The sequence below is a fragment of the Perissodus microlepis genome, chromosome 3 (assembly GCF_051167445.1).
Source record: "Perissodus microlepis isolate ML-2025 ecotype Zambia chromosome 3, ASM5116744v1, whole genome shotgun sequence".
Taxonomy (NCBI): domain Eukaryota; kingdom Metazoa; phylum Chordata; class Actinopteri; order Cichliformes; family Cichlidae; genus Perissodus; species Perissodus microlepis.
In genome coordinates, this window is record NC_140463.1 from 2,559,274 (window position 1) to 2,680,248 (window position 120,975).

General features: G+C 41.2%; 6 protein-coding genes and 2 pseudogenes across 8 annotated transcripts; 3 read left to right on the top strand and 5 right to left on the bottom strand.

Moving 5' to 3' along the window:
• Nucleotides 1-776: 776 nt before the first annotated feature.
• LOC146389418 (CST complex subunit CTC1-like) lies at nt 777-5,644 on the bottom strand (the record flags this gene model as incomplete). The annotated part of the gene is made up of 10 exons (XM_084914391.1): nt 777-942; nt 1,051-1,171; nt 2,444-2,600; nt 2,707-2,762; nt 2,968-3,130; nt 3,204-3,272; nt 3,549-3,684; nt 3,857-3,942; nt 4,056-4,102; nt 5,489-5,644. Coding segments are annotated over 10 exons (1,083 nt in total), but the record flags the coding sequence as incomplete, so codon positions are not given.
• Nucleotides 5,645-21,926: 16,282 nt separating this feature from the next.
• Nucleotides 21,927-26,859, bottom strand: LOC146389419 (uncharacterized). Its single transcript, XM_084911214.1, has 6 exons — nt 26,815-26,859; nt 25,250-25,594; nt 25,034-25,159; nt 23,808-24,134; nt 22,810-23,136; nt 21,927-22,740 (listed from the first exon to the last, which is right to left on the bottom strand). Exons 1-6 carry the CDS (start codon nt 26,849-26,851, stop codon nt 22,718-22,720), a joined length of 1,185 nt encoding a protein of 394 aa, XP_084767340.1. The 5' UTR covers nt 26,852-26,859; the 3' UTR covers nt 21,927-22,717.
• A 6,111-nt stretch (nt 26,860-32,970) lies between these two features.
• Nucleotides 32,971-41,574, top strand: LOC146389420 (zinc finger MYM-type protein 1-like; annotated as a pseudogene).
• LOC146389421 (uncharacterized) lies at nt 34,090-38,488 on the top strand (annotated as a pseudogene). The gene is made up of 8 exons (XR_014797527.1): nt 34,090-34,266; nt 34,927-35,063; nt 35,327-35,633; nt 36,277-36,359; nt 36,531-36,583; nt 36,806-36,848; nt 38,020-38,090; nt 38,292-38,488. The product of XR_014797527.1 is annotated as an uncharacterized LOC146389421 (transcript).
• A 2,447-nt stretch (nt 41,575-44,021) lies between the features above and the next one.
• Nucleotides 44,022-48,249, bottom strand: LOC146389422 (E3 ubiquitin-protein ligase TRIM21-like). Its single transcript, XM_084911002.1, has 2 exons — nt 48,167-48,249; nt 44,022-46,580 (listed from the first exon to the last, which is right to left on the bottom strand). Exon 2 carries the CDS (start codon nt 46,569-46,571, stop codon nt 44,913-44,915), a length of 1,659 nt encoding a protein of 552 aa, XP_084767128.1. The 5' UTR covers nt 46,572-46,580; nt 48,167-48,249; the 3' UTR covers nt 44,022-44,912.
• Nucleotides 48,250-51,467: 3,218 nt separating this feature from the next.
• Nucleotides 51,468-54,258, bottom strand: LOC146389423 (paraneoplastic antigen Ma2-like). The gene is made up of 5 exons (XM_084914416.1): nt 53,361-54,258; nt 52,742-53,302; nt 52,138-52,183; nt 51,805-51,880; nt 51,468-51,527 (listed from the first exon to the last, which is right to left on the bottom strand). The coding sequence occupies exons 1-5, from the start codon at nt 54,256-54,258 to the stop codon at nt 51,468-51,470; spliced, it is 1,641 nt and encodes a 546-aa protein (XP_084770542.1).
• A 26,520-nt stretch (nt 54,259-80,778) lies between these two features.
• Nucleotides 80,779-83,894, bottom strand: LOC146389424 (E3 ubiquitin-protein ligase TRIM21-like). The gene is made up of 2 exons (XM_084910975.1): nt 83,668-83,894; nt 80,779-82,707 (listed from the first exon to the last, which is right to left on the bottom strand). The coding sequence occupies exon 2, from the start codon at nt 82,696-82,698 to the stop codon at nt 81,040-81,042; it is 1,659 nt and encodes a 552-aa protein (XP_084767101.1). The 5' UTR covers nt 82,699-82,707; nt 83,668-83,894; the 3' UTR covers nt 80,779-81,039.
• A 3,761-nt stretch (nt 83,895-87,655) lies between these two features.
• Nucleotides 87,656-114,740, top strand: LOC146389425 (protein NLRC3-like). Of its 2 annotated transcripts, none has more exons than XM_084910220.1 (10): nt 87,656-87,746; nt 96,542-96,640; nt 96,725-96,826; nt 100,089-100,167; nt 101,183-101,411; nt 101,551-103,357; nt 106,664-106,837; nt 108,018-108,191; nt 111,963-112,012; nt 112,174-114,740. In XM_084910220.1, the coding sequence occupies exons 2-10, from the start codon at nt 96,552-96,554 to the stop codon at nt 112,695-112,697; spliced, it is 3,228 nt and encodes a 1,075-aa protein (XP_084766346.1). In that variant the 5' UTR covers nt 87,656-87,746; nt 96,542-96,551; the 3' UTR covers nt 112,698-114,740. The 2 variants fall into 2 exon arrangements, with proteins under 2 accessions (XP_084766346.1, XP_084766336.1); XM_084910210.1 differs by lacking the exon at nt 87,656-87,746 and adding an exon at nt 92,020-92,127.
• The last annotated feature ends 6,235 nt before the right edge of the window (nt 114,741-120,975 follow it).

Here is a 120,975-nt window from a genome sequence, read left to right on the forward strand (position 1 = left end):
ATATTTGATGTAGCCCATACAATTAAGGTCAGTGTCATGTTTTTAGTTGTTAGTCTGATGAAGAATCTTTTACTTTTCTCCAAAAGTTGGTTCTGTTTATCTGGACATAGTGTTTCTCAGTTCCAGCTGAATGCAGGTTTCCCCAGTCTTATACGTGTCAGGAGCATCAGCACAGCTGAAATGCAGTTTTTCTAAGCACCGCGTCTCTGTGGCTTTTAAACCCCAAAACACGCTAAAACAAAAATCGGTCCACCCAAGGATCGGGTCCCCCGGTGTAGTTTCCACTGTGACAGACTGTGGGCTTCCTCAGAGTGAGGCTGAGAGCGGCAGGCCCAGGTGGAGTCTGACCCGTGGCCCTTCAAATAAAGCTGAAAAAGGCCAATATATGATATTAAATATAAAATATAATTAAAAAAACAACATCAGAATGAACAACGAGCTGCTGTTAAGAACTCCCGACGTCCATCCAAGGCCCGATTGTCTTACAGATAAAGACAAAGTCAAAGTTTCACTTTAAACACTGTTTCCATGACAACAACCACCGTATGTGGAGAAGAACCCGACACCAAAAACTGAAGCGGTGAAAAAGTTTTGTTGCAGATAAACTATTAACTTTATGTTATTCATCTTCAGCTCATACCATCATTAAAGCATGTTAGAACACACATGTGATGATGACAGCTCCGCCCCTTTCGTGTGAGGTTAAACCCAGAGAGCTTCGTGTGTCCTCTGACCCTGATCACCTGCGTTAGGGTCAGTGAAGGTGAGATACCATGTGACAGGAGGAACAATAAAGTTTTATTTGTACGAACACGTAGAACAGATGAAGTCAGAACGAAGCAGGTGGAGCTCAGTCAGGGTGGAGGTGCAGACAGGTGAGCTGAAGGGGAGGAGCCAGTCTGGTCAGGAACTCTCTGTCTCCTCGAGTGAACCTCCTCACCTCTGAAACACACACACACACACACACACACACGACTCTGAAGGTTGCAGTCAGGTTGGTCAGGGTGGTGAGGGTGGTGAGGGTGGTGAGGGTGGTGAGGGTGGGGTTACCTTCTGGTCTCTGGTTGGTGTGTTTCCTGCAGGTGAGGCTGAGCGGCCGAATCATGACATCACTGCTGCACAGACACAACAGGAAGTGGAGGAGGAAGTCGTCAGCGTCCCCGTCACACACCTGAGACAGACACAGAGGTTATGTCTCTGCAGACTCACGGCTCGGCCCTGTGGAAACGTCCTGCAGGACGCCTGTTTCTCTCTGTGGTGGCCCCCCCACAGCGTCCCCACCGTGCTTCAAGTGTGGACGCTGTTCTTTGGGTTGTAGCTGCATCTTCTTCTCGTTTCACCTCCTCTGACCACAGGACGTTTCAGTCTGCAGGTCTTTGTCCCGGTCGTCCTCAGCAGTGTGGCTGAAGGTGTCTGCAGACGTGGAGCTCTGTGAGCTCACAGCGCGTCCCTGTGCAGCCTGTAGAGTCTTTGAAGTCTTTGCTCTGACAGGCTTGTTCTGTGCTGGGCGGCTCTTTGACTTTCTTCAGGTTTCCCTTCCTGACACTCTGATAACCTCAGATATCCACAACGTGAATCCTCACAAACATCTGTTTCTCTCTTTTCACTCAAACCTTCTGACGTTTTCACACCGACTGTAAATATGAAGAAAACCCTCAGTTTGAACTCGAGTCTACAAACTGATCTTTGCAAAGTAAATAACAAATAACAGAAATGAGTTCAAACCATAAATGGAAATAAGTGCTCATTAATCATAAAGAGTCTCGTGTCACAGTTTATGGAGTTAAAACGTGTTCTTGTTATTTGAAACAGGACGTCTCAGTTTAGACTCCACGTTTGTGTTTTTATAAACTGTTACTGTTTGATACTAATCTCACTTTCTTATCATTAGAATTATTTTCTGCATAAAGGACAAATATTAATATCCAGTTAACACAGCTCCACCTGTGGGTGGAGGGGCCCTGTGGGTTCTCCTGGTGTGACCCGAGTCCTAAATGCCTCTCGCTGCCCTGCCCCTCCCCTGTGGTCTCCACCCTCCGTGTGGGAGGTGTGGTGTTGCAGTGAACATGGAGCTGGTCAGCCCTGATTACCCTCAGAACTACACCACCTGCTGCTTCTTCAGGTCGAGTGGGTGGAGTCAGGGGCACGACCTGAGTCTCGCTGAAACACACGGCTGTAAGGCCCCTCCCTCCTGTTCACGTGAGCCCAGCGTGGGTCCGTCACACCTACAGACTTTTAAAGGTGGAAGTGGCCACGCCCCCAAACCAGTTCAGCAGTAGAGTGTGAGCAGACGGAGCTGTTACCAGGATGTAAACAGGATGTGCCCTTTCACAGTTAAAGCCTCATCTTAAATTTTTAAAGATAAAATAAAGTTTAAAGACGACGATGAGCACGTGACTCACCTGTGACAGGTAAACATATACACCTGACAGGTGCTACTGACCTGGCTCTGCCCACGAGGGAAGACTCTGATGTGACCTCTGACCCTGAGAGCTCTCTGAAGCCCCTCCCACTGAGCATCAGCCAATCCCAGCAGAGCACGAACCAGAGCAGCTGAGAACCAGACGTGAGCCTCACCTGTCCCGTCATCAATCACCAGCCTGATGGAAGAGCAGAGCGACACGGTTTGATCATGTGACTGTCACCTGACTGATCCAGGTGATTAACACGTATCAGCAGGTGAGCTCAACAGGAAGCTGCTCTTACTTTGCTTTGGACTGAAACACTGACGAGGTCGAGTGACACTGAGAGCTGCTGCAGCCCTGAGAGAGAGAGAGCAACAGGTAAACACACACACACCTGAAATCGTGAGCAGTTTCCTCCAAAACGACACTTTACTTACGTGCACCAACACTAACACACCACCAACACGCTAACAACACATGAAGCACTCTGAGTACTTTCACTGCACCCGAGAAACTGCAACTAAACACATCCTGTACACACTGTGTGTATTTTATGCAGTACCTGTGTGTACACGCTGCCACACAGCGAGCAGCTCCACTGCAGTTGCAGGAACAGGAAACACACCACGTGACCTTTGACCTGCCCCACAGCGCACCTCTGCTTGCTGCTCAGAGCCCACTCACCCAGGTGCATGATGGGAGCAGGAGGAGGAGGCTGGGCCGAGCTGATAGAAACCAAACAAACAAATAAACAACAGCACGACAAACACGTGAACCAGACTTTACCTGTAAACTTACCTGGTGTCTCCCAGGGAGACCACAGTTATGGAGCTGACAGGTAAGTACGTGCAGTACACACTTCCTGTCCTGAAACACACACACAGGTAAACCGCACAGGTACGTAACCATCGGCGTAACTTTGTATTGAACATTGGGGGGGTCAAGATCTCTGCCTAAATAAATAAATCTGGGTACATTCCAGATGATCAAACAACTATTTTGCTGGTAACACCTGAAACGAGTAAAGAAAATCAGCAGCCTATTAATGCAAGATAATCCATAACTTTATTGGGGGTGACATTGTTGGACATGAGTCCAAACAAAGAGTCCAAACATTTATAAGCCTGTCTATGTGTGTCTCACCTGGACAGCCTCCTCTGGAAACCAGACAACAGCAGAGTGTTACCCGGCAACAGGCCAGGTGGGTAGGGGGTGTGGCTTAAGTCCAAGTACACCTGCAGACTCCTCCCAGCTTGGTCACAAAGAGTGAGACGCGCACCTGCACACACACATTCAGCTAACAGTCAGACCTGAGACTCATACCTGAAGCACTGATGCCTGCAGGTCCTCTAGTGTCCAGCAGAGGCAGCAGTGAGTCGCCCCCATAGACCCCCATGTTAAAACTTCACAGCAGCAAAAGCCTGATACACAAACCACCTGTGTGTTTGTACCTGAGTGTGTGTGTCCAGAGTGGGCAGTCCTGTTGTTCACACTGATCCTTTCAGACACCACACCCTGAAAACACACCAGCTCTGAGCTGAAACACACACACACACACACACACACACCAGTAAGAGTTTAAAGCAGGCTGCAGCTGCAGTTCCTCAGATGGCCACAGGGGGGCGACTCAGTGAGGGACGAGCAGTTTACCTGCAGTCTAAGACCTCTGAGACGGACAAGACTGTGGGTGGGACGGCCTGAAAACACAGAGAGGAGAGATGGAAATGTGACGTCATTCTGGGGTAAAACCGCAAAGGATTGTGGGTACGAGTGGCAAGCGGTACTAGCGCACGCAGGCTTTCACACGAAAACAGTCACACAGTAATAAAAAGAAACACAAAGAATGGCAAGAAGCTGTTGTATTATTAAGTCTTCTGTTGTAGTTATTACGTAATTTATCATACCATAATTGTTGATGTAGGTTACAAATAAGTCTTATATTGATTTCAATTGAATTCGTTGCTATGCTGCTTTGTTCACTGTGGCTTTGCGGGCTAATGTTTGTTGTGTTTTGTAGGAAAACCAGCCGACAAAATGCAGGAATGTGATCCAGACTGGGCCCCTCTATCAGCCTGGGTCAGACCGAGTTTAAAGCTGCTACCACAGCAAGATTTGATTGGTGAGGAGAGACAGCGAGATCAAAACAGCCACGAAACGTCCGCATACATGTGCCCAAGGGTTGTATTGAAGCAAGCAAGTGATGAATAACTGTTTTCCACTATGTTGTTAGCAATGTTTTTTTTCTTTTTGCATTGTTGTTTTTCACCAAAGCAGCTAATAAAGCTGATGGATTTTTACAATTTTGCGTCTTTCCTGTAAGATTCTATAACAGAATGAAACAATGATGCCAGTTATAAATAAAGACAATAAAGTGAATGAATTATGAAACACTCATTTTATTTCTATTAGATCTGAAAATGTTACAAAGAAAAAATATTTAACAACAGCTAAATAATAGGCAAACATGGGGTTAATATAAGGGGTTAATATAAGGATATTTGGCATGCAGCCAGGAGGCAGCCTGGGATCGAACCACTGACCTTCTGATTAGTGGCTGACCTGCTCTGCCACCCCAGCCACAGCTGTGAAATGGAATCCTCCAAATCACCAAAGTAAACTGGACCTGGGCTTGTTGCAGGATCTGAAGTTACTAAACATGTTGTGAGTGTATGCACTCACACTTAGGACCATAAAATAATAAATATGTGCGTGATGAAAGTTGGGCAGCAGGCTAACGTGCTTACTCCACTCTGCATGCTCCTGTGGGTCTGACACTTTCACTCCTTTGATTTTATTGCTCATATTTTTTTCTTTGCCTTGTCGTCACTTCTGTCTTCGTACGGAGCTGCCGTGTTCTCCGTCGTTTTGTACAGAACTGTTTTTGGGCAAATAAAATGCAAGTAGGGATTAAAACAGCAGAATTGATGATTACTGGTGCTGGAAATGCTAACGCCTGATGCAGTGTTTTGATTTTGTTGCCACTTGTACCCACAATGCAATGCATGAAAGTCACATGGTCTGTCAATCTCTATAAAAAAGGTTTAAGGGTCCTGGAGGAAGACGGGGAGCAAACCGAGTGTTACCTGTCTGCAGGTGGGCAGCAGCAGTGGGCGTGTCAGGGTGTGGAATCTCCAACCACGTCTGACTTGTAGGGTTGACTCAGCGTGGAGATCCACCCCACTGCGCCCAGAAACTCCACAGCCAATCAAAACACTGGGATCCTGATTGACAGACACATGGACCAATCAGCTGCAAGGATTCAGGTCATATCAACTCCCCACAAACAGGAATGTTGGGTGTCATCTGCATAGCAGTAAAAATGTAAGCTGTGTTTTGATGATGCTGCCAAAAGCAAGCATGTATAATGTTGTGAAGAGAAAAGTTATTAGAAAGGCAAATGAAGTCACACTCAGATATCTAATTTTTACATGCGCATGGGCGGTCAGTCCGATCTGCTCTGCTGTCAAAGTGCGCACAACAGATGTGACAGAAAAACCGCGCAGGGCTCTCAGCGCATTCTTTATTTATACTCCAAGTGAGCTTTCAAGGAAGTGGGAGTGGTATGTTCAGTATACAAAAACGTTTCCATAATAGGAGAAACCTTTAGCTTGTCTGTTGAAATAGGAGATAGCTTGGTATGTATAGAAACTTAAACATTTCCTTAAAAGGAGAGTGAGAGAGGGGGGTGACCGTTAACTCAGGATGTAGTATGTATGTCACCGCATTCCTCTACACATCTGGTTCCACTTTCCTTTCCTGTGGTGGTTCCAACTCACAAGCTCTCCTATCTTAAATGAAGCTACAACTAAACAATAATCACAAAACTAAAAAATCTCTTATCATTCCCTCCTGTTTGTAGCGATTTTAAGCAAATACATCAATGTGTTTCAGACACAGACCCTACATTGTGAGTGCTTTCGGTCTGGTCGTCATAAAATGTGTATCATTCAAACATAATCATTCATCACATTAGTTTCATACTCATCGTCTTCTCCTTCTTCCTCGTCTGGCACAGTGACATATGCAACAAGAGATTGAGATATCATTCTTGATACCATTCCTCTTACACAGGGGGTAATGCATGTAGTAAAGATACAAAACATAATAAGTATTAGGCCAATAAACATTAAAACCTTAAACATCAGTGTTCTCCATGAGCCGCTCATAAACCAATTCCACCAATTACTTTGTGCATTTGCCCAATCAGTTACCTGTGCCTGTTGAACGTTTCTAAGTAATTGTAGAGCATTTGTCATATTGTCAGAATGCACATTGTCTGGAATATATGTACAACAAGTTATATTAAACAAAACACAGTCCGCGCTTTTCTGCCAAGATCATGTCCAGGGCAACTCTGTGTTGCATAACAGTTATTCCTATGGCATCAATTTCCTGATTTTGCTCTTTGTTGATGCTGGTCGATGCATTTAAAAACAGCCCAAAACTATAGTCCAATAGTCAGGAGGTCGCTGTGGTTTAGGACAATTCCTGAATATTGATAACCTAAACTGGCAAAGCTTGCTGCGCATGTCACTTGAATCATGTTCATAAGTCTGCCATATAATGTAGCATGCTGTGTTGTAGCAGGCATGCGTGAGCATATATAACAATCTTTGTCTTCTTTGCGATTATATATGTATCTATACCAGGCGTTGTTCATCCAGGGATGGATGTGGTCCTGTGTCACTTCAGCCAGGTGTGAGTTGTCATATGTCCATGCTCTTCTATGCAAGTTGGCTTCTTGATCCTTTAAGTGCATCAGGGTCCATGCTGTAAGCAGCAGGGCCAAGGTGGTAAACAGAATAATCTTCATGATGACCAGACACACCGATTTACTCTGGTGAGTAGACTACAGGCGAGAAGTAGAAGGCGGGATATACCCAATCAGCCCTCCCTTCACCTGTAGATCACCAAAGAGTCGGGGTGGTGGTGTCTTTAGGTTGTGCTGTCACTCACTTCCACTTTTTGCAATGGCTCTGGTGGATCCAAGAGGGCCTCTCAGCGATTTTGCAAGCTGTTGGTGTCGTTAGGAGTACTTGGTATGGACCTTCACCTGGTTTTAATCTGCAAGAGACTTGAGAAGCGTCGCACGGCAGTTCAAAACAATATCCCTATTTTCTACTAGTTTTGCCATTCTTTCTACTAAAGTTGTCTTTCTAACAGATTTATCTATTGGTTCACTTTCATCAATTCATGCATCTTTTCACTGAGGTCTGATTCAAACTATCTTACTTCTGATTCTTTCCAAAAATAATTTCACATGTAACAATTTATATATGTGTGTTTTCTATTTTTGTTTACCTCTTTGTTGTGATCTGGTGGACATCTCTAAACACCATCATGAGTTCAGGCTTCAATTTCAACCCAATTATACTCCTCTGGGCTTCACCTTCCCACTGGCCCCTGTACCCTTCTCAAAGTGTCCTTTGTTGTCTTAAATCTCCAGCAAACACAATCTGTTTCTTCTCTGTTTCTTCTCTGTTTCTTCCTTTTAGATTAAGTCCCAGCCAGGCAAAATATCACATTCAGTGCCTTTAAACAGTTATGTCACACTGTTCTTACCAGCCTGCTGTTAATTCTTCAAGTCCACGATATTCTGTTGGTCTTCATCAGGAGATTGACTGTCCTTTGAGCTTCTTCTCAGGATCGGGACAAGTGGGAGGTCAAGCTGTAAAATTTTAAGCCAAACTTTGGCTTGTTTTCTCCCAATTATGTTAATCTATGGTTTTGCTGCTATGCTCAAAATTCTAGGTTGAGAAAAGTCCACCTTTATTTATTTGTGACCTATATTGACACACTAAACCATACCATTAATATCATTTTCATTTCTTTTCTTAAAGCCTCCATTTGCTTCATCTGGCTAGAGTCTGTCTCTTCTGTTTTTCTCTCTGGGTGCTCACTCCTTATATGGGCATGCAAAGTTCCTGTCACACACACACTTCCTGTTACTCTCTTTTGTGTTTCTACAGGCTAATCAAACTCATTTTGTATTTACAATCTACAAACCCTCTGTAATTCTACTAACTTTTAATCTAAAATGTAACGTCATTCACACAATAATTTCATAATCCTCTCACACACACTGCCTTTTAAATAAACTAAACCCTTTGCATTTTTATCTATTTCAGACATTTTCTGAGTCTCTGTTTTATGGTGCCGTTAGTTCTCTCTACTAACCCTGCACTCCATAGATGATAAGCACAGTGATTTCTTATGCTGAATCCTAGTGCTTCAGAGACCTTACTGATCACATCATTGACAAAATGTGTCCCATTGTCTGATCTTATCAGAGAAGGGATACCATATGTTGGAATAAAATGATTACATAAACATTTTGCAATGAAGATTGCCTCTGCTTTCACTGGATATATCTCTGGTCAGTTTGAAAACACATCTATGATCACTAAGGCATATTTTAATCCTTGACATTCATTCAATTCAATAAAATCCATGTGGATGGTGTGGAGAACTGGCCTCTCTTAGGTCTTAAGTTTCCTTGTGAGTTGTGTTTTTGACAGAATAGGCATGTTCTTACAAATTTTTCGCTGAAGTTTCAAAATTTATAGTGTAAAAGTATTATTTATCTATACTATATTTCCCTCCTGTTGACACATGTATTACTTCGTGTGTCACTACAGCCACTGTCCTGTGTAACGACTCTGGTAATATTGGTTTTCCATCACAGACCATTAAGTCATCTTTCAGTTGTGCTCCACATTTCAGCCACTTGTTCTGTTCAGTGATTGTTGCAGCTTTTTGTTCGGTTTTTAGTACATCAAGTGGTATTTGTGTACAATGTTCGGATGTTAGAAGCGTTATCGTTTGTTGTGCAGCCTGCTTTGCTGTTTGATCTGCAAAATTATTTCCTTTTGTGACAATAAAATTGTCTTTTTGATGTGCTGCACATTTACAAAGTGCCAATTGTTTTGGCAAGCTGATCACTTCCAATAAGATTTTTAATAAGCTGCCGTGTTGCACGGGGTTATCCGTAGAGGTGACCATACCTCTGTTATGCCAAATTTTTGCAAAGTGGTGCACTGCTGAAAAAACAAACTGGCTGCCATTGTACATATTTATATTTTGGCCTGCGTGCAATTCATATGCACATATGACTGCATACGTGCAGCTGACTCTTTCACTGCCTCTGCTGCGGCTGCATAGCCTTGCATATGCAGGCAGGCCTGACGCTACAGAGTCTAATTTACACGAGTCTAAATTTCACCAGGAATGTTAACGAGCGTTGTTTTTCTCCAAATGCCTGTGTTATCACAGCTTTCATATAACCTGCTCCTCTATCTACACGTAAGTAGAAAGGCTTATCATAGGCAGGCAGTGCTAAAACTGTATCTGTCTGTAATGCCTATTTTTAAATAACTGAATGCTTCTTCTTTCTTCTCTATAGATGCAACATTACATTTTCACTTAATGCATTTTTAGATAATTTCTAGTTTTTCAAAGAATCCACCCATCTCACACATCTTACACATGTCAAACTTTGAAGTTAGGGTTTTTATATATATATATTTTAAACTTTGAATTGCTCACAGTTCTAAAACTAGGCATTTGTAAATCATATGCCTAATCACTATGTGTCACTGTGATCCACAAGTATGGTCACAAATTCGCTTCCAAATCAACAAAATAAAATAATCAAACAAAACAGGAAACATACATGAGTCAGGACACAAAAGAAAAATGCTGCTACTGAAACAGAGCAGAAGTGTGAGGGAAAAACTGAGCTCACAGACAGCTGCATGTGTTGGCTTTTATGCAGCTTCTGCTCTTAAAACAAATAAATAAAAATAAAAGAAAATGTGTAACATGCTCATCAACTTAGCGGTGTCCACATATTTAATTCAGCTTCTCAATCCTGTAGCTTTAGCTGTTGTCTACAGGGTTTGGCTTATTAGTTGTTATTATAGGTGTGCTCTATATCTCAGTAATGTTTTATCCAGGATAAATGACAGATGTTTAAGCAGGTCAAGTGCCTCTATGCACGTAATTAGTTTAGATAGTTTCTTTATTTTCTTCATCTCATGTGTCATTATACTGAGTTTGAGCAAACCTTAAGCTTGATGCAGATTACTTCATAACAATCGTCCACCTCACATCATAACTGACTAGGTTGCTTCTCATTATTAATATTATGTCATTATTAATATTATCATCTTTTTCTTTCTATATAATAACAATAGTATATTACAATATTTTATTAGTGTATACCACTATACTACTACTGAGCCAATTTAATAGTTAGGATCATCTTACTCAGCAAACAGATAATTTAGAATTCATCCAATCTGTACAAATTTGCTTTTCTCTGAACAGGTTTGTGCCTACTTCTTAGACTGGTCTTCTGTTTGTCTCATCTCAGATCCAACCTTCAGTCACATTCATTCTCTCTGTTGCGTGGCGAACCAAGCAATTTATTATTATATATTTTATATTTTATTTTGTATCCATCAAGGGCTTCGGGTGATCTGCAGTTTCACCCTTTCCCAAGCTGGAGACATTCACCTTTTCACACACTTTCCTTGGCTGAACAATGAATCAGCCTTAATGTACCTTATGCATCTCTCTATTTTATTTAAAAGGTTTTCGTGTGAATTATTTCCTTTTATTGATTTTATACATTCTGGGCATGATTGTCATGCCAACTATGTTTCATTGTTAATATCAGCTTACAGGTTGTTATCCTTCCTATTATTAGTTTCAATACATTAAAAATAAGTTCTAATGTAATTTTGTCTTTGTTTATTTTATTTTTGTACTTCTTATATTTATATCTATTCGGTGGGGTCTGTTTCCAACCTTTTTAAACTACTTTAAACTATTTTGATCTCTGGTTTTCACTTAATAAGGGTTTTATTAGTCACTGCACTGTAGTGTGACCTGATGCTGATTTTACTATTAGAGTATCTTCTGAGAATTGTACTTCCTGTGGTCTTCTGTTCAAAACGGTTTTACATACTCCTGTATCACATAACATCTGCACTGGTTTGCTATTAACATATACTGTCAGTGTAGGTTTGCCTTTTACTTCAGACACTAATTGATAGACAGTAAATACTTCTGCGTCACTTTTGTCATTTTCATTTGGCTTTTTCTCATTTAGTCATTCATTTGAATATTGCCGTTTGTCTGTTTTATGTCTGCAATCTCTGGCGAAATGCTCTTCCTTGCCACAATTCCAGCACGTATTATCTCTTTCTTCACTTCTTTCGCGTAAGTCTGTCTGTCCTACGTATCTCTGGCCCTTTCCTCTAAATCCTCCTCTGTCCCTGTCTGTTACCTCTCCACCTTCTCCACCTTCCCCTGCGGGATGGCCGTATCTGGGGTTTAGTACTGCTATCATGGGAAAAATGCCGGGAGGACCAGGTGGATCAACATCACCTCCCATATCTCGTCCGTAGCGATCTTTTCCTATTTTTTTTTTTTTTTTTTCTGTGGATTTTCACCTAGTGCTATTTTATCTAACATGTTTTGTGCCTCTGCATAAGGACCAGGTTGAGGTCTGAACGGATCACAGGATTGTTTAAGGGGGGTCGCAGCAGCGGAAGTGGGGGCTGGTTTCACAGCAGCAGAAGTGGGGGTCGGCCTCGCAGCAGCGAGTGGAGCATATGGTGGGGGGTCTAATACCTCTGCCTTTTCTTTCTTCTTTTCTTGTTTCTTTTGTTTATTCTCACATCGTCTATCTGCCTCTCTCTTCCATGCTTGGAAATATTCTAATTCTTACGTGCGTTTTCCTTCTTTCTTTATTTTGTCTCTCCTATTTCTTTCAGTAATGCTTCTTTAAGTTGTATTAATGCAGATGGGCTACATTCTCATTTAGTCTTTTTAGAATTTCTCCATCTTTGCACACTGATTTGTCCGGCGCCTGGACACTTTTTTCCTAACCACTGTTCGTCAACAGTAAACTTAGTGGGCTGATTACCCATTAAAACAGAACTGCAGAGCCTTCTCTGGTATTAGACTTAAAGAGTGGTTACTGACTACGCCCTTCTACTCCACTCTAATTAGTGGAGCGGTGTCAGTTTTGTGAGGCGGAACTCAACCGTTCTCTTTTGTCACCAGTACTTCAGCTACTGACAGGAAATAAAATGACAATAACAATGAGAGTGATTCAGCAGCGTATTTGTGCTGTTTAAATCAATTCACTCTCAACACACAGAAAACACAAACATTTAAACAGACATTTCACACAATCGCGCAGACCTTTTCGGCAGGTCAGTCCTAAAGCTTTTATTTTGAAAATCCTTTCGGCGGATTAGTACAACGCTTTTATTTTGAAAATCCGTTCGGTGGATTACCCCCAACGCTTTTATTTTGAAAATCCGTTCGGTGGATCACCCCAACGCTTTTACAAATCCGTGCAGTGGATTAGACTAATTACACCCTTTCGGCGGGTGAGACCAAAGTTCGTTTTACGCGAGTGTAAATGAGTGACTTCCTTTACCTTCCCAAGATTCTCTGGCTATGTTGAAAGTCAGCCACTGGATCCCAGCGTCGTGGACCACTTGATAAAACACTGGCCAGGAATCGAATTTTAGCGTCCCTGGACTTTTTCACTCCTACCTAGAGGACAGATTTCAGTGCAGCTTTCCACGACGGCAGGACACAGCGGCCGATGCTTCCTCTCCGGCTCGGAGGACCAAGAAAATGTGAAGAGAAAAGTTATTAGAAAGGCAAATGAAGTCACACTCAGATATCTAATTTTTTACATGCGCATGGGCGGTCAGTCCGATCTGCTCTGCTGTCAAAGTGCGCACAACAGATGTGACAGAAAAACCGCCCAGGGCTCTCAGCGCATTCTTTATTTATACTCCAAGTGAGCTTTCAAGGAAGTGGGAGTGGTATGTTCAGTATACAAAAACGTTTCCATAACAGGAGAAACCTTTAGCTTGTCTGTTGAAATAGGAGATAGCTTGGTATGTATAGAAACTTAAACATTTCCTTAAAAGGAGAGTGAGAGAGGGGGGTGACCGTTAACTCAGGATGTAGTATGTATGTCACCGCATTCCTCTACACATCTGGTTCCACTTTCCTTTCCTGTGGTGGTTCCAACTCACAAGCTCTCCTAACTTAAATGAAGCTACAACTAAACAATAATCACAAAACTAAAAAATCTCTTATCAAGCTCTCTGTGGACCAGGGTTGTTGCTCTGACTGCAACAGCTTTCCTTTGGTTTGCTGGTGGTGTGCGTGCTGATCCAACATGAATGTGCTGTGACTGGTGAACAAATGCACATGTGTGTAACCATGTTATTGTAGTTTTACTTTGTCTGCACTAAGTGAGTCATTTTGGCCTCATTTTCACAAAACAGAAACTTGTTACTGTAACTGAGTTTGATTTCATCTCCTCTGCACATGTTAATGTGACTCATCAGGTCCAGCTGCCCATCAGGAAGCTTCTGTGTAGAACAAAGGAGGTGAAACGGACTAACTCGGTGGGGGAGGGGCTTCCTGCTTCCTGCTTCCAGGAAAAGGTCCGGCTGTGTATCCTTGCTGATGGTCATCATCAGTGTGTGTGGAGTAAACAGCTATAACACAGTGGTCAGCACAGTCAGACTCTGACTCCATCACCTTCATCCTGAGCTGATGGAGTCCTGACACCTGCTCAGTGTGTTTAACATTTTTCTCTGCGTGTGGATTTAAATGTTTGTCCGTTTGTCCTGCAGCGTCAGATTTTGGTCCTGCACAGTGCTGCGACTCTCAGTTTGTGTTTTTATCCTGCACGTCTCTACATGATGCTCCTGAAACTGTTTCTTTTCCTGCTTCATCTTTTTCCTTAAAAGGAGTTTAGACAGCGAGCCGTTGCTGATAAAGGGAAGTGATGGACTTTCAGTCTCTGTTGGTGATGATGAGCAGCTCTCAGGCAGGACCAGTATCATGGGCATGAACAGAGTCAGAATCAGCTTTACCATAAACACAGACAGCTGACAGATGTTGATGTGATGAGCTGTTAATGCTACATGTCTGCTGTGTGCTGCTGTGATTGGCCTCTGTGCATTAATAACTGGCCTCTGTGTGAGCGTGGGCAGCTCTGCATCATAGGTCCACCCAGCAGCGTACACAGGCCTTGAAGGGTGGAGAAGGAGGAGCTTATCAGATCGCACTGGGATGTGATGGAGCTGTTGTGCAGTTGCCATGGTGATGCTAGCATAGTATAGTGTGTATATGTGAGGACTCAGGAGAGGCCCTCTCTCTCTCTCGTCTTATTTTTTGTGCTCTGCCTCGTTGTGTTGAAGCTCTGACACCCTGAGGTTACTTTGCACAGACTGTTCATTTCTTTATCACAGAGCAAACTCCAGCAGAGTCAGCAGATCATCATTTCCCCACCACACGTTTCTGTGGTGATGCTTGAGTCAGAGTTGGTACATTTTTAGTCAGCGAGTAGGAAAATCCTCTCAGTGGTTCTTACTGAATAATGTTAAAGAGAAAACATTTCATTAAAGTCAGAGTTGTGATTTACCGCGTGTAATGTTGCTGCTACAGCGATTTCCTCCACCCAAACTGAAAGCAGCTGAGTGCAGAGGCAGGAAGATAAAAACATCACTGATGAACTTTAGTTACACGCAGTAAGAACATGACTGTAACTGTAATTTGATTACTGAATGTATTAGAGTATGAAGGACAAGCCTGTCTGAATTCTGTCTTTGTGCTCATTGTTGCTCTCAAACTGTGAAACACCGTCAGCTGACAGAATAAAAACTACACCTGCCAGTGTAAACATTCATTTACTCCACTGTAATGATCATTACTGACTGTCGTCCATCACCGTGTGTTGGTGATAAAGTTTATTTATAAATCTCCTAACTCACACGAGTTTTTACTGCATGTTTCTTTCCAACAGGTTTAACTTTATTCATATATATTATTAATATCAGCCTCCTTTCATGTCTCGTGGACCGAACTGTTCAAACAACTTTGGACAAAAAGGCTTTAACTTTTTTCACAAGTCAAAATTTTGGGTTATTATCGAAACATTTTGACTTAATTTACAGGTAATATATTGATTAGAGTTCATTTATTCTTTCAGTGTTGTTGTCTCTGTTTCCTGGGTGAGGACGTGCTGGATTAAATCTCTCGGCTGGACTGGTGGTGTTGGGAAGAGGGAGGTCTGGGCTTCTCTACTTAGAGAACACGAGCAGATAATTGGAAGAAGATGAATCAGGAAGTTGAAATTCTGACTTTGTTTTTTCAATGGTAGGAAAGATGTTTCAGTTTTCTTTTGTCCTTTCCCCTCACACACTTAGATGGCTCCTCAGAGGCAGGGCCGTGCAGAGACGTTTGAAGGGGCTCAAAGTTAAAAAACCAGGCTGCAGAACAACAACACACATTCATCAAGAACCTCATATGGAATCACATCATGTTATATCACTGTGATCATGTGGGGACGATGCAGAGCAAACGTAGCCTGTGTTTTACCTGATGGGTACAATGTTGCTGTTGGTCTGAGACATTAAAGAGTCCACAGCAGAGATGGGAGCTGATTAAACAAGTGTTATGAGATAATAATAAAATGCAAAGTTTGGTGACAGTGCTTGGAAACACAAGGAAACAAAGAATGTGAGAAATAAACTCTGCCTGTGAATCACTGTCTGACTCTCTTCCTCCTTCCATCTTCTCTCCACGTGCCGTCCATCTGAGAACACTTTGCTATTGTATTGATCTATTACTTAATTATCCACACATGACACCTTTACACCTGATCCATAATAAAGTAATGATAGAGAAATATTATAGAAACAGAGCCCTGCAGCTTACTGTGAAACTAAAGATGTTCCCTAAAACGGTGCACAGACCTACAGAGCCCTGCCTGCTGTACCCAGTGAGCTAGCAGCTGATGAGCATCACACAGGTAATGTTTGTCGCGCTGTTACACACACAGCACGCTCGTCTGTTTCAATTCATCAGTTGCCACAAAACAGCTGAACGTGTCCATAATAAGCTGATACTGCTGTGTTATAGACTACAGTGAGCGCTGTTCACCTACTTACTGGTTTCCTTTGCATCAGTCTGTCTCCCAGTTTGTGTTTCTCCTACAGCTCTGCACCACCCTTGTGGCTCTTTGTGAGCTCGTTCCCACCTCGTAACCAGTGAACTCTGCTGTTAAGAGCGATCATTGGTTAATGGTAGTCATGTGACTGCTGCGAGCCAGTTTATTTTATTTAACAAAATTGTGATTAATAGTTAAATATTATTGTTGAGGGGCACAGACAGGACTCCACACACATAAAAAGAAAAAACCCTCAAGAAAAGGCCACTGGTGGGACCCACAAAGAAGCGCTCAAACGACGTCTTGTATTTGGCAGCTGTTACATCAGACACTGTGACACAAACACCTGATGACTGAACAGGTTTCCTGACAAACTCATTTTTATTTTGCTCTAAGACATTTTCACTCACACAGCCAAGGGCGTAGATTTGGCATGGACGGAAGGGACGTGTCCCCGCCAATAATTTGATCTATTCGAGTAAAGAAAAACAATCCCGATAGAAAGAAAAAAAACGATCTCCCAGCGGTGCAGAAAGAGTTAAATTACGTTCTTTACTGGAGTGCTACGTCATGTGACAAATATGGCCAATGTGATTGGCTGAGCCTTTCAGGGAGCTCTCCTTAGTTTTAGCAGCGGTAAGCCTGCGCTGCGAGGAGGACGGCAGCAAAGAGGAAGAACCTGGATATAAGAAAGTATTTTTCATAGAAACCTTCAAGTCACTTAAAGCCAAGTTCACTCATAAAATGTGTCCATCACAATAACGTTACAGGCTATGCTAGGCTTTGGCCCACATCAGTCTAAAATTGTATGTAACCATGAATAACGTGTTTTGGAAACTAACTGCACAACAAGCAGCACTATTAGTTATCTCAGTCTCAGAGCAGCATTTCTAATTTTGATTGAAACTGTCAGAGAAAACGGAGCCTCGAGCGAGCCAGGATATTAGTTTACAGAGGCTGTTAAAATTATATGTCCAACGTTAAAATGTTGGTGACACAATAATTTCATCCTAATGGTGCTGATGTAGCCAAGTCCAGGATAGGGTAGGGGAAATTAAAGTAAGATGGAGAGAATGGACCAATAGCTAGATTCGTAGGAGGGATAAAGTGAGTTGCGTGGAGAAGAATGACTGGAGCCACAGGTAAAGTTGCTATGAATTGTATTAAACTATTTAGCAACAATTTAACAGCATTTCATGAACAGGAATGAAAACATAAAATAAAATACAGTGACAGCAATAATAATAACAATCAGAATCCTATCTGAGCTCAGATATGTCAGTCTTGCCGGCTTAATAGTCAGTGTTCAGTCAAGTCAAATCCAATAGGTCAAAAGTTTGTGATTGGTGCGATTTCGTCCTACCGCACTGTTGCAATTGTTCGTGAGAGAAGAGCAACCTGCCCTTCTGGGCCAACTCGGAATGGCTGTGGTTCGGTTCAAAGGGAAAGGCTCGCCATCTTCCTCGTCAGGAAGAGATCCAGGTCTCACGATCCCATAAAAAAACCTAGCCAGCACACTTCTAATGTTCAACTCTCAGAGAGGATCTTGTTCAACTCTCAGAGAGGATCTTGTCCACTTCATCCGCTCCCGCGCAGATCTACAACATTGAAATTGGGCCATTATATTCCCTGTTAACTTCTTGTTAGCGTTTTAGCTTCAAGGTTAGCTTAACAGCTTCTGACTCACCGCGATGGTTTCAAGGTCCGAAATGTTCACAATAAATCAGGTGCGTTTCTCCAAGGTCCATGCAGATCTCCGGTATGGATATTTGCCCAATTTATCAAGTTAATAGTTATTTTCCAGCGAAAAGCTTGGCGGTGAAAATCAGCGATGGTCTCGTGCGCCTCCGTCTCTCTCTGTGTCTGAGCACGTGACGGTACAGAGCAGGGGAAGGCGGGGCTTGTTCCTTCCTAACCAGTAGGGGTGTTAAATATACTCTTTGGGTTTTATTCTTATATTTATAGTATTTATCTTTTATTATTGATTTACTTTTGATCAACTCAGTGATTAACAGAGTAACGATAAATCCCAATTAACAATAACATGTTGTAGTGCATTACTGAGTCGTGTAAACTCACTGGGTTACACTGACATATTCATAGGGTTAATTTTTGAGACAATATATCATGAGGTAGTCACTATTTTGCAAATATTCCACCTTGTAGTGCAGTTTGCACAAATTGTTGTAAAAATGCACTCAGCCTACAAACATTACTGATGAGTCAAGATCTGCACAAATTGACAGAAACACTGAAGCAGCTCCACATTTATTCTTATTGTCATGTATGTCCTATTTGTCAGGTGACAGAAGAACCAACACAAAGCTCAGAGTGTAATGGTGATACAAGATCACAGGTGAAACTGGATGATGACTTGTTGGTTCATGACTGTATTTGAAACACATGTGTGACTGCATGTATGTGGAATGTCTCACTGTTATTCATCAGGTGACAGAGGCAGCTCTGCCATGTTGTAGCTCAGACAGAGGTGAAGAGGCGAGGTCACAGGTGACTGACTGATGATTTGGTGCTATAGATTAACTAGTATTTATTATCATGACAGTTGTCAGGCTGCTTTTAGTCATCCCAGTATCCTCAGTTGAGGCTGAAAGAAGCTTCAGTGCTCTCAGAAGACTAAAAACATGGCTAAGGTCAACAATGACTCAAATGAGATTAAACAATGCTGCTGTATGTCCACCAGGAGAGACTGGACAGTATAGATGTAAAACCAATATGCCAGCAATTTATCTCAGTTAATGAGAGGAGCAGGCATGTGTTTGGCTCCTTCTCATAGTGGACATTGAGTTGTTGTGTGGGACACCAGTAGTATTAATGTCTGTTGCTGTAACAGTAGCTCATACTTAGAATAAAAAATCCCAACTCATTGATTTGATCGGGGCAATAGTGTGGCTAAAATGTTGCATAATTTTGCTGAGAGATCTTTTACTTTGTGGTAATCTTAGATGGACATAAACCACCAGGTCATTCAGTGTCCCCTTAGTGCTAAGGTATCAGAGATGTTCAAATCAAATCAAATCAAAATTTATTTATATAGCACATATTAAAACAACAGTGTTGACCATAGTGCTTCACAGTCAGTAAAAGCATGAGACAGTTAAAACAAACAATAAAAGAGGACAACAAACAATAGGTAACAACACAACAAGCTAGACCTGCCAACTAGACAGAATCAAAAGCCAAAGTAAAAAAATAAGTTTTAAGACGTGATTTAAAAGACTGGATAGACTCGGCAGTACGAATATGAACAGGGAGGTTATTCCAGAGTCTGGGTGCCACGGATGCAAAGGCCCGGTCACCTCTCGACTTCATTCGAGTGCTAGGTTGTGCTAGGAGCCTGTGATTGGACGATCTAAGTGCTCTGTTGGGATTGTATGAGTGGAGTAGTTCAGAAAGATAGCTGGGCGCTAAATTATTCAGAATATTAAAAGTGAACAAAAGAATTTTAAAACCTATACGATATTTAACAGGGAGCCAATGTAGTTTGGCTAAAATTGGAGTTATGTGTTCATGGATTCTCGTACCTGTTAAAAGACACGCAGCTGCATTTTGAATTAACTGAAGCCGGCAAAGAGAGGAGTGTTGGAGGCCCGAGTAGAGGGAGTTACAGTCGTCCAATCTGGATGTAATAAATGCGTGGATAAGCTTTTCAAGGTCCTTTAAAGGAAGGAACGGCTTTCCTTTAGATATCTGACGCAACTGGTAAAAGCTGTTTTTTATGTTGGTGTAATGTAACTGAAGTAATGTTGTTAAGTCCTTGAACTCATATTCGTTTATTGTCATGACTGTATTTCAGGGCTGGACTGGCCATCGGGCATACCGGGCATTTGCCCGGTGGGCTGCTCGTGATTTTTCGTTTTTATTGGCCAATGGGGTTTTCTTCCTTTTCTTTTTTTAACGGTATAAATGAACGGTGGTGGATTGGCCAGTTGGTCATGATCGACTCTGGGCTGGACCAATTACAGCCGAGGAGGTCAAACTTTAAAGTTAAGGTGAAAAGGAATGGGATTTGTCCCGTACTACTTCAGCTAGAAAGTTGCTAATTCAATCATGAAACTGATCAATGATCAGCTGATCGGCTTTTCTCTCTGCGCCAGAAAGATGAAACCAGCAGAGGTCGCATTAAACAACAGCAACATGTTTAAGCTTGATCAGCTGTTGTTAGCATTTATTTAATATTAATTTCTAGTATCAGCTGATGTTTGCTGGAGCCACAGCTGTAAAGCTGCTGGTCATTTTGTTGGTTTGGTTATCTGGTGAGAGGGAAACATGAAGATGAAACCAGGAGATGTCCTTACTGAATCATCAGAGCTGAACAGGTGATGGAGAAACAGGTTTACCTTTAGGTGACATGAATGAGTTGAAGGGAAGTTATGAACTGTTTCTGAGAGACAAATAACACCAGGATCCTTTTCTGTGTAGCTGACAGCTGGTAACTGTGCAGGGGCGGGTCTAGCAAAGTTTTGCCAGGGGGCAGGTAGGGCATTAACAGGGAGAGGGGGGCACAAAGAAATACTTTTCTTTCTTATTCTCATTTAAAATGTCTCACTTTAATTAAATAATTATCTGAATCTTTCAACCAAAGTTTTCATCTGATGTAAAATGTATAGAAATCCATTATTGTATTCAGTAAATATTAAGTCTAGTTAGTATATACCCTAGTAAGTTATAGTATTCTTTACTTTGTTAAGGTACCATCTGTGCAGTCTGCAATTCTGTTGAAGAAAGATGTTGAATCTATTTAATTACTGGAGAAAAATAATAGATTTATGTGCATTTGTTTTATACGTGCATTAAATTTTAATCGGTTTTGTTAGTTAAGCATCTTGAGGCAGAGGGTGGGGGCGTGGTTCCCTACTTTTTTTCTTTTCTTTTTTTGCTGGGAGTTGGCAACCCTTTTAGTTATAGGTATATGTAATTATAAATTAGGTGCTACTGTTTAGAATACCAGAATAGGGAAGGTGGTGTAGGTTTAAGCTTATTATAAAGGCTTTAAAGGATTTTTGACTTTTCCTATAATACCATGGTGGGCCGGTCACTAGTCAAAATGCCGATATTTTGTCCCAGTCCAGCCCTGCTGAATTTGAAGTTATTTTTATTTTTGTATGTTACCTGATTTATATTGAATATGGCTGAAGTAAACTAAAGTCTAAACTACTTAGTCATTTGTTTAATTGTAATTTAGCATTATATAACTCACATATAAAACTATCAATTGTAATTTTAAATGGTTTAAAAGCATGTAGAATAGCATATGTAGGCAAGTACATTTCTCCTTTTTATCAAGAAGCAAAGACAAAAAGGAAAAAAAACTGAATCATTCGTCCCCACCAATGCCAAAACGAAATCTACGCCCTTGCACACAGCTGTGTCCAGCATGCTCCACCCACTGCTCCTAAAAAGGTGTGGTCAGTGATGGATCTCAGTTGTGCCCGCCAGCCTTCCCGTGCCCCTCCCCTGCAGCCGAGCCACAAACATCCACAGATACACACAGTGTAGCCGTCGCATTGAAATGTAATTATTATGTGATTGCAATGTTCAAAATTTGGTGTTTAATCTGGATTCATGTTGTGTTGTCGCCACCTACTGGTGGGCCTGAGTGTGGCGCTTTGTGGTGCGCATGCTTTGGGGTGATGCTCAATTAAGCGCACATGTCACCAGAGACTGAAGGCTCGAGCCAGAAAGAGAATGCTGGCTTGTGTAAAAGGTGGAAATATAGAAGATATGGACTACAATTGCTCATGAATGTTCAGTAGAAAGGCGCACACGGTATCTTGGTGCATTTACTTTGTGTGTATGTTTTATTTGAGTTGTAATTTTTGTTCTGCTGATGTAATATCCGTGTTTTTCATTGATCATTTCACCATAGTTTTTCACGGTGTTTGCTGGTGAAAAGAAGATTAAAATAGTGGCTGAACATCAGTTGGAGCATGGCCCTTTATTCTACTTCGAACATGAAAAACCTTCAGGAGCAGTTACACACAGTATTGTTAACGGTTACTCCACATGCACATGACACTGACACACCTTATATTTGGTCAGACTTACAGAAGCAGCCAACAGTGCACTTTCCAAGAACACAGGTTTGTAGGAGTTTATACATTAGCTGTGTGATCATACTGAGAACACATACGACACAACAGGCTTAAACAGGCCTCAGTATCAGCTGACAGCATCTTCAGCACCGTCTGTTCACTGATGTCCTTCACTGATCAACAATCAAATAAACACATCAAACTGATTGATCAGTGATCAGAGCAGACGGATCAGTGGAGCTGATCCTGATGGCCTCTGTTTATTTCTCGGCCTGATTTTTCCCTGCAGAGGAAACAGAAGAGTCACACCTCACACACACACAAACAAACAAACATGAATTAACTAACTAACCTTTAACTGTGAGCCACACCCTCTTGTATCTCCAGGCCTCCTTGCTGTTGACCTCACATCCGTATCTCCCAGCATCTCCCACTTTGAGGTGTCTCAGGGTCAGACTGAGGTCTCCAGACTTCAGAGCGTCTTCATTCATCTCAGTGCGACCTTTGTAATGGTCGTCCTGTTTGTGTGGCCAATCAGAGCCGTTCTCATACACGTGGACCTTCCTGTATTCTGGTTCATAACATTTCCACACCACTTCACTGTCGTCAGGCAGGTTTTCTGTGGTTTGAAAGGGAAGACAGATGGACTCCGCCCCCTCCTCCTCCTCCACCTGACACTCTGAGAGGACAACAAACAACGTGAGCATGTTAACATTTTACTTGTTATTGATGACACACCAGTCGTGGACTTTATGTTTTTATTTAATCCACCAGTTTTTATGTTGATTCATAAAAGCTGAATCAACATAAAACGTCTACAGCCTGTTCATAGCCCAGCATCATCCTTAAACCATTGGCTGTCTGAGTGGTGTGTACACTCATGTGGGTCTCTTAGATTCTGATGAGGAGAGACAGCATCTATCCAGCTTTGGAAGAAGCATTTAGGGAAATCTGTATGCAACACTGAGACCAGGATGTTTCAGGCTCACACACCTCTCTGCAGACACCTGCTGCTGTTGTAAAGGTTTTCATCACTCATCTCATTTTAGGACATTGGGAACGAGCTCAGGGTTTGTTTTTGCAACACTGTAGCCAGGCTGATAGAGTCAGAGCTCTGAAGTCTTATGTCTGATTCTCTTACACTCATCTTATCTCATGAACGTCCTCACAATATCTGAACCACTACAAAAATGAATAAAATTTACAGTTTCCCACAAACTTATCTTTGAGCCTGGTTGATGCTTTAACTGCTGACATTTACCAGTTTCTCTCCCACAAATTACTTCAGTCATTACAAACCACTGACTTATCAAACACAAACTGTGAATAAGGATCATCTGCTGCACTGACCTTCGACTTTTAACTCCACTTTTTTCTCCATCAGGACTTTTCCCTCCCTGCTGTAGGCGGTGCAGGTGTAGGTGTCCCTGTCTGTGTGTGTGGGGTATGTCAGGGTCAGACTGAGGTCTCCAGTCTTCAGCGGGTCTTCAATCATTTCTGTTCGGCTCCTGTAACGTCTGTGCTGTTTTTCAGGCTGCTCAGAGTCTTCCTGATACACGTGGACTATCCTGCCATCTCTGTCCTTCCACACGACTTTATTTACCTTGGACAGGTGAACTGTGGCTTTGCAGGGCAGCTTGGCAGACTTCACACCTGAACACACCTCCACCTCACGAACTGAAAGAACAACCAAGCACAACATGAGCTGCACAGCATCAGCAGCAAACTTCCTTTGACAGGATGAAGTGAAATGTTTGCAGTAAAACATGTTGGACTGGTTCCAGTCTGAAACGTGTTCCTTTGCTCCATGAAGAGACTGTGCTGTGTTTGGTGTCCAATCAGCAGCAGAGCTGAACTGAACGTGTCTGCCAGATACCACCAGAGTCAAAGCTTTCAGTGTCTCATGGTTTCACTCCAGTCAAAGCTGTGAAGAGTGTAAAAGCTCGAGGGAGAGGTGGACACAGTGTTTCTGTAACACTCATCACACATCTGACTGCACTTACAGTAAACCATAGACAGGGTAACACATGGACCTGCTGTCATGATGTTACTCTGTGTTTTCTGAAGTCCTGCTTCTAGCCTGGAGATGAGCTTCTTCAATGGTTGTCACAGCTTTTTCTATCCATGGGGCCTTTTTTCTTTAACTATTATAAGACTAATCCATTTTACCAACAGAAGGATCATCAGAGGAGAGCTGAAATTAACAGGTGTGGTTATTGATTGCACCTAACTGTTATGTTATCAGTCAGCTGCATCATCAGTGGATAGCAGGATGGACACTCCTGCAGGCACTTAGAGCTCAGCGTGTCTCCTCACTACCAGCTTTAGTTACTTTCTGTTAGCCTATAATGATAATACCAGAAACTTTGGCCCTTCAAACAAAGAGTCAGTCCAGACGTCTTGTACAGGATAACTGGGATCTAACAGTTCTTGGTAACCATCAGTGATGTAAAGATCACTAACAACTCATTCAGGACAGAGACAACAGCTATGGTGTTGTCAAATCACCAAATCAAACTTTGCTGACTACCTTCAAGGTTCTGATATTTCATCAGATGGTCCAATAAAACACTCACCTTCTTTGTTCTTTAACGTTTTGTATCTACAAGACAGCCATGCAGCAAACATAACAGCCAGAAGAACCACAGGAACCAGGACACCTGAGAGGACTTTGAACCAGACTGCAGAACGAGGAGGAAGTTCTGTGATCGACACAAAACAAACAACCTGAACATCAACCAACAGATTTTTAGAAATTCCCATTAGCATGCATCTGACTTGACAGCACTGACCTGTGACCTTCAGGTCTACATAGGCCTTGTTCCGATCTTGTCCATACTTGCGGTATGTGCAGGTGTAGTTTCCACTGTCAGAGACTGTGGGCTTCCTCAGAGTGAGGCCGAGGTCTCCAGTCTGCAGAGCGTCGGCTCTCAGTGATGTTCGACTGAAGTAACGAATGTTCTGATCTTTAAAATCGTCACCACTCTGCAGACGCACGTGGACTGTTGGGTCCTTGAGCTCCTCACGGTCCCACACTGCTGCTGTGGAGTCAATGGTAACATCAGCTTGTACCTGACAGGGCAGCAGGACAGACTCCACCCCCTCATACACCTCCACCCCTGAGGCATGCTGGGAACCTGAGGATAAAAATATAAAGCAGGTGAGTGCTGTGATTTTGTAACAGCTGAGAGACACAGGACATCAGGTAAAGTTCCAAAGTGTTTCCTGATGGTTCACAGATGAACTAAACAGGTAAAGAGGAGCCGACTGAGTCAACAACCAGGAAAGTGAGTGACTGAGTAGAAGCAGACGTCCTCTGCACATGTGCAAACATGTCAGCCTGTCTGACTCTGAGCCGTCCCTCTGATGGACACAGCTCTGATGCTGGAACATTTTGTGGATTTGTGTGTGACATGTATACCTATATAACTATATAGACCATATATCTATGTGCACTGAACATAGATATTTTAACTTTCACGCACAGTCTTAAGCACATGGATTATTAAGGGGGTGCAGTAACAGTTAATGTGAGAGGAGATTTCTCCTGAGTAACTCAACCTCCCCAATACACACTCGTCTTTCATGCAGCACAACCAAAACAGTTGCACTGTATGCGTGTCTGTGATTATGTCATATGATATAATCACACACACACACACACACACACACACACACACACACACACACACACAAACAGTGAATTTCCTTTCAGTGTGGAGATGATGCAGCAGAATTTAGCTTTGTGTTGGGTTCTGATGAAAAACAATCAGTAAGGTTTGGTTTGTATATTTACAACAATTAATGCAAAATGAATCAGAATAATCTGAACGAAGCTGACAAATATGTAAAAGATGCCACTGTGACATGAAACAGGTGAACAGCAGAGATGCAGTTTGTTCAGAATAAGTTCAATATGACCTAATGTTATATTAACAAAGTTACCATTGAAATGTTAAGATACTAAAGTAAAAAACTGAATACATTTACTTCAACCTTCAAATATAAACAGCTTCTAAACAAACTGCTGTGATGTTGTGTTTCACGAGTCATGCACACTGTCATCAACCTGTTGTTCATGAGCTGCTTCAAAATGAATAAAACACTGAGATCTGTGTGAATGTGTGTCAGTGCTTTATTCATGATGAACTAAAACCTCACTGAGCTTCATAGTGCTCAGTTATTTGAGCCACGTGGTGGGATCCACCCTGCATCACCCGAGCAGGGAGGGCTTCATTCAGCAGGACACAGAGAGCAGACATCAGTGCACTGCATATATAATAACCTGTGTGTGTGTGTGTGTGTGTGTGTGTGTGTGTCCGCACATGCATGCAGAGTATCAGAGCAGCTTTCTTACCGAGTAAGAGGAGCATCAGCATCAGTGGCATCTTCATCCTGCAAAGTCCCGTTAAATCTGATCCTCAGTCAGACACATGCAGCAGCACTGCAGACACTCCCAGAGGCTGCTGCACAAACACCAGCTTACTTTCACTTTCATTTTCACGCACGGGTTAAAAATAATTTATTTTTAGTTTGAGATTTATTATTATTGTTGTTGTTTCTGTCCTGTTCAGCAGCTTTAGAAGGAGAATTATGATCTGAATGCTTCGTCAGTTTATTTATCTTGTATGTGAATAAATAATATGTTAATGTTAATAATATGACTGAGCTGACAGGCTGGGAGGGGCAGATTATCAAGAAGAAAGAACAAGCTAGAGTGATAAAGAGAAAGAAAAGAGGGAAAATGTGCAGTAAAGCTGTTCAGAGGCTCTGAAAGCTAAGATCATCTGAGAGTCCCGATCAAAAGTTTAAGACTGCTTGAAAAATGTCAACAAATCATGTTTTGCATGGTTGGATCTTAACAAGGTTCCAAGTAGAGCTTCAACATGCAACAAGAAGAAATGGGAGAAAACAGTTTTTGAGCATGCAATTTATTTAAAACAATGCTTAAACTGAAACAGGCAGTTTTACAGCTGATCAAAAGTGAAACTGAACAGGAACATGCAACAATGTAACTATGACATAATCCAAACATGAACCTGAACAGTGAAAAGCTCTGTGATGTGATGTGACTGGGCATGAAGACAAAACAGACAACCTGACAAGGAATGAACAGAAACACAGAGACTAAATGCACACAAGGAGGTGATCAGGGGAAGTAGAAACACATGAGGAAACAGCTGACTGGAATACACCTAATGACCAATGTTCCCTCTAATGTTTCATGTGTCTGAACACACAAACTCCCTGAGCGTCCCTTGGACCACTGTGAGCAGCAGCAGACGTGTGCACTGTGGTCACACCAGCATCTAATCCATCCAAGTTACACGTTTATTAAAGTAATCAAATCACAGCATTTATGTTAGACTACTTTTAATTAACTGCTTTAGCCCACTTACAATGGAAATTAAAAACAATCTTGTTCATGACCTGTGTAGCATGTTAACACTATTGGAAGGAAAAATAACTTGAACTCCAATTCTGAAAACACAACTTTCTTTTTTTTTTTTTTTTAAATAAAGCTCTGACTTGTATTATGAGTCTGTGGTCTGAGAGAGAGTCTGTAACTCTGTCTGCAAAATACAGTAAATAATGACCAATGTTGGGCAATTAATGATATAGTTACTTCTTCAAAAAAGTAACTGAGATTTGCAAACAACAAAGTTTTTTGCAGCTGTTTACCTAAAAATGCAGCCAAGGTGTTTTTTACACAAACATTTCAAACTATTTACAGAACAATCAGCTGTTCTGCATCAAATCTGATGCCACACAAATTATTTGTGCCGCTCCAAAAAATAATTTCTGTCCACTATGAGATGAAGGAGAACAACAGCCTGATACCTGCAGGCCTGACAGCAGCAGATGTATCACTGCTGTAACACCTGTAACATTCAGCAGTCGCCTCATTGTTCTGACACACAACAAAACTACTGACTACACTACACACTAACTACACACTAACTACACAATTCAGGGTCTGCAGCCTTAAAGGCCGCATTTTAAGGCCGATTACGTCACAGTGACGCAACGAAGGCTGTCCCAATTCAAAGGCTGCTCGAAATGCAGCCCTCAAATGCGTCCTTCAGTTCCCTGAATTTTATTTTTTTTATTTTTTTTATTATTGTACAAACTAACAGTTACAGCGCATATCTTACAAATCAAAAAGATATGTACAAGTACAGGTGGTTAAGAACAAAGCAGCCATCGAACAAAGAACAAAAGAACAGTATAAGTCAGAGATAACATAAAGCAGCATACAAGTACATTAAGTGACCTTCCATATAAAAGTTAAAAAACAAAAACAAAGAAAACAAAAGTACACACAGTCCAGCTACATCAGTTGAAAAGCTGCATCAAAAATTCAAGTAAGGCGTGAACTTTATTTAAGTTACACTTGTCTAATGGAGCCTTCAATAGGAGGACTTCATTTTTAAAGCAAAAATCGGAGTAATTTTCAAGAAGCGACATTTGTGAATGAAAAATTTTGCAACTATAAATAAGTTGTTAATCCCAAATTCTATTTTCTTATTTTCTGTCTGTAGGCCAAATCTAATTACTTGTGTTCCGATTCGCATTTGAGGTGAGACAAACGACTGGAGGTCCATAGTGCGTCAACACAAATGATTTTTATTAAAACACATATATGTGGTGAAGATGAGCTCTGCAAAACATCAGCCTCGATCTCCCCAGAACAATAGGTGGGGTGTGACATTTATACATATGATGACCAGCAATATGCGTCACCGCAGATGAAAAACAACATGCATGTTCCAGTAATTCTAGGTAAGAGATATTCTAAAAAAGAACAGCTACTTCCTATGTTCCTCCAGATGCTTCCTGTCATTCCACTCCCTCTGCACTTCAGAACAGAACATGAGCATACCGTTTACAAGCAAAACAAGTCTACCATGTATGTGTGCAGGCAGACTTATGTGTGTGTTTTAACCTCAGTACATGACCTCACCCAACAAACAAAGACATTTTAGAAGTATACTTCCTGACTCCGTTTGAGTCATCTGTTACCAGGCAAACTTCAGTGCAGCAGGCTGCTGAATGCACCCACACAGGCCTTCAATATGTGGTAAATTGTACTGTAAACATGTAGGCAATTCTTTCAATAGCTGTACTTTGCTCCATAGATCGGCCAGACATCGCGCTGCCCGTAGCTTCAAACCATTAATTAACTTGACCGAGCTTCAACTCTTTAATTAGCAATATGTGTATAACATGATTACAGTTGCACCTGCAATGAAAGATTATTATGTGCTTATGCTAACACCTGAAATACAGACTTTAATATAACATCAACAGTTTCAATAAATGTGTCAATGAAATGATAATGATAAATCATAAGTGATGCAACAATAATAATAATGATTATGAATAGTAACAGTAAAATAATATTTCATCCCGACACTTGAAAGGTTAGAGAAGGGCAGTCAATATTTTAGAGGTTAACCAGAACTGAAAACCATCCCACAAACATCTGGAACTTTCACATGAATAAAAAAGGTGCTCTGTAGTCTCAATATCAGTGTTGCAAAAAGTGCGTTCGTATCTATACTGAATTTCTTGTGAAGACAGTCCTTGGACGGGTATATGGCATTTAAGGTTTTAAAGTGATTTTCTTTTGCTTTTGGTGGAATTGGAAAAGAAAGATACTCAGTCAAAAACCTCGAGTTATAATCATATAATATAATATATAATATAATTTATTATAAGTTAACACATATCTGTCATTGTCTAAAAGGTGTAAAACGGTCCAAATTCCATGATCCATCCAATCCTCATAAAAGATGGATTTTCTTTTATCGTATGCATCTGTTGTTCCAAATCGAGTTTGTATGTGGAGAAAAATTATGCTTGTAAATCATTTTCCAGTACTGGAGAACCTGTTTGTGAAAATTGGATAATTTAATTGGTAATTTGAAAATTTCAAAGTCACACTTTAGGAGAAATTCAATGCCACCCAGCTTCTCAAAGATTACTTTGGGGAAATGAAACCAAATACTGTTTGAGTTATTTATGAAAGACTGCAACCATTTGAGTTTGATGGAACCATCATTGCTTCAAAATCAATCGCATTCAAACCTCCTTCTTCAAATGACTTCACTACATCATTCTTCCTAATATAATGTTGCTTGTTTCTCCAAATGTAATTAAAGTTAATTTGATTTATATTATTGATTAGTCTATTGGAAACATATAAACATTGTGATGGATAAATCAGTCGAGAGATACCTTCTGTTTTAGTAAGCAAGACGCGTCCAAAGATGGAGAGGTGTCTTTGTAACCAGCTGATTAGGATCTTTTTAGATTTCTGGGTAATATGCTCAAAATTTAGTTTCTCTCTATTATTTGTATTCTTTGACATTATAATACCCAGATATTTAATTTCAGTTTTAATAGCTATGTTAAGAGAGATACTGGGTTTACAATCATGAATAGTTAATAATTCACATTTTCTAATATTCAGGTACAAACCAGAGGCCTTTGAAAATAGTGAAATTTCATTTAGTGCGAGAGGAACCTGTGACACGTTCTTTAAAAACAGTGTAGTATCATCTGCTAATTGACTTATGATCAACGGGGCTCCCATCAAATTCAGTGGTTGAATGTTTGGATTGTGTTTCATGAAAGTAGCTAAAAGTTCCGTTACAATAATGAAAAGTAACGGAGAAGCTGGACACCCCTGACTCCTCGACTGATGTTAAATCGTTCAGACGTTCCAAAAGGTAAAGAAACAGAACTATTGATGTCAGAGCAGTGGCGTCGTTAGGCCTATTTTAGGGGTGCTGAAGCCTCCCTAAAATATTCTTAAGCCCCCCTAAATAATTTGGTGTTTTGGTTTTCTTTTAGTTTTTTTTTTTTTTACTTATTTGATTTTTTTTTTTTTTTACAGAACTTGCAGACAAATTCAATATAAAGATGCAGGAATATGAGTTTAAAGAAATAATAATATAAACCTGTCGCTTTCACATAAATATGATCATAACTCGGTTGGTCCCTTTCACTTTACACTGTAGCGTCAGTGCTTCGTTATCCAATCCGTTCCAGTTGTTCACAGGGGACGTCCACATTACTGAAAATCCAGTCCTCGTTTTCACTGCTACTTTACACTCCGCTCGTATACACCTGCCGACACACTAGCGTACATGCGGCAAACAGCAAGAAATCATGGATATACGCAAGTTTTTCAAGAAAGTAAGTCTTCATCATCGGCTGGTAGTAACAATTAGTTAGCTCCAGCTAACAGCAGAGAGTCCCATGTAATTAATGAACCAGGTGCTCCCATTTTGATAAATAAAAACCTGGCTAGCGCACTAAGTTAAATTGTTAGCATAATGTTAATTTCTGTCACTTGTTTTAGCTCTGAAAAATCGAGCTGAGCTCATTCAGGTTATCATCAGTGGAAATAATAATAATCACTCCTCCATCCCCATTAACCTGTAGGAGTCAGGGCAGAGGAGCACAGAGAGGCAGAGGGGAGAGACCTCTGCTGGAGAGGTGAGTCAAAGATTTCACAGGACGGAGTCATTTGTGATGCAGACAGTCTGATTGGAATTTTATGGATATGAAATATGAAACATTTCAGTCATGGTACAACATATAAGACCTGTTTAACGTGAGCTTTTATTTAGGAGAGTCAAGGTTAGAAAGTGGAGAGAGCAAAGATATATATATATATAAGTCAAATTAGCCTGACTCACATATTTTTGAGGGATCTATTTTAATATTACTTCAATTCAAGTAATCTAGTAATATTTTTCAGGGCTTTAAATTGCAACCATTTTAAATGGTAAATGGCCTGTATTTGTATAGCGCTTTTACTAGTCCCCTCTAGGGACCCCAAAGCGCTTTACACACCCAGTCATCCACCCATTCACACACACATTCACACACTGGTGATGGCAAGCTAGAGTTGACAGAAGTCACATGTGTGCCCAAAATGTAATGTTTGTAACTTCAAAATATTCTGGAGCAACAAATAACTGGCACGTGAGCAGAAGTCATGATATTAGCAATTTACATTACAATTCAGTATGTTTTAATGTATCTTGAAGGGTGAGGCAGAAGGAGAGGCTGAGGGAGAAAAAGGTCAACAGGCAAGTTCAAGTCAGAGAGAGCAAGGAGAGACAGAGGAGCTGCAGCAAATGGATCGAGAGGCAGATCAAGTTATTACAGAGAGAGGAGAGCAAACAGGCCAAGAGAGGGAAATGATGAAGCAGCTGCAGCAACTCATTCTACTACAGGGTTTGATTTAGGTGACAAAGACACAGGGCCCAGACAGGTGAAGCTGAAGAGCTATCCACATGATACTTTTGGTACACAGAAGCGAGCATTTAACCACAGCTGGTTTGAAAAGCACAACTGGTTAGAATATTCAGTCAACCAGAATGCAGCTTTCTGCTTCCCATGTAGAGTGTTTGGCAAAATCATCAAACATGATAGTTTGGTCAGTAGCGGCTGCAAGAACTGGAAGAAAGCTTTAGTCATATTTGGCAAGCATGAGATGGCACAAACACATAAGGACAGTGTTGTTACATGGAAAAGCTAGCAGGGAACTAGCAAACAGAGAAACGTTGCACAGATGATAGCAACTGCAAATGTGAGTGAGATAGTCGAAAGAAGAGAGTATCTCAGACGAATTGTTGCAGTCACCTCTATGTTTGGGAGACAGGGACTCCCTTTTCGTGGCCATGATGAAGGTGAAGACAGCCCAAACAGAGGGAATTTTCTTGCATGCATGGAGCTTTTGAAAGAGTTTGATCCTTTTCTTCAAAAACATAATCCCCCATCAAATGCACAGTATATCTTGCCAACATCCCAGAATGACATGATTGACTGTTGTGCCCAGGAAGTTACTATTGTCATTGTATCTGAAATGACAAAGTCTAAAGTCTATGCCATCATGGCAGATGAGGCAAGGGATGAAAAGGCAGAGCAGTTAGCTGTTTGTGTCAGGTACGTGTCAGAGGGGGCAGTGAAGGAGCGTTTCCTTGCACTAGCAGAGATAAAATCATTTGATGCCCAGTCCATTGCAAATGAGATTCAGCAGCAGATCCAAAACTATGGTCTTGCAGAGCTTAAGTGTGTAGCACAAACATATGATGGTGCAGCCGTTATGAGTGGCTCCACTGGAGGTGTACAAGCACATTTTAGAAGGCTCCATCCTGAGGCTATCTATGTGCATTGTTATGCTCATCAACTCAACCTGGTTTTGTGCAATACTTGCAAGGCTGTCCCAGAGGCTGTGGAGCTTTTCAGCTTGTTGGAGTGTGTGTATTCTTTCTTCAGCACCTCCCTAGTCAATCATAAGTTCATGGAGACTCAGGCAAAGCTTGGATTGACAAAAACTGAGCTTGTGCAACTTTCAAACACTCGCTGGGCATGTCAGTTGCGATCAATCAGTGCAGTTCTTGAGACATTGCCTGCCATTGTGGAGTGCCCATCTACGATGGCCCTGAAGTGCAAATCACACCAACAAATTGCTAAACACAACAACAAAATTGAGAAACACAAAAACAAAACTGAGAATCACAAAATCAAATTAAGAAGCACAAAAACAAAATTGAGAAGCACAAAAACAAAACTGAGAATCACAAAATCACTGATTGGATGTCCGCGCTGTTCGTCTTTGGAACCGGAAGTTACTCTGCCTGTAGCGCATTTCGTTTGAAGAAGAACGGCGGAATGTTTTGTCCTAGCTGTGGGAAAAAGCTGGTTGAGGAGTCACCGAACTTTTGCAGCGGCTGTGGCGAGAGGCTTTATCACGCATCTTGCATCGGAGACACTTCACTCCCATTGAGTAAGTTAATAAGCATAATAAAATGTTTGTTATTTATTGATTTATTAGCCTAGCGTTAGCTGTTTCCAGACCATAGCAGACCAGAGGGCTGTTCCACTAAGCGAGCTCAGAAAATCGAGGCTCATTTGAAAATGCACGCAGCTGTCAAAATGACTGCTCAAGACCTTTCTAGTAGTGAAGGTTTGAGGGCAGTTCTAGTGTTAACAAACCTCGCAGCTAGGGTGCCACGGACCAGACTTGTCCACAAGCATATTGCATAATGAATGAGCAGAAAGACTGCAGGTTAGCCTCGTTCCTGGAACCGAATTTGGGGCAATCGAGCCTGGATTTTCAGAGTGAGCCTGGCTTTTGGGATTAGCTTGCTTCGTGGAACAGTCCTCTGAGCATTTCCACAACTGAAACGATAATAAATTAGTTCATTTATTATGTTTGGTTAACTTTAGGAACTAACACTATTATGTGTCTATACATTAAAACTTACTGGTGTAGAATTGTATTGGTCAATAGTATCAGTTGCATTGTCATTCCTTGGTAGAAATTTTCTAGTGAGATTATTCAGTGTTGTCCTTATTTGCGTGTTGTGTGGACAATGGAATGTCACATGAATGAATGTCTTTAATGTGTGACATTGTAGTACATCTTTCCTTTGTTTCCCTTTAGCATCACAGACTACCTCAAACTGCCCGACTCCAACCCTCAGCACCTTCATAGAATACAGAAAAAAGAAAAATGAAGAGAGGCAAAAGTTTTCTGAAGGGAGGAAGGGCTTAAAGAAAAAGGAAAAAAGAAAGGTTCAGGTAGTTTGGCTAGCTCAGTCTGAAAACAAGTTGAGGTTAATTTTCTAATGACATTCTTTTGTTATTCCTTAGGGGAGTTGTGTAAAAAATGTTCAGTGTAGTAAAGCTATCCAGAATAAGAACAATTGTTTACGAGTAATTGTACATTTAGGTTGTCAGGAAGATCCCTCTTTTGCAGTTAATAAATATTCAAGTTTGAATAGATCTGCTTAGAGTCATATTAGTATCTACTTGGCCCATTGTTCATGTCTTTTTCCTTACAGATAAATGTCGGCTTGATGACCATTAAAAAGGGTGGTTTGAAGCCATACCGTGGAAAAACTATTTTCCTAACAACAGACCCTGACGCTACTGCCACAAGTCTGCTCAATCAAGCTGTTAAAAAAATGAAGGACTTTAACAAAGATCTAAAAGATGGACCTTTCCTTCTTCTGTATCCGGATGGCACTGAGGTCATTACTGTCCCTGGAACACAAAGACCATTTACACTTGAGGCTTATAAGGCTGAAGTTGGCAAGCCTTATCAAAGAATCACTGTTTTCATCTGCTTGAAGAGTGACTTTGAAGATGGTAAGCTGCTAATGTTTGTTTGGATTTTGACACACATTCCCTTAGTTTCAACAACTGCTAATTTTGAAATTGTGAAATGATAACATTACGCATAAAGCACCCAAGTCAATAGCATACCTACATTAAAATGGTGAATGGCCTGTATTTGATATAGCACCTTCTAGGGTTCTACAACCCCCCCAAGACCAACAACAAAACCAGTCATTCACCCACACACATTCACACACTGCTGGTGATTAGCTACAATGTGGACACAGCTGTCCTGGGACTCACTGACTGAAGCAAGGCTGCTGTACACAGATGCCACCTATCCCTCCCACTACCACCACCTGGCATGGAGGGTGAAGTGTCTTGCCCAAGGACACAACGACTGCGACAGACTGAGCAGGGCTCAAACCTTCAACCTTTTGATTACAGGGCGGGCTTTTAACTCCTCTGCCACCATTGCTCCCTAAATTAGCTTGTATATGTTATGTTTCTTCCTGGAAACATGAAATTCAGCCATTTTTGGATCTACTGAGTCATGAGTTTTCAATGCTAACTTTATGCCTTTCGTATTAATCTATTATTGATGATCAAATAAAGTTTCATACATTAGTATGAATTTAGTTAGCTTAGCTTGATTTGTTTTCATGTTTTGTAGTTGGAGAAAACTCAGACTTGTCTGACTCTGACCCAGAGATTGTTATTAAAAGGCCCTCTGAGTTTGATCTTGCTGATACACTGGTAAGTACAACTTAAAATTTTTTATAGAGTTTTCTTGTTGTTTAGCCACCACCATTTGCCTCAGTTCAGTAAAACAGTTAATAGTTATATGTGAAATACATTTTGTGTGTGTGTGTGTGTGTGCGTGCTCGCGTGCGTGTGTTTGTTTGTTTGTTTGTTTGTTTGTTTCAGCCATGGGAACTTCAACATGAAAGCAGTCCTTTACAGAAAGCGGCATAATATGAGTAAGTGATATTTTAAGAACATGTAATCTTTTACTGTTTTTTGCCTACACTTTGTATTAATGAGATATACACTTTTGTCATTCATTCTGTATATGGTTTTTGGAACATGGACTACATAATACTTGTATTGCTTGTTTGTTAATCAAGATGCTTAAATATTTTCAAAGTGTCAATTAATATTTTCACAGTACACAACAATAATGCTTTTCTTTGTTCTCTAAGGAAGGGTGCTGGGGATCTTGTGCTTGCTAATGAAGTACAACAGGTAAAAAACTATTTTATTAGTACAACAGTGCAGCAGACAATCTCCACCGCCTTTACTTTGCAATTAGATAACGATTCACTGTTTGCTTATTACAGTCATTGTTATTATACAATGCATTTCACATCCTCAATTTTCATACTATCAATAGATTATAACATCCACCCCTTAAAGGTACAATAAGTCATACCGGTACATGAAATAATCACAAAGCAGTCTAATGTCTCAATCATGTTGGAAGGAAGGTTACATTGAAACTAACTGTGTATGACTCGTCTTTATCATCTAGAATCTTCTGGCGCTGATCCGTAGCCATGAAACTCATGGAACGGGAGGAGGGAGAGTCACTCGTTTGTTTATAAAGATAGACTGCAGTACACAAATTTGACCACAGGATGTTCTTCTTATTTCATTCTTACTTTTTGTACCTTTAGATAATCTATTGGGATAGGGAACCTAAGGTACATCCATCTACTTCCGGACCATGGGTCCCCTACTGCTAAAAAAATAGGAGTCTATGAGCCAATAAAAATTATTTTCTGATCCCGTTTGATGTGTGCCATGGATTTAAAATATGATGTCCGTGAAGTATATAAACACATTTTGATGCCAAAAGGTGCTTAAGCGACAGGTGGCAAAGGTTATTTTAGGTTTTGTTTGAAAAGACGTGGCGAAATGTAAATGTTCGTCTCACAAAATTGACATCATCGAACCAGACACAGAGAAGAGGAAAAGCTTAGTTTTGTTTAGCGAGCTTCGAATACTTCTTCCAGGATGATGTGGAGAAAACCACTATAAATCTGGCCATGTGATAATTAGCAGCTACGCTGGGGGAGAAAAGCTTCTGAGGCGACGTCATATTTGCGACATCTGACTTGTAGTCATTTTAATGACGAATTTTTACAAGCTAACAAATCTCAAATTACATTACAGACATAGTCGAAACACAATTATTTATTATTTAAATTGAAGTACAACATATGTGTGATTCAGAGAGTAAGGCAAAGCAGACCAGAAAATAACTTTTATAGCTCCATTCACTTCCATTCATTTTTCTTTTGTTCAGGGACCCATGAGCAGACCAGAAGGGGAGGAGACTTAGGCTCCCTATATTAAAATAATTATCAATTGGTCAAATATGAATTTTCATTCATCCTCATTTCTGTATTTCCAGGTCATAGATTTGGAAGAAGAAAACGATACAGGCACTACTGAATGCCTCACTGTCGGGAGCTCCTGTTACAGGTGCGTTGTATCTTGAGTAATTATTCCAGAGGGTTGCACAAAATATATACACACAATTATTATAAATGTATGTAGTTTGACTCTTTTACATTAGATTCTTCAGAAAAAAAAATAGTAGAATCGTTCTACAAAACTGGAACTGCATGTTTATGCATTTGTCTTTTTGCATCTACACTTTGTGTACATGTTTTCACTCTGCAGAAACTACACACAGCTGTTTGAACCGATTGTGATTGATGATGAAGATCCTACTCCTAACGAAGCCAAAGCTGAGCCCCCAGAAGAACCTGTGTTAGTAATTTAAACATTTGAATCCAATTAACCGCCATCTTGTTCTGTACAAGACATCATGCAATCATGAGAGAAGTATATACACCTTTAAAAAATAAGTTTCCCTTTTTTTTTAGAGACACCAATTTGCAGGCACATGAAATTATTGCAAATTTGGCACTGGAACTTGACCACAAGAAGGTCAGCAGGTTCAATATATCAAGGTCAGCTGTATGGGATGGAGCTGTTAGAGGATTTCGACACAGCACATACTCTGACAACTCAAATACCTGTGAGGCAAGAGATAGAGTTCGTTTGGAATCCCCCCTGGACACGATGCAAGTCTGCTTGGCCGGATCCTGTGTTTGTTCCAGAGGTCTTTGCATTCATCCAGGTCTTTCTGTAGAACCCCTCTGAAGCAGAATCTCAGCAAGCATTGGTGTTCGTGGCTTCCATTTAAGTTTCCAGAGTCTCTTAGGTCTCCAAAAAAGTCCATCCAAAACTGAGACCTGGGTATATAATTAATATTTAAGAATCAATTTAGCTTTGTTCTTGGTCATTTTATAGGGTTTGTTACATTTTGGTCCCATTTAAAACATGCCACAAATGGATGTCAAACAAAGTAATGCATATTAGTTTTCCATAAATATTGTAGCGACCCTGCAGTAATGTTCTTGTTAAAAATGCTGTATTCTTTTCACTCTGTTCTGTGTGTTGATTGTGAGGAGTGGAGAGTTTGGTCTGAGTTTTTCATTTTGTATTGGCGTCGTTAAATCTAGGCAAGCATGCTCATTTCGGCACAACAGCTGACAGTGACCATTTTGAGTTCCTGCAATAAAGTGACGGCTGTTAACGTCTATCTCATCCAACTTTTCAACACGTCCAGCAGGACGCTACTCTATTTTCTTAAATGCATGTAAAAAAAAAAAACGATCTGATCAGCTTTCACTGTAGCTTACACCTACCAGACACAAATGTACCCACCTTCCTCTTCTGAAATAAGACCACCATGACTCGATGCGCTGATTCCCAGTAGATGATCCGTAACTGTGACTTGACGATCCAGCATAATAGTCCGTGTGCGCGTGATGGGGGGTACACTGTATTGCTGCCATAGTCCCATTCTCAGTCCCGAAGTCTGTTCGTAATCTCATTGGTATCACACCAAGACTCTTTACACAGTTTATATAATTGTGAGCTATAACAGCTGGGTTGTTGTTTGTTGCTCCACACACAAGCCACATCAGTCTTCTTGAAAAGCCATCTATACATCCTGACAGGGCCAAGCCAAAGGGTTTCAGTTTATCATAGCCATCTACATGCCATATGTAATTGGGCCCCATGGAGTGATACGTGCGTCTTGTGAACCTCCTTCGAGTTCTCAAAGCGATTCCTTGAGGATTTAGTTGTCTCAACAGCCTCATAACTACATCACGCTTGACACGCAGCTTGTGTTTTTGTTTGAGAACTTGCCACATGGTCTGATATCCAAACAATTGTCCTGGTCCTCGAAGCTCGGACAAAATGGCACGCCTCACCTCAGGAAGTGGAGAATAGTTGCCTCGTCTGTACAGTCCAGATTCTTTTAAATGCGTTTTCAGTGTACGCATACTAATTGAAATGTCACGATTACACTTGAGCATATCCAGTATCACCTCGTATGTATGTCCTGAATCAAAATATTCTCGAATAGCGACAGCTATGTTTGGGTCACCGCTAATGTTCATGTTTGAAAAAAAATGCGCTACAGGCAGAGTAACTTCCGGTTCCAAAGATGAACAGCGCGGACGTCCAATCAGTGATGTCTCCTGTTGCCGACTGGTACCTACCCTTTCCGGTTTTCTTAATGTAATTGTGCTTCTCAATTTGTTTTTGTGATTCTTCTTTTGTTTTTGTGCTTCTTAATTTGATTTTGTGATTCTCAGTTTTGTTTTTGTGCTTCTCAATTTTGTTTTTGTGCTTCTTAATTTGATTTTGTGATTCTCAGTTTTGTTTTTGTGCTTCTCAATTTTGTTTTTGTGCTTCTTAATTTGATTTTGTGATTCTCAGTTTTGTTTTTGTGCTTCTCAATTTTGTTTTTGTGCTTCTTAATTTGATTTTGTGATTCTCAGTATTGTTTTTGTGCTTCTCAATTTTGTTTTTGTGCTTCTCAATTTTGTTTTGTGATTCTCCATTTGTTTTTGTGTTTCTCAATTTTGTTGTTGTGTTTAGCAATTTGTTGGTGTGATTTGCACTTCAGGGCCTCTCAATTTTGTTGTTGTGTTTAGCAATTTGTTGGTGTGATTTGCACTTCAGGGCCACCGTACCTATCTGCAATTGGATCCCCCATAGCTGTTGGTCTCAGAGCAAAGCTCTACAAGTTCTCAGCAGTCTATGCACTATTGATGTTTCAGTCGATTCTGTCTGTAACCGAAGGACTCCACAAGTTCCTGCAGAAAGAGACTTTAGACCTGGCAGAAGCTTTTATCTGCAAACAAGCTGTGTGTGACACACTTAAGGGCAAACACTCAGATGCATTTGCTACAGAGCTGTATGAGAAAACCAAGGCCCTGTGCAACACCCACAGTATCCCTGAAGCAGGTGCCAAGACAAGGCACAAACAGATGATGGAGGATTTTGTCCTGGAGGCAACTGTGGGTTCACGCACTGAATTGAACAACTCAGACACATTGAAAAGAGAGTTACTTTTCCCTTGTGTGGATCGGATGGTTGGCGAGCTTGATCAAAGATTTTGCAGTGTAGATGCAGGGCTGCTAAAAGGCATCCAGGCATGCAGCCCTAAATCTGAGAACTTCTTGAGTGAACCACACTTGAATGACTTGCAAAGCACTACAGACTTGACCTGAAAAAAGAGGAGGTTCTGGTGGCCAGAAACTTTCTTACCCGGAAAACAGAGGCTGGATGTCCACCCAAAAATATGTTGTCTGTGTCCAACCTCCTTGATTCAGACATGTTTCCCTCTCTGAAGGCAACCATCCAAGTTGCCCTAACAGTGCCTGTCAGCAGCTGCTCGTGCGAAAGGTCCTTTAGTGCACTGCGTCGGCTGCACTCCTGGCTGTGTCAAACAATGGGTCAGAAAAGACTTCACAGTCTTGCAGTCATGTCTATTGAAAAAGACACGCTTCAGCATCTGAGTCACAACAGAGTGATTGACCAATGTGCCACTCTTAAAAACAGACGTCATTCTTTGACGCTTCCACCAAGTAACTGGTGATTGCAGCCATAAGACTCTAGAGCGGCTCTTCCTCAACCTCCTCCGACCACAGGTACAACATGCCCAGGACCCACTACAGTTCGCCTACAAGGCGGGTGTCGGAGTGGAGGATGCCATCCTGTACCTCCTGCATAGAGCCCACTCACACCTGGATGGGGGAAAAGGCACGGTCAGGATCCTGTTTCTTGACTTTTCCAGTGCCTTTAATACCATCCGGCCCTGTCTGCTTCAGGAAAAACTGAACAGGATGGAGGTGGACCCCTGCCTGGTTGCTTGGATCTCCGACTACCTCACTGACAGGCCACAGTACGTCAGGCTGAAGGACATCACGTCTGACACTGTGGTCAGCAGCACAGGAGCACCACAGGGAACTGTGCTGTCCCCACTTCTCTTCACCCTGTACACCTCTGACTTCTGCTACAACTCTGAATTATGCCACATTCAGAAGTTTGCAGACGACACAGCCATCATGGGGTGTATCTGGGATGATCAGGAAGAGGAGTACAGAAGTCTGGTGAGGAACTTTGTCGCATGGAGTCACACAAACCACCTGCAACTCAACACCTCAAAGACTAAGGAACTGGTTGTGGACTTTGGGAGGTCCAGAGCAGGTCCACTGCCGGTTCAGATAGAGGGGGAGGAGGTGGAGGTGGTCAACAAGTACAAGTACCTCGGGCTGTGGGTGGACAACAAACTGGACTGGTCATGCAACACAGAGCACCTGTATAAAAAAGCCCAAAGCCGACTGTACTTCCTCAGGAGGCTGAGGTCTTTTAACATCTGCAGGAAGCTCCTGAGGATGTTTTACCAGTCGGTGGTTGCTGGAGTACTTTTCTATGCTGTGGTGTGCTGGGGGAGCAGCACAGCAAAGAAGGACTCATCCAGGCTGGAAAAACTGATCAGGAAGGCTGGCTCTGTGGTCGGCATGAAGCTGGACACTCTGGTGACAGTGGCAGAGAAAAGGACACTAAAGAAACTGCTGGACATTATGGACAATGCTGGGCATCCTCTGCACACGGCCATAAACAACCAGAAGAGCCTGTTCAGTGACAGGTTGCTTCTCCCCAAGACAAGAACCAACAGACTTAAAAACTCCTTTGTCCCACACGCCATCAGACTGTTTAACTCCTCTCTGGAGGGGAGAGGGAGGGGAAACAGGAGGACAAAGGAGGGGGGAACAACTAAGCTGTAGTGCCTCTTCACCTCACTGTGCAATTACCTTTGTGCAATACTTTTTGTTAATAGTCAACGGTGCAATAGACTCCATACTTGAAATGTGCAATCCACTTGTATTTTTATTTTTATTTTATTCCTATTTATTCTATTTATCCCCTTTGTATATTTTTATCTATATATGTCTTTGTATTTATATATGTGTGTGTGTGTGTGTGTGTATATATATATGTATATATATATATATATGTATATATATATATATATATATATATATATATATATATAAAATATTCTGTAACTCTATAACTTCTGTCGGTGCTGTGCTTATTTGGAACCGAATTTCCCAGAGGAACCCACCCGAGGGATTAATAAAGTTTTATCTTATCTTATCTTATCTTATAAAAATGATGTACTTTTTTAATTTCAGTTTTTTTCTTGTTATTGATGCAGCAAACACATTTCCTCTGTTTTCTTGTTGTCCTGTATTATAAAACAGACTGAAATAAAACAATAGATCTATTGGTGGCCTAGGATGTTTAATCTGTCCAAAAAAGTAGGAAAACAATTTCTCAGTCTTTGTTTTCTGTTTGTGAAATTTTGTGCTCATTCACTACGTTCGTTCATATCGTGTGCATCTCCTGTCCTTAAAACCTAGTGACACCTCTGATTTTGACGAGATTAGCTGCTTCATTTGGTTCTGCCTAAAGTTACAGTTCTCTCAGTGATCGAGTGTTTATATGATAAGATACATGTTTAATGCAGAAAGTTGGAATTACAAGTTGGTAAGAAGGTTTTTAACAAAGGTTTAATTTAAGCTTTAAGTTCAAAGGTGAAAGAAATTTCACGTTTGATGAAGGAAGATCAAGGTTTATCAAGGCTAACAAGGACATAGGTCAAAGGTCAAAATAAGGTAAGGTGATAAAATATAATAGATATATATAATCAATAAATAAGGTGAAAATATCAGATTAAAGGGTTGTTTTTTGGTTATAAGGAATAAAGAGGTCAAAGGTCAAAACAAGAGTACTGTTAAGTTAAAATGAATAGGTCAAAGGTCAGATTAAACAGGTTACACAGAAAGGATCGGCAAAAATTAAAGAAGGATAAAGAAATAATACATTAAACAAGGAAATAAATTAAAAGTCTGAGTTAATGAGAAATTAAATGTTTAAATCAGGTTAAGAGTTAAATTTTAAGCTTTTGTTAGTTAAACTAAATAAAATAATCAGAATAAACGATTGGAGGAAAAAGCAAAGATGTTGTGATCAAACAGTTTGTACAGCATAAAGAAAAACATGTTTCAGTAGATTGTATGTTGAGCTAAAACCACTGTAGACACTGGTAGAGACCTCAATTCATTGTTACTGAGGAATTCTGCCTTAAACAGTAAAGTGTTCTTTAACAGTGTGTGTGTGTGTGTGTGTGTCTGCAGCTGTTCTTTGTGTTGTTGCTGCATCGTTGCCTCAGGGGGAAAGTTGTGTGTGTGTTGAACATGCAGACTAACAGAGACTGCAGCTGTCAGCAGCCACACACACTTTCTATTCTTCAAATCAAATCACAGTGAAACATGTTCACTGACAGCTCAGCTTCAGCATCGTCTTCATGCTGTGACTGCAGCCGTTCAACTCTGTTGATCTTTAACCCAAATCATCACAACATGGAAATATAATCATCAAAATGATGTGACTGGAAGGATGCAGCAGTCTGTGCTCCACCTTTCTCCTCCACACCTGCAGGTGGAGAACATGGATGCATGAATCTCTACAGAGTTCTTTGAATATTATCCGTCTCATCAGTTTTCAGTGAACAAAACTCCTCACAGAGCCAAAATAAGCAGTTTGTATCCAACATAACTCAGCTGGACTCTGATGCTCCGTATAACAGCCACACATGAGTCTGGATTCACTCAAAACATTGAACAAACTTTATTGTAAATGAAGCTTTTGGACATTTATTCTCTGATATTTGCTCTTCAGCTCGAGTCTCCATCAGTGGGAACATTTCCTGATTCAACTTTTCTTCTGTTCAAATCAAACTCCATGAGAATCAAAGTGTGAATCAGAGTCCTGATGATCAGATTCTATAGAAACATGGAGACTGTAGAGGATTTACACTCAATATGTTCATTTGTTCCCTTCAAGAAAAATCAATCATTCATCCAATTAAATCAGTCGTTGATCAGTTTGATTGACAGGACAGATGATCAGAGGTGCAGAGTTTTTACCTCCTTCATTAGGACATGGACTGAAGTATGGGTGGAGTTTGTGAGTGAAGGAGCAGCCAGTAAAGGAGTAGATCAGAGCTGCAGCACCTACATCATAAAAGGAGACCAGACCCTCCTCATAATCCACAAACACCCCCACCTTCTCAGGACCAGGATGAAGACAGAGACGGACTGAAGGGTCATCAAGAGCTTTGTACTCATTTTCATTTCTCAGCCACACAGTCCAGAAACCATCCTGAGGTCTCGCTGTGATGTTTCCCTTCCTGTTGATCGACTCTGTGGCCACTCCTAAATCCCAGGCAGTCTTTCCTTTAACCTGAACCTCAAAGTAAAATCTGCCTGAAGAGAAACTCTGCTCTCCTAAAACACAAACACACTGAGAAAATCTCTCTGGGTTGTCTGGAAGATTCTTCCTCACATCACTATGATAAACTTGTTTTCCATCATCAGACAGGATGAGTTTAGGATGAGCTGTATCAGGATCCAGAGTCACATCCACCTCATGCTGCTGGACCCTCTTCAGCTCAGCCTCTAACAGCTTCTTCTTCATGGGTTTCCAGACTGTCTCCTCCAGCTGAGCCACAGCTCTCCCCACAGTCCCCTCATATGATGGTGGATGAACTCTGACCTCTGTCCAGTCCTTGCTGGGTGGAGCAGCTTTCAGGGAGGAGAAGCTTTGGAGGAGGTGGAGGTGGTCTTCAGAGCGTGAGAGCTGCTCCACCTCAGAGCTTCTCTCCATCAGCTCAGAGATTTCCTGTTCCAGATCTTTGATGAGACCTTCAGCCTGTTTCTCTGTAGCTTCCTGTTTGTCTTCGATCTCCTTCATGAGCTCCTTCAGGCGTCTCTCAACAGACTCCATCAGAGCCGTGAAGACCTGAACACCTTCTGCTTTCTGTCTGTCTGCAGCATCTTTACTCATCTTCACCGACTCTGTGATCTCCTGAATCTTCAGTCGTCTCTTCTGGATCATCTGCTGAATCTCAGCCTCTGTCTTCTCCAGCTCTGCCTTCTTTCCTTCATATTCTTCTCTCAGAGGAACAAACTCGTGGTTCTTGTGGTCTAAAACAGAGCAGAGCATGCAGACACATGTCTGGTCGGTCTTACAGAACAGCTGTAGAAGGTTATCGTGCTTCGTGCACATCCTGCCTTCCAGGTTCTCCACAGCATCAACCAGCTGATGTCTTTTCAGACCTTTCACTGTCAGATGAGGCTCCAGGTGAGTCTGACAGTAGGAGGTCTGACACACCAGGCAGGACTTCAGGGCCTTCAGTCTGGTTCCAGTGCAGACGTCACAGGGAACTTCTCCTGGTTTGGCAGCTTGTTGCTCTGAGCAGCTGCTGCTGGCTTTCTGCTGAGCTTCACGTCTGAACTGAGCAACCATCTCAGAGATGAAGGTGTTGACCCTCAGCTGAGGTCTAGTGTAGAAAGTCTCTTTACAGAGGGGACACTGACAGATGACATTCATGTCCCAGTGCTGACTGATGCAGGTTTTGCAGAAGTTGTGTCCACATGGTGTAGAGACTGGATCAGTGAACACATCCAGACAGATGGAGCACAGAAACTGATCTTCAGATCGCAGATTGCTGGCAGCAGACATGTCTGCACTCTGAGGGAGAAAGAAAAGAAACATTTGATTCAAAATTCACTTTAAATTTCATTTTTAAAAAGAGAGAAACAAGCATCAGTAGTCTGAGGAGCTTGGAAAGAAAAGCGTCTGGACTTCTTTAAGTTTCTTGAAGACGTTTCATCAGAGAAGCTTCTTCAGTTCTCAGAGTAACTGGTGGAGACCCAGCAACACACGCAGACACAAACTGGTTCATTCCAAACACAAACCTAACAACGTAGTGTCTGCTGTACAGTGCAGCGTCCAGATGAACAGGATCAACGTTTGGGGATGAACATAAATACAGTCGTTAAAAAGATGTGAAATTGTTTCTCTGACTGTTTTACAGAAGGTCCAAGATTCATCCAGATCATTTGTATACTTGAATAAATCAGTTTGTTGGATATATTCCATCAATTACTGTGAAGTAAACTTCGACCTTGTTGGTGACTAAATACTTCTTGTTGTAAGTCCAGATCAACGAGCCATTAATATTAAACAGTGACTGTTCCAGTAGAGCTGACAGTGAGGAGGACGATGAATCATAAACCTCAGAAATGTGTTATTAACTGTTGATCCAGTATTTTAATGGCATTTATGAGAACATGTTTATTCAGAGGTGTCTGTATATTTGGTCCATTTGTGCGTCATTAAAAACTGTCCTGTTTTCTCTCACAGATACTGGAACATCACAGCTCCTCACAAACTCAGGATGTGGAAGAAGATGAACTTTTCCAGTCACTCGCTGGGATACATCATTCATGTTATTCTGGATCCTCAGAAAACATTGATTTATTTTTGTGTTTCATATATTTGTTTGTCCAAATCAAAGATTGATGTTAGTAGAGAAGAAGCCACCATGATAAAGCCTGTGTGTGAAAATGAGATCAGTGGATTTGATCAAAATCCCATTTAAGGAGGAATTCTGTCCTCCAGTTTGTTTAAATAAGCTTTGGGATTAAACACCATCATCTATGTTTGTGTCTGATGACATGTTTGATCCAGGTCAGCTTGAATATCACAGCTGATGTGTGGAACTCTGACATGTTTAAAGCCTGATTATCAGGATGATTCAAACACATCTGTTTAAATAATGAGATTCATGTTTCCACACAAAGTTATAAAGTGCAGCATCGACTGTTTTCTGAATGATTGAGGAACATCTGTGACTCTTACAGGATACACTAAGTCAGATAATCTCTCTTTGTAAAATGTGTGAATGACTTTTTGAAGTACTGACCAAAATCTGCTGGTTTACAGTATCAAAGGCTTTATATCAATAAAGAATAAATAGGTGTTTTCACGTCTGTAATCCTTATGATCAATCAGATCCAGAATCAATCTAATAGGAACAGGAAGTGATGAATAACCAGGAAGTGTGGAGTCAGTCTGAAGTCCAGAGCACAGCCTGAGTCCACAGTCCTGAGCAGAGCCACAGTGAGACTGAAGCAGCAGCTCGATGCTCCTACAGTGGATCTGTGGTTACATGAGCAGATTTCTATGGATCCAGTGTGACTGTGATGAGTCCTGATGAAGTGAACAGAGTGAAGATTTGTGTAGAAACAGGAAGTGTGATCAGCTGCACTCACCACTGTTGCTGAGAGAAACCTGATGGACTCCAGTGAATCTTCTTTTAGAGACAAACAGGGCTCGACTGCAGCTCTGCTGCTGCTCTCTCACACTTTCACTTCTGCAAAATGACGTTGAGCTTCTTGTTTTTCAGCTGTTGCTCCGCCTCTTCCTTCCTCTCCCTTTACAGGAATCAGCTGGTCTGTACTCAGTGACTGTGTGCAGCCGGTGGTAGGAGTGAGGAGTGGTGTGTGGGTTCACACAGTAATGACGGCCTCAGGTGATCAGGAGAAACTCACCTGGATTTCCTTTTTCCACAGCAGACTGAGAGCTTCAGGTGGACCCTGAAGGAGGTCTCAGACACAGGTGGTAGAAGTACACACAGTCTGTACTGAAGTAGAAGTACTACTGTTAAAAATACTCCAAGTACTAATTCAACTTCTTTACTCGAGTAAAAGTAAAAAAGTACTGGCTGTGAAATGAGAGTAAAAAGAGCTGATTGAAGAACATTTCTAACACGTGTTTATACAAAGCTGACTGAACCATGTGCTGCATCAACGTGATAATAAAATAATATTCACTTTATTTCTAATAAATATTCCCAGCTTGAATCAGACAAGTTGAACATGAGCAGAGAAAAAGAAGGAAATCCAAATATTCCTGTGTTCAGTTTTCTCCATTGTACAGGCCGACTGTGCCTCTAAACAGGAACATGAGCAGGAAGAGGCTGAAGTGGATTCAGCAGGTGGAGGATGCCTAACATCAGCTGGAAAGATTTACTTTGACGTTTGTTTGCTGTTTTCGCCTCGTGCACGAGAACATCACCAAATAAACTCGAGACAGTTTTTAATATTTTATTGTTCAAGAGCAAAAAGACTGACGGACTGTGTTTAAGGCAACCTCACAAATGTCACACATGAAATATTCAGTGTTTATTTGCTGGTTTGTCGGCAGCAGCTCCTTAAAGTCTGCCACACATCTGTTTGACCGTCTCCAGTTAATCTGAGACACCAGTTAATCTGCAACACCAGCATCAGGCGGCTCAGCTGATCTCTGGTGTGTAGCTGCTGTGCTGCGGTCCCATTCCTCAGGGAAAGTAACAGCAGAACAGTCAAAGGAGCTTGCAAAGAAAAGCGTCTGGACTTCTTTAAGTTACTTGAAGACGTTTCACCTCTCATCCGAGAAGCTTCTTCAGTTCTAAGGTCAAATGGTGGAGAGTCCCAGATATAAACCTAGTGGGCCTTTCCTGGACTGCGCTGTGCACATTGAAGAGAACGGCAAACTCAACATCGAAGTTTACCGGAAGCCCACACACACGGACCAGTACCTCCTCTTTGACTCCCATCACCCTTTGGAACACAAACTTGGAGTAATTAGGACCTTACACCACCGGGCAGAACATGTTCCCTCTAAGCCTGAAGGAAAAAAGAAGGAACACACACATGTAAAGGAAGCACTCAAAACGTGCGGCTATCCTAAATGGGCGTTCTTAAAGTCAGCAAAGAGGCACAGAAAAGAAGACCAGACACCAGCGAGGGAGGATAAGAAGGACAGACGCAACAACATTGTCATCCCCTATGTAGCCGGTGTATCAGAAAAACTTAGGAGAGTTTTCTCCAAGCATGACATCCCGGTGCATTTCAGACCCAGCAACACGCTCAGACAAAAACTGGTTCACCCGAAAGACAAAACGCCAAAACACAGACTTAACAATGTGGTGTATGCTGTACAGTGCAGCGAGGAATGCCCAGACCTCTACATTGGAGAGACCAAACAGCCACTTCACAAGCGCATGGCACAACACAGAAGAGCCACCTCCACAGGACAAGACTCAGCAGTCCATCTGCATCTTAAGGATAAAGGACACTCTTTCGAGGATGCCAATGTTCACATTTTGGACAGAGAGGACAGATGGTTTGAAAGAGGAGTGAAAGAAGCCATCTATGGCCACTGTGAGCGACCATCTTTGAACAGAGGCGGGGGTTTACGACACCAACTCTCTGCCATCTATAATCCAGTTTTGAGATCCCTTCCCAGACGCCTTAACGCCCACTCACATCCTGGGCCATCTGACCTCAGGAATTCGCATGATAAGGTGGGGCCAGGTTTCACAATGAACACACCCGAAACTCTGGCTGATTGGGACCCACACCCAGTTTCACACCTTGGCTCAGGCGATTAGAGGATCATCAGGGGGTCCTTTTGTCCCTCTGTGGGGGGATACTCCCACTAGGTTTATATCTGGGACTCTCCACCATTTGACCTTAGAACTGAAGAAGCTTCTCGGATGAGAGGTGAAACGTCTTCAAGTAACTTAAAGAAGTCCAGACGCTTTTCTTTGCAAGCTCCTTTGACTACGATGACCTGGATGACTGAGAACCTTCACAGACCTAACAGCAGAACAAAAACTCTTGATCCACATGTTTGAAAAGAAAGCTTTTAAACAGATGAACACACTCAGTAAAGGACAAAGAAATAAGTAAGAAAAAATTAGAGTAAAGAGTAAAAGCAGGAGCAACTGAAACAGGCTGCATGCTAGCTGACGCATGAGCACTAGAACTGTTAAACTTAATTGTTATGATTTTAGCACCGAGTTACATGAAATCCTGCATCAAAAAGAACAACACAGCGATCACAGACATGTTTCTGCCAACAAACAAACATTAACCCAGAAAAGCCTTTAAAACAACCTGCTGTGGTTTGGAGTAGAGATTCCTGAATTTACCAGGTGCACCTAAAGGCAGCACAATTTAAACCGTAAATAATGATGTAGGTGCGCAAATCATTTTCAAGCATCACACCATCAAATGAGCCGGCTTACATTTGTTGCACTTCTACACCAAGTTTTACGCTCGCGTTTCTTCGTTGCTGATTTTTGTTCCACACACCAAAAGAAAAAAAAAAAAAATCAACTTTTAATATAATTTCATGTGTGTTTCAAGCAATATGACATATCACATACACACACACATCTGGATGCTGAGTGTGTCACTGATAAAGCTGTGACACAGCAGCTCACTCAGTCCAGGTAACAGACTCACCTGTTAGCAGCAGCTCTGCCCTCAGAGAGCTCAGCTGCTTATTTTAGTCAGCAGGAAACATTAATATTATGGACCACAGCCGTCTGTCAGGGCCGTTCAAGGACAAAGTCACACAAAGGTTTAAACTGTTAGACTCATGAATATCCACAAAGTTCGATGCACATTTATCTTTAACAGCAGCAAACAGCCTGATCAGATAATATAAGAACTCATAAAAGCTCATTTATGTAAATCTCTGCTTGAACCAGTGAAACAGTCTCACACTGATTAAACACCATCACTACTTCAGTAATGACAGAGGGGCGTAGGCGTGCTCGTGGGACAGTCCTCCTTCCTCCAGCTGTGGAAACCAGATGTGGAAGCAGACTCCCTGAGGTCTGCAGTCCAACACCAGTGTGAGCAGAGAGCACTCAGCTGCTGGGCGGAGCTTATCTTCCTGTTCTGTTCAAATCCAGCATGAAACTCTTCTTATGTTCACTCTTCAGTCTGATCCTGTCTAACAAACATCACTGTTCACCTCCTCCTCCCTCTGTGACTCCTTCATGTCCACTTTACTCCTCAGTAAGTCTCCACAGCTCCAAACCAGCTCTGCATTCAGAGTTAGTCCACGTTCTCACCTCCATCTTCAACCTTTCCTCAGCCAGAGTGTTGTGTCTGTGCTTCCACAGGCCCCGCTGGTTTAGAAACTTATTCCTGTTAACGGAAAGCAAGACGAACAGCTTTTACTTGCTAGCAAGGGAGGACCGCTCGGTGTCTCAGGAAAGCACTGAATCCAACCACAGACGACCTTTTACTGAAAACAGTTACAGTACACACAAGCACCACCCATTGTAAAACCCCCCTATGGTCAAGAAACATAAGGCACTATGTGTGTATGTGTGTGTGTTTGTGTTTGGGGGTGCGTTTGTGTGACCTCCTTGAGGTGAAAACCCACCTCAACTGCCACATACCCCTTGTATGGGTAGTTGGAATCACTCAGTCCCCATATGGCGAGATCTTTTAACGGAAGAATGGGCACATTGGGGATAAAACGGGAATACCAGCTCTCAAATATAATGGTGACTCAAGAGCCGCTGTCAAGGAGAGCTCTACATGGTTGTCCTTCTATGGTCACATCGGTCATCATGGATGGGCCAACCAATCCTTCTGGGAGTCCACACTGTGAGGATGTGTGCATGGAACTTTTCCTAATGGAACCAACCTGTGTGGGCTCAGAAGTTCAAGTTGGCTTTATTGTCACTTCAACCATGTACATTTAGTTCACAGTGAAACGAAACAACGTTCCTCCAGGACCAAGGTGCTACATGCAACATTAATTTACAACATAAGTTAACAGAAAAAAAACCACTAAACTAGCTAACTAAGAGGCCTAGTTAGCTGGCTGGCAGAGACAAGACAGACTGACCTAACATAAATTACAACATAAATTAACAAAAAAACTAACTATCTAAGGAAGAGTAGGAAGTAAAGAAGTTATCGCAAAAATCCAGTAATATTGTGCAAAAGAGCATTTACAGGTTGGTGTATACGATAGTATAGTATAGTAAGCGCCACCTGTAGCTTCTTTTCCCTCTTTGCTCCTACGAAGGGCTCCGAGTAGCCTCTGGATTACTTTGGCAGTGTTTTCAGGAGCCATGCAGCGGGTGGCAATATGGCCATTCTCCCCACACCGGTAACAGAAGTAACTTTCTGAATCTTTTGCAGCATGTGGTCTGTTTACCTTGCTTCGTCTAGCTCGCCCATCTCTCTTTGTCGAGTCCGTTTGGGTTGAACCCTGTGACACTGCCATAACAGTCAGCTGGTGTTGTAACTGTTGAACTTGCTGCTTTAACTGTTGGACTTCATTCTCCGCCCCAGCCTCAGCAACTTTCTTGGTTTGTTTCAACATTAGCTCGGCATCTGAGCGCTTGGTTGTTAACTCTTTAAGCTCAGAGCCTAACTCTTTGATCTCGGCTTTGAGCTCTTGAACCTCTGTCGATTTGGCTTTTGTCTCTTCACCAACTTTCACTTGTCTAACTGTGGTGTTTGACTCATGCCTCACTCTTGCATGGTCTCCTTCTTGAATCTCACTGAGCATCTTCAGGAAAGTAGGTGGCTCCTCCTTCCTTTCTGAGTCTTAGCTGCAGTAACATTATCTCTGACTCAGTTGCACCCCGTATAAGCTGGTCAATACGTGCACGGTCGATTCGATGGCTAGGGAGACCCCCTCTCTGCACTACTTTGGTCAGAGAGCGTTCCAATCTTCTCAGGAAGTCTGACAGCTTTTCTCCTCGCTGTTGACCCAGGCTCCTGAAGGTGAGGTACAAGTCTTCACCTGACTCCAGGGATCCAAATGCACTTTCTAGAGCCTCTACATAGCTCTCCGGGCTAGCATCAGGGTTATCTCGCCGTACAGCTTGGATGATCTCCAACACCGGTCGCTTTAGGCTCTCAACTACTCTCCTTCGCTTCTCTCTCTCAGAGCAGTCACACTCTTCAATCATCAGGCGAGCCTGCTCAACCCAGCTATCAAGGCTCTCTTCACCTGCTGGAGTGGGAGAGTGGCCAGAGAATATCCGCAGACGTCGAGATGCAGTATTCTCACTGGTAGGTCGCATAGTTTTCGCTAACAGGTCTCCGACTGCCCGAATGATGGATTCAGGGGAGTTTTCCTGTGGGGTTTCAGTAGACAGCAAGGCACTAACATCATCAATTGTTTTGCCTTCTTCTACCATTAGTTTCTTAAGCTTGGCTGAGAAGTCATCAGCTGACCTCGCAGATTCAGTGAGGAGGGAAATCTTCCAGACAGGACCTCCGTTCAATGGCTGTACATGTGGTGGTATGCGGTCTGGCTGAATATCTTGACGGCATTCACACAGCACAAGGTTATTGCCTGTCTGGGTGTCTGTTAGTCTATCTCTCACTTTTACTCTTCCAAAACCTTTCACTGACTGAGCAGTCTCTTCAATGTCTGATAAGTCAAAATCAGTAGGAACATCATGCAGTACAAAAGCCCGGTTTGGGTCTATACCTGCTTTACTGCACCAGCTACTAAGCTCAGGTGCAATTTGAGACTCTTTTCGAGTAGTCATCATACAAACCCTAATGCTGGTGTGCTAAGCTGTGCAAATCAGTAAACAAAATACTCCTTTAAAGAACAAACTAGAAAAGTTAAGCACGGGAGTATCCCAGTGGTGCCTCCATAATTGTGTAACACCCGTCCCACGTTCTACTGAGAGGGGCCCTGGGTTCCTTTTATTACTTTCCTACTGATACTCCCTTTTAATGCTTATGGTATTAAATATGCAATAAAACTACACTATATGGAAACAAACCACACACAAGCAGGTCAATTATAAAGTTAACTCCACTTTAGTGAATGCTTAATTAACAACACAAAAGAAAATAAGTAAAATCAATAAAGTTTGTTAAACAATGGTAAGGTATCTACCTCAACAGAAACAAAATAATATTGTGGGCCCACACGCACTCTCACCAAACACACACACACCTCAAGTGCTACAGTCTTTCTGCTAGCAAACCCCTCGTTGCAGGCCTGAGTCGTGGCTCGGGTGCGTTGGGACCTAAAACAATATGGTCGCTTCACTTGTTGCCAAGCAGTAAAAATAAAAAGCACGTGCAAACAACAGTACTCACACCTCCAGGCAGTTCAACGGGATAGCAGGGAAACTGGGTCACGGCTACCAGCAGGCCGCGGCAGCAGCACTCACAGTCGTCCTTTCCCCGTGAACACATAACTTCAGCACACCAGCAGAAGGGACCTCTCTGACACGCCAGCAAGACGTCCGTCTCCTCCTACTGAATCACAAAACCCCGCTAAATGCCAGTTCACATGCGATAACATTCAATCTTAGCATTAGCTTAATAAATAAAAACAGAGCAGAACAAGAGCTTAGCGAATATGCCAGGATACGCTAGCGGCTAATCGCGGTTAGCAGTTAGCCCGTTATACACAATAACATTGGGTACAAGTGTCAGACAAAATTCACATTTACCTCACAGTAGGGTACAACAGTTCTCGACTCCAGTTAACTATCCGTCAACCCGAAAATACGTCTGTCGCCCTTCTATGAACTCTGCGTTCACTCGACACTGTTCAGCTCTCGTCTCTCTCGCTTCCTGCAGAGTGCACACGGCTCCCCACTTACTCCCACCCCTCTACCTGAGACTACTTCAGGGTTCACTGGAGCTGTAGTACATATCAATACCATATCAAAAATAATGACATAAACCTCAAAATACAAATAAAAAGGTTGTGCATTTAACTGACACACATCACATACTTTGCAGGCATTTGTATACATTCTTGAACACATTAAACATTTGCAATTAACTATCAATTTTAATGAACAAATTTAAATAATGAGCTACTTATATAGCCAGGGCTACATTTGTATATATTAGCCGGGCATCAGTGTGTGGACAGCAAAGAAAGAGTTTCATTGCACAGAGAAATGCTTTTCCGAGAAGCTTCTTCAGTTCTAAGGGTCAATGGTGGGCCCCACCCTATCAATAGGGTGGGGCGATGAGCTCACCCGAAACCCTGGCTGATAGTGTCCCACACCCGTTTTCACACCTTGGCTCATGTGATTAGGTAGAGGATTAGGTAGAAAAAACATGGTAAACTTATTACTTAGATCTTCCTGCTTGTTGGTAACACATCAGTAACATATTCATGTTTGTACTTATTGTAGGGTCTTTACCTTACAATATAAAGCACCTTGGGGTGACTGGTGTTGGGATTTGGTGCTACATGAATAAAACTGAACCTGAAATGTCTAATCTTCTTCTAGACAGCATGAAGACTTCATCTGTACCTCTGCTCATTGGTGATTCAGCCATTCATTTATTCATTCTTTCATTTCAGCTTCAACAAACAATCAAGGGAGAAACACAGATTTACAGAAGAGACGACATAAAGACTCTCATCAGCAGTCTAAGTCAAAATGACTTTCAAATACAAACAGCAGGACTGGACTCTACCCCAGCCATCAGGGCCGGATTCCCTGGACAGGTCGCGAGAGAGACATACAACCATTAAGGACTATGGACAATTTAGAGTAGCTAATACCCTAACATTCATACGTCTGGACTGTGGGGAGAAACTTAATCAAACAGTGGTATCACGTTGCTTGATTATAATATTACTGTCTAATTTGTCTCTTCTATGCTGATAAATATAGGATTGACTCTTGGGACTGATCTGGATTTGAAAGGGTCAGATTATCAAGAGATAATCAGCAACTAGTGCACCAATGGAAGAAATCAGTCCTACATATTTATTTAGTATGCAGATTGAAAACACTCCAAGGTTCCTCGCAGTGTTACTGGAGGTCAAGGTAATGCCATCCAGAGTAAGAATCTGGTTAAATACTATATTTCTAAGAGTTTCAAAGGTGACCCTGTGACTCTGGTGACAGCTCCTGAACAGTTTCAGTGATGTAATGCTTCACTTCCTGCTTTCTCTCCAGTTCGTTCCCCACCAGAGGAGTGATATTCCACATTCCTGCAGCACTCAGAGTCAGCAGTGAGTGGTGGGCACACAGAGAGGTGGATCCATGTTATCTATTGACTAATGAGCTCATTATAAACAGAAATAATGTCACTGATGATGTTGTGTGTGCTGCACTCTGAAACTCATTCTTTCCTATCGCTCTCACCGGGCAGTAACGGTTTCTCACTACATGGAGCAAAGTGCAGGGTGATATACAGGTGACACATATTCCAGAGACCAGTAAAAACAAAGCTTCTAAGTTCAACCACAACATGAATGAAAATATGGAAGAAAAGAAAAAAAAAGGTTTTTTTAAATCTGAGTTTTTCCTTCCCACTGTTGCCAGAGCACTTCCTCATAGAGGGTAATATGATTGTTTGGTGTCTCTGTATTATTATTATTTGTTTTTCCAAAGACATCATCTCAGCCCCCAAAACAGCTGATGAGAGTTACACACCCACACACATCCATCAAGTAAACAGTGGTTTAGCACATGTCCATGGTTGGAAGGTTAGAACAGAGCTTGAAAAATAATACAAGGACCAAACTGAACGGACAGTTTCACATCTGGTTTTGGATCTATGAGGAAGCTCATGTGCAACAATATTATTTTTCTGCACTTTTCTGTCTCTTGGTGAAACTCTGCAATTGAGTGGAAGAGACGTGTTTATAGTGGAAAGTAGACACACCTCAGGAAAAGGAGTGGGGACTCCCAGCAGCTGACAACTGAAACCGAGGTGCCCCTCTGATGATATTGACTTTGATATTTTCTCTGTAGAGTGTGTGCAAAAGGGAGAAGCTCTTGAAGTTTGTACAGAGAGCTGCACAGAGATATCCACAGGCAGGAAGGATTTCCTGTGTCATTCAGTGGTGCATTATGGGTCATCTCAGTCTCCTCAGTGCTCCTGTGATTAGCCATCACATCATGGAGTGGATGGAGGTACTGTTCAGCATTGTCCTTATCTTGGACAACATCCGCCTCTCAGACACCACCCTAAGGTAGCCCAGCTCCAACCCCACAACATTACTGGCCTTGTGGATCACTTTATTTAGTCTGTTGGCATCTGCGTGTCAGGATGCTGGGTATTATGTCTCTCTCTCTCTCACTCCCTCTCCCCCACTGCATCTTAGGTCTGCGTTTCAGTGTTTCCTGTTTTATTTTGACAGTCTTGCGTCCCGACCTCGCTTGGCTCTCCGGGGTCCCTGCAGACATCCTGCTCCTTCTTCTACTGTCCCACCGGTATCCAGCCCGGCTCAGCTGAGGGGTGCCTGTAGCCAGCCTCCTCGCTCCTCCTTCAGCCTCCTGCCACACCCTCAGCCTCCTGCCACACCCTCAGCCTCCTGAAGCTGTGATCTCTGCACAGCAGCCACAGCTTGAATCTGCAGCTCCGTCTGAGCATCTGACACCTTACCCACAGTAACTTTGTTTTTTTCCTCTGGACTTTTTCTCTGTGTGACTGTGTTGACCCTGTAACTCAGTGCAACCTCCATGAACTGGTTGAGCCAGCTGTGAGTACAAGAAAACAATTATTAGAATATAATGTGTTAAATTTGCTTAGATGAGAGGGTCCAGCAGTAGATCAGAGGAACAGGGAAGGATTTGTCTGTTTTAGTTTGGTTTAGCTGTAGGCTTGAGAGTGTGTGTAATTGTGTAGAGGGAGAGGAATTTATGGACACTGGGGATCTGCTGTCATAAAGGAGACAGGAAGCTACAGTTGGGGATGCTGATGCTGATGCTTTAACCTGAATTTAATAAACACTCATAATTGTCATAACTTAAAAGTAGGTTTGCAGGAGACTCTCCACATGCTTATCTGTACATGTAACACAAGAGGCCAACGGCCCAGTGGATGCAGAGTGGGGGTCTCAGTGTTTAATATGTTAACTGTGTTTTGTATGTTTTCTAAAGGAATTTGGTGTAGCTTGGGTGAGGAGATTACTTTTATGACCGGCAGGAAGTCACAGATACAGAGACACACACACACACACACACACACACACACACACACAAAGTGCTTTGACTGTTACACTCACACACCCACATGCACACTCACTCACGTGCACTCACATAGACACACAGGTACGCACACACAGGCACTCACGTGCTCGCACACACAAACACAGAGTTTGCAACACACCATGCGGGTTTTATGATGGGCTCGCTTCTATAAAACTGGTTGTAACAGACAAAGCAGTGAAGATCTGCAGAGGGACACCGGCCTTGCACGTCTCCCCTTCTAGAAGATGCATGCGTAACTGAAGATGAATAAAGGTTTTGTGAAATGACTACTGAGTCCGGTGCATCTCTGGATGCCCGAAGAATAAAAAAGAACTGGGGTGAAACTGCTTTACTCAACACAGCAAATCTAAATAAGACGTCCTTTTGTGCTCCTGAACTGACTGAAAATAAGACTGTGTGGGGACTCAGTACATGAACCTGCCTCTCAAAAGACTGTTTGTAGCGATGAACTTCCTAATACTGTTTCATGACATAGAGACTCCAGCGACACTTAAAATAATAGGAAACAACTTTATTAATAGACTGATGCGTTTCAGCTTGAGGGGATCAGGGACCCTGATGAAGGCGTTGTTACATCTTTGTCTTCTCCGTGCACCTTGGAAGTTGGTGAAGTTTTGCCAGAAATATTTGTTGCTATCAATAAGATTGTTTCATGGGCAGCATTTCCTAAGACGGCTTTTTGTGCTTTGACAGAGACTTTCAATGCTTCTCAGTCAGGATGGGTTTCTGTAGAAGTTCAGCCTGAAACAATCAGCAGTGTGAGTTAATCAGCTCAGTCAAAAAAGGGTATATCTCCTGTGCTAGCTCACTCTGGGTCTAGTAATTCTACTCCTGCCTCCCCAAAGGTTTTCACTACCCCACTGAACAAAAATTCCGAGCTGACCCCACGGTTGGCCTCCAGAATTGCTCCATTGCCCCTGCTGGCTCTGCTGTTGGCCCCCTGTGCTCCTTCTCCTGTGCCGTTGACCTCCCAGTCGACACCTGGAACTGCTTTGTTTCTGTTGCTGGTCACTGAGCCGGCCACCAGATCTGCTTCTTGTGAACTGTTTCCCCTCTGGACTCATGACCATCCACCTAAATGGCTATGTTTAGGACTTTTTCTTTTTCTCCTACACTCAGATGATGTGGTTCTGTTGGCTTCATTGGGTGGTGGTCTCCAGCTCACACTGGAGCGATTTGCAGCTGAGTGTGAAGCAGCGTTAATGAGAATCAGCACCTCCAAGTCTGAAGCCATGGTCCTCAGCTGGAAAAGGGTGAAGTGCCCACTCCAAGTGGAGGAGTTTAAGTATCTCAGGGTCTTGTTCACGAGTGAGGAGAGAAGGGAGATCGACAGACAGATTGGTGCTGCAGTGATGTGGACGCAGTGATACCAGTCCATCGTGGCGTAGAGAGGGCTGAGTGTAAAAGCGAAGCTCTCAATTTATTGGTCGATCTATATCCCTACCCTCACCAAGGGTGACGAGCTGTGAGTAGAGACCGACAGAACGAGACTGTGAAGAACCAGAAATGAGCTTTCTCCGAAGAATGGTTGGCGTCTCTCTTAGAGATAGGGTGAGGAGTTTGGCCATTCAAGAGGGGCTTAGGGTAGCAATTTCCTGCTTAGGCTGCTGCCCCTCAACAGATGTGGAAGAAAATGGATGGATGGATGTTTTTTGTATAAAATCATTTGTAGACCTTGATAGTTTTCTTTTCTTTTTTGCTACTGCTTTTATTGTGCTAACTGGAGCTCACTTGGCCAGACAAGATTGTGCCTGTGTTTGGCTTTGCTGCTGCTGCTACTCATTTTATTGGCTCTCAGAGTGAAATGCAAATGATTGTACATGCTTTCATTTATCCCACTTTGATTATTATGATTCATTCAATAATCAGAATGCTGCAGTGAGGCTTCTCCACAGCACTCTAACAGGTCCCATGTGAGAACCATTTTGTCTGCCTTATACTGCCGCCTTAAAAAGTGAAGGTTTCAAGTTAAAATTTAGGCATTTTCAGAGCCTTCGGATGCTTCCCTATATCAGTGAACCACTTCAGTCATACACAGCATCTAGATCTCTGAGACCAATGCTTGTTGTCTACATTAGTCCACACTGTAAAAAAATATTCCGTAGAAAAACGGAAAATGTCCTGGTAATTTTCTGCCAGTACATTTTCTGTTTTTTTACGGAAGTTTGACGGACTTTTCTGTAAATGATAAAACGGAAAATTCTGTAGATTTACAGTATACTCTCTGTACTATTTACGGACATTTCCTTCAGCTATAAAACGGAAAATTCCGTTTATTCACAGTATATTTTCTGTATCATTAACTGATATTTTCCGTTAATAGAAAAATTGAAATTTCTGTTTATATTACTATTTCCAAGCACTTCTTTTCACTGTAACTCATTAAATATAGTTCTTTATATCCTTAAACATACATTTCTATGCAATTACAACCTAGTACACCATGTAATCAAAAATTCATAAATTAAAACTTAAATTAATTTGTGCTTCGTACACAACAACATTGGTACAATTAATGTTAAATATTCTTTTATTCTCCTTAACTCAAACACTATACTAAAATATAACGACAGCATCCATCTTGTCATAAAACGACTAAACAGCTGATACATGAACAAAATAACTCACAAGCTTTCAAATTTGAGCATTTTTATTTCCTTGAAATCAGGTTGCCCTCATGTAGATGTGTTTATTTACATTCATTCAAGTGGCTACCAAGTGTTTTCTTCAAACAGGACACCTGACAAACAAAAAATGTCATATTTAACGATATGTTCACATTTAATAATATCCAGAGTACCTTTTAGTTAGAATCACTGCCTTGTGGTAGTTTTGCCTCAGCCAAATGGTTAAGGTGTGGTTTACATCCATGTCTGTCCACTTATGATACAGTATACACATGTAGTCAGTTATAGCCAAACACCTTTGATTACTGAATTGCATTCACTTCATTAATGAAGTGAATGTAATTCACATTTGTGTGAACATTTGTCTGAGATTAACTCTTTGGGCTCTTTACCTTACAATATAACATACTTGAGTCAAAATTTGTTGACTGTTTAAGTGGTGCCACATGAATAAAACTGAACAGATCTAAAGAAGATGTTCCTGAACTTTGGGTTTATTCGAACAGGACGGATGGATAACCACAGGACTTTTCCCATATGATAACTACAACACAAAATAAATTAAGACAGATTACTGTCCCAAACGTAAAGATAAAAGTGTATTTACTGGACTTGTTTTGTCAGTGAGGAGCAAAGTACAATTAGAAGTGATTGTTCTGATGAAGAGTTAAACTGTAAACAGCAGCGTAGTGAATAAGGACCTGTGTCCACGAATCCTCAGCAGTGACAACACTTAAACATCATAGTTCAAAATCCTTAATGCACACCTTTCTCTCCACGGTGTTCAAATGCCCTTAGCTGTTTAAGTAGAGGAAAAAGTCTGACATATTTCATGACCATTAAATGTTAGACAAGGCTCTGAAAACGAGGTTACGGTTACAAACAAAAACCTCTGCTTGTGCGCACACACCCTAAATCACAACAAATAAGACAATAGTAAGACAAATTACTACAAAGTCTTGTTACCACTCTTCATATACCAGTGTGACAAAGTCCTGAATGCAGCCTGCATGTTAGTACATCAAGGTCCATCTGAGCTTTAAATAAAATAGACTCAGCTTTTCCTTGGATTTTGAGAGTTGCTCAGTTCATACAGGAACTGCAGCAGTCGGGGTTAACGTGTCGCTGTGTTGCTCCTCCATGTCAGCCATTGAGACTAGTCGCAATTTATTCTGAGGAAAAAAAGAGAAACAACAAGACATTTTTAAAAAGTTTGTATTTTTATAATTTTTTTTACCTAGAACATAAACAACATAAACAAAAAAAGGATTAGGGCCGTGCGATATGACGATATATATCAGATGACGATATAAAAATGTCTATTGTTTCATATTATACACTATTGTTTGTTTTGTGGTGTTGCAAAATAAACTGTTTACGGCAATATTTTTTTCATGATTTTGATGGTCACTGTAGTGGCTATATTATTTCTTAAAGTTCTCTTTCTCTTATACCTACAATAACCACACTATGGACGGACAAGTGACTGTTTTTACGCGTACTTTCGTTACCAACAATGACGGTAAAACCATTGCGTGGCTCTGCCGTCCGCTTGTTTATTTTCCACATAAACCTTTCACAATAAAGCTCAAGTTTCTGTTGAGACTTTTCAAAATAACTTATTAAATATAGTTCTTTATATCCTTAAACGTACATTTCTATGCAATTACAACCGAATACACCATGTGCTCAAAAATTCATAAATTAAAACTTAAATTAATTTGTGCTTTGTACACAACAACATTGGTACAATTAATGTTAAATATTGAAGGCACAGAGAATACCAGCATGGCCAGCAAGGATGAGGCAGAACCAGCTAGCTCCATCAGAAGGACCAGTCAAAAGAAATCGAGGACCTTATTGTTAAACGAGGGGCTACCTCTGTAGCATGGACATGGTTTGGTTATGAAAAGTCTGACACGCCGCAGAAAACTGTACTATGTAAATTATGCCACAAACTGGTCCCCACCACCACTCAAACACGACAAACCTCTTTAACCACCTACACAAGAATCACATGAAAGAGTTTACGAATGAAAAGCAAAAAAGAGCCGTCAGGTGCTCAAAATAATCCTTAGACTCAAACGTTAGAACAGGCTTTTCCTCGCAGCACGCCGTGTAATAAATACTCAGAAAGAAAATGGCGGCTGTTTAAACTCATGTCTAAAAATGTGTAGTTTCATGCATCGGTCAAAACACTCGACTCCAGGTACACGATGCCCAACTGAAAACATTTCACATAAGTCGAGTTGCCCAAGAATCACAGAATTTACAGAAAATGCACTATTTTGTGATATATATCGTTATCAGGAGAGATATGTCTTATATTGGGATGTGAGATTTTGGTCATATCACACAGCCCTACAAAGGATTATAATTCATGTAGAGTTGCATACACATAACACCATTCTGTTGCAACAAAAGCAGTTTATAATTAAAGTAACATACATACCTTGAAAAACTAAATCAACCACAACATTAAACTCACCTTGTTTCTGTAGAGAAGGTGATCAGGGTTTTTCATTTCCTGAGACCAGCTGCTCTGGATCATCACCAGCTTGTATCTTCATCTTTTTTTTCACTCGGGGAAGTCCTTCCTTTTCTTGGCCATTGCTCTGCACTGGAAAACCAAAGTGTGTGATCAAAGGTGAAATAAGGGATATTTTTCCACTGCAGGACTTAGAGTGCTTCAAGTAGTGATAGCTGTTGATCCATTTCTCAAATAATCTGTAAGGATCTGGATTTTTAAGAAAGATTAAAAATATCTCTGCTTATATTTGGCTAAAAGCTTGATATAGACAAGGCATATAAAGCCCCTGCACACCAGCACTGCGCTTACATTATAGTTCAATCAAGAAATAGCTATTATTGATTTATTATTGAATAATTTTTAGTATTTAATAACATTAGCACAGTGGGGTGACAAAAATATTCCACATACTAGAAATGCTGCTCAGCATTTCATAAATTACATTTTCAACAAATGTTGGAGTAAAAACACAGTTACAGGGAAAATGTGTCTGTCTGTAAATATTAACTAAACATTTCTATGTGCTACAAAATAGACATAATTGTAAATGTGCTGAGGTGAAACTATACTTTCAATAATATTACCACTACAGTCTGTTAACCACCGAAATAATCTATGCTGGTCAGCTAGCTAAAAGTCTTTACTTTAGCAGCCCAAATCAGAGGCTAACATTAGCATTTGCTTGCGTCAGCCGGGAAGGTCTGAGGCTTAAACTAGGGTTAGTGTAACTTTGCCTGAAATCCTTTAAAGTGTACAGTAGAGCCAACTGTAAAACACAGGTATTGATACAGTACTTATTAGAGTCCTAGAATAATTTCTACAACCATGAAGTTCTCACTTTCCCCAGTTATCCACATCGCTGACTTTCGCTAATTAGCTAGTTAGCAGTCACAGCTGTGTAATACCCAGAGAGACACAGACAGCTAACTATAATATTTATGAAAACTGGTTCAGCCACTGAAGGGCAAAACTGGTGGTATCACAGTAAAAATTATTTTAACATTAACTAAAATAAAGCTTAAGTCATGTTAAACCTAAATCACAATTATTTTAAAAAATGAGTCAGCAAAATATTCCTGACTTGTCTGGAGACAGCCGAAACCAGTTAACAAATAAATTAACAATTCTTTCTAATTAAAAACGCGGAGTCTTTTGAAAAACATTATTTTAATAAACGAAACATGAGTTTTAATACTTACCACAGAAATTTGAAGGCAGTTTCTCCAACTTCAGAGTCCAAAATCCAGATGAAGCCTGAAAGAAGCCTAATGGCTGCTCTTGCGCTTACTTTTCCCTCCTTTTCGGGTTCTTTTTCCCACAATGCATTGCAGTAGTTGAGAAATACAGAAAAATACCTGTAAATGACTAATACGGAAAATTCCTTCACGTTTATACAGTAGATTGTACTGTATTTTTACGGATTTTTTTTACAGTGCAGGTTAAAGACCAAAGGAGTGCTTTCAAGGTTATGGCATCAAAGCTGTGGATCTCACTTCCACTGGAACTAAGATGTGTGGATCCTGTTGATATCTTTAAAAAGAAACTAAGGACCCACCTGTACAGGGGTAAAGGAGCTGGCATAAAGTTGTGCCTGAGAAAACAGGGACTCATCTGGCTCTCATCTGTGTTACTCTGATGAGTTCAGCTCAGCTTTTTCAGTTTCCTTTATTTTTTTATACTCTTCATTTTGCCTCCACTGTGAGGCTCCTTGTTGGGTCTGTGTTTCCACATGCCCCGCTAGTTTAGAGACGTATTCCTCATGAAGAACAAAAACAAGACAGAACATCTTCAAACTTTTTTTTACTCGCTAACGAGGGAAGTTTGGGTCAGAACCAGCTCTTGGAGCTCACGCTCCTCACCTGTCTCCAAACCCAAATCCTTCAAAGAGCAGCTTCCCTCGTAGCTTTTTATTGACAAACTGTTACAACATCACAGCACAAGCACCTCCCTCCGTAAAACCCCCCAATGGTGCACAACACAGTGAAGCCATTCAAAGGGCAGGAAGCTGACCAAACATGTGTCTGTGATCAAACCTCCCCCAGCACAGAGTGGCTGGAGAGGTGGTCAGAGACAAAGGAATGTCTTGATCCTATAGATTGAACTAAGACTTTACAAATTTAAGAAGCACAATGACACATTCAACAATTAGACTTAACACTCCTGTTGGTGCTGTTTACATTAAGCTGCTGTTTGCTGAAGCATCAGTTGATTAAGAGGTAGCATGTGACATCATTCCACAACATCTGTGACAAATCGAGTCATTTTATCTTTCTTTTGAAGAGAAATCCCACTTATATATATATTGAAGTATTTGTACTTTGTTACTTCCCACCTCTGGTAAGAGCACATTACTCAGACGAAGGTATAGTAGTATATGAAAGTATTTGAATATAAAACAAGCTTAAACTTAAAGAACATAAAATGCTGTTAATTTAATATAAAATATGTGTCTGAAAAAGCATTGCAGGAAACCCCGTTCATTTACTGAGATCAACAGCAGACTTTCCAGTGTAAGACTTCATAAATATGTGAAAATGAGCTGACTCTGGATCAGCTTCTATACAATCATGGACTGTAAAACAGAGGTAGGAGCCACCCTCTCTCTGCTGCACTGTGTGGGCTCAACTCACATACAGCAAACCTGCACTGATGCGCTGTTTTGAGATGTGAGAGATTTGAGACGTTTAGCACAAATCTTGTGTAGTTAGTGTGTAGTTAGTGTGTAGTGTAGTCAGTAGTTTTGTTGTGTGTGTCAGAACAATGAGGCGACTGCTGAGTGTTACAGGTGTTACAGCAGTGATACATCTGCTGTTGTCAGGCCTGCAGGTATCAGGCTGTTGTTCTCCTTCATCTCATAGTGGACAGAAATTATTTTTTGGAGTGGCACAAATAATTTGTGTGGCATCAGATTTGATGCAGAACAGCTGATTGTTCTGTAAATAGTTTGAAATGTTTATTTAAAAAAATGCCTTGGCTGCATTTTTAGGTAAACAGCTGCAAAAAACTTTGTTTGCATAACTCAGTAACTTTTTTGAGCAAGTAACTACAGTGGAACCCCGACTTACAAATACCCCGTTTCATGAAAAATTCAAGTTACGAAGACACTGAACGGCAATATTTCTGCCCGTGTTATGGCAAAATGCCCGAGTAATGAAATCCGCTGGCTCTGATTGGCTGAGCCTACAATGCCCACAATGCCTTCCGAATCATGTGACAACCTTGGCTTCCGTACTTGCGCTTCGCTGTTCCACTCCTGCTCAGGGAGTTTGTGTGTGATAGGTTTGTAGCTTGAACCTATTCGCTGGAACGTTGAAGACAATATAATTACACATCAAAGCAAGACACGAAGTAGGCAAAGTTCTTCATGTTTCTCGTGCACGGGAGAGAACCGGACAAACGCCGTTCCTTCGCTTGACCCCAGTTGCTCTCGTCCGCTCCCCCGTAACACTGCTCTTTTATTGAGGTTACATGAATATGCATAGGTTCATTAACATATGACGTCTACATACAAACAAAGAGTACCTTGCCTGTGCGTTGTGTAAGTGTGTGTGTGTGTGTGTGTGGGGTCAGAGTGTGACCCCATAAATGACTTCCCTAAACCTGCTGGTCTGGAAGTCCAGCAGTTCATCAAACCAAAAGGCACTTAGACTAAAACAGATATAGCCACGTTTATCCTACCATAAAACAACAAGACAAGGTACGGCCTCTCCCCATGCTCCCAGGATGTAGGTGTGCACACAAAGTTTGCAGACTATTAAGGATCAAACCTCTACCAATCTAAAACTAATTATAAAACTCTAAGCATATATAAGTAGATATTTCTAAGCATAAATGAATATCAACAATACAAAACCTAACAGTGTGTTCGCTCAGACACATGAAAAAGTAGAGGGAACACTGGTTGGAGAATAGCTGACTCTCAGTCTTTAGACATCCAAAGTCTTAATAAACATGTCCATCAAAGCCTCATCAGGAACTTTTGATCCCACATTCTACCAGGTTAACAAAGACTGACACTAAACACATTTACTATGTGCTGTAATGTTACTTTAGTTATTTCCCAACTAATAAAATTACTGCAGTTTTGCAATCTTGACATTATCTAAAATGTTGTTTTTGAATTCAGTTTTTAGTTTAGATTTATTCCAATACAACCAGCAGCTCTTCACTCCTGTTTTCAGTCACTGTGGACAAACAGCTGTTACACTCTGACACTGAGAGTCACTGATTTCTGTAGCAGCATGTGTCCATCCTTGTTGTAGACGGTGCAGGTGTAGACTCCACTGTCAGTGAGGTGGAGGTCTTTCAGGGTCAGACTGAAGTCTTTAGTTCTCAGAGGATCTTCATTCATCTCTTTGTGGTCTCTGTGATCCTGGTCCTGTAAGAGATGCTGGTTTTCATTGTTCTGATACACATGGACCGTCATGTTTTGGTGTTTCCACTCCACGTTGACGTCTTGAGGAACATCATCTTCTTCATTAATTTTAAAGGGCAGCAGGACAGACTTCTCCCCCTGTGCCACCTCCACCATCTCCACTGGGTAATCTGAGAACAGAACAAAGAGACAGATGTCAGATGTGTGATCCTTCATCATCTCCCCTGCTGTGTAACCAGTAGGTCTTAATCCTGTTTCCATGGTCACACTCAGGTCTCTGCTTCTCCGTATTTCTGTTCCTTTAACAAAACTGTTCTAACATCTCAGGTATACTTGGACTAAAACCTCAAACACTGCGAGCTCTGTAACTCCATCACTGAAGAAACATTCTGAGCTCTTCATATACCAACAGATACCAACGGGAGAGAACCGGACAAACGCCGTTCCTTCGCTTGACCCCAGTTGCTCTCGTCCGCTCCCCCGTAACACTGCTCTTTTATTGAAGTTACATGAATATGCATAGGTTCATTAACATATGACGTCTACATACAAACAAAGAGTACCTTGCCTGTGCGTTGTGTAAGTGTGTGTGTGTGTGTGTGTGGGGTCAGAGTGTGGCCCCATAAACGACTTCCCTAAACCTGCTGGTCTGGAAAATCCAACAGTTCATCTATAGCCCTTAGACTAAAACTGACATAGCTACGTTAATCCTACCGTAAAACAATAAAACAAGGTACGACCTCTTCCCATGCTCCCAGGATGTAGGTGTGCATTCCTGGAATACACACCAAGCCTTTGCAGCCTGCTAAAGATCACACATCCTATCACTACACAATTGATTATACACCTCTAAGCATATATGGTTAAATATTTCTAAGCATAAATGACAATACAAAACCTAACATTCCCCCCTTTTTGACCTTTATGCTAGAAAAGTTTCCAGTTATGATCACCTCATGTCTGACAATTTCAATGCAAACATTTTTATACTCAGCATATGTCAATCACCCTAAATTACTGTTAAAGTACACAGTTTAACAAATGTATTAGCAGTTATCTCATTCCTCACTGATCTCATCCAATGGCAAACTGCATCCTACGAGCAAACAAATGAATTGTTAATTTAATAGTTAAAATAAGAAAGTAACATTTTCAAAAACATCCCAGCTCTGCGGTGATCACCCATCATCTGTGCAGAGTGGTTTTAGTTCGGCAGGGCGTCATGAATGTCTCTTCCAGTTGTTTCCATCACTGTCCATAGGACCAGAGTCCAAATGTATGTAGAATAGAAATTCAAACATACCAGTTGGTTTTGTTGTTTGTCAACATGGGTCTCAGCTATCTCCAAAGCTGCAGACCTCTTCAGCACTCTAGTTTTATGGCCTCTACCAACCCCCATCACCTCACTTCAGGCCTTCGTCCTGCGAGGGGGATACTTATGACTCCTCCATTGTCCACGCTCTGCAGAAAAACCCCTCTGTGGAAAGGGTGCTGGGTCCAGTTATCTTACTGCTGTTATGATCCCAGCAGTCTTCAGAGTGTCATCGTGTGCACAGTATAGTGGCACAGCATTAGGTGATGTTCATAGGAAACTGCTGTCATCACCACCATAGCTTCTGGTTCCTGTGCTTTCACAGAATCATGATGTCATCGTTAGACTCCCCCTGCGCTGTCGATGGAGCTTGGCACACTCCCCTCATCCTTCAGGTGCCCGTCCGTTGTCCACAATCTCCTCTGTTGGCCTCTGGAAATCCCCCTTGGCACAGCTCTCATTCTAACGCAGCTTCGTGGTCCTTGCTGTGGCTCCAAAATCTGATCTCATGATGGGCCCAAACCAGCTCGACCTTTGACCTCAACCACTGCCTGGGCTGTCAGCTATGCCTGGAATGGTTGTCGCTCCTCACTGGGCCTCTGAAGATTTCTCAGGAGATGACTGCTGCAATATTCTGACTGCTGCACCTGTATTTCCTTGCTAAGAGGAAAAACTTCTATTTGGAAAGCATGTCAACCATCATCAAACCACATTCTTTAGTTCAGTGAACTTCACTTATAGGCCATCAAAGCCTCATCTGAACATGGATGCACCACTTACATAGGTTTAATACCTGTAAATGAACTGTTAATCACACAAATCACTGCAAAAATCATATAAAACATTGTTTCATGTTAATCCTGGACCCCTCCTCTTGACGCATGGACACTCCCATGAGTCAACTCATCAACCCTAGATTCCTGTCTTAAAGAAAAAGGTTAGCTAGATCATGTCCCAGGCAACATCAGGGTGTCTCCTCCGGAGTAGCTCCGTAACCCTGCAATAAAAGATGTTAGCGTGTTTTGCATATTAAGTTTGCTTAACACCTGGCTCTGCCTCAGACATGGATCATCCCATGTACTCAGTCAACATTAATGTAATCGGTGACTTCTCTTAAGCAAATTCACTCCACTCATATATTACTATGAGCTCAAAAGTGGCCAGCTAATGAGCCCCACATTCAACTATTCCATAAACACTGCATCTCTTATTTGTTTTTCTCATGTTACTTGTCCGCTTCTGCTGAATCCCCTACATGCACTCTTAGAAAAACAAACATTAGCAACACACATTGACCGTGGTCAGACGCAGGTCGACAGGTTCCAGAGGTGCTATAAAAAGACCATAAAGTTAGCCATCCATAGCTGTGGAAAGAATGTTATTCACATCATCAAAGTAACCTTCACATTTTCCCAACAACACAGTGTAACAGCATCACCAACTCATAACCTGTAAACACAGTTTTCTTCACACATAAACCCAGAAATCCTGTAGTAGAAAAACATTAACTAGTCCTCTTATAAATCACATGATCAAACACATGAAGAACTGTAATGCTGTAGAAAAGAAAACGTAAATGTTAGCGCTGCGCAGATGTATACACATTTTCTCACAGTTTCCTCTGTGAGCAACACAAGGTAGTGAATAACACCCCTGGTAGATGCACAGACACAGAAAGTGGCATTTAAAAGGTTAAATCGGTACCCAACCTCGAATGTTGCTGTCATCTTTCTGCTCCTGCAAAAAGAAACACACATAGATTCATCCACCCCTTTGTCCTGTCTAGGCGGAGGTTAACCCTGAGTAGTGGTCAAACCTTGTCAGCTTTTGTCAGCTTTTACCAGTCAGTTTTTTTTCCTCTTTCACTCATTCGTTCATACATTCATTCTTTCTTTCTTTGCTGATAGTGGAACCTATCGTCGCATTACGTTTCCACTCTCAGCAAAATGACGTCATTTCAAAAAGAAAAAGAAGAACTTTAGCTCGGATTACATCGCTGAATCCTTTTTAGGCAGGGACTCTCATTTTCTAATTGTCCCAAATAAGTGACTTTCTCCTGAGCCCATTTTAATGTGGAGAAGCTCACTTGTAACAATTTCCTCGACGACGTGTCGTACAGCGCTTTCTGTTCTAATCGTGCAGATCTGCTCAAATGACAGAGATTATCAAACAAAACTTTCAGTGCACTGTGAAAGTATCAAAATAAAAAGGCCTTGTTAAGTCATGACACAAGCTCCTCATCTCAGGAGGGTAAATCACACCATTAGCCTGGTTTATCATACCATCATACTAATTGGCAGGCTCAACTTCACAACAAAAGAAAAATCATCAGCTAGATTCACTCCAAACCAACCATCAGCTGCACAACACACAACATAATCCTAATATGTCTTATTAGCTATGAGTTTAATCCCCAGGTCTGTGCTCTTCACTCAGTTAGGCCACAGATTTTATTCAGTTTTCCTTTTTCCCTTCATCATAAAACATGTGACATGTTGTCATGCACTTCACAAAAGAAGTTTGTTCTGACGTATTCAGAGTTGTGTATCTAGGTACAGGATTCACTCGCACATCAAAACAGGAAACTCAGTGTTTTAGAGTCTCCACTCAACACACAACAAACTCCAACACATCTCATTCACTCGTGCTAAAATTCAATCACCTTTCCTTAATCTAAGAACGATCAACTAATTTGCATATCAGCTATTAACCCACTAAGATGACAGGACAACAGAAATGCATGTTCAAAATGTTATCACAAAAATAGAATTTCCCTCATACAGTAAATTACTTGTGCTGCATCAATCAAGCAGGAAGCATCTCCCAATTTACTATATCAACGACTAAATTTATTGTCTGATCACTGGTTGGTCAAACCAGAATCTTTTTTCCCACAAAAGTTAAACTTTTGTCCTGCAACCTAGGGAGTTAATTGTCAGCATTGGATAAATTCAGCATTTGATAACAAGTGTCTGTTAAATTTACACTATTTTAACAGTGATGAGAGATAACAAGCTGATCTTCTTTGCATGTGTGTTTTTGTTATTAGGCAGGTTTAATGCATGTCTGTGGAGCTGCATGTCCAGCAGAGCATGTTCTTAAAGCTGCCTTTCCTACACACTTCTCTGCTATTATTTAATCATTTTGTAACTGATGTGCTATGAGTCCACTGGTCTTTGCATCACACTAAGTGACTTGGACAAGATGGTAAACAGACTCACATGCTTAAGATGTTGTCTAATCTTCATGAGCTCTCTTGTGTTTGTGTTAGTAGGGTTAATGCATGTTCTGCTTGTGTGTGTGATTTTGTAGATGTTTCTATTTTTGCAGTGTTTCAGACTCCTTCACAATTTTCCCACTTAAACAGTCAGTTTTGTTTTTCCCAGGTTTGCTAACCCAAATTTTGATTTCCCATATTAAACACCAAAATTCCTATGTGTTCTCACCACTCCTCTCACTCTGTTGTCCTCTCACTCTGTTGTCCTCTCCCACTTCAACAGTCCAACAGCCGGCAGTTCTCCTTCAGCTTTGTCCTGTGTTCCACTGTCTCTTCTTGCCATTTTACTCCAAAGGTGGCAAATGTCAAACTCCAACAGTCTCCTCAGTTCTCCTCAAACGTTCTTGTCACATGCACAGTGAAGTTGCAGCTTGTTGGAAACACAGTGCCATTCATCCAATCAGGCAGGATGATGGGTTTGCTCTTCTTCTCTGATGCTGTTTGTCCACACTGCTGCTGCTTGCTGGGACTCTTTGCTCAGGACTTTGCTGCTGTCTCTTTATCTGCCATGTTATTGCTCTTTGGAGCTGCATTCCTTGTCTTCAGGGAGGAGTGAGAGCTCGCTTGTGAGGTTGAGAGACACATGGTGCTGTAAATAAGTCAGCCAGAAACTTGGCCTGAACGTTTCCAATGATGTTAAACTATAACTTTCTTCCGACCGCTGCATGTGGAAAATTGATTCAGGTCTGCTTTTCACCTGAAAGTGACAAACTAAGACATTTTCATTATTATCATCACTGCTTAATCAACACACATCTCTCTCTCTCTGTTTTTGTGAACTGTCCTTTCTTAAAAGCAGAAAATGAGATTGTAGTTGTTCTTGGCTGATCAACACAAAACCTTTTTCCTATGATTATTTTTCATCTACAATGTAAATTTTGTCTCTTTTTCACTCTTTTTTTTTCTTTACAATAGCTGGTGACCTGCAGAATCACCGCTCTCACAATCAGAGGCAATGACTTTTACACAGTGCACAAAAACACTGTGACGTCAGACACATTCACACTCACTTTTTCATCTGCATAAATAAATCATATGGCTGATGATATGTGCCATGGTGATCCATAAGTATGATCACAAGTTTATTTAATTATTTTCAACCCAACAAAACAAATAAACAAAAACATGATGCTGATGCTATGAACACTCCACACACATGAGTCAAGATGCAGGAAAACTGCTCACGGAAACGCTGCACACTCTAGTTATCACAGTTATCATAGTTCTGTTTCCCTCTCTTTGAAGAGTTCTCAGCCAGCTCCTGATCTGATGATGTGTAGCTTGCTCATCAGCTCAGAAGAGACCGCAACGCAACCTCACAGTGGTCGCGTGCTTTGCCCACAGTGGCAAAGACTTGCACTTTCATATTCAATTCAGCTTCTCCATCATGTAGTTTTCAGCTGCTTCATACAGGGTTCAGCATATTAGTCATTTTCACAGGTGTGCTCTATATCTCAACAATGGCTCATAATAAGACGACAGTCTTTCACACAGGTCAAGTGCCTCTATGCACATCATTAGTTTAAATATTTACCTATTTTACTTCATCTCATATGTCATTGTACTGAATTTGAGCAACCCTAAGCTTAATGCAGATTACTTTTAACAATTATCCACCTCAATTAAATCTATGGTCTGGAGCACAGGCTGTTGTCGATCAGGGCAAGCTAAAGAATAAACATTTTGTGTCAGCAAGGGGTGGGGGAAAGCCGCTCACCAGAGCATATCTTAAGTGCTGCTGATGTGGGCTGGCCTTCCCCACACACTCTTCAAGGCTGGTGTGTTTTCTGAAAACTTCTAACATTTGAATCTCTTCCATTTATAAGTCTGCGATTAACCGCACGGCTCAGGTCCGCGTGAAACCCGCGCGACCGTGCTCGCGTGAACCCACGCAGCTAAGGAGCCGTCGCTCTCTTTTATTTAAATATTTGCGCTGCCAGGAGCAAAATCCAGCATAAACGTCTGTCACCCTCTGACGCACTCTTGGTTGCTTAGGAACCCATGATAACAACAACAGCCCGTGTCACAGACCACGTGTTCTGCTCCGCACCCACTCACACAAACACACTCAAACACAACAACAACAACAACAACACAAAATAGGCCTACTCCGGACTCACACCGGCCCGCTCGGGACACTAACCCAGTTGTGGGACACTAACCCAGTCGCGCGACAAAACCCAATGAAGGGACGCTCGGGACACAAACCCAGGGCGATTTCAAAACCGGACACTCACCGGACGCTTGGGCCCTTGGGCGATTTTACCAAAACCTCTTTTTCGGGACACTAACCCAGTCCTGCGGTTATAGAGTCGCTCTCTCAACTTACTCGGCGTTGCTTAGCGCGTAATATCAGCCTCGAATCCCGCCGATTGTCATTTATCGAGGAGAGAAAACAGACAGCTAATCCACCGGCCCGATGACAAATTCTCACGTCTCGGGACTTTACTACAGGAACTTCCTGGCTGACGTCAGTCTTTCAGTGTGTCTCCTCTCCCCTCGGTGAATGTCGACTCCAGGGCTCTGGCTCTTGAAGGACCAATTAATGATAGGTTTGTAGCTTGAACCTATTCGCTGGAACGTTGAAGACAATATAATTACACAGCAAGCAAGACACAAAGTAGGCAAAGTTCTTCATGTTTCTCGTGCACGGGAGAGAACCGGACAAACGCCGTTCCTTCGCTTGACCCCAGTTGCTCTCGTCCGCTCCCCCGTAACACTGCTCTTTTATTGAGGTTACATGAATATGCATAGGTTCATTAACATATGACATCTACATACAAACAAAGAGTACCTTGCCTGTGTGTTGTGTAAGTGTGTGTGTGTGTGTGTGTGTGTGTGTGTGTGTGTGTGTGGGGTCAGAGTGTGGCCCCATAAATGACTTCCCTAAACCTGCTGGTCTGGAAAATCCAACAGTTCATCTATATGTAAAAAAGCACTTAGACTAAAACTGACATAGCTACGTTAATCCTACTGTAAAACAATAAAACAAGGTACGACCTCTTCCCATGCTCCCAGGATGTAGCACCAAGCCTTTGCAGCCTGCTAAAGATCACACATCCTATCACTACACAATTGATTATACACCTCTAAGCATATATGGTTAAATATTTCTAAGCATAAATGACAATCAACAATACAAAACCTAACACTCTCTCTCTCTGTTCCTCTCTCTCCCTCTTTGTGCTGACAATCATCAAATATACAGTTGAAACCAGATATTTACTCTTCAGGTAAAACACAAACACTTTTTTAATTGTAACATCAAATCAGACTAAATGTTTATTTTTTTAGGTTGATAAATATAAAAAACATATTTGTTAACTTTAAGAGTAAAGAGAGAAATTGTCTGTATTTCTTAATTGTAAATGGCACCAAATTGTATTCAAACTGAGCCACACTTATGGAGCTCCACAGTTCTTTTCCTGGTGTTTTGGTTGACATCTCTTGATGTTCCCATGTCACAGAAACAGGCTCTGTGTTTTACCTTATATGCATCCACAGCTGTGCCACCAGTTTACTCACATGGACTCTACGAACCAATCAGAAGCTTCTTCAGCTCAGAATGGAATCGTCTGCAGTTTTCTTATTAATTAACAATAAACGTAGTGTATATGTGCTCCTACATTTGATGAAAGTGATAAAAACTGCTCTGTCTCTCTTTATTCTGACATTTAACTAATTCAAAAGATATTTCAATATTTATTTATCCAAAACAAAACAAGTTTACTCTAAATTGATGTTGTACAGTAAAAAAAATGTTCTTGTGTTTTCCATAAAGTGTAAATATCTGGTTTCAGCTGTGAATATACTGCTGTGTATTTAAATTCCTCTTGTTTTGCATAGAAATATACTGAACAACATACAAAGCATAATATATAAAATAACATCTACCAGAGTTTTTTCTTTGAAAGAAGCCCCTTATGTCCATTCTTGTATATCAGTGCATTACTGAAACCGATTTATTTAGCCGTGGAGGGAAACAACTGAAAATATGAAATAAACACACATGTAAGCTGAGACTCTCTAAAGAAACAGCATTGTTGTTGTTCCGCTTTTCATTTGTTGATTCACTCGAAGAGCAAGTAACGTGATATGGGTCAAGTGATCAGTTTGATATCAATCTTTCGTGATGCACCGTCATATTTACATTATTTGTACAGTACGAATGATTTGCTTTGGTACCTGGTCGAACTTCAGTTCTCCTCTGTCTGCCTGGCTGCGTTTCTCTAACAGCGCGCTCGTAGGCAGCAGCTGCCCCGCCCCGCTTAGTGCCTGAGCTCGGATCATACCAATATTAGGGGGGATTTACGCACAGTCGTAAATTCCCACAGTGTGGACTATGTGCTTCGAATATTGTGTGTAGTTTTTTGTTTTATACAGTTGTCAGCCAGGCAGCTAACTATGAAAAAATTACACTCCAAAAGACCCCGGGCTTCTGAAAAAACAACCCGGGCTTAAGCCCAGTAAGCCAACTCCCGCTCCGCCACTGGATCGGATTACATTTTTTATTTCTCTCCGATATCCGATCCAGCAATTTAGGTCAGTATCAGACCGATACCGATACGTAATATCAGATCGGTCCATCTCTAGTTCAGACACCAGCAATCACTGCTGAGACGTCTCACTGTTTGAGTGTCACCGACCAGTCACTCGCTAAAGAATGAAATCTCCCATTAATACTGCCCGCTGAGCAGAGGTGGGTAGTAACGAGTTACATTTACTCCGTTACATTTACTTGAGTAAGTTTTTGAAAAAAATTTACTTTTAAAGTACCTTTTTTGCGCGATACTTTTTACTTTTACTTGAGTACATTTGTGAAGAAGAAACGGTACTTTTACTCCGCTACATTTGGCAATATTCGACTCGTTGCTTTTTTTTTAAATTAATTAATTAACCTCAAAGACCAAGGAACTGGTTGTGGACTTCGGGAGGTCCAGAGAAGGTCCACTGCCGATTCAGATAGAGGGGGAGGAGGTGGTCAACAAGTACCTCGGGCTGTGGGTGGACAATAAACTGGACTGGTCATGCAACACAGAGCACCTGTATAAAAAAGCCCAAAGCCGACTGTACTTCCTCAGGAGGCTGAGGTCTTTTAACATCTGCAGGAAGCTCCTGAGGATGTTTTACCAGTCGGTGGTTGCTGGAGTACTTTTCTATGCTGTGGTGTGCTGGGGGAGCAGCACAGCAAAGAAGGACTCATCCAGGCTGGAAAAACTGATCAGGAAGGCTGGCTCTGTGGTCGGCATGAAGCTGGACACTCTGGTGACAGTGGCAGAGAAAAGGACATTAAAGAAACTGCTGGACATTATGGACAATGTTGGGCATCCTCTGCACACGGCCATAAACAACCAGAGGAGTCTGTTCAGTGACAGGTTGCTTCTCCCAAAGACAAGAACTAACAGACTTAAAAACTCCTTTGTCCCACACGCCATCAGACTGTTTAACTCCTCTCTGGAGGGGAGAGGAAGGAGAAACAGGTGGACAAAGGAGGGGGGAACAACTAAGCTGTAGTGCCTCTTCACATCACTGTGCAATACCTTTTGTGCAATACTTTTGTTAATAGTCAACGGTGCAATAGACCTCAATACTTGAAATGTGCAATTCACTTGTATTTTTATTTTTATTCCTATTTATTCTATTTATCCCCTTCGTATATTTTATTTATACATGTCTCTGTATTTATATATGTGTGTGTGTGTGTGTGTGTGTGTGTGTGTGTGTGTATATATATATATATATATAATATTCTGTAACTGTGACTTCTGTCGGTGCTGTGCTTTTGGAAACAGAATTTCCCAGAGGAACCCACCCGAGGGATTAATAAAGTTTTATCTTATCTTATCTTATCTTATCTTATCTCTCTCTCTCTCTTACACTGGGGAAATGCTCGCAATATTATTAGCTGTTCAGTGGGTAGAAGACACGAGGCCATTACATGCAGTCATTTGTTCAGATTCAAGTTCATCATCAGTCAGTCTACAGCACAGTCATTCAGAAGGTAGAGCAGATGTTTTAGCAGAAATTCAGCAGACACTTTTCCAAATACACATGATGGGACTTGAGATCGACAGACCATGTGACTTTCACGCATTGCTTTGTGGGTACCCGTGGCAACAAAATCAAAACGCTGTATCAAGCGCTAGTATTTCCAGCACCGGTAATCATTAATTCTGCTGTTTTAATCCCTACTTGCATTTTATTTGCCCCAAAAACAGTTCTGTACAAAACGACGGAGAACACAGCAGCTCCGTACGAAGACAGACGTGACGAAGAGGCAAAAACAAAAGTAGGAGGAAAAACTCAAAGGAGTGAAAGGGTCAGACCCACACGAGCATACAGAGTGGAGTAAGGACGTTAGCCTGCTGCACAACTTTCATCACACACATATTTATTATTATATGGTCCTAAGTGTGAGTTCATACACTCACAACATGTTTAGTAACCTCAGATCCTGCAACAAGCCCAGGTCCAGTTTACTTTGGTGATTTGGACGATTCCATCTCACAGCTGTTGTTAAATTCTTTTCCTTTATCTCCTGTACAGGCAAACGCATCTATTTGTCGTTTCAGGTTGTAGTGTTACACAACATTTTCAGATCTAATAGAAATAAAATGAGTGTTTTTCATTCAATTATTGTCTTTATTTATAACTGGCATCATTGTTTCATTCTGTTATAGAATCTTACAGGAAAGAGGCAAAATTGTAAAAATCCATCAGCTTTATTAGCTGCTTTGTGAAAAACAAATCAACAATGCAAAAAAAAACATTTCAAAACAACAAACTGGAAAACAGTTATTCATCACTTGCTTGCTTCAATACAACCCTTGGGCACATGTATGCGGACGTTTCGTGGCTGTTTTGATCTCGCTCTCTCTCCTAACCAATCAAATCTGGCTGTGGTAGCAGCTTTAAACTCGGTCTGACCCAGGCTGATAGAGGGGCCCAGTCTGGATCACATTCCAGCATTTTGTCGGCTGGTTTTCCTACAAAACACAACAAACATTAGCCCGCAAAGCCACAGTGAACAAAGCAGCATAGTGCAACGAATTCAAATATAAGACTTATTTGTAACCTACATCAACAATTATGTTATGATAAATTACATAATAACTACAAGAGAAGACTGACCTTTGTGGGAATGCTTGGAGCAGACTAACATGTCAGCTGGAGTGTTCTGGGACGTTATATTTGGTCTTTGAATGGCTGCAATCCAGGCCATCCATCGGCTTGAGGCTGCCGTGAACACTCAGAATAAGACCTCTGAGTGGAAATCGGATCACATCATGGAGAAGCTCGCGGCTCTCCAACGGGAGATTGAGAGACCAGTGTCGGACTGTTAGAACTGCTTTTAAATTCACATGAGTTGTTCGCACTAAAGTAAAAAGCACCATCACTTCATGCGGATACCCCTTTGCCGAAAAACAACACCCTGATAACAGACTGTGCTTAGACTGTTCTTCCCATTCTACGCAAGGCCACCTGGGTTGGCTGGAAGACTGTTTACTTAGCCTGGCAGGGCGAAGGACACTGTCTCAGCTGAACTCTGGACACACACACAGACATATACACACATGCAGATGTACACTCATCCCCCCTCCCTTTCCAAACGCCCTCAACGCTTATTCCCTTCCGATGCTGACGGTGGATCAAGGAGACCAGCGCACAGCAGCCGTTCAACTCTGTTTGTCTTTAACCCAAATCATCACAACATGGAAATATAATCATCAAAATGATGTGACTGGAAGGATGCAGCAGTCTGTGCTCCACCTTTCTCCTCCACACCTGCAGGTGGAGAACATGGATGCATGAATCTCTACAGAGTTCTTTGAATATTATCCGTCTCATCAGTTTTCAGTGAACAAAACTCCTCACAGAGCCAAAATAAGCAGTTTGTATCCAACATAACTCAGCTGGACTCTGATGCTCCGTATAACAGCCACACATGAGTCTGGATTCACTCAAAGCATTGAACAAACTTTATTGTAAATGAAGCTTTTGGACATTTATTCTCTGATATTTGCTCTTCAGCTCGAGTCTCCATCAGTGGGAACATTTCCTGATTCAACTTTTCTTCTGTTCAAATCAAACTCCATGAGAATCAAAGTGTGAATCAGAGTCCTGATGATCAGATTCTATAGAAACATGGAGACTGTAGAGGATTTACACTCAATATGTTCATTTGTTCCCTTCAAGAAAAATCAATCATTCATCCAATTAAATCAGTCGTTGATCAGTTTGATTGACAGGACAGATGATCAGAGGTGCAGAGTTTTTACCTCCATAATTAGGATTGGGACAGAAGAATGGGTGGAGTTTGTGAGTGAAGGAGCAGCCAGTAAAGGAGTAGATCAGAGCTGCAGCACCTACATCATAAAAGGAGACCAGACCCTCCTCATAATCCACAAACACCCCCACCTTCTCAGGACCAGGATGAAGACAGAGACGGACTGAAGGGTCATCAAGAGCTTTGTACTCATTTCCATTTCTCAGCCACACAGTCCAGAAACCATCCTGAGGTCTCGCTGTGATGTTTCCCTTCCTGTTGATCGACTCTGTGGCCACTCCTAAATCCCAGGCAGTCTTTCCTTTAACCTGAACCTCAAAGTAAAATCTGCCTGAAGAGAAACTCTGCTCTCCTAAAACACAAACACAGTAAGAAAATCTCTCTGGGTTGTCTGGAAGATTCTTCCTCACATCACTATGATAAACTTGTTTTCCATCATCAGACAGGATGAGATCAGGATGAGCTGTATCAGGATCCAGAGTCACATCCACCTCATGCTGCTGGACCCTCTGCAGCTCAGCCTCAAACAGCTTCTTCTTCATGGGTTTCCAGACTGTCTCCTCCAGCTGAGCCACAGCTCTCCCCACAGTCCCCTCATATGATGGTGGATGAACTCTGACCTCTGTCCAGTCCTTGCTGGGTGGAGCAGCTTTCAGGGAGGAGAAGCTTTGGAGGAGGTGGAGGTGGTCTTCAGAGCGTGAGAGCTGCTCCACCTCAGAGCTTCTCTCCATCAGCTCAGAGATTTCCTGTTCCAGATCTTTGATGAGACCTTCAGCCTGTTTCTCTGTAGCTTCCTGTTTGTCTTCGATCTCCTTCATGAGCTCCTTCAGGCGTCTCTCAACAGACTCCATCAGAGCCGTGAAGACCTGAACACCTTCTGCTTTCTGTCTGTCTGCAGCATCTTTACTCATCTTCACCGACTCTGTGATCTCCTGAATCTTCAGTCGTCTCTTCTGGATCATCTGCTGAATCTCAGCCTCTGTCTTCTCCAGCTCTGCCTTCTTTCCTTCATATTCTTCTCTCAGAGGAACAAACTCGTGGTTCTTGTGGTCTAAAACAGAGCAGAGCATGCAGACACATGTCTGGTCGGTCTTACAGAACAGCTCCAGGAGTTTATCGTGCTTCGTGCACATCCTGCCTTCCAGGTTCTCCACAGCATCAATCAGCTGATGTCTTTTCAGGCCTTTCAGTGTCAGATGAGGCTCCAGGTGAGTCTGACAGTAGGAGGTCTGACACACCAGGCAGGACTTCAGGGCCTTCAGTCTGGTTCCAGTGCAGACGTCACAGGGAACTTCTCCTGGTTTGGCAGCTTGTTGCTCTGAGCTGCTGCTGCTGGCTTTCTGCTGAGCTTCACGTCTGAACTGAGCAACCATCTCAGAGATGAAGGTGTTGACCCTCAGCTGAGGTTGAGTGTAGAAAGTCTCGTTACACATGGGACACTGACAGCTCTGATTCATGTCCCAGTGCTGACTGATGCAGGTTTTGCAGAAGTTGTGTCCACATGGTGTAGAGACTGGATCAGTGAACACATCCAGACAGATGGAGCACAGAAACTGATCTTCAGATCGCAGATTGCTGGCAGCAGACATGTCTGCACTCTGAGGGAGAAAGAAAAGAAACATTTGATTCAAAATTCACTTTAAATTTCATTTTTAAATTTCATCACAGCTCCTCACAAACTCAGGATGTGGAAGAAGATGAACTTTTCCAGTCACTCGCTGGGATACATCATTCATGTTATTCTGGATCCTCAGAAAACATTGATTTATTTTTGTGTTTCATATGTTTGTTTGTCCAAATCAAAGATTGATGTTAGTAGAGAAGAAGCCACCATGATAAAGCCTGTGTGTGAAAATGAGATCAGTGGATTTGATCAAAATCCCATTTAAGGAGGAATTCTGTCCTCCAGTTTGTTTAAACAAGCTTTGGGATTAAACACCATCATCTATGTTTGTGTCTGATGACATGTTTGATCCAGGTCAGCTTGAATATCACAGCTGATGTGTGGAACTCTGACATGTTTAAAGCCTGATTATCAGGATGATTCAAACACATCTGTTTAAATAATGAGATTCATGTTTCCACACAAAGTTATAAAGTGCAGCATCGACTGTTTTCTGAATGATTGAGGAACATCTGTGACTCTTACAGGATACACTAAGTCAGATAATCTTTGTAAAATGTGTGAATGACTTTTTGAAGTACTGACCAAAATCTGCTGGTTTACAGTATCAAAGGCTTTATATCAATAAAGAATAAATAGGTGTTTTCACGTCTGTAATCCTTATGATCAATCAGATCCAGAATCAATCTAATAGGAACAGGAAGTGATGAATAACCAGGAAGTGTGGAGTCAGTCTGAAGTCCAGAGCACAGACTGAGTCCACAGTCCTGAGCAGAGCCACAGTGAGACTGAAGCAGCAGCTCGATGCTCCTACAGTGGATCTGTGGTTACATGAGCAGATTTCTATGGATCCAGTGTGACTGTGATGAGTCCTGATGAAGTGAACAGAGTGAAGATTTGTGTAGAAACAGGAAGTGTGATCAGCTGCACTCACCACTGTTGCTGAGAGGAACCTGATGGACTCCAGTGAATCTTCTTTCAGAGACAAACAGGACTCGACTGCAGCTCTGCTGCTGCTCTCTCACACTTTCACTTCTGCAAAATGACGTTGAGCTTCTTGTTTTTCAGCTGTTGCTCCGCCTCTTCCTGCCTCTCCCTTTACAGGAATCAGCCGGTCTGTACTCAGTGACTGTGTGCAGCGGGTGGGAGGAGTGAGGAGTGGTGTGTGGGTTCACACAGTAATGACGGCCTCAGGTGATCAGGAGAAACTCACCTGGATTTCCTTTTTCCACAGCAGACTGAGAGCTTCAGGTGGACCCTGAAGGAGGTCTCAGACACAGGTGGTAAAAGTACACACAGTGTGTACTGAAGTAGAAGTACTACTGTTAAAAATACTCCAAGTACTAATTCAACTTCTTTACTCAAGTAAAAGTAAAACAGTAAAAAAGTCCTGGCTGTGAAATGAGAGTAAAAAGAGCTGATTGAAGAACATTTCTAACACGTGTTTATACAAAGCTGACTGAACCATGTGCTGCATCAACGTGATAATAAAATAATATTATTCACTTTATTTCTAATAAATATTCCCAGCTTGAATCAGACAAGTTGAACATGAGCAGAGAAAAAGAAGGAAATCCAAATATTCCTGTGTTCAGTTTTCTCCATTGTACAGGCCGACTGTGCCTCTAAACAGGAACATGAGCAGGAAGAGGCTGAAGTGGATTCAGCAGGTGGAGGATGCCTAACATCAGCTGGAAAGATTTACTGTGACGTTTGTTTGCTGTTTTCGCCTCGTGCACGAGAACATCACCAAATAAACTCGAGACAGTTTTTAATATTTCATTGTTCAAGAGCAAAAAGACTGACGGACTGTGTTTAAGGCAACCTCACAAATGTCACACATGAAATATTCAGTGTTTATTTGCTGGTGTTGTGGAAGTTTTCCACTTAAATAAAGCCTGCAGACGAGTGGTGAGTGGTAGCTAACATTCTTCAATCCAAACACACAAATAACAGACAACCAAGCTTGTGGAGAGCCTACATGACCGCGGGACAGACGGTCAGCAGAGTCTCCCTGAGCCTAGCATGGCTCTCAGTTAAATACCTTCTCCAGGAACAAAAGGCAGTACCACAGCTGTTTCACACCTTAAGGTTCACACTCCCTTGCTGCCTCCCAGAGTCCTCGAAGAGACAAAAGACTCTTCCTGTGGAGTTGTCTGCTTCCCCCAACTTCCTTACTACACCCCCACCATTTGTCTTAAGTATGAGTGTCAGACATGTTTAAATCCAGTGGCACCAAGGCATTGCAATAACGTGATTAATACATAAGTGAAAGAAATTCCTATACAGTTTTTACAGAATAATATGTGAACAGGCAGAACTGAGGCTCAAAGCCTCAGTGTGTAGCTGTCCATACCTCAACATTACAAAAGCACAACCACTGTCCACACCCCACCCGACTAGAAATGATAAATAATATAATAAACTCAAAACCCTGGGTCAACAACCCAGGCATCCTAACAGCATGAACGTTCATTTCAAAGTCAGACGTAATCCCACGCACAAAAATTGCTCGCTGCGCTGTTTGGGATGTGTCATTACAGGCCAGAGAAAAATACTCAGGGTTTCTTGCAGTGTCCATAAAGCAGCATGAAATCATTTTTTTCTGCTTCTGACACTTTTATTCTCAAAGTGTTGGATGGTGTTTTTGTTGTTTCTTAATCATGAGCTGGAGTGAAGATGGCCTTTGTTCATCACATTCATTGTTCACATATTGTTAAAACTGCTGCTTCACAGTTTTTGTCTTTATGTGCAAGACTTTTGAACAAATGCTCTTATTATGAAAATCTCCCTCCTCTCTTCTCCTGACATTAGAGGTGGAGCTCTGACTCATTCCAGGTAGCAGCTCATCTGTTTTTCAGCACCAAATACAGGCTTGCACTTACATACTTGTTGGTATGAACTTGAATTTCATTCAGGAGTACAGACTGAGGCTGTAATGTTACCACAGAAAGGACTTGCTGGCAGTCTGACAGTACAAGCACACATTTATTTCACCGGTCTTAAACTCACAGGAATCAGGCTGAATTTACCTCCTTATGGACGGTGTCGATGATGGCTTTCTGTCAGGTCAGCAGTCCGACCCCAGATTTGGATTGCTACTGAACCAGACTGAGAGACCGTTTAAAGGTCTCTTTGCAGGTGTTTTGGATTAATTAGCACATTATAGTGTGACACTTTGAGCCTAAAATATTGGATCTTTTCACAACATTATAATTTTCTGAGATTTTGAATTTGGTGTTTTTATAAGCTGTAAGCCATAATCATCAAAAGTATAACAAATAAAGGCTTAAAATATCTCGCTTTGCCTGTAGTGAGTCCATATCATATATTCGTTTAACCTCTTGAGTTAATTTAATAAAATAAATTAACTTTTGTGTGATATTCTAATTTTTCGAGTTTCACTTGTAGGTTTTCGTGTGAGTCCATGTCAGAATTAATTGTTAAATTTTGCCATTGTTGTCCTTAAATGTGTAAACCTTGTCTTAAACAGCATGTTTAGATATTCATTTGTTCTCCTCCCCGGCCTGTTGAATGGTGGGGAGGCTGTAATGTTTAACTGCAGGCATATACCATGTGAGATTCTGGTTTCCTTATCTTGTGAAGGATGTTCCATTCAGGGGCTCGTCTATGCTTGCATATGGTGAACCACTGAAGTTAGGCCGTATACGCGTGTGGGGAGATGTGGTTAAACAGTTGTAAGCATATATTGTGTGGCAGGAATTCATGTATACAGACACACACACACACAGTGTTTTAACCTTTTGTGACCATATGGGTGTTACAGTGGGTGGTGCTTGTATTCACAGAATAAAAGGCTGCAGGGAAGGCTGTTTCTTTGAAGTTGGCTGGGAAACAGGTGAGGAGCGTTCAGCTCCAAGAGCCTGGTTCTGACCAGTCTTCTCTTGTTAGCAAGTAAAAATCGGTTAAGTTGTTGTCTTGCTTTCTTCATGGGTAATGAGTCTCTGAACTAGCGGGCGTGCTGAAGCACAGACCCAACAGTCCCTGCAGGTAATAACACTTGGAGTGTTTCCACAGTGAGCTGTAATAATTTTAACAGCGGCACTGAGACCTCTTTCTGACAACAGTTTTCTGAATCCTGATCACTATTTCATGCAGGTCTCATTAATGTTTGTTTGTCTGTGGTCATGTCATAAATGTGTGCTGCCTTCAGGAGCAACATCGAAACATCCAAACTGACGGCTGTTCTTCGGATATAGTTATAGTTTTGATCTCTTTGAATAAGAGTGATTAAAAGGAAAGAAATGTTGATTTTTACACTGAGGTATTTTTTAGGGAACTTTACTGAATAATTTATGGAAAAAGATTCTTAAATTAAAAATATATTTAAATGAAAGCTGAAGCTGCTTAGTGAAAAGCAGAAATGAGACCAGTTTAAAGAAGTTAAACAGTCATAAACTGGTCTGAAAACCTGTCTCAGTGTCTCTCCTCCCCCACCCCAGTTTTGAAGAAACATTCAGTGAAATAAAGCTTTCATCACAGGATTCATGTGATGAACTTACCACTAACTTTGTACCAACAACATCTTCAATAACAGAGTCTGAATGAAGCTCAGGTGTTGATGCTGCTCACTGATTGGACGCTTGGTTTCAGCTCTGCTCTCAGTCTTTACTGCACAGGTGAAGGTAGAAAGTGTGACTGGATCTACAGACTGGAAACAGAGAAACATGCTGAACATTTGAAGCTTTGCAGCAGAAATGTTCATGTTACAAATACAGCAGAGCTGATCTGGGATCAGTGTGTTCACACCTGCAGCTACAACAAGGTTTCATGTCTCCACACGTCAGCATGTGAACTTTACTCTGACTCAGTCTGAGCAGTCAGACGGCATATTTTTAAAGTTAACACATCAGCACACACAGAGCTGAGCCCCTCCCACCTGTGCTGAGTTTCAGGTGGAGTCCCGCCTCCTTCCAGGAAGCAGCTCACCTGTGTGTCCGTGTTTAGTATCCAGGTGTGGAGTGGAGCTTGTTGTTGGTGTTTGAAGAAACTGTAAGTTTGCTTTGTTTCCTCCTTTAACATTTTGTCTTTAGGAACTTTACTGTTTGTTCAGCTCATGTTTGATTTCTTCACACAACAAACTGTGTGTGTTTGTATTTCCGGTCTCTCCATTAATTCCACACTGACTTTAAGTCAGTGTTTGAGTTTGTGCGCCATTTTCTGTTGGTGTGAATGATCAGAATCCAGGAATCAAACTAAACGCACTGAATGTGTCCTGAGCTCAGTCAGAGAGACTCTGAGTTGTTATATTCACAGTGACAGCAGAAGATTGGGGAGCAGATTTTCTAAATGATTGTTCTACTTAGATGTGTGTTAGATACAGATTCAGCATGTCGGCTAAAAACACTGTGCCACAGACTGCTGGCTCGGCTCCAAAAGTGTTACAAAACACTCGGCTCACTGAAATGAAGCTCAGAACTAGACCAAACTAAATAGAAACAAAATGTTGAAGAAGATATATTATAACTAACCATTCTAACTAAATGGCTTGATAAAGATAACTGTGAACTTGGAAAACATAAAAAACTTTACAAAAGTACAAAAGGGAAATTTGACAGGAAACTGCTTCAAAATGTTCTGTGTTTTTATTGTAAAATCTGCATTAAATTACATCAGCCTAGCCTCTCACATACACCCTAAATACAATAATAAATAAAGACTCAAATGAAGACTCAAGCTAATAAAAGCTCGGTTAAATCTAAGCATTAAAAAATAAATAACATTCTGAACTGAAATGAGCAAACTCACTCTGGAAAGTAACTGAAACTAAACTGCATAAAAACACAAAGTCAAAAAGAAATACAAAGAAAATTAGAAATTAATTAGAAATTCCAAACATTAATAACGCTGCTGTTTGTGTTTGTTTCTATTCTGGTGGGGTTTCAGCCAGCCTAGATGCCTTCCTTTATTTGTTTGCATGTAATGGGTGTATGTCAGACACTGAGATCATTTAAAGATGCGTAATCATTTGCTACAATGTTAATTTAATTTAAATTCTCACTCGTGAGGTCTTTGTGATCAGACACAGTAAATGCAGGGAGACCACCGGTTAACAGAAGACTTTATAAAGTCTTCTTTAAAATACATCTAGCCTTGATTTAACATGTCAGCCTCAGTTAAGCTTACTGTGACAAACTGTTCACAGTGAAACAAAGAGAGGAGAATAAAACAGGTTTTCTCAGTGAGTAGTGACAACACTTTCTCACGATAGTCTTTCTGGTTTAGCAAGACCGTGCTTGTCTGCCGGAAGAATGATGTTTATAAGATTTTGTATAAGGTTGTGGAAACCTTCAGTTACCTGACACTAAAGAAGAAGTCACTTGGATGAGGGTTTCTCCCACTGAAAGCGCTGCGTCCAGATGAACAGAATCAATCTTTTGGGATTTCCTTACCTGGATGATTGAGCATGCATCAAGACAATTAAATGTAAAACCATTTGTAACAACCCTAACAGTGCATGTAAGCATGTGCACTTCAGTCTGATTCGGTCTGAGCAGTCAGAAGGTGTGACACACACACACACACACACACACAGAGATGCTGCAGTTAAAAACAATCTAACGTGAGACACCAAGATCAGTTTGTAGACACAGTAAAAAGCTGTATTTAGATGGAGCTCTTTATTCGTGTGATTTCAAGATTCAGTAAACTCAGGAATGATCTGTTCATCATTTAAATCAAAAGTGTTTTCCTGCCTCCATCAGTCTGTGGAGGCGGAGCTGCTGCTCTCCCACTCAGTAAAGCAGTCTGAGCTCAAATGCTATTCCAGAGAAACAGCTGTCAGATTAACTGATGATGGTCAAACAGGTTAGAGTCAAGAGCTGTTAGAAAGTGGTGGTGTTTATAATTACAGTGTAGATTGATGTATAAATGTAGTACAGAACTGAATTGAACATGTTGGCTTCTGTCTGCTTAAAAATCCTTTGTCACAAATGTTGAATCTGCTTTAACGGTTATCACAACCATTCTTTGTGTAATAGCCAAATACAAAAATACAGGATGTCGTGTTTGTTATTTGAACTGACTTAATTAGACCAACCAAAAATAGTGTATTACGTATGCATCTGTCTGTTAATTAATCAGAACAGTAACAGATAATTACATATCAGTTCCAATTGGTACATCAAAAGATAAAGTCAGATCCTGAGATGGAAGAGATGTGTTAAAAATTAATAAAACATTGATAAATGTAATATTTTCAATATATATTTTAACAAGTTGTTAATATAAAAAAATATAAAGTAATAATTTCCATATAATATTTCCAAATAGCAGTTATCTGTTTCGGTTTGCTAAACTTATCACCCATTTTAAATTAAAGCTGCACAATCAGGGCGTTGAAATGACTGTTCGGTACAGAATTGAAGCCCAACAATCATGTTTTACAGTCCTGTGGTCTCAGCCTCAGATACTCAACTAACCAAAGTGATGTCATGACAAAAATGAATAACCAACAAAACATTTTTCTCCTTCATTTCTGTCAAACAAAGCTGTATGTAACGTATGAAACGTTTCTCGCTGTTAGTATCATGGTTGCTAGGCAACCTGAACAGCGCGAGGCTAGACCGTCCCATTTCACAAGCCTCTCACTTCCGCACTTCTCGTACTTATAGTACGCACCGTACGTAGTACGCGTAGTGTGCGTACTTCAAGCGTGCAGACCCTGAATAGAGATTGACAGACCACGTGACTTTCGCGCATTGCATGCCGGGAACCAGTGGCAAAACAATCCAAGTACAGCATCAAACGCAAGCATTTGCAGCACCGCAAAACGTTCATTCTCCGGTTCCAATAAATTCTTGGTTTTTCTTTGCCCCCCAAAAAAGTTATGTATAAAACGAAGGAGGACAATGCTGGTCCGTACAAAGACAGACTTGATGAAAAGTCAAAGAAAAGATACAAGGAAAAAATCAAAAGAGTGAAAGGGTCAGACCCGTACGAGCACACAGTGGACAAAAGACGTTAGCGTGCTGCCCAACTTTCACCAAGCTCATAGTTATAATCATACGGTTCTTGGAGTGAGTGCATACACTCATGAAGTTTAGTAACTTCAGGTCACTGCAACAAGCCCAGGTACAGTTTACCGACGGATGGGTGCAGGACCTTGAAATGCACCGTGTAGAACGAAAGACCATCGTATGCATCGTAAGTTTACCTCACAAATCGTCTTCATAAATACACATTCGTTAACCATTTATTAATAGGACCTTTGAGCTCAACGGTAATTAATTAGTAGTGGAAATAATTTCTGGTTCACATTACAGAAATGTAGCAGTGACAATAATACTGTATGCTGTAATCCTACTGTGCAATTGGTGATACAAAACAACTGTTTTATCCTGTGAATAAAAGTATATGTTTGTGTCAATGCCCCATGGTAATAACAGAAGCGAAACGCAATATTGTGTCAGGACAATTCACTATTTATGCACAATAAACAAAGGAGCATAGCGCGACAATTTCTGTTCAGCGCCAGACTTACTTGTAACCTATATCACCAATTATGTTATAAAAATGACGTATTAACTACTACAAAACACTGAGCTTTGTGGGACTGCTTGGAGCAGACTAACATGTGAGCTGGAGTGTTCTGGAACGTTATATTTGGTCTTTGAATGGCTGCAATCCAGGCCATCCGTCGCCTCTTTGTTACTTCGGAAACATGGCTCGAACAATTTGTCTTCAGCGACGTAATCCGATAACAACCGATCTCTTTACCTGTCGGCTTCCCGTGGCTGTTAATAACACAACAGCTTCTTGCCATTTTTTGTGTTTCTTTTTATCGCTGTGTAACTGATTTCAATTGAAAGCCTGCGTGCGCTAGTACCTCTTGCCACGAGTTCCCAGAATCCTTTGCGGTTGACGTCACATTTTCAATCTCTATTGGGACACAGACAGAGAGCTCCATTCAAACTTTGCTGCCATCAGTAATAATGCTTCAAATATAATGATCAGTGTTTGAGCAGTTATGATATCAGGGACAATCTAGACACGTGTGACAATACTGAACATGTCACATGACACACCTTAAACATCATGTGATCCACTCTCAGTCTGCACTTTCATTCAGTTGAAATGAGCTTTGAAGAAACATCAGTTTAGTGAAATATTCAAATGCTGCAGTAAGAAGAACAACCAAGTGATGACACACGTTTGTGTTTCAAACAGGAAATCTAGCAGAAATAAATCACCACCTGAGAGAGATCAGGGAGTTTTCGAGGTGCACCTGAACGCAGCACACAGTGTTTCATGTTGCTGAGTGTCCTCAAACGCCTCTCTGCGTTTTTTTTTTTTTTCCTGTTCAAAGTTTACTTTCACTTTCCTGATCTTCGTGGAGTGGAGCTTGTTATTGCTTGTTGTGTGTGAAGAAACTGTAAGTTTGCTTTGTTTCCTCCTTTAACAGTTTGTCTTTAGTACTTTACTGTTTGTTCAGCTCATGTTTGATTTCTTCACACACAAACTGTGTGTGTTTTTATTTCCGCTCTCTCCGTTAAAGTCGGTCTGTAATGTTTTCCGACGAGCCCGTCCGTGTCCGCCATTTTCTGTTAGTGTGTGATCAAAGTCCGGGAATCAGACCAAACACACTGAATGTGGCCTGAGCTCGATCGGAGACACTATGAGCTCCGGGTGTTTTTATTTACAGCGGACTTTGTGAATGATTATTTTGTGTAGATGTGTGTTAGATACAGATTCGACGTGGCGGTCTTAAAAATACTGCGCCACAAACTGTTGGCTCCGCTCCAACAGGAAGAACTGTAACCAAACACACAAACGTTAATGTAGTTCACTAAAACTGACCCTGAACTAAAAATATATCTGAAAAAAAGTTAAAATACAAAGAAAAACGAATTTGTTTATAATGATCAATGAAATGATTTGAATATTAAATAACATTTTACAGGAAATGTCCCGTTAGTGTTTTTTTTTTTTTTTTTAGTTTGGCTAAAAACAAACAAACAATGAAAAAAACACCTGTCACTGCTTTCAAAGAGTTTAATGTTTTTATTATAAAATCTGCATTAATATAAATCAGTCCAGCCTCTGACATGCACCCTAAATACATAATAATTAAAAAATAAAATCTAAAGTAAAAGAAGCAAACGAACCAAAATTAAACAGAATTAAAAGGCAAAGTGAAAAAGAAATGCAAATATAAGCTAATTAGAAATGACAAAAGTATAACAACTCTGCAGTCTGTGGATATGTTTCGGGTGGAGCCACCACAGATATCTTCCTTCATTTGTCTGTCACTGAGATCATTTAAAGGTGGTTACATATCTACCCATAAAGTTCTCACCCTCTTTGTGTTCAGGTGGAGGACAGCAGAGGACTTTGTAAAGTGTTGTTTAAAACAGACGCAGCCTCGATTCAGCAGGTCGGCCTCTGTTAAAATTATCATCAACTGTTGGCTTCACACTGAAACAGGTTTTACATTTCTCAGACTGAACAAAAGTTACATTTTAAACACTCTGTTAATAAATCAGAACATTTAAAGATGCTTCAGTCACTATTTTTATATGATTAGTAAAACTCAGACGTTGGGCTGTGACAAAAGTTTTGTTTGTTTCCGGGTGAGAAAAAAAGTTTGAAGGAAAATCTGTTTTGTATTTTACATATTGATTTGATTTGTAGAGGCCTTTTATTTATTATATATAAATACTAAATTAAACCTTTTGTCTTCGGTCTGTACAAAATAGAAATAATTAGAAATAATAGAAATATTTTTGGTCAAAGTGCAGATGTTACAGATGTTTTCATATCTATATTTTACTGTGAAACAGAAAAAGTGTTTTTGCACTAAATTGCACTGTTTTCGCTCACTGCAGTGAATATGAATTCAAACTTTGATTTTTAACAAATTAAATTTTATGAGACGTGTAGGAACAACACATGAACGGTTACTTTACATCTGAATACAAAAGAGTCATTTTGGGGATTTTTCCCCACCTCTGATGGTCTTATACCATTTTTGCTTGTTCTTCATAAACAGATCAACAGTGCCTGTTCAGATTTTTTTTTTTTTTTATGTTTTATATCTCTGTGTGTTTAGTTTTTGGGGTTATCACTGCATATGACAGTACTGTTATAGTTTAATATTATTTCTGTAACACTGTTTGAGCAAAAAAGCTCAAAGTTTAAAACCAGACTTTAACTTTGATCAGAGTTTCCACAGTGAGTTAAAATATATTTCTACACTGAACTCGGAGAACTTTTAGCATCAGTTTTCTGAATCCTTTAAATTCCTGATCTTCATTCATCTCAGTAAAGTTTATTTCAAAAGAAAAAGACTGACACAGACATCTCATCAGTCTGTATTGAAGTCATATGAAACTTGGAGTGGAAAGTTTCTCATGTGTTGCATTCAGGAGCAACAGTGAAACAGCTGAACTATTCTCCATAGTTTAGAAACAGTTTCAAAGGCGACCTTGAAAAGGAGGGTCTTGTTTCAGTACCAAGCTATGTTGACTTTCACACTGAGGTATTTCTCAGGGAATTTTACTGATAATTATGAATGTGGAGAAAGATACAAAGTTACACCATTATTTTTATTAAAAGCTAAATCTGCTGAGTGACAAACAGAAATGACACTAGTTTTAATCCACATAGGATTAAAACTAGTCTGACGACACAAAATTAAACAGTCAGACACTCATCTGATAATGAAGCAGAGTTAGTTGATGGTCAACAGCTGAACTCAGAGTTGTTGTTACTGTGGATCCACTTCCTGATGACTGAAGGTGCATTTTCTTGCCTCCATCAGTTTGTGGAGCAGGTGGAGAGGAGCCATGTTTTCAAAAGAAAAAAATAATTGCAGTTGGCATTTGCTGTGAGAGACTGAACTTCACAGTAACTTCAACTTCAAGCTTCAGAAACTGTTGATAGAAGAAGTTCTCAGAGCTGCTGTAGAAATATTTACATCTGACTGTTGAAACTGATGAGTCAGTCTGGAAAGTCTGGATTTTAAAATGTTTTTAACGGCATGGAAAACTGTAGGTAGACATTAACGTAATACTGCCTGAAATGTCAGTATGAACTCATTTAATAGAAATCCATCGTGCTAAGTGATGTTGGATTGACGTCTTTTATATTTTGTTTTTGGATTTTGGTCCACTGAAAAGTTGTTTTTTTGTTTTCTTTTGTTTGTTTGTTTTTTAATGCGTACTAAACTTGTCATAAACATCCACCTGATGTTGAAAAAAATTACGCAGTCCAAATTTTGAATGTTAAACGCCATATTGACATCCACGTTGGGCCATGGTTGGACAGCTTATAGATGTCTACAGTAGGTCACGGACTGATGGACCCAATATAGACATGATCTGCACGGCTATCCAACATCCGATGTTTAGTGTGTCTCTTAATACTTTAATAGTATACTGTACGTGTTTTTCAAGTTCAATTCTGATAGTTTAAAGATGCTGATCCATTTTAAAGACTGTTAAAAAAAGGTAGAGGATTTTACTGAAGTGGATTCTGTTCAGTTTAGACACAGAGGTAGTAACATCAGGACAGGACACATCAACAGTTCATTCACAGAAGAAAAGTACAGCGAAAGGCCTGGACGTCCACAGAAGACAAGATCCTTTCATTGTAAAGAAACGTTGAAAAACAAAACCGTCATCACAACTTCAGCCAAGTGAAGAAGACTCAGGAATCAAGATGACCATTAGTGACTCCTGCTTTCAAATGAAACTGATATTCCTGATAGAAAGTTAAGAGCCTATATAAACGAGCCACTGCAGATTTTTGTAAATGCTGAGTTGTGCAGAAATAATATTAAACCGTAATAGTACTGTTTTACTGCCAGAAATAAAAATACACAGATGCTTTTTGTTCAGACAATCCAGGTCCAAAGGATTCAGCACAACTTGTTCCCATCTATGGAAACCCATCATGTATCAGCCGAGCAGCCATAAAACAGAGCCTGCAACAGTAGTTTTAAGATTCATAGTGAAAATTAGACAGAGTGACTGTGTTCATAAACAACAAGGAAATCTATAATAACAGAAGAAACATTTAAATCCCCAAATGGCTTCTCTGTGTTTTTATATTTTTGATCACTTTCCTATGAAAAAGAGGAAAACTAGTTATTTTAATTTAATTTCCTGAAACTCAAATTTACAACACATATTCAGTACAGTTAGACAATTTTTTAAATACATTAACATTTGTTTGTACAGAAACAAAGTTGATTTTCAAGTTGTTTTTATTTGGTGAGCCCAAGAAACACCTGCAAATATTTGAAACATAATCAGACGACATTTGTTTTAGTTTAGAAATGTTGGAAGTGATGGCGGCTGCTTCCAGGTTCAGAAAGTGCTAGGGGGTAAGGGCAGGAAGGAAGCACAAACACACGCTGTGGAAGAAAGCCTGAAATTAATAATTGCTAATCTTAAAAGTAGAGATAGAACATCTGATTCTGTCTGTCCTGTTCAGACTCAGCAGGAAGAATTAGTGTGAAGCTTTAACTCTGCTGATCCTCTTTGAATCATGGATCAGCTGAAATGTTTAAAATGTTGTTCACACGTGTTGGACTGACTGAAGCTTCCAGTCACAGTGAATCAGTGTGTGTCAGTGAATGCATCGTGTGTGCTTCACGGCTCCATCTAGTGGACTGATAGTAGAGCAGCTGATGGCAGCTTCCTCTGCCTCACACTGCTGTCTGACTGCATTCAGCTCACACTGAGATGAAGCAGGAAAGAAGCAGCTGATATTTGGACAGCACACATGATGGAAAGGAGGATTTCAGTTGATGTGCACATGAATGATTTGTGTTTCCTCTGCAGGTGAAGCAGCATGGATCAGTGTGAGGACAGAGAGGAGGGAGTCCCTCCCTCTAAAACCACTCTGTGTGGGGAACATGAGAGCCAGACCAAAGCTCAGAGGTGAGATGACCATCTCTAACTGTCCATGACTCTTCTCCATGTCACAGCTCAGCCCTCACATCACTGCTCCATCATTATTCACAGGAACCCACCTGGACCTCCACCCAGCTCTGTGTCCTGTAAGAGTGGCCAGTCTAAAGATGATATCATTTTCTTTAAATCAGGCGTGTGTTGTCCTGCAGAGAGGTAATGTGTGTCTAAATGTTGTTATGACTCAGTGTTTGTGAATAAATCCTCCATCATGTTTAGCTCTGTTTCACGGACATTTCTATGTTTATATGTGAAGCGGTGTGTTGGAGTTGTAGCGCCTCTACTCAGGACCAGTACAATTTCAGTTCGAATAGAGACCCTAGACATCTAACTAGGTTCAGAAGGAGGTTTTGTTTTGGAGACTCACAAAAGGAGTTGGCTTGAAAGTGAACAACTGGGACCTTTATTGCCTCAGTACTAGGGCTGGGCGATATATCAAGTTTTTTAAAATATCGATATATTTTTATACAAGATATAAGATGTGACAATATCGTTTATATCGATATAGTCTATGTTACGTTATAATTATAGTTTTGGAGCCACAAGTTTGCCTCTCTTTCGTCCACTTTTGTCTTTACACAACGTTACTCGGCCTCGCCTCTCCTTCACTGAACTCCCCCTCCTCCCCCATCGCTTCACCTGCAGGCAGCGACAAGATGGACACGACAAATCTCCGTTAACGAGTTACTGCGCATCGCCCCGTGTGTGGGGCTGGACGGCGTCAACGTGTTAACAAGCTAACCACGCTAACGAGCTAACCACGCTAACGCCATGCAGTTCGCAGAGGGGCTGCACGGCCTAAAATCCTTTCATTCTCTCAATAGTTGACAGCGCGCCTTATGTATGAATTCTGGTTGTGCTTGATGACCGCGAACTGATTTAATGTGCTGCATGGCGCTCAGCAATCTGTCAAAAAATGTTTTAGTATGACTTTGGTAAGCTACAGAGCTGCACCGCTTGACGGATTGTCGGAGCATTACGGCTACTGTAGTCTAGAGCCTCGCGTAGTAATACGTACTGTGCTTCAACATAATATTACCGTATTGTGTGTGTGTATAAGGACCATAAATGGCACCTGTTCAGAGACACGGTTACAAAGAGGATTTCAAACTCCAGCCTGTCAGTCACGCAGTAGAAGTTGGGAACAGAGCAGCTGTGAAATCTGTCTCTTTGTTATTATGCTCAGCGCCTTTTAGTTTACATTTTGACTGCACAATTGTGAGCTTTTTGTTATGCACAAAAACAACATAGTTTTCTGTTATTTATGGAGCATTATTATTTAATAAATGCTGATCATTTATTTTTGAGTGATTTTTTTCATGTAAATCTATGCTGTATGTTAATAAAAGTGCCTGTGTGACATCTGGGACACAGTGTGACTAAGAACTCTCTTTTTGTTCTTACTTTATGGCTTTAAAAAAATATCGATATATATATCTTATATCACCATCCAGCTAAAAAATATCGAGATATGAATTTGGGGTCATATCGCCCAGCCCTACTCAGTACCATTCATAAACTTATACAAACACAATAAACCAAATTGCACACTAATAGTGCTTTTTTTTTTTTTAGAGTGAAAAGATATAAAACAGAACAAAATAACATAAAATAAAGACACTGAAATGAAAGACTAATTCTGAATTGTATCAGAGCTCTTTCAAATAAATAAAACCAATTAAAGTGTTCCCATTGTGAAGTTTTAAAGTGTCCTTTAAAGTAATTGAAACCCAAACAGGTGTACAGTATGGAAATTGTCAGTGTGCAGACCCTATTTTCCATAAAATCTGGCTTCGGGGGGTGGGGTGGCTATCAGAGTTAGCAGCTAGCGTCACACCTAACATCGGCAGTAACATGTGTAGCTTAGATCATTCAACACTTAGACTGTAAGGAACAACACGATAAGTAAAACAACACACCAAATTCTCATAGCTCCCAATTGGTTAGTGTTACAAGGTCTCCAGTATGAATGTGGAGCAAGTGTGTTCAATTTGGCGTTACTGCGCTCACACTCTGTCATACTGGTCACTGGAAGTTCAACATCGATCCTCACTGCAAGGAACTCTCTGTAGATCTGAAAAAAAGAATTAGCTTTTGGAGGTAAACGGACGACATGGAGCTCTCAGTTCTCACTCCTGCTTTATTTCTCTTCTCACATCAACTGAACACATCGCGCCACAAAACACAGCAACACACTTCCTCAACACTGGGTGCGAGTGGAGCCCTCTAGTGGTCCGCCACAAGCTCAACATAAAAATGGAGTGTGTTATAAGAACATTGCCAACACCCTAAAACTGAGGACATGAATTAATGGAACTTTAATTGAACATAACAGAAATGATGCTCCCTGACTTTTCCCAACATTGGAACTGGATCATGCTTAGACTAAGATTAAACATACTTAGACAGCTGCTACTCTCCCTCATCTGGGCCAGTCTGACTATTTCTGCTCCTTTTCTCTGCATTTACCCCATTCCAAACGTCTACTTGGTTAAGTACTACTGTCATCAAAACTTGATCCAAGACTGCTCTTACACAGCTTCAAAATGGTGTGAGTTTATTTTAATGCTGCAGCAGAGAGATTACTAGGGGAACACAACCAAATGGTCTCTAAAAAACGTCTCTTACATATGTCTTGACCAAAGTCAAATAAAATTTCTCAATACAATTTTACTCTATACCTTCAGTTCATCTCATCCTTGATCCCCTTCCCCCTTCAGGAGAATTACAACCACCCATCACCTCTCTTTGATTCAGCGCCTAGATGTCTCTACCTCATACAATAACCCCTCTGTGAAAGTGTGTTAAACATGAGGCCCACTTTTGATAACATTGCATACAACTACATGCATATAACTAAGTAAGAAAGTGATTTTACTATTACTAGAGTGATATTGTTAAAATAGGGATCAATAAATAGAATGCAGAAGTCTGCCACCACAACTCCCTGAATTTTATTTGATTAAGGGGACGTTGGGGACTGCACACAGTACAGTATTGTTTTATAAGTGCTGTGCAGATTTTTCTTGTTATCTTCGACTGCTGAGGGTCTCTATACTGTCTCCAAAAGATGTAATAGTTTTATTGCAAATTCTGTGAGAGTACTGAATCTCTAGCTGTTCGTATTTTTTAATTGCCTTTTTTTGTTTACAGTATTTTTACAAAAACAAAAATCACTGTTCAGCTTTTGCTATCAGGATTCTGATTTATACAGTGAATGGAGCTACATGCTGTCAACATTCAGATAGCAAGAGAATATTAAGATTAAAAAAACTAACATGATGTCTTTTTTTCAGGCATTGTGCCATCAGAACTCCATGCATTATCAAGTGTTTTGTTTTTTTTAATGAAGAGCAGGTTTCATTTTAGGTTGTGATGTTTTGATGTGTTATTCTGACTCTTCATGGTTCCTCCACAGAGTGGACCAGCAGAGCTCAGAGGCTCCCAGTGGTCAGTCTGCCCAGAAGCGTCAAAAACAACTGGACTCCCTATTTAGGGTCTGTACATGTACAACTACTTTTACATCTATTCTGTTCACAGTTATCTCTGTGCTGGGTTCTGATTCAGACGGTAGAGCGAGCTTTCCTTTGAACAGAATATTGTGCTCAGATTTCTGCCTCCTCTAAACTGCATGCCAGTATTTGAGATGTTTAGTTATTCCTCCTTAGGAAGCAACACTTATTGTCAATCAGTGTTGCTTCCTTAGTGCACAGTTTGATTTCACAGACGTGTGATTGACTTGGAGTTACATTGTGTGTTTTGATTGTTCCCTTCATTTTTTGAGCCGTGTATGATAATCCAAATAGAAGATAATCAGAGATTGTAGAAGAATAGCAGTAGTGTTAGCTGTGGGGAATGATAACTAACATTATGTAGCTGGAAATATGATGACCAAGTAATACTTTGCATTTTTCAAAATTTATGGCGATATAAAGAGAAACACCTAAGCTCTTCAGCTAAAAAATGTATGGTCATACAATGTACTGTATGGATCATCTAGAGCCAGCTGCTGAGGAATCGTTAAAATTGTAGTACTGAAAGGGGAATAAAGGTATTACACTGCACAGTGATGTAACACTGAGCTCAGTGAGAATCTGTCTGCAGAGAAAAGCATCAATCTGTTCCACTGTCTCAATGAACTGAATGATCATTCTCTAGTGGAGGAGATCCAACAGTCCCTGAGATCAGGAAGTCTCTCCACAGATAAACTGTCTCGTGCTCAGTGGTCAGCTCTGGTCTTCATCTTACTGTCATCAGAAGTGTTAATTTTCAGGTGGCTAAAGGATGCTGTTTACAGTAGCAAAATGGGCTCTTGTATTCACTTCACCAGACCTGGTTAGTGTTCCAAAAGATTTAAGAGCAATAGATAGGGATAGATATGTGGAAAATATTTTAGAAAAATGGGGATTTTACCTGTTCCCACATTGGACATTGTTGTTCTAATTCCTGTTCTTCTTTTCTCTCTTGTGAGAGAAAAACGTTTTTGGGGCATTCATAAGTATTCTATTCTAGATACTGGAGGCCAATATGATCACTTTTGTGAAAAACGGGCTAAAGAAGATCCAGACAGATCTGAGTCCAGATGACCTACAATGCTTAAAGAGTCGATGTGAGGATGAGGATGTATTACAAGGTAAGGATGAAGAGGAGAGTATAAGTAGCAGAGACGCATTTCTGACGATTACAGCGGAATTACTGAGGAGAATGAAGCAGGAGGAGTTGGCGAACCGTCTTCAGACAAGTAAGAATATTTCTCTAAATATTTAACCTGCTCGATCAATGAAACATTTACTAATGTCTAAAAAAATGACAAGAAAATCATTCAAAATGTGCACTTAATTAATGTATGATTAATTTGTTTTTTCTATTTGTTCTTTGAGGAACCTCCACTAGGAACTTGCAACGGTGTCAGAATGAATTTAAATCCACCCTGAAGAAGAAGTTCCAGTGTGTGTTTGAGGGGATCACTAAAGCAGGAAACCCAACCCTTCTGAATCAGATCTACACAGAGCTCTACATCACAGAGGGAGGGACTGCAGAGGTCAATGATGAACATGAGGTCAGACAGATTGAAACAGCATTCAGGAAACCAGACAGACCAGAAACAACAATCAGACAAGAAGACATCTTTAAAGACTTACCTGGAAGGGATGAACCAATTAGAACAGTGCTGACAAAGGGAGTGGCTGGCATTGGGAAAACAGTCTTAACACAGAAATACACCCTGGACTGGGCTGAAGACAAAGCCAACCAGGACATCCAGTTCATATTTCCATTCACTTTCAGAGAGCTGAATGTGCTGAAAGAGGAAAAGTTCAGCTTGGTGGAACTTGTTCATCACTTCTTTACTGAAACCAAAGAAGCAGGAATCTGCAGCTTTGAAGACTTCCAGGTTGTGTTCATCTTTGATGGTCTGGATGAGTGTCGACTTCCTCTGGACTTCCACAAAACTACAAACCTAACTGACCCTAGAAAGTCCAGCTCAGTTGATGTGCTGCTGATAAACCTCATCAGGGGAGGACTCCTTCCCTCTGCTCGCGTCTGGATAACCACACGACCTGCAGCAGCCAATCAGATCCCTCCACAGTGTGTTGGCAGAGTGACAGAGATCAGAGGGTTTACTGACCCACAGAAGGAGGAGTACTTCAGGAAGAGATTCAGAGATGAGGAGCAGACCAGCATGATCATCTCCCACATCAAGACATCACGAAGCCTCCACATCATGTGCCACATCCCAGTCTTCTGCTGGATCACTGCTACAGTTCTGGAGGATGTGCTGGAAACCAGAGAGGAAGGACAGCTGCCAAAGACCCTGACTGAGATGTACATCCACTTCCTGGTGGTTCAGGCCAAAGTGAAGAAGGTCAAGTATGATGGAGGAGCTGAGACAGATCCACACTGGAGTCCAGAGAGCAGGAAGATGATGGAGTCTCTGGGAAAACTGGCTTTTGATCAGCTGCAGAAAGGAAACCTGATCTTCTATGAATCAGACCTGACAGAGTGTGGCATCGATATCAGAGCAGCCTCAGTGTACTCAGGAGTGTTCACACAGATCTTCAAAGAGGAGAGAGGACTGTACCAGGACAAGGTGTTCTGCTTCATCCATCTAAGTGTTCAGGAGTTTCTGGCTGCTCTTCATGTCCATCTGACCTTCATCAACTCTGGACTCAATCTGCTGGAAGAACAACAAACCACCTCCCAGAAGTCTGAAGCAAGAGAATCTGCAGAGAAACACTTCTACCAGAGTGCTGTGAACAAGGCCTTACAGAGTCCAAATGGACACCTGGACTTGTTCCTCCGCTTCCTCCTGGGTCTTTCACTGCAGACCAATCAGACTCTCCTACAAGGCCTGATGACACAGACAGGAACTTGCTCACAGACCAATCAGGAAACAGTTCAGTACATCAAGGAGAAGCTCAGTGAGAATCTGTCTGCAGAGAAAAGCATCAATCTGTTCCACTGTCTGAATGAACTAAATGATCGTTCTCTAGTGGAGGAGATCCAACAGTCCCTGAGATCAGGAAGTCTCTCCACAGATAAACTGTCTCGTGCTCAGTGGTCAGCTCTGGTCTTCATCTTACTGTCATCAGAAAAAGATCTGGATGTGTTTGACCTGAAGAAATACTCTGCTTCAGAGGAGGCTCTTCTGAGGCTGCTGCCAGTGGTCAAAGCCTCCAACAAAGCTCTGTATGTAAACATCTACTCTTTATTTTATTTTAAAATATTGATTCAATGTATAGTTTGCAGAAGCAAGAAGTGTTAGCATTTCTGAAACATTTGTGCATGTCACCCTCAAAATGATACTCATAGACCCATCTGTAGTGCACCCACTACTTTTCTTTAACTCCTCCAAACTGAATACACATAAAAATAAAATAATAAATATTCAGGAATAAATTCTCTCCATCAGTACACATTCAGTTGATAACACTTATAATTAACATTTTTTGTTTTTGTTATAATCAACCTTACTCAGTATGTATCATATAGCCAAGCTGATTCTGAAAAAATTAAATTCTTCACTTAATATATATCGCATTATCCCCATTGTTTAATCCTCTAAAGCAGGGGTCTCAAACTTGCGGCCCACGGGCCACTTGCAGCCCCTGTCCCCTCTACTTGTGGCCCGCGTATTGACGTGAAAAAATATTTTTTTCAAAAGTGATTATTCAAAAAAGCTGTGAGTGCGAGAGAGAGAGAAAAAGACGAGTCGAAAAGTACCTGTTGCTACCGACCAGAAACGGGAGATGGAAGCATCTACAGTGGCTTGCAAAAGTATTCGGCCCCCTTGAACTTTTCCACATTTTGTCACATTACAGCCACAAACATGAATCAGTTTTATTTGAATTCCACGTGAAAGACCAACACAAAGTGGTGTACACGTGAGAAGTGGAACGAAAATCATACATGATTACAAACATTTGTTACAGATAAATAACTGCAAAGTGGGGTGTGCATAATTATTCAGCCCCTTTGGTCTGAGTGCAGTCAGTTGCACATAGACATTGCCTGATGAGTGCTAATGACTAACTAGAGTGCACCTCTGTGTAATCTAATGTCAGTACAAATACAGCTGCTCTGTGACGGCCTCAGAGGTTGTCTAAGAGAATATTGGGAGCAACAACACCATGAAGTCCAAAGAACACACCACACAGGTCAGGGATAAAGTTATTGAGAAATTTAAAGCAGGCTTAGGCTACAAAAAGATTTCCCAAGCTTTGAACATCCCACGGAGCACTGTTCAAGCCATCATTCAGAAATGGAAGGAGTATGGCACAACTGGAAACCTACCAAGACAAGGCAGTCCACCTAAACTCACAGGCCGAACAAGGAGAGCGCTGATCAGAAATGCAGCCAAGAGGCCCATGGTGACTCTGGACGAGCTGCAGAGATCTACAGCTCAGGTGGGGGAATCTGTCCATAGGACAACTATTAGTCGTGCACTGCACAAAGTTGGCCTTTATGGAAGAGTGGCAAGAAGAAAGCCATTGTTAACAGAAAACCATAAGAAGTCCCGTTTGCAGTTTGACACAAGCCATGTGGGGGGGGACAGCAAACATGTGGAAGAAGGTGCTCTGGTCAGATGAGACCAAAATGGAACTTTTTGGCCAAAATGCAAAACGCTATGTGTGGAAAACTAACACTGCACATCAGTCTGAACACATCATCCCCACTGTCAGATATGGTGGTGGCAGCATCATGCTCTGGGGGTGCTTCTCTTCAGCAGGGACAGGGAAGCTGGTCAGAGTTGATGGGAAGATGGATGGAGCCAAATACAGGGCAGTCTTGGAAGAAAACCTCTTGGAGTCTGCAAAAGACTTGAGACTGGGGCAGAGGTTCACCTTCCAGTAGGACAACGACCCTAAACATAAAGCCAGGGCAACAGTGCAATGGTTTAAAACAAAACATATCCATGTGTTAGAATGGCCCAGTCAAAGTCCAGATCTAAATCCAATCGAGAATCTGTGGCAAGATCTGAAAACTGCTGTTCACAAACGCTGTCCATCTAATCTGACTGAGCTGGAGCTGTTTTGCAAAGAAGAATGGGCAAAGATTTCAGTCTGTAGATGTGCAAAGCTGGTAGAGACAGACCCTAAAAGACTGGCAGCTGTAATTGTAGCAAAAGGTGGTCCTACAAAGTATTGACTCAGGGGGCTGAATAATTACGCACACCCCACTTTGCAGTTATTTATTTGTAAAAAAATGTTTGGAATCATGTATGATTTTCGTTCCACTTCTCACGTGTACACCGCTTTCTATTGGTCTTTCACGTGGAATTCCAATAAAATCGATTCATGTTTGTGGCTGTAATGTGACAAAATGTGGGAAAGTTCTAGGGGGCCGAATACTTTTGCAAGCCACTGTAAGTATAATTATGACCACTGCTGCCAAAAAGAGTGCCTGACGAGCCCAGTTGTAAGTAAGTTGTTAAGACTTGACTGTACACTGTGTTTGCCGCCTCTGAAACAAAGTTCCGTTGGAGCAGCCTTTCAATGCCTCTCTGTGTTTCTCACTAGCAAAGGTGACCCAGACAGTAAAGCTAGTTACCGGCTATGAGCTCAACACGGAGCCAGATGTATTAGCCAGAGGGTCCATTTACCACAGTTTGGAGAGAAAAAAATGTGTTACATTTGCAGTTTTGTCTTGCTAAACAATATTTGAGTTTTAAACAATCAAACAAAATAAAAAACTAAGAAAACACGAAGTTTTAGGAAATATTAGTGGGTGTTTCTTGTTTGTTTTGTACTACTTAAACACTAAAGTGGCCCTCCAATGAAATGACTGTGCCAGCAGTGGACAGTGGCTCATTTGAGTTTGAGAACCCTCCTCTAAAGCATGACCTCTTGCTGGCTTCCAACAGTTGTTATGCAGCTTTGTTTTGAACGTAACTTGTGAACCATTTGCTCAATTGAAAGATTTCCTTTGTGTCCTGGCCAAGTTTTTTGGTGCAACATTATCAGCCAAGGTACTGTTTCCAGCATAATTCTGTGGTTAACAATAAGCACCTCTACCATCAATTTTACCACTATAGTAACAGGGGTCTGATCTTTCCGCTGTCTCATCCAGGTGTACATGACTCAGGAAGTTTATCATGATCTTGTCTCCATGTTCGTTAGTTATGTACTTGCTTTCTAATGCGCATAGTTTATACAGCAAACTGTAACTTCTGGAAGAAGCTAAAGAGACATGTTTTATACAGACGATGAATGCGGGGCTGCGTAAGGGTTGAGTATGTGATAAATAAGAATTATTTTAATCTGTACATAGCATCAAAAATAAAAGATGTTATTTTTTTCAGTCATCACTGATATAGAGATGTAAATGTGTTTTTACAACAGAAATTCAAAAGGTTTTTTTCCCTCAGACTTAAATTTCAAGTTTTATAGTAGTAGTATTGCGATTAATGAAGTGTACATGGAAATATTTGTTTTTATTGTAGTTGGTTGAAAATAAGAGTAATGTCACTTGAGCTCAAATATAATTGATTTTCAGGCTAAATGGCTGCAAACTCTCAGAGAGAAGCTGCGACACGCTGTCCAAAGTTCTTAGCTCCTCATCTTTCAGTCTTGGTGAACTGGACCTGAGTAACAGTGACCTGCAAGACTCCGGAGTAAAGTTTCTGTCTTATGGATTGAAGAGTCTAAACTGTACACTGAAGACTCTCAGGTCAGGTTTTACATTTTATCATTCAAGCAAAGGTTTTTCTCATTTAGTGCTATATAAATAAAATGAATTGAATTAATGTTTATTTTAAAATTTGGATTACATTACTTTACTAATAAAAATATATGGAATTTTAAATTGACCTTGTATTTACATTTAGGTGTATCCTTAGTCTTTAATTTAGTGTTTTATTCATTTAATATTTTTTCCATATGCTTTCTGGGGTTTTTTTGTTTGTTTTTGGGTTTTTTTATCTCTGATGAGCAAGAATCTGTTTATATAACATGTTTTCTCATCCACATGTCAAGTGAGAGATTTAGGATATTATTTTTTTTTTATAACATATCAATTTCCTTTCATTGTTACTGTTTGACAAATATGAAAAATATGCTGTAGTTAAGGGGTTTCACAAATTATTATCTAAATGGTTAAAATTTCAAGTTAGTTTTGCAAGTCGCCATCGACATTGGAGGAAAGCCACAGTTCTCAGTCAGGCTCATGTTTCTTCTTCTACAGCTTTCTGATCTTCTTTGTATTTGGAAATGACCAGCCAATGCTCCTGTTACCATGGCAGCCAACTCTTGCACCCCAGTTAGACCTGTAGAGTTAAATAAGAGGTGTAGAGTGCATACCATCTCCTAACACCTGATTTATGGCCTTGACTACATTCCCCAGAGATGCTTCACTGCTCATGCCAAAGATTAAAATAAATCCCAACACTAATCAAGTATGGAAGTCTAAATCTTGATGATGTACATTTTATTTTTTGACAAACACGTTTTACCATATGTCCTCTTTGATGCAACTCTCCCCATTAATCCAGGACCCGCATTTGTAGTACACTGGTGCCAAGCTTTGCATGGTTGTGGCTGGGTTCTTCTTTTAATTGACCAATAGTGCTAAAATTAAAAATATTCAGTCTCCGAGTGTTTGAGCATTTTGTACCTTAAGGTTGGGCTACTAGCTTTTCTTAGTTTTTCCAAAAGTACATTTGAATTAGTAAACAAATGTGTTATTTGTTATGAAATGATACATCATAAATAAAGCTTAACTAAATCAAATGAATGAATGGCACTGTAATGAATGCCACTTATGTTTGGGAGAAAGAAAGAAAGAAAAACAAATAAAACAATCTTTTCCTGCAGTGTTTACAGATTTATTCTTGTGTTTTGTGTGTCTGCAGTCTGTCAGGCTGTCTGATCACAGAGGAAGGCTGTACTTCTCTGGCCTCAGCTCTGAGCTCCAACCCCTCCCATCTGAGAGAGCTGGACCTGAGCTACAATCATCCAGGGACCTCAGGAATTAAGCTGCTGTTGGATGGACTGAAGAATCCAGGCTGGAGACTGGACACTCTCAGGTATGGAGAGAATTGCTGTGTCTCAATTCAGGTGCTGCATACAAAGCATTAAAACATGTTAAAAACACAACAGCCTTAATAAACGCAGAGTAGTTTGAACCCAGAATCAGGGTTCATACACTGAGGCTCAGACCCTGGAGGTATTGGACTACTTATGTAAACAACGTATAATATACAGTGGGATGCAAAAGTTTGGGCCTTGTTAATAGTCATTATATTCCTGTATAAATCGTTGGTTGTTCCAATAAAAAAATGTCAGTTAAATATATCATATAGGAGACACACACAGTGATATCTGAGAAGTGAAATGAAGTTCATTGGATTTACAGAAAGTGTGCAATAATTGTTTAAACAAAATCAGGCAGGTGCATAAATTTGGGCACCACAAAAAAAGAAATTATCAATATTTAGTAGATCTGCCTTTTGCAGAAGTTACAGCCTCTAAACGCTTCCTGTAGGTTCCAATGAGATTCTGGATTGTGGTTGAAGTATTTTAGTAAGTAATAGTAGTAAGTTTATTTATTAAGCGCTTTTCATAGACAGGTAGTCACAAAGCGCTGCAAACAGAGATTAAAATAAACAGTACGATAAATAGCAAAATGCACAATATACACAATATAGAGTTTAAATGTAAATTAAAAATATAAAAATGTAAAAAGCATTGGTCAACAGAAAGCTTGTTTAAACAGTAAAGTTTCTAACTGTTTTTTAAAGGATTCCACAGAGTCAACCAAACGTAGTTGTAGAGGTAGACTGTTCCACAGCCTTGGTGCCACAGACTGAAAGGCTCTGTCCCCTTTCGTCTTCAGACGTGTTCTGGGAGCAACCAACAAACTCTGAGTCTGTGAGCGGAGACAGCGAGCAGTAGTGTATTTTGTGAGAAGCTTGGATAAATAATCTGGGGCTTGGCCATTTAGTGCTCTGTACGTTAAAACAATAATTTTAAAACGAATTCTAAAATCTATTGGGAGCCAATGTAAAGAACATAAAATAGGAGTGATGTGAGCTCGCCTGCTAGAGCGAGTTAGCAGTCTGGCTGCTGCATTTTGTATAGCTTGGAGGCGAGAAAGAGATGATTTATCCAAGCTGGTAAACAGGGAATTACAATAATCTAAACGCGATGACACAAATGCATGGACAATTTTTTCCAGTTCAGCTAAGGAGACCATATGTCGCAATTTAGAAATATTCCTTAAATGAAAGAAACAGGAACGAGACAGAGATTTTACGTGTGAGTCAAGGCCCAGAGAAGAGTCAAATATTACTCCAAGATTTCGAATATTTGGCTTAGCAGAAGAACAAAAAGGGACAAGAACCTGACTGATTTTAGAATATAGATCAGGAGGAGCTACGATCATGGTCTCTGTCTTGTTGGGACCATTCCTCTTTACAAAACATCTCTAGTTCATTCAGGTTTGATGGCTTCCGAGTATGGACAGCTCTCTTTAACTCACACCACAGATTTTCAGTAATATTCAGGTCTGGGGACTGAGATGACCGTTCCAGAACGTACTTGTTCCTCTGCATGAATGCCTTAGTGGATTTTGAGCAGTTTTTTTGGGTCATTGTCTTGTTGAAAGATCCAGCCCCGGCGCAGCTTCAGCTTTGTCACTGATTCCTGGACATTGGTCTCTAGAATCTACTGAGTGGAATCCATGTGTCCCTCAACTGTGACAAGATTCCCAGTCCCTGCACTGGCCACACAGCCCACAGCATGATGGAACCACCACCATATTTTACTGTAGTTAGCAGGTGTTTTTCTTGGAATGCTGTGTTCTTTTTCCTCCATGACATAACGCCCTTTGTTATGGCCAAATAACTCAATTTTAGTTTCATCAGTCCACAGCACCTTATTCCAGAATGAAGCTGGCTTGTCCAAATGTGCTTTAGCAAACCTCAAGCGGCTCAGTTTGTGCTGTGGGTGGAGAAAAGGCTTCCTCTGCATCACTCTTATCTCGTTATTTTTGTGCCAGTATTCTGAGCGCACGTAAAACAAAATTTGCACGTGCAAGTGTTGCATTTTGACTAGAAATTTATTTTGAGTGAAGAAAAGCTAAATTTGAGGGAACAAAATTAATTGCTGCGTGCAAAAACTGTATTTCAGTGTTTGCTATTAAAATGAAAACTCCACTCAGAGTGAGCTCCTAGTGGGAGAACAGTTTGATAACAGAAAAAAAAACACCTCAGCACAAAAAGCACATGACTATCAATACACCATAGAAACACAAGACAAGCAACAGGGGCGGGTAAAGGGTAAGAGAGAGCCGGTGTAGACAGCGCATCCGGTCCTGCAGCATGTCTGCGCTGGTCCAGTCGACTGCCATCTTCCCCGGTAGGGTACAAGCATCGAAGGCGTTTGGAAAGGGAGGGGGGGATCAGTGTGTGCATATCAGTGTGTGTGTGTGTGTGTCCAGCTCAGTTCAGCTGAGACAGTGTCCTTCGCCCTTCCAGGCTAAGTAAACAGACTTCCAGCCAACCCAGGTGGCCTGGCTTGGAATGGGGGGAACAGTCTAAACACAGTCATTATCAGGGTGTTTTGTTCAGCTCCAGCCTTGAGACCGCAGCTGGCGCCGAAGTGGTATCCGCATGAAGTGATGGTGGTTTTTACTTTAGTGCGAACAGCTCATACGAATTCCAAAGCTGTTCTAACAGTCCGACACCGGTCTCTCAATCTCCCGTTGGAGAGCCGCGAGCTTTCTATGATGTTATCCAAACTTACGTTCCGTGATGTTGTCACTCAATGAGCCCATTTTGAGAAACTCACGCCTCGTCCCATCGTTCCAATCCCAGCGGGCAGCCTTGTGGGGGTTTGAACAGTCGGTTCCGCTTTCTTAATCCTTTGATAAGTCAGGGCCAAGCCAGCTCCGATCAGCCAGAACCCTGTTACCATGGTTCCGAATAGGTAGACAGACAGCTTAAATCTCTGAGACAGCTTTCTGTATCCTTCCCTTAAACCATGATTGTGAACAGTCTTTGTCTTCAGGTCATTTGAGTTGTTTTGAGACCCCCATGTTGCTACTGTTCAGAGAAAATTAAAAGAGGAGGGAAACTTACACTTGACCTCCTTAAATACTCTTTCTCATTATTGAATTCACCTGTGTATGTAGGTCAGGGGTCAGTGAGGTTACCAAGCCAATTTGAGTTCCAATAATTAGTTCTAAAGGTTTTGGAATCAATAAAATGACAACAGTGCCCAAATTTATGCGCCTGCCTGATTTTGTTTAAACAATTATTGCACACTTTCTGTAAATCAAATAAACTTCATTTCACTTCTCAGATACCACTGTGTGTGTCTCCTATATGATATATTTAACTGACATTTTTTATTGTAACAACCAACGATTTATACAGGAAAATAATGACTATTAACAAGGTTGCCCAAACTTTTGCATCCCACTGTAGGTATCATTGACCCCAAACAAATTGGTAAAAAAAAAAAACCAAACAAACAAACAAAAAAAACCCCACTCTTGTTAGACAGTTGTACAACCATTCCTTTTTTTGTGGATTGTGTCATTATTGACCTTCTTTTGCACATACCATTAATTTTGTCAAAAACATTTAAAACTCATTGACAGCCATTGATGCTACATTCAATACAGTACTGATGTATCATCAGCAGTTTGATCCACGTATGGATTGAAGTGTATTTGTGAAAATGTTGGACTGTTCCTTTATCAGTGTCTAACAGTATGTGTATGAAAGCCGTGTAATGTCCATGTGTGCATGCTGAAAGAGACTGTGCTGGTCTGACCCCCCTCCTCCTTTCAGGATGGAGCCTGCTGGAGTCCAATGGTTGAGACCAGGAGGTCTGAGGAAGTGTAAGTGTGATTTTAATGGGATTCATGAAAACAAAGCAGCACACATTCAACCATCTTCATCATTCACAACTCTGATGTCAGGAGTCATCATCAAAGTGTCAATCAATGAACAGATGATGGATCAATAACTGCAGCTGGATTGTGTTTGTTCTCTCCATCAGATTCCTGTCAACTCACAATCGACACAAACACAGTGAACACAAACCTCCAACTGTCTGACAACAACAGGAAGGTGACACATGTGGAGGAGGTTCAGTCATATCCTGATCATCCAGACAGATTTGAGGAACCTCAGCTGCTGTGTAGAAATGGTCTGACTGGTCGCTGTTACTGGGAGGTCGAGTGGACAGGAAGGGTTGACATATCAGTGAGTTACAGAAGCATCAGAAGGAAAGGCAGTTATGACTGTAGGTTTGGAAACAATGATCACTCCTGGAGTCTAAGATGCTCTGATGATGGTCGTCTTCGTGTCTGTGACAGTAACAGACAAACACTCATATCCTCCTCCTCCTCCTCTGTCTCTAACAGAGCAGCAGTGTATGTGGACTGTCCTGCTGGCACTCTGTCCTTCTACAGAGTCTCCTCTGACACTCTGATCCACCTCCACACCTTCAACACCACATTCACTCAAACTCTTTATCCTGGGTTTTGGGTCAGGTCTGGTTCCTCAGCGTGTCTGTGCTGAGTGGAGTGTAAAGAGAAAATTTATATCATTAGAGATAAAATGACCAATAATCATCCCACAGATGTACAGTAATATTATCTACAGCTACTCTTAGTACCATTGATGTTAAGTTAGACTCTTTTTCTCCAATTGATCTTTCTGAGTTAACTTCAATAATTACTTCCTCCAAACCATCAACGTGTCTTTTAGACCCCATTCCTACAAAACTGCTCAAAGAAGTCCTGCCATTAATTAATTCTTCGATCTTAAATATGATCAACCTATCTCTAATAATCGGCTATGTACCACAGGCCTTCAAGCTGGCTGTAGTTAAACCTTTACTCAAAAAGCATCTCTAGACCCAGCAGTCTTAGCTAATTATAGGCCAATCTCCAACCTTCCTTTCATATCAAACATCCTTGAAAGAGTAGTTGTCAAACAGCTAACAGATCATCTGCAGAGGAATGGTTTATTTGAAGAGTTTCAGTCAGGTTTCAGAGCTCATCACAGCACAGAAACAGCTTTAGTGAAGGTTACAAATGATCTTCTTATGGCCTCTGACAGTGGACTCATCTCTGTGCTTGTCCTGCTAGACCTCAGTGCAGCGTTCGATACTGTCGACCATAATTCAGATCAAACTGAGGTTATTGTACTCGGCCCTGAAAATCTTAGAAATATGGTATCTAACCAGATTCTTACTCTGGATGGCATTACCTTGGCCTCCAGTAACGCTGTGAGGAACCTTGGAGTCATTTTTGACCAGGACATGTCCTTCAACGCACATATTAAACAAATATGTAAGACTTCTTTCTTCTTGTGCAACATCTCTAAAGTTAGAAATATCCTGTCTCAGAGTGACGCTGAAAAACTAGTTCATGCATTTATTACTTCCAGGCTGGACGACTGTAATTCATTATTATCAGGATGTCCAAAAAACTCCCTGAAAAGCCTTCAGCTAATCCAAAATGCTGCAGCAAAAGTCCTGACAGGGACTAGAAAGAGAGAGCAGATTTCTCCTGTATTGGCTTCCCTTCATTGGCTTCCTGTTAAATCCAGAATTCAAAATCCTGCTCCTCACATACAAGGTCTTAAATAATCAGGCCCCATCTTATCTTAATGACCTTGTAGCACCATATCACCCTATTAGAGCACTTCGCTCTCACACTGCAGGTCTGCAGGTCATATGACTGTTGGGTTTTTCTCTATCTATTGTGCGATCTACTGTACAATAAAGCACCTTGAGGTGACTGCTGTTGTAATTTGGCGCTGTATAAATATATAAATAAAATTGAATTCAATTGAACTGAGTGTCCTCCTATTAGAGAAACACTCTGACTGTTGAACAGATAGTTCAGTCTGTACATGTCTGTCTCTTTCACTCAGAAACACGTTTGCAGATTCATGGATTCAATCAGTTGATGTTTGAAACTCTTCTAAATGATTCCTTGTAAACTTCTTCCTCTTCAGTCCTTTAAAGATGGAAGCTCCCATTATTCCAGGATCCACATGTTGTTTTCTGTCTTTTTCCACTCAAAGCTCCACAGTGAATATCAGTATGTTGTGTTTCTCTGAAGCTCAGTTCACAACCAGCTCCTCTGCATTTTCAACAAGTCTGAGCTCATTAAAATGAATCCAAATGTTGGATGTTTCCAAACTCTGCACATGATCGTACTGTTTCACTCATTGTTGGAAGCTCATCATGTGAAAATGTTTCAGCCATATGAGCTGAAAATATTGGCTCAATAGTTTTGAATGCAGTTCTAACCAGAATATGATTGTATTGAGGGATCATAATGCATGTGGCTTATCTAATAAACAGCAGACGCTGCACTGATTATTTTAAACTAGTCTTGTGTTTTTCCGACATTTTCAACAGCAATATTTTGCAGTATATTGGTTACATTTTTGTTTGAATGTCCTTAGAAATGTATAAACATTACTATATATCATTGCATATGTTCTGTATCACATTGTTTGGTTAATGAATCATTTATTTTCTTTGTGTTTGTCATTTTTGATATGAAATAAACTTGGTTGCTTTCTCACAGTGCTGTGTTACACAAACTTGCGTTTCGTGTATTTTTTTCTATGGCTGTGTTTTTCATGCTGTAATCTTAGCAGTGAAGCTCTGATGGTCTGTCCTGATATGAGTTGTGGTGATGTGTTGACAGTGTAACAGCAGCATTGGTGTGGTGTGAGAGTTCAGCTTCAGCCTTTATGTTGGACACTAAGATCTTGTATACAGAAACACTAATAACGAATGAATCATGAATAATTGTTGTTCACACATCGGTTACTAATGCTTGGAGAAACTCCACCTTTAGCCCTATCAGAGCTGTGATAGAGTTCACTTTCACACTAATCAAGCTCTTTGTTTCAATTCAATGATTCTTATTTAAAAACCTCTGCCTGCTAAACCTCCTGCTTCTCTTTCTGTTACGGCAATTCGACTGTGCAAAAGGGAGCACACTGATTCCTCCTCCAGAAGCCTGAAGTTTATTGAAGTTTGACAAATGAAACATGAGCCCATACACTGAGACAAGTCCCCCTCTATGAGGCTCCTTCCTCATAGAGGGGGACTTGTCTCAGTGTGTGCAGCACAATTTTCCACAAAAGTGCTGTGGAAAATTTAACAATAACCTGCAACACACCCAGTGAGCTTGAATTGTATGGCATTGTTTTTGTGATACTATTCTGAGCGCACATAAAAAAAAATTGCAGGTGGAAGTGTTGCATTTTGAGGAGAAATTTATTTTGAGCGAAGAAAAGCTAAATTTGAGTGAACAAAATTAACTGCTGCATGCAAAAAATGCATTTCAGTGTTTGCTATTATCCACACACAATAACAGCCCCTCTCGCCCAGTTTTTGAATTTGCGCTTGCGCTCTAAACATTCCTGCCCCTGCGCGTTCAACTCTTTCTATACACCGTAATATTTGTGCCACAAAACCAACCAATCACAGACTTGTACAGCACCAAATCACAACAACAGTCACCTCAAGGTGCTTTATATTGTAAGGCAGACCCTACAATAATATATACAGAGGAAAACCTATGAGCAAGAACTTTGGTGACAGTGGGAAGGAAAAACTCCCTTTTAACAGGAAGAAACCTCCGGCAGAACCAGGCTCATATTCATATGAAAAAAAAAAGCTTTCTTTCTTGGCTCTTGACGGAGGCGGTCGCACTTTCTCCTTCTCCCTCTCTCTTATCTTTACTGCTTGGCTTTGTTACGGGTTCAGATATTGAGGGTGAGCACAAAAACAATAATGGTCCAGAAGAGCTTCGGTCAAACAATGATTTTAATGAACACACGCGTGGGGAGATGAACACTGCCCACCGACAGCATCGATCTCCGCCCAATAATACACAAGCAGTTGTTTTTATACCATCAGGGTTTTGTTTATGACGCCCCCTCATGCGTCAAACAGATACAATTCATGCATAAGTTTCAAAACCACAAATGTTCTGTTGACGACTTTTGACACATTTAAAAGGACATCTTCTCCGTCTCGAGGCCAGGTGCTTCCTGTTAATCTTCTAACTCTCGCTTATCTCCTGGAACAAACTGTCCCTTAGGCAGACACAATTTTGCAGTCACAAGCTTTTGCAAACTATTATTTGAACTCTTACCTAAATATGAGTCTAACTACTGTTTGTGTGTGTGTATGTCTCGACCTCCAGCGCACTCAGCCTCACCCCGCCCGTTGATGCTTCTAACCTTTTACCAGACAGAAGCTCTCTGTGATAGGTGTAATAATCTTAACTAAGAACATGTGTAATCTATTGAATAAAGGCTTTGATGAAATGATAATTAATGTAATGGTAATGATGATGGTTATGAATAGTAGCAGTAAAATATTTCCCTGATCTCCACACTCCTCCTTTTGACCTCTTGACCACAAGAGGTCACCATACGTTGCGCTGTATCACTCCTCGGCCCAATCAGCTGCTTCCATGTCCATCATTGGCATCATGGGCCTGTGTCACCGTTGCCAGGTCCACTGCCCTCGCTCTGACTCTCTCTAGCCGTCCTCTGGCCGAGGGAATGAGACAACACCCTCTGAGACATGAGACAAAAACAAACACCTTTCCCTACTACGCCTCCCACACTTATCTCCTCAATTGGTCTCTTAATTCTTCAGACGTGGTTCAAGCTATCATGTTTGGGACTCTCTAATCAAAAGCGAGCCTGACTTATGGCCTTGGCTCCCTATTTCGTCTACCTTCAACAATGGTGGGAGTGAAACTCCCGTGGAATGTGCTCTCTGTCTCCTCTACTATCAGAAAAAGCAAGGTCCTGACTCTCTGAAAACAGTATTTCTTATAACTCAGCAGTATAATGCATCATAAACAATATCATTCATTAACAATAAATCAGCAGCCTAATGTAATACAAATCAGTTTAACAAATGTAATAGTTTCACCTTCTTCTAATTCGGGAGAATAATGCAAACTAAAACTACATAATAATTTCCCAATCTTTAATCAGGGGCATAACGTGGCATAAGATAATATTATAATCGCACAGCTTCTCATGTCTTTTGTATAGTCTCGCTTATTCTCTAACCCTAAGAGAGTCTCCCAGACTTGTTCTCTAAAAGCCTAAAGAATTATGGATTTAATCAACTGGCCCCTGAATGCAATTTACACCCTCATCTCGACGAGAATCCTGGGTTCAGGAGAACCTGTGACAAGACATTGAAGACACCTTTTCGGAACCATGATAACGGGGTTCTTGCTGATCGGTGCTGGCTTGGCCCTGGCTTATCGAAGAATAAAGAAAGCGGAAACGGCTGTTCAAATCCTCACAAGGCTGCCCGCTATGTTGATTGGAAAGATGGAGCGAGCTGTGGCTTCTCAGAATGGGCTCATCAGGTGCAGCACGGATGACATCTTGGAGAAGCTTGCGGCTGCTGTGAGTACTGAGACCGACTGACAACATCTGACAACATCTGACAACATCTCAGAGAGGCTCGCGGCTGTCGTGAACACTCATGCTCTATGAGCAAACTGGATAACATCGTGGAGAGGCTCACAGCTCTCCAACGAAAGACCTGTGACCAGTGATGGACATTAGACCAACTAAAATTGGAAGCAGTTTGTTCGCACTAACCAAAGCAGCTACCCTCTTCATCTAATGTGGCCCCCCTGGTGCCAGCTGGATGCTCAAGGCAAAAGTAATTGGGATGGCGCCAAGGATCAGCAGTTGCACCCTAACATCTCTAAAGCCAAACCAACACAGGTGTCCTTATCTGATTCCTGAACCTCCAAGATCGGGAGTTTGTTTTCCGCTCCACAAAACAACCTAACATTGAGCACGATGGAACAAACTCTGCCCAGCAGCGAGCCGAGTTCAACATCATCACAAAAGTATTCGCTGAGAAAAGAATGTTTCAATATAATCCTTGGAAGATGAGGATTCATCCACGATGGGAAGACACAGCTGCTTTGTGTAATGTGTCATGTCAGGGTTTATTTTCTCCATTTATTTTTCTATTTTACTCTAATATCTGTTAACTCAGCATCACCATAATGCGCCGTTGTTTTAATAATACAGAACAAAAACAAGTAAGGGAACCATCTTTTCGAGGACTTTAAATTTAGTGAGTTTGTACTGACCAAATTAAAATCAACCTACATTTTTTGAAGATCTGTTTCTTACTGTATCCGCTTTTGCTGTCATTCGAGTCAGTCTGATAATATAGGAACGTTTGTCCACAACACCCCAAACTGACAGTTTGACAGAAAATGTCTGGAGAAATGTGAATCTGCTACATTTATAGAGGAGAAAATAGAAAATGACTTTGAGATACCAAACTTCATTCAAAGCATATATTAGAGGGGAAATCCTCAGCAACAAATGGAAACCCTGGATAAACAGAGAAACAGATCTTTGGAATCAGACTTAAACGTTAGCAACGACTCATCAAAGTGAATTGTTACGTTTGAGAACTGAATATAATAAATTCTCTTCTGATGCATCAGCAAAAAGTCTAATGTGGCAGTCTTAGTATGACCAAGGAGGGAAAGCGAGAAAACTCTTGGTATGGAGAATGAAGGAAATGCAGAGTGAGAAGAATGTATCAGTCGATCCATCTGAACTTCAGTTCCAGACACGAACAGAAGACACGAATTAGACAGACGTCTAACTATTGAAGAGATAAGCTGTCATTAACAGTGGTAAGGCACCTGGGCCAGATGGCTTTCTGACTTTACAAAACCTTCCCAGAAAAAAGAATAATTCCTCTTTTTAACATGTATATAGAAGCATATCAAACTGAGGCTCTCCACCCACTGTGAGACAGGCAGTGAGTACTGAGAAACCTGCTAAACCTGCAGAACACTCATCATTTAGAGTCTGACGGGGGTTGACACTAAAATACTTTAAATGTTTAGCATGAAGATCAGACCCTTGGATCGCACATTTGATTCGCTTTGTACCAAAGCATCAAGGGTTTCACAATATAAGAAGGGTTCTAATATAATTCATGAGAGATTTGATGCTAAAGATGCAGCTTTATTATCACTGGACACTCGTCAGGCCTTGGACAGGATAGACTGGTCAGATTTATTTAACGTTCTCCCAAGATATGGATTTGGAAATCATTTTCTCAGATGGGTTCAACTTTTGTAACAAACAATAGTTTTTAAACCTGTCACATTGGAGCGTTCCACTCATCAGGGGTGCCCGTTATCTCCAATGTTATTTACTCTGACTATGGAACCTCTGGTGATGACACTTAGTTTTGTCAGAAGAAAGCTTAAGTGTGCCCATGCTGCTGCCAGTGAGTGCAGTTTTCCATTCATACGACTACAGGGAGCAAAACGCACTAGAGCAGCTGTTCTCCACCAGGAACTATGGTGAGTGGGTGCATGTGGAAGACACTTTTAAAGAGTTCACACAGATTTTAAATACACATCATTGGTCAATTAAACTTCAGTATGAGAGTAGCCACTTAAAACGTCATGTCTTAGATACCACAGTATTTTTGAAGTGATAGAGGCCATAACAGAAAGCTGACCAGAGGGTATTTTTCTTGCACAGAACAAGTTACCATCTGCCTCACACGTCCTGCAGCATAATTAAGACAGATTTTACATTTTAAAGCTCTCGGGGGAAAAATCCCAGTTTGTGTGACATTTTAATGAGAGCAAAATTGGAGGGGAAGGTCAAAATGCCCTCAGAGAAACTGGTGTGTTACTCACTGCATAGATGCATCTAATCCACATAGAGGAACGGTGTGGCCAACTGCAGGCAAGATGTGCCATTCAGAGTGGGGAGTGTGGACTTGTGCCTTGTTTCTCTCCTGTTCCCACCTGTGTTTTTCCCTCTGAAGAACTGGTGACCAGTGTGAAACGTCAGGGATGCTCGATCAGACCAGTGAGAGCAAACAAACCCAGCCCTCCCAGCTTATGGTTTAATCTTTATTGGGGGAGCCCTAATTATTAATTTTGACTAGAGACTCTTTGAACCCTTTTCTGGATCTTCAGAGGGGATGAAGGAGGAAGAGGAGGAAGCAGAGATCGGTCTGTGTTTTATTGTAAGATAGAGACCTGGACTATTCTGGGAATGACAGCCTGCTTTGGCCCATCGGTGGAGGATCTCATGAAGAGAGACGGCAGGGAGAAGGACAGTGTTTCATCGATAACAGCTCCAACACCTACAGTGTATATAATATATACATCAAAGTATATTTTGTATACTTAATGTATATAATATCATGTTCTTCTGTCCCCTTTCCACAGTGCAGGAGCGTGTCAGGATAGATTTCACTGCGTGTTGTATTTGTATAACTGTGCATGTGACAAATAAAGAATCTTGACTCTATAATAATCACCACAAACGAGGTTTTGACACGTGGATTGTTTTTATAGTTTATTTAAAAGGATCAACCCCAAAATGTGAAAACAAGATCATCAACAGGCAAGACAGAGCTGACAATGTTACTGATGACTGTCTGTAAATAAAGGGTGAGTGGAAAACTAAAACTGGGGTTGTGAAACTTGCTGTGATCACTAACAGCTGCACGAGTTCTGGAGTCACTAATAAACACAAATAAAACAAAAAGTATAAAAAATGTTTATTCTGTGGAGGTGAAATTCCCTCCATGGAGGTGCAGGAAGATCTGCTGACCTGTTGGTGGCAGGTCTTTAATTCTAGTAACTTTGGTGTGTCTGTTGGAGCGCTCTCTCCTTGTTTTCTTTTTAAAAGGGGCACAAAGCTCAGCATTACATAGATAAGGGATCAGGTGGGGAATACTTTCAATGCAAACCCAGGATGACAGCACGGGGTGAGG

Bases quoted from the DNA above. Each gene is read 5' to 3' on its own strand.
- LOC146389425 (XM_084910220.1), top strand. From the start codon at position 96,552: ATGGATCAGTGTGAGGACAGAGAGGAGGGAGTCCCTCCCTCTAAAACC. The intron at 96,641-96,724 runs GTGAGATGACCA...CATTATTCACAG, and splicing joins AGCCAGACCAAAGCTCAGAG to GAACCCACCTGGACCTCCAC. The intron at 101,412-101,550 runs GTAAGAATATTT...TTGTTCTTTGAG, and splicing joins GGCGAACCGTCTTCAGACAA to GAACCTCCACTAGGAACTTG.
- LOC146389419 (XM_084911214.1), bottom strand. From the start codon at position 26,851: ATGAAGATGCCACTGATGCTGATGCTCCTCTTACTCG. The intron at 24,135-25,033 runs GTGAGTGTTTTA...TTGTTCTTTCAG, and splicing joins AACGTTAAAGAACAAAGAAG to TTCGTGAGGTGGAGGTGTGT. The intron at 23,137-23,807 runs GTCAGTGCAGCA...TTGTCCTCTCAG, and splicing joins AGTGGAGTTAAAAGTCGAAG to AGTGTCAGGTGGAGGAGGAG.
- LOC146389423 (XM_084914416.1), bottom strand. From the start codon at position 54,258: ATGACTACTCGAAAAGAGTCTCAAATTGCACCTGAGCTTAGTAGCTGG. The intron at 52,184-52,741 runs GTGGCGCTTACT...TTCCGTTAAAAG, and splicing joins AGAGGGAAAAGAAGCTACAG to ATCTCGCCATATGGGGACTG. The intron at 51,528-51,804 runs GTGAGAACGTGG...TGGTTTCCACAG, and splicing joins AGGAAAGGTTGAAGATGGAG to CTGGAGGAAGGAGGACTGTC.
- LOC146389424 (XM_084910975.1), bottom strand. From the start codon at position 82,698: ATGTCTGCTGCCAGCAATCTGCGATCTGAAGATCAGTTTCTGTGCTCC.
- LOC146389422 (XM_084911002.1), bottom strand. From the start codon at position 46,571: ATGTCTGCTGCCAGCAATCTGCGATCTGAAGATCAGTTTCTGTGCTCC.